General features: G+C 41.6%; 1 protein-coding gene across 2 annotated transcripts; it reads right to left on the reverse strand.

Moving 5' to 3' along the window:
- Nucleotides 1-3927: 3927 nt before the first annotated feature.
- Nucleotides 3928-101301, reverse strand: LOC117512618 (protein bicaudal D homolog 2-like). 2 transcript variants are annotated; one of them, XM_034172761.1, is made up of 11 exons: nucleotides 100776-101301; nucleotides 51486-51698; nucleotides 29210-29362; nucleotides 27159-27373; nucleotides 26821-27058; nucleotides 23149-23406; nucleotides 22826-23029; nucleotides 22161-22709; nucleotides 21533-21684; nucleotides 8550-8781; nucleotides 3928-5394 (listed from the first exon to the last, which is right to left on the reverse strand). In XM_034172761.1, the coding sequence occupies exons 1-11, from the start codon at nucleotides 101013-101015 to the stop codon at nucleotides 5392-5394; spliced, it is 2457 nt and encodes an 818-aa protein (XP_034028652.1). In that variant the 5' UTR covers nucleotides 101016-101301; the 3' UTR covers nucleotides 3928-5391. The 2 variants fall into 2 exon arrangements, with proteins under 2 accessions (XP_034028652.1, XP_034028650.1); XM_034172759.1 differs by having other exon boundaries at nucleotides 3928-8781.
- Nucleotides 101302-108697: the final 7396 nt, after the last annotated feature.

Raw genomic sequence — 108697 nt, forward strand, 5'->3', positions numbered from 1 at the left:
TTAACAAATATAACAGTAGTGTAGCGTACCCTAGTGGTGAAGTGTGATAGTGCATTAGCTGAGACATGGAACACCTGCAGCAGGGACTCGCCTCCACTCTGGGTGCAATCACAGCACCTGTGTATTAACAGAGCAGGAATGCGTGCCACTGACCCATGTATCGCCCACAATTGGTGGGAAAGGGGAAATAAGAGGATGGTGGCATCAACAAAGGGATAACTGTTACTACGGTGATATCATTCACAGTCACTGATGCGACCTCTTCCCTCTGGCTCCCACTGGTGTCATACACAAAAAGATTTTGATGTTTCTTTGTTATAATGCATTATTAAATGCCCAGATTAAAAATTTCCAAAGTTGCTTTGAAAAAAATTACTATATACGTGTATATATATAGTATTTTTTTTTTATTTACTCCGTTTTGGAATAACACTAACATAAAATGTGAAGGGCTGTGAATACTTTCCCGATGCACTGTATATTATCACTGATCGCAAAGAATGAATTTTCATGATTCGGTGCATGTTTTGCACTCTATGACTACTCTTTCTTGTTGAAATTATATTTGTTGATAACTGCAGCAATGCTTATCCCTCCATGGAATTTTCATTCTGCAGAGCAGAGGTGGGAGGATCAATCCAAATATTGATAATATCGATAATAACGCTGGTATTGATATTGAACAATCCTTGTGTAAAAAGATCGATTCTCAAGCTTTTTTCTCTCCCGCACGCACTGACTGCTGCACAGGCAAATTCATCAAAGTCTGCTGTCTGTAAGAGTAGCGCTGCGCTGTGTCAAACAACACGGAGCAGCGCACCCTTGTATTGTGGTTTGTCAGCCCTCTACTTCAGTAGATTTTGTTTTAAGTTGTGTTGAGTGATATTTTTAAACAAAAATGTTGATTGTGATAATAAAGTATTTTGTTGTCACGTACAATGTTTGGCAAATGTTTGGATCCTTTGGATCTATGAAGCTTAAATATGGAAACGTATCAGTATCAGTATTGATATCGGCGATACTGGGCCTGTATTTACTTGGTATCAGATCAATACCAAAATTCCCAGTATCACCCACCTCTACTGCAGAGAATATCATGCATTGCCTGCACTGTAAAGCCCACAGATACTTTTTTGAATTTTGGGTTAAATGAACAAAATTTAATTGAAATATCAAATGGGTCAGACACTTATCTGCACAATCAACAAATCCAGTGCTTGTTTTTGTACAAACCAGAGCTGGTCAACTGCTGGCAGTTTTGTTCCAATCAGCTCAGCGGGTGATCTCACTGATGGGCTCTTTCAAATTGTGAGAACACAATACAAAATAAATGTACATGTTGCCCTGAAATCAAGTGCGTCAATGAGCCAAAGAGCATTTTTCCTCCTGCTTCCGAGGCTGGACCGGATGGGTGATGGGTGCACTAGCAGTTAAAGGAAACTGGTTCAGATTGGAGTATGGGTAGATGTGGAGGAGGCAGAGAAAGGGAGGAAAAAGGGACAGCAATGGGAAATGAAGGAAGGCGAGCAGGGGGAAGAGGGAGGATTGAGGAGCATTTGAGAAGGGGAGGAAGAACTGCTGATGCATTGTGAAACGTGATTATGTGCTGGAGATGTGAACTCCCTCTGCCCAACGCTTACAAAAATAAAATACCTAAAATACCCTCAGCTGTATGAGCATATTGTGTTCCTAATAATTTACATTTGTTTAATTATTAATATACTATTGTCGTACAATTTGTACACATTCAACAAAGCCCCTCTATCAATCAATCAATCATAAACAATATTTACATTTTAAAGGTTTCTGCAGGAGGCCTCGCGTGTGTGTAAACACAAGCTTTTGACAAAAGCGGGAGTGGTGCAAATCAAAGAATATTTGTACATCACCCTCTGTGCATTTGCTGGTATTAATGAGCAAATTTAACTCCATAGAAAGTTAGCTTTGAGTTAGCGAAAGTTAGCATTCACGCTAATGCCACAGAATGTCTTATAAATTGCTCCAGAGGCGTTATCAGATTACAAAAACAGCATTGTCAGTTTTAGAAGTGTTTATTTCAGGGTAGCTTTTACATAATATATGACAAAGAGGATATATTTACACACAAACAAAACAGTTTTGGAGCTAGCTACCAGCCTGTGATGTCACCATGCTAACGTCCGCAAAATGTCTTGTAAGTTCAGAGGTGTTATTAGGTAAAAAAAAAAAAATGGCGTTTTCAGTTTTAAAAGTGTTTATTTCTCGCTAGCTTTTACTAGAGGTGGGCAGATCGATCCTAATATTGATAATATCGATACCACCGCTGGCATTGATACTGAATGATCCTCGTGTAAAAAGCTCGATACTCAAGCTTTTTTCTCTCCCGCACGCACTGACTGCTGCGCACGCAGATTCATCAAAGTCTACTCTCTTTCTGTAAGAGCAGCGCTGTGCTGTGTCACACAACACCGAGCAGCGCATCCTTGTTTTGAAGTTTGTCAGCCCTGTACCTCAGGAAATTTTGTTTTAAGTTGTGTTGAGTGATTTTTTTTTAACAAAAATGTTGATTGTGATAATAACGTATTTTGTTGTCATGTACAATGTTTGGCAAAATTCTATCCTAGTTCTTTTGGATCCTTTGGATCTATGAGGCTTAAATATGAAAAAGCATCAGTATCGATATCGGTGATACTGGGCCTGTATTTACTTGGTATCGGATCAATACCAAAATTCCCGGTATCGCCCACCTCTACCTTTTACATAATATATGAGAAACATGTATATAAACACTCAAATGAAGTGATTTTGGAGAAATCAGTCACTGACATTATGATGCTGCTCTACTCTGATTGGATGTCACCCACACAAAAACAAAATGGAAAAGATTGAAGCCAAATGTGACTTTTTAATCTGTTGAAATATCTCTTAAAATATGTCAAGGTTAGCCATCTTTGACCTTGTCCAAGGTCTGTGTCCCAAGAATGTTTGTTCCCTGTGAATTTGAAGACTCTGGCAGTAATAGGACTGGACGTAGGCTGAACAGACAGACAAACAGACGGACGGACGGAAAGCCTTCACAATACCTGATGGCTATATTTAAAAAAACTCCACAGAAACCTTTTTGAATTTAGATCACATTTATTGATTTTAGCCAGTATGACTACCTTTACACAGACATCTCTGTTAGAAAACAAACAAACATACCACTTTCATAGGATTAGTTCAACAACAAAACAGACTAAATCCTAGTTTTTTTTTTCTAATTTTTTAAAGACATTATTATTTAACCCCCTACCACCTGCCTCATTTTGGCTTGCCAGTATCTCACAAATAAAAAGTGAAATTTCCCATTGATGGGATATACAGGCTTAGAAGGGGTTAAAAAAAACCCTGATACAAATTTACATGTTTGTTTTCACTTCTGTGTAAAGGTTCCATCACTGAGAAACATGCATATGACATTTATATGGACTCAATATGCCTCTAATCATAATGCACATCATTGATAATAATGATAATAATAATAATAATGATAATAATAATACAGTACTGCATGACAATTCAAATAAATACCAACATACAGATGAAGTTGTTATTTCATATAAAGATATCAAACTCTCATTATGGATCAATACTGAAACACAATATGACAATATAAAATTTGCACAGCTACCTTATCACAATGCTATCGCTTCCAGCAAACAGAAAACTATTTTGTTTTATGTGAAACTGTAACTAAATTGCACTTTACTGTTTTAGCTTTGTCCGTATTATTAATTTTAATGCCTCAACAAACAAGCGTTGGCTATCATGGCACTATTCAAGCTTGTTGATGCAAACCGTGTTTTCTGTTTCCTGAAAACATAATGCTCAAAGATGTAAAAAATAAAATAAAATTCAAGAGTAAGAAAAACAAAACTCCAAAAAATGCGCTCTCTGCACATTTTTTCCAACAATACTATTGATATCACATTACCATCACCAAACGAAGCTAGAGATATGTTGATGTTTCCAATAGCACATTGATCAACCCCAACACGTTGGAGCATTTGTTCAAAAACAGGAGGCCAAAGCGATTTCTTTTGGTACCCCAACGTTTGATAATATATAAAAAAGTAACCTTTTCTTAATACCCCTGAATTTATTGAGAGGATCACTGACCTACAGAATTCAATACAATTTCTGATTACTGAGCTAATTTTAAAACATCTCACGCATGCAGAAAGGGGAAATTCCTTTTGCACTTATTGCTGCTCACAGTCATTTTGAACCCAAAGTCCTCACCTAAAAAAAAAAAGAAAGGAAAACACTACTCTAAGATTCTCCCTTGAAACAATGAAAGGCACTACCGGTCAGAAACAAAGAACTAAACAAAGCGAAAAACAAAACCCCAGCACTCACAAGGAGAGCCAAAGCCCAAACTACACCTTTCTTGTGACAACTTGTCTGCTTTCAAAGTCCTGATTCTTTTCGACCTAAACGGTGTACCAAGATTTGGCACAATAAACAAAGAGAGAATAAAACAATTCCAATTTGGAATTTAATTGTTGCATTTGCAGAGAATTCTGAAAAGTCAGTGATCCTGTTTCAGTGGAACGCCCTCGGTAAGAAGCTCGGAAAATTACACTGTTATCACTCAATATTTCCCAAAACACAACTTACCTGTCAGAGCCAGAGCGTTGTCAAGTTTCATTATGTTAATTGAACTATTCCTAGGAATAATAAATACATGAAAAAACCCCAGAATTTGATCACCCTGGATTGTTTTTTTTCCTGTATAAAACATGGCAGTAGAACAAACGCAAAAGAGAACAAACAGCATAATATAAACGACAACAAAACCTTTAAAAATGATTATTTGATGAAGAAAATCTTTGAGGATGAAGTTGGAAGAGTAGATCTGTGGTTTGTGGAACTTTTACCTGGTATTAGGAGGATAAATAATTATCAGAGTGCTTGATAACCTATACTGATAAACACAAACCATAGTACTACTACACTTTCCTACAGATTAATAATAGTCTGTTATCATAATCCTATATAATCAAAGTGCACAGATTAAGTAAACAAACTAAAAATAATAATAATAATAAAAAACAAAAAACAAAAAAGTGAAACCAGATAAAATAGCTTGTTGGTTTACACTGAGAAACAACCCCCTAGTCTCGTGGCTCCTAATTGGAGGTTGATTGGTTGCATTAGCCAATCACAAACTTGTGAGAAATTGGCTTCAAGCAGCAGCACGCTGACAACAAAGTGTTATTCCAAACAGCTGATCTGACATGAAATCAGGTTTTTTTTTGTGGGTCCAAGTCTAAATCGTCTACAGTGTTAAATCTGCTTGACGAACTCACTTGCCAGTGAGGATGGACCTCGTGTGGGAACCTCATCATCCTTGTAGAGCTACTGTAATTACTGCAGAACGGAGAAACAAACAGATGATCAGTGTTAGCATTTTCGTATTGACAGCTCAGGAGCGTCGAAGGTTCGCCGCTTCAGACCTCACGGCAGCGATGGTTAGTCAAAGCAAAGGAAGCTTCGTTAGCATCCGTCGACACAAAGGAACCAGTGTGTGCAATTAGGAAGCCAATGACTCACAAGTGCAGTGTCCTTCCACCCAGAAGAGCGACAGCGCGGCCCACAGCCCCGGCCGGAGGAGGCGGCTGTTTCTCAGATGACACGCAAGTTAATGACGAAAGGGTTTAGGTCATTGAGATGCAGGCTTACCACCAATCGAAAACTAGATGCATTTAATGTCATGGAACATAAAGGTGAAGTGGGAGGAGCCTGCAGGCAGAGGTAGGAGGAGCCTTTTCAGTGGCATGCCACTATGACATTGATTCCAAACCAGATGGAGCAAAACTGGATCTTTAATCACAATCACATTCTGGGGTGTTAAAGTCTATCTACTGTTCAGTGTCTCCACCAAAACCAAACATTGGTGGGGGGGTCGTGTTAAAGGCTCAACCAGTTTGAATCAATGTCTTCTGGTTGAACAAACAACCAGCCTTCATTTTTTTTTTCTAACTCCAGAAATGACAGGGGAATTCTCCGTCAAGAACCCCCCCGGACTCATTTCTCTGCGGTATCGTCACTCAGACAAACGTCTGCATTTTCTTCACCAAAACGCCACGTTTACTCCAACTCCTTTCTCAGGAGCTGCTTCACAACACGAGTAGTTCTCTCCACTACTCCCTCAACCTTTTCTCTCCATCAGTGAAAACCACTAGAAACAAAATATATCGCACTTAGAAGTGATGCAAATCGCAAACTTGATTTTTTTTTCTTCTTCACTTAATGTGCATGATAGATAGCCTTGTGTCCATGCTGTGTGCTGTGGCTTACAGATGCACATTTAAGCAGGGTTGACCTTTGAGGGTCACCTTTCCTTTTTTTTCACAGGAATAAATACTAAATCTGAGTATTCAAGAGGAAAGAATACTGTAGCAGGATCCTGCAAGATCGTAACCTGAACACGTTAATATTAAGAATATAGAGTTTAATATACGGTTGCTTGTAGTAGAAAAAAAGTATAATTTGATTAATCTTGCAGGAATTCCTCACATCAACCCTGCTTTCAGCATCGTAAAGCTAACGTATTTATGATCCACAAGTACTACATGAATTTATAAACAAAAGCCCCACTTATACACTTTTTTAAACTTGTTTGCGTAACGCTAGCTTGCAAGGGGCTAAAGCTATGGTGGATACTAAAACAGCACGGCGCTTTGTCTGCACACATCACACGGCAAATAAAAATAAAAAATATATATAAAAAAATAACATGCACAAGAGCAACCAGGACTTTACCTGCACCAAAAAAAAAAAAAAACAAACCCTCCCACAGTTACTCATTCTAGTTAAAGGGTGAGTGGTGATGCGGGGGGGTGTTTTTATGGCAACAAGAGACTAGATTAGAAACACGAGGAAAGGTTTTTTCAGCCGCATAACCACAGGGAAATTTTTTTTGTGAGTTCAAAAATAGAGCGGGAGCAGCGGAAGATGGGGGCGGGGTTTGAGAGGGTAGAAAAGGAAATCAACCGTGTTAGATGACGTTGACACACAAGGGTGGAGCTTTACATAGACAGATAAATGTATCAAGTGTTTTGGGTCGACAGGCACTTTGTCGAGTGATGACGGTTTCAGATTGCAGATTTATTCTCCAGATGCGGGTGCCTTTTCCCAAGAGAAATTGTGCTCTTTTTAGAATCTGCTTCATAAAAAAATGATCAAAACTATATCTCTGTTCACAGTAATAATTATATTTACTTTAAGAGAAATAGGAATCCTGAGGCACCTGTGCTGAAGTGCACTTAATTTGGGTGTAAAGATCGATTTGTCAGACTTTCTCGCATTTATATGGCTCTGGAAAAAAAAAAAAAAAAAAAAAGAAGAAGAAAACTTCCCCGCCGTAACGTAACGGGAGGGGGACACATGAAGAAGCCCTCCTGTATTTCACCAGACACCGAACAACTTTTACAAAGTGACGCTTCGCAGTACACAAGCCTGTTTTGTACCGCACGCCTGACAACAAAACAGTCATAAAAAAAAAAAAAAAAAAAGCTGACAAGCGTTTCAGACGCAAAGCCATGCTATACTTCGAGCCCTAACCTATTGGTGTGCTAGCATCACAGCTTTAAAATAATCCTGAATAAAAACCTGTGGTCACAAGTGCTCCTTTTTTCACCCAAACAGTTCTGTCAATCAAACAGACAGACAACAGACAGCCGCCTCTGAGTTTTTGAATGTTTTTGTGTAACATCACACTGTGCTCCCCGAGCCAGAAAGCAGAGGGAGCTTGCATATTTTCTGTCAACTTTTTCTTTTTGTAAACATTTAAGAATCACCTGATTAGACAGTGGGCTGCAGGATGTGGATACGTCCTGGAGGATGGGGGAGGAGGACCAGAACTGAGAAGCGCCTGGGAGGACGCTACTTTTTCATTTTCCCTTTGAAGGAGCACCGATGCCGACAGACGAGCCAAAAAGCAGAGGATGTCACGTTTAGTCCCAACTCAGAACTTTTGTTTGACATCCTCCTCACAAGTCGCCACGTCCAAATGTGTCACTGTTACCAGGCAACACACTTGGGCGATGGAGACCAACAAGCAAATAAGCTGCCACTTTTTATACCCAACGTATAGCACCATGACAGCGGAACAAACAGACACTCCGTAACATCCACAAAACTACCCTCTTCCCAATACAACCGGGGCCCACCGCCACATGCCGTATATGCTTACTACAGTCCCAAGCGTCTAGTACACACTGTACATACGTCTGCATTCGCTAAAGCGTTTACACGAGCAGTTGGTTAATCACACGACAGTCCCTAGAGGAGTGCAGAACGCCCAGGTGCTAAACATAAAGGCAGGGAAGGTTAAGCCAGCCAGCCCCCTTCCCTCTGTACACAGCAGTCCCCCTGCAGACGTCTCAGTCGCAGTAGATCTTGTACTTCTCGCTGCAGAACACCGCGGGTCCACCAAGAATGCCGTTGGGTAGCACGATGTTGTGCTCTGGCAGCACGGTGCTGTGCTCTGACCGGCCAGAGCAGGTGGGACTCTGACTTACATGGGGGTTACTCGTGGTGCCTCCGGCTGCCTTGCCGCGGGTCTTAGCCCGGCTGGCGTAGCTGCCGCGCCGAATCTGCTCGTGGTCGAACTCCAGGTCCTCCAGGCGCTGCGTCAGGGCGAGTTTCTGCTGGATAGCCATCCGCAGCAGGGAGTTGAGGGTCTTTTTTTCATCCTCTGCTGCAGCCAGCTGCCTCTGCATCTCGTCCAGCTGACTGACATATTCATCACAACTGAAAGAGAAACAGAAAGGAAGAAGACTCGAGCGTCACACACATATTTGGAATCCAAAGGGACAGTCAACAATAATATCAGCAACGTTTCTGCATCAGTTATGAGTTGGGCTATCAAACTATAGACCTGGGTTCAAATTCTTGAAAGGGTAGTTGTAAAACAGCTAACTGATCATCTGCAGAGGAATGGTCTATTTGAAGAGTTTCAGTCAGGTTTTAGAATTCATCATAGTACAGAAACAGCATTAGTGAAGGTTACAAATGATCTTCTTATGGCCTCGGACAGTGGACTCGTCTCTGTGCTTGTTCTGTTGGACCTCAGTGCTGCTTTTGATACTGTTGACCATAAAATTTTATTACAGAGATTAGAGCATGCCATAGGTATTAAAGGCACTGCGCTGCGGTGGTTTGAATCATATTTGTCTAATAGGTTACAATTTGTTCATGTAAATGGGGAATCTTCTTCACAGACTAAAGTTAATTATGGAGTTCCACAAGGTTCTGTGCTAGGACCAATTTTATTCACTTTATACATGCTTCCCTTAGGCAGTATTATTAGACGGTATTGCTTAAATTTTCATTGTTACGCAGATGATACCCAGCTTTATCTATCCATGAAGCCAGAGGACACACACCAATTAGCTAAACTGCAGGATTGTCTTACAGACATAAAGACATGGATGACCTCTAATTTCCTGCTTTTAAACTCAGATAAAACTGAAGTTATTGTACTTGGCCCCACAAATCTTAGAAACATGGTGTCTAACCAGATCCTTACTCTGGATGGCATTACCCTGACCTCTAGTAATACTCTGAGAAATCTTGGAGTCATTTTTGATCAGGATATGTCATTCAAAGCGCATATTAAACAAATATGTAGGACTGCTTTTTTGCATTTACGCAATATCTCTAAAATCAGAAAGGTCTTGTCTCAGAGTGATGCTGAAAAACTAATTCATGCATTTATTTCCTCTAGGCTGGACTATTGTAATTCATTATTATCAGGTTGTCCTAAAAGTTCCCTAAAAAGCCTTCAGTTAATTCAAAATGCTGCAGCTAGAGTACTGACGGGGACTAGAAGGAGAGAGCATATCTCACCCATATTGGCCTCTCTTCATTGGCTTCCTGTTAATTCTAGAATAGAATTTAAAATTCTTCTTCTTACTTATAAGGTTTTGAATAATCAGGTCCCATCTTATCTTAGGGACCTCGTAGTACCATATCACCCCAATAGAGCGCTTCGCTCTCAGACTGCAGGCTTACTTGTAGTTCCTAGGGTTTGTAAGAGTAGAATGGGAGGCAGAGCCTTCAGCTTTCAGGCTCCTCTCCTGTGGAACCAGCTCCCAATTCAGATCAGGGAGACAGACACCCTCTCTACTTTTAAGATTAGGCTTAAAACTTTCCTTTTTGCTAAAGCTTATAGTTAGGGCTGGATCAGGTGACCCTGAACCATCCCTTAGTTATGCTGCTATAGACGTAGACTGCTGGGGGGTTCCCATGATGCACTGTTTCTTTCTCTTTTTGCTCTGTATGCACCACTCTGCATTTAATCATTAGTGATCGATCTCTGCTCCCCTCCACAGCATGTCTTTTTCCTGGTTCTCTCCCTCAGCCCCAACCAGTCCCAGCAGAAGACTGCCCCTCCCTGAGCCTGGTTCTGCTGGAGGTTTCTTCCTGTTAAAAGGGAGATTTTCCTTCCCACTGTAGCCAAGTGCTTGCTCACAGGGGGTCGTTTTGACCGTTGGGTTTTACATAATTATTGTATGGCCTTGCCTTACAATATAAAGCGCCTTGGGGCAACTGTTTGTTGTGATTTGGCGCTATATAAAAAAATTGATTGATTGATTGATTGAATTTCAAGTTGGACTACCTGTCTATGGAAAAGACACTTCATCTGCATCGTCTCAGTCCACTCAGGTGAAAATGGCTACCAGCCTTAGCTGGGAAAGTAGTCTGCAATGGACTGGTGTCCCATCCAGGGGAAGTCATCGACTCATCTGCTCTAGGGGTTAGTAAGGTTAGACCTTACTTGTGTGAAATGCCTCAAGGCAGCTTTGTTGTGATCTGGTGCTATATAAACTAAATATTCTGAACTGAACTGAATCTGCTTCACACTACGGAATCTGCAGATAAGTAGTTGCACCAATGAACCTCAACGTCTAGAGCAGGGGTTCTCAATCTGCTCCTCAAGGACCCCTGAACCTGCACATTTCCTGTCTCTCCCTGTTCTCCCACAAGCTGATTTGCTAATTCAGGTGTCCCTTAGGAGTTGATTGGCTGTGCACCTAGAGTATATTGGACTTTCTTATTGTACCTAGTATTTCCCAAGATGGACCACAAGGGGGCAGTGGAAGCACTAACAGTGATTCAAAGAGGTTTTGAAATGTCTGCTATGAATGGACTCAGCATGGTGGTTCAGTGGTTATGCTGCACTGCATTTACCTTGGACGTTGTAAGTCATAACTGAGAATGAGATGACGTGAGGTAAATTTGTTCCATTTTTCAAAGAGCACAGCAAATTGGAAAATAAGCTGGATGCCTCCATGGTTTTATAGAGATCTACAAAAATATTCAGTCCACCCAAAGAGTCCATATGGAAGAAGACAGAGGGCGTAGAAGTCTATTTGTGTTTTAATTTACTGCTCAGTTTGTTGCACGGCTGTAGACATTCACTGCTGTTAGCAACATCTACCAAGTTAGCCAACATTAGCAGCACCAGTTGCTAAACAACACACTGCAATACATTTTGTGCACAAAAATATTGCCGCAACACACCATCAGACAGCAGTAGGGCAGTAATGTACACACAGTTTATTAAATTTGATCTACAAAAGCCAGAAGTGCTAAAGATATTAAAAACTACAAGTTTCACTACTGTTGCTGCTGGCGGCCATGTTGGATTGTGAACTATGTGGTAGAGGTGGGCAGATTGATCCTAATATCAATAATATCGATACCAACGCTGGTATTGATATTGAACGATCCTCGTGTAAAACGATGGATACTCAAGCTTTTTTCTCTCCAACATGCACTGACTGCTGCGCATGCAGATTCATCAAAGTCTACTCTGTCTGTAAGAGCATCGCTGCGTTGTGTCACACAATACGGAGCAGCACCCCCCCCCCCCACCCCCCGGTCTTTTGTTGTTGCACCGTCACGTGGCTCAGCGGCACCAGCCAATTTTGTTGTGGTGTGTTAGTTTTGTTGTATTGTGGTTTGTCAGCCCTCTACCTCAGGAGATTTTGTTTTAAGTTGTGTTGAGTGATATTTTTTTTAAACAAAAATGTTGACTGTGATAATAAAGTATTTTGTTGTCACGTACAATGTTTGGCGAAATTCTATCCTAGGTCTTTTGGATCCTTTGGATCTGTGAAGCTTAAATATGAAAAAGTATCGGTATTGGTATCGATATCGCCGATACTGGGCCTGTATTTACTTGGTATCGGATCAATACCAAAATTCCCGGTATCGCCCACCTCTACTATGTGGAACTTGTATGACTTGATGAGTTGGAAACAAGACTTCAGGATTCATTATTGGTTGGGGGATGGAACCACTAAATTCTGACCTCCGAAAACAAATAGAACATGCCATTAGTACTGTTGCCTCACAGCAAGAAGGTCCCAGGTTTAGCTGTGGACATTTTCATGTTTGTGTGGGCTCCCTTGGGTGACACGGCTTCCTCCCACTGGGTTAAGTGAATTGGTAACTGTAGGTGTGAGTGTGTTTATCTATCTATAGGTATGGGCCCTGTGACAGACTGGCAGACTGTCCAGATTGGACCCCACTTCTAGTCCAATGATGGTAGACTGTCCAGATTGGACCCCACTTCTAGTCCAATGACTGCTGGGATAGGTTCCAGCCCCCTGTGACCCTTAACTAGAATAAATGGGTTTACTAAATGGATGGATGGATGTTATAAATGCATTATATACATTAAACAACCACAAACATTACACAATAATCATGTTGTGTGTTCAAGAGAGAGCGGTAAATCTAATTAAACTCATTTCATAGTGTCTTACCACCAGCAGATGGAGCCATTGAGTTAAACAGCAGGCACCTCATCAGTCTGCCAAAACTCCTGCATTAACCTTTTACTGACCATTACTGTGTTCACTATTCCCCATCCATCATGTGTTCGCTACTGAAATTGAATAATTCAGCTTCACAAACCAACATTTTCTTAGTAACACAGTCTGACACAGTAAACACCAATACGATGCAGCAACTGCAGTCCCTCAGTACTTGACGCACTCTGTTTCCTTTATAATATATTGAAATATATAGACCACAGTATGTACTCTGCATTTCATTTATACATATAGTGAGATGCAAAAGTCTGAGAACCTTTGGGCTTTTTCATGTAAAAAAAGAAATAAAAGAAATATTCAGGCTTGTCTGTGTTACATTACCTAAAATGATATTTAGATTAGATTAGATTAGATAGAACTTTCTTGATCCCTTGCAAAGACTCTTTCAGAGAAATTGAGGTTCTAGCAGCACTGTATAGCAGCACGCAGGGTAAGAAGCACACAAAAGCAAACGTCAGTCCAAAAACACGCTGTAAAAGGGATGATTTACAAACACTGTACGAAATGGTCCCATACTGGATTCCACTATTTAAGCTTTGTCATTATCATTTAATTCAAGCAGTACTCTAAAGATTTGTCTTCAGTGGGAGTTTACAGGACACAGGCTGAGAAATTTTCCTAATATTCGCTAATAAAAAGCAAAACATGTAAAAGCTAAAGGGGTCACTGCTCGTGTCTTATGATTGAAGTGAGACTGCGACTTTCACTTCACATCGCCTTGTGAAAGTCTGACTGCCGTTCAGCATTACTGGGTGCTGCAGTGCGGCACAATTACCTCCCATCTCCTCGTGCCCTCGTCTTTGTGTGGATGTGCCCGGCATGTGTGGGCAGGCACTAAGTGAATCATCCAAAGGGATTTCTCCACTATTTCTACTCCAATTTCATTTATCCTCCTTTATTCCTCAACCTTGCACCACGTTTTCTTCGCCTCTCGATCTGATATCTCCTCCTCCCCTACCCGCCTGCCTGCATCCCCCACTTTCTTCCTGTCCATCTTGCTTATCTCGAGCGGCATTCCTCTGTAATAGCGGACACACCTCTGCAGGGAGGGGTTCGTTATGTCAGGTAGTACCACCTCAGCCTCAAACTGTGCCTCACCGCAACCCTTCAGACAAACTGTAACTCGCACCTGGCCTCGCCCTTCTCCATTTTCTTTCTGGTATTAATGTGTTTCTGTTTGTTTGGGAACAGCCCGGCATGTATCAACTGCCCTCAGATGCTTTTAGGTCGTTAAAAGCCACCAGAATAACGAGAGCTGTAGCATGTAATGCCATTCATCCATTGTATTTAACATCTGCAGGCTACCGGTGGGTATTTCCCAGCAAACTCTTCAAGTGTTAGTTCAGTGATTACTAGCGGCTCAATCTGGTGCACTAGAAAGGACGTCAGCAGCTGCATTTGCTAGCACATTACTGCCTTTCCTTAAAATCTGAATTTTCCCAAACATCGTGAAAAGGTTTTATCTCACAAGGGGCAGCGATCTTAACATTATGGTCCATGAAAGTCACAGGTCCAGAAAACACCATTTTTATGCCGGTGTGGCTAACCGTGGAGGGGAGCACGGGGAGCATCAGCCAAAGGATTAACTGCAATTCCCACAACAAAATATGGGCGTAGACATCACATTCCCATCTACTTATGGAAACCATCTTTCTTTAATTTGTTGTTGGTTTTCAAACAGCACACACACTTCACCTTTTACTAAATCAGGTGAGGTTGGAAAACAAGCTCTAGAGCCGTATGTTACTGCATCCGATGCAGTAACTGCACAGGACGTATATGGCAATGACTCAGGCAGACGTATTGCCTATTCATGACAAATCTATCCTGTTTATGTCTGAGTATCTACAGTATGTATGGTTGCATAACTGTAAGATTTATGTCAGTAAACGTTCTGACAAATTTGTTTTGTGCTGTTATATTTGGTAGTTTGACCAAAGCAGATGGTCACCCCACTCAGTCTGATCTGCTTGAGGTTTCTTTCTATAATCAGACAACACCGACCCTAAGCAATGCTCTCGCTCATGGAGTAGGTAAGGCTGATTTATGTTGTGATTTGGCACAAAATCAATCAACTTGAACAAAATCTGTAATGTTTCAGTTTTACAACATTTTACCACAATCTTAATTTGCTGTTTTGTGGTGTTCATTTTCAAAGAAAACCCCCAATTCACACATGGTCTGTTAGTAACAATTTAAAGTTTTAACAACTCTGCTGACTGTTACCAGTTTAGGTCAAAGCCACAGTCTGCATACTCTCCAGTTTTATTCATGCCTATAGGAAGCACAGTCAGCTTTAGAGCTAAGCTGCTAAAAACCACTGGTCACAGTCTCTGTTTTGTTCTTTATATAAGCGAAGTGCACATCTCAGGCTGCGCGGTGCATTATGGGTAGGCTAAATTTTTCGACTACCAACCCACAAGCTATGGCGGTGGAAAGCAGCGAGGAGTGCTGTGATTTGGATCATTTCAACTGCTGGAAAGCTGATGATTTAAAGCGTTTTTGTAAGATCCGTGGATTGTCTGTTACAACCAGGACTACGTACGGCAGTGGACAGAAATGGAAAGAAGAGCTGGCTGTGCTTGCGTGTGCTGCATTGTTACAGAAGTGCCAACAAAAGAGGAAGAGCGCGCTGCTGTTGAAAATGAGAAGTCCTTGTTGATAGTTGGAGACAAACAAATTTCTGATCCCTTGAAGGCAGCTGACGGATGGTTAGACGAAGTCCACAGACTGAAACTGTGGATATTGCAGAATATTTGCTAAGCAGGGATGAGAAATCGTTACTCCGCCGGCTTCATAATGACGACAATGACGGTGAGTCTCACATATAACCTCTTTGGTGTCATGTTTGTGCTGATAAGTTGACAGACATACAATATGTGCATGCATGCAGTTTGTTTATAGAACATGTCAATTTTACATATTACGCGCCACATCATTCATGGCACAACATTACAGTCATAAGCCGATGCACGAAAACGGCGGCACGGTTTCAGGATATTGACAAAATAAATGTGCGCAAGAAAATTACAATTTTAGTCCGTCTTTTACGTCCGTCTGGATCTTTCTTTTCTGTGGCGACATTGTGTAGAATGAACAGAGGTTTACGACCACATTTCTTCTTCTTTCCGTCTTTGTGTGGACTCGGCGGAGCTTTGCAATCGTGTGTTTTCAGCCAACTTTCAAGCCTAGAAATTCCGTTCGAGCATTTGAAAACAGCACAGTGCGCCCCTGTCATTACTGTATGTGTCGCTTAAGGCTTAAAGGCTTTGAAACAATCCCTGTAAAAGCCTTAACTTTTACAGTCCACTAATGCTACTGTATATGAAATTCAATGGGAGCGGTGTGAGTTTGGGAGCTGGAATTTTTGCCGCCGTTTGACCTTTCGCATGCGCAGATGCATTGCGCACTTCGCTTATTGCAACACAGGATAGTTTTTAATGCAGTTATTTTTGGGAAGTTGGGCCTGTGGTGGAAGAGGGTCGCGTAAATTATTTTTTAAACGTTGCAAATAGGCTGATTATTCATATTAAGTTTTTTTTTTAATAATAGCTGAAAATGCTTCTTTGGAAATGTCAAATGCAATTATAATTTCAAGCAGATTTGCATAAATGTGTGGAACAAGGTTATTTTAAAGTAATTTATTCAATTTGCAACACTGAGTGTGTTAGTAGAAGCTAGTTTTACAAAACCAGCTGAAACTGTGCAGTTAGCCATCATTACATTTTGAGGAGGTCGGGGCAGACAGAAAATGTTAGTAGGTGATATGGTGTTTTTGTGGGTGTGGTACAAATCTTTTGCATTTCTTTCAGGATTTATCACTGAATCCTAAAAATCTACCAGCTGGATATCAGACTGCACTGAATTATTTCATACTACTGACAAACTCTTTGTTTTGTGTATGTGCTAAAAAGAATATGAGAATCGAATGACTTGGTAACACAGATGTTTTTTTTTTTTTTTTTTACTGCGTGTGATCCTGCACCATGTGAACTCTGACCCTGACGGACCACCAAACAAACAAACTACCACTGACTCCTGTTGTGGATGTGGTTTGATTCCCAATGGGGCACACACCGAGACAATAGAGATCAGCTTTGCTTCATTAAACCCACTATGAGATGGGGGCGGATCCTGGAGCGGAGGGAACGCTCCTTCAGACAGTTCAGACGGGGGGTAAGCCTGGGAGAGGTCGCGTTTTTCCCGGGAAAAACACTGAGGAGTCTATTGTAGGGACTGGAGGCATACAATAGAAGCCTTTTTGGCCTCCTAATGGGATGTGGTGGCACAATGGTTGAGGGGGGCCAACAGGCGGCTGCTGGCCTTTTGAGGATGAACAGTTATATTCACATCATTGATAAACACACACTCTGCATTTCACAGGGCTGAATTACAGCAGCCACAGAACAGCTAATGGCATGGAACCGTAAGGAATCCTGCTGTCGTTTTAAAGGTACCCAATCAATAACACCCTCACAGTGCAGAAACACACACAAACCGCTTCAAATGTAGTCTCGTCTGGTCTCTGATTGGTCACGGTAGGACAGATATTACAGCAGTAACAACAGGAACTTAAAGAATAAGACAACAGAATAGCATCCTGACACAAGGTGTCTGAGTAGGAACTGGGACTATTGTGAAGAATTAGCTGGTGCTTTGCATTGAGACATGTACAAGGCATGTGGAGGCAGCTGTTTACTGTTAACACAACACCAGAGACGCCAGCTGGACAGGAAGCGAGACAACATTCAGCCCCATATCGCTCATCATGAAATTCTCACGGCACAAAACATAAAAACACAACTTTTCCACCACCTCAAGTCGCTTAGTCTATAACAGACAAAGGATGATGCAAACACCTGTATGTCCTCCCCAATCCACTTCAACGCTCGTTCCCTTTGTGCAATCATTTGTATCATAATAATTTTAGGAATCCACCTTCACACATGCTATAAGAATACTGTCAAACTCAGTTCCAGCAGTGGGCTTTAACTCAAAACCTCCCTTCTTCCTCCCTTTCTTTTACAGACAACTAGAGGAGCGGGTGTTTGGTGGTGGGGAGGGAAGGAAGGAAGGGGGACGGGGTTACAAAAGAGGGGGAAGAGTGTGGGAAACCTCAGTCAGGAAAGTCCCCCAGCCTCTGAAAGAGTTCCCAGACCCAACTTTGCAGCAAGAAATTTACATACCAATACTTTAGTCCCATAATCGGGGTGAATGGAATTAAGACATAAACTCTTAGACCACCAAATGCAGTGACGGGACAGTTTGACAGGACTCTCAAAAGATCGTCAAGAAACATGCATTGACCTTGATATAGTAGAACACTAAAGGTAACAAGGGTTGTGCAAAAAAGTGCACAAATTCTGCAGTTACATGTAACAACTACCTTTGTTTGAAGCCTTGGTGCAGATAGTTTAACGTAATGGACATCCGCCCGGCCGGCTCTGGAATGCACCAAATCCTCACAACAAGACAGACTCTGGTATTTTTAGATGGTGGAGTTTTCCTCCTGTTACTAATTGATTAGCACTGCAGCTATATGGAGTTACTTCAGCAAGAGCACTTCAGGCAAAGGTATTGAATTACTGTACGAGTAACATGAGGGGCGCTCAGCTGCCCACACATTCCCTGCAGCCTCTCTAACCTTCATCCTATAATACATCCCTCCTTGCCCCCCTCCTCCTCCTGCTCCTCCCTTGGTCCCTCTGCACATCTTTAGCGTCAGTGAGGACTGCACCAAGTCTTAAATGTAGACGGAATAGCTGATATATAAGAACAAGTATCAACATCTGATGAAACACAATATCTGCAACAAAATTAAGATTAAGATTGTGCATCCAGCACAGAAAAGTACAACCACAAGCACACACAGGAGCAGATACACAAGTAAACAAACACCATGCAGGCCAGGAGACTGCCATGTGGGCTAATGTTTAATCCAGACCAAGATGAAGTAGGATTATGCCAAAACCTTTGACTGGCTTCTCGTCAGAGACACAAAAGATTATTGGTACAGTGCTCCACACATGAACACCATACCACTCGCAGAACAAAACAAAAAACCTACTTAGACATATAGGACTACCCAGATTATCTACACTACATTCAATATTGAGAAAGGTACAGTCCTCACAGTATCAATAATACAGTTATCATATGATTAACAGCATTATGACCTTATTTGTATTCCCCCCTTTGGGTATAAAACATACTACAGCAGTAATTTTCAATACTGTTAATATGAACTCCTCAAAACAAGTCCACACTGTTCAGTTAGTGAGCTTCACAAAGCTAAATCACATGTATCATAGCTAAAACCGTATCACTAATTCAAGTCCAGTCTGGGCATGTCGCCGTTTCCACCAAACTACAGAACTGCTACGGATGGCAACCTTAGTGGCAGACAACTGGTCCATTTTCACCTCTCGAATGTAACAATCTATCTGCCACAGCGAGGTGAAACAGTGGCGTCTCCTTGGCCTTCTCCAGCCACTGGGTTCCTCGACACTGATAAGTACCACTTGGTCAAAAAGCTGTAGTTGAGGCTCTCTTAATACACAAGTGGTACTGCTCATCTGATTCGCTCCAAATAAAGGTTCATTAGACACAATGCCATTCAGTTCCATCCAAGGATCCTCCAAAGAGACCTGGTAGCAAAGATACCTAATCGTCACCAGACTCTTTCAATTATCGAAAAAAGAAAACATAAAGGGCCTTTGGTTTATAGAGGGAAGGCAACCTAACATGCAAAATTAAATTTCAAAGAGGAGGAAATACATCAAACATGTCTGTTGATCTACAGCAACACCACCCAACACCACTTGTCAAACTCAAGTGAATATTACTTGGAAATCAACTTCAGTAAGAACTAGGTAGGGAGTTACAGCACACTGGCTATATGAGATATACTTTATTGATCTCACAGTGGAGAAATTATGTTTACACTCCAGTTACCTCAGACAGCAATTAGTCCACAATTATTACTTGTTTACCGTAATAATGGCACACATCAGAATTAAAGACAGCACATACACATCTGACATTGTTTATGTGCACTAAGTTTGAAGAAGTCCGTTCTCCGAATTGAGGCAAGTGGGTGAAGGCCACGTAGCAACCCTGAGATGCGCTGCCGTCAGCTTGGGGGGAAGAACGGGTGCTGCAGCTAAAACTGCACCGCCCCCGCAGAAGGGGAAAGGAGTGACGTTAGCAGGCGCCAGAGAGGGGAGTGTTGATGGGAGATAGGAGACGGGTGGGGGAGGGAATGGAGCATGCTTCAGTCCTGTGAAAAGCAGCTTATTGTCTTTGTGAGTTGAGATAAGAAACAGCCAAATGATCCCCAGGCCGAAAAAAAATTCCTCTGGAGGAAAACAGTTGGGCAATTTGACCTTCAGGCTTGATATCCCTGCAATGTTATGATTTGAGCAGTAAATAACACTTTTTAACAGTTCCACTTGCACAACCAAATCCCAATTATGAATTAAGAATATTCCCAATTATGAATTAAGAATATTCACCGGCCTCTGAAATCTTCAACTTCAACTGCAAGGCACGCATCTGCTTCAAGATGTCATCCAATTTGTGTCTGAGTTCAAGAGTCATCGCAGTCTGAGAATGCACTGCCTTGCCAACCTCGTTAATCATGAAGGACAAGCGAGGGGCCGTGGTTCTTGATGCGGCAGTCTTGCCAATTTTCCGGTAGATCAGGGCAGCACATAAGCCAAAAAGTAGTGAAATAGTGAAATAAATATTGTAGGCTAGTTAATATGCACACCTGCCTCCCAGTAAGGTCTTCAGATCAAGGCCACCCATGTCCCATTCTCCTTGGACATTTGGAGCTGCGACAAGAAGGTCATCCAATGCATAACTTGAATCAAATAAACATGGGGCTCCATACTTGATCTGTTACAACTACCCTGAACAAAACTCAAAAATTTGTACCGTTAGAGAGATCTGTACCTAATTAAATAAATTGACATGTCTCATAATGTGAATACCTATTTTTTTGTGATGGCTTATTATTCATTTATGATAAATTGATGGAACGCTGCTGAATTGCCCAATCGCGCAATGTTAAAGAAAGTGGAGAAAAAAAAACCTTAATCAGATACACTTCAAAATGAATAGTTTCCTATTTGGATCATTAGCCAACAATTCCAAGTTTCACAAAAACTGGTTCAGCTGTTTTTGTGTAATCCTTCTAGCAGACAAACAACACTGAAAATATTACCATATTACCTCCATGGCGGAGATAATAGTCACAATGTGTGGCTATGTAAAGAGAGAAGAAGAGACGAGGAGAAAGGAAGGACATGGAGAAGAGAAGAGGATGTGCACATCAATAATAAAATATTATATGTCCACAGAAGAGTTTGATATTATATTACTAAGAAATGTGATACTTTGTCTGAAGTTAGCAGTAGTCAGAAAGTCAAGGACATTGCTGTGTTGTCTCTAAGATAATGTGAATCAGCTCCACATGTACATGCACAGTCTGGAAGTCATTTCAAACACTAGGGGCTGCCTACGTGTGCCAATTACTGCCAGATACATTTCATGGGATAACTTTTGGTATAGATAGAACGTCATGTCTTTGCTGGCAGACAAAAATTATGAAGAGTAGGAGAAGTGACATGACCACCAAACAGCTTGAGGCTTACCGTGTGGCAAACATGGCACGGAGCGAGGAAAAAGTGGCAGCGTCTTCTTTCAGGGCTTTGAGCTCGTTCCTCAGTTTCATCATGGTCTCGGTTACCATGGCTTTTTCATTCTCATACTTGCTCTTCAGGTTGGCCAGCGCCACTTCAGCTGTCTGTAGACAATGAGAACATAAGCGTGAGAGCAGCTGGAAGGTGTTGGCAACACACGTTCTGACGCAAGTCTGTTTCTGCTATATGTAATCACATGACCTCATTTTCTCAAAACATCTCAATCATTTATGCCTGCTATTGCTAGTTGCTGGTTTAAAAACCATACACGTGTGGTTTAGGGGAGCCAAGCATACTTTAAATGGCTACCACAACAACTGGATAAACAGTTGGCTGTATCTACAAAGTTTGATCTATGTGTTTCTTTCTACTTTGGAGAACATTTCTGTCTACACACATACTCTAGACTCCTGACACCCAAAAGCAGTTGTCTCCACCAGAATTTGTAATAGAGCTCAACGGAATGCATTTGCTGCAGCAGCTGAAAAGACTTCAAAACAGCTGGCAGCTCTGGCTTCTCTTTGTGTCTGACAGCAAGCAGGCATTCTGTAGGTATGGGAGACAAAACAGATCAACCGACCTGCTTGTTGGCCTTGAGGACCGTCCTCAGAGTAGCAATCTGTTCCCTCTTGGTGCTGAGAAGAGATTTCAGTTTAAGGATTTCTTCCATGCAGGCTTCCTTGTCCTTATCAGCCACAGTGCCAAGCTCCAGAGAGGCCATCCTCTGGCGTGACAACTCTGTGGTGCGATCCACAGCCAGCTGCAGGTGCTTGATCTGGTCTCTGATGATAGCCACCAGATTGTAGATGTTCATGGGCTCGCGGCGGTGGTCAGACACAGGAGAAGGCAGGGACGACAGTGGTGAAGGGGCTCTGTCGGTTAGGTCTGTCTTTCCGGGTTCAGGGAAGAGGCCCTTGGTGAGCAAGATAGGCGAGCGACGGCCACGGCCCTCTGGACTGCTCCTACCGCCTTTGCCCTCTTTGTAGAAATCAAGCATAACGCGGTTGGGTGTTTCGTTGTTGCACATGCAGACGTGGTTGTATAGGGTCGCCAGTTCTTCGCTGAAAGTGACCAGCTCATCCTGTGCCACGCTCAGACTCCCCTGCGACTCGCCTGCCACATCACTCAACTGAAGATGCACAACCAGAGAAATTAATTAGGTACACTTTGGTCATATTGTTGGACTCAATGGGGGAATTGCATAAAGTCTGCCAGGAAATAAAATACCAACAGCAAAACCCACACCTTGCGCAGCTCCTTCTCTAGCTTTGTCTTCTCTTCCTTTTCGGCTTGACTTATCTTCTCCAGAACGGCCAGTTTTTCACCAAGCGTTGTAACATCACTCTCCAGGCGGGTGCGCTCCTCCTCGTAACGGGACTGGCAAGTCTGGTATTCTGCTTTCAGAGTCTTCAGCTCCTCTCTTAGCTCTCCTGCCTCAGACACAGCAACCTAGCAAAAGGAGAACAACTTTTGAGTACATTTAAATCAAAACATAATAGATCTACATTATCAGTTCTGCTGCAGTTTTTTTTTTAATTCTGTGCACTCTGCTATCAGGAGATAGGTACCTTGTACTTGCACTCAAGGATCTCAGGCCCATTGATGTCCACTTCATAGTAATCTCCGTCTTCGTGGCTATCGCGTTCTTTCTCGTTGTCCAGTGCGGACTGGCGCTCTTTACTAGCCTGGAGTTTGCGGATAGCGTTGAGGTTCTCAGTGAGGCGGTTTACCTTCTCCTGATGCTCTGACAGAGCGCCGTGAGCCTGCTCTAACTGTTTCTGAGAGTCTTGTAGGGTTGATAACAGGTTTACTTTCTCACGCTCCATCTGAGAAGATAGGCAAAAAGAATGAGAATATCATATGAAAATACATTAAGCAATGACTGCTCGACTTGCTGTGCTTATGTAACATCACCTGCATGATTTCTTTCAAAGAAAATATCTTAATGAATCACTCGAATAATTAGATTATCTGCCATGCCATATCTGTGCCAGATATCAGGATTGTGCTACATGTGATCCGCTTTTGCTCACTAGTCCAGCATCAGAGTTGGGATGACCTTGAAAATTTGCTGGGCGCTGTTCAACAAAGTGCTGGCAGAGACCCTGGGCATATCACTTTTCACACATTTTAATCTCTGACCTATTTCAAGAGCTAATCTGTAAATAATAATGCTAACGCTGTCATGCTCACTTGAATACATTATTTATCAGAGCAGGTTGTATTATGAAGATTCAATTTAAAAATTTTTAAAAAGTTAATTATGTAGATTACATGTTAGTTTCTTACAAATTATTCTAACATGAAAATCTATAATGCATGATGCATCCTCATGATGTCAAGATAAAATAAGTCTGATACAACCCCTGGCAATAATTATGGAATCACCGCCCTCGGAGGATGTTCATTCAGTTGTTTAATTTTGTAGAAAAAATGCAGATCACAGACATGACACAGAACTAAAGTAATTTCAAATGGCAACTTTCTGGCTTTAAGAAACACTATAAGAAATCAGGAAAAAAAATTGTGTTAGTAACGGTTACTTTTTTAGACCAAGTAGAGGGAAAAAAATATGGACTCACTCAATTCTGGGGAATAAATTATGGAATCACCCTGTAAATTTTCATCCCCAAAACTAACACCTGCATCAAATCAGATCTGCTAGTTAGTCTGCATCTAAAAAGAAGTGATCACACCTTGGATAGCTGTTGCACCAAGTGGACTGACATGAATCATGGCTCCAACATGAGAGATGTCAATTGAAACAAAGGAGAGGATTATCAAACTCTTAAAAGAGGGTAAATCATCACGCAATGTTGCAAAAGATGTTGGTTGTTCACAGTCAGCTGTGTCTAAAAAAGTTTTGCCCAAGTCATGCTTTTGCACTCGCTCCACCGTACTGTTGTGACGAAAAGGGAGCTGAGCCAAAAGATGAAGCTCTCCATCTACTGGTCAATCTTCGTTCCTACTCTCATCTATGGCCATAAGAGTCGGGTCAGAACTACATCGGGGGTACAAGCGGCCGAAATAGGTTTACTCAGGAGGGTGGCTGGAGTCTCCCTTAGAGATAAGGGCCGTTCTCCAATCCAAACTGAAACTGCCCAGACTGACTTCCTTGAACACCTTACCGGTTATTTTACAAGATTGCAAATGGGATTCTTTTGCGCAATGCCCAGGTTTCTAAATCTAATCCTGCTTGAGACTTTACATCATGTGCAATGTTATGACCAAGATAATTGTATTTTATGTATCACCAACATTCTCATGTTGATGTTAACCTGTCCATTATGACATGTGCTGCTCCCTTTCTTGGCCAGGTCATCCTTGTAAAAGAGGTTTCGATCTCAATGGAATTTCTACCTGGTTAAATAAAGGTTATTATTATTATTATTATGATGAGGTGAGAAGCCTGGCCATCCATGAGGACCTTGGAGTAGAGCCACTGCTCCTTCGTGCTGAAAGGAGCCACCTGAGGTGGTTCGGGGTAAGGATGCGTCCTGGGTGCTTCCCTAGGGAGGTGTTCCAGCTGGGAGGAGACCCTGGGAAAGACCCACGACTAGGTGGAGACATTATATCTCCATGCTGGCCTGAGAACGCCTCTGTATCCTCCAGTCAGAGGCAGTTAATGTGGCCAGGGAAAGGGAACTTTGGAGTCCCCTGCTTGAGCTGTTGCCCTCGTGACCCGATCCCAGATAAGCAGCTGAACATGAGATGAGAGTTTTTGTTGACCTTGAGCTTTTTCCGAACCTTTCCAAACACTAGCCAGCTTCAGATATCTTCCCAAATAATATTCCAACCAAGTTGGGTGATAGAAACAGAAATAGAAATGATGAAGCTTATCAACCACACATACAGAGTCCAATGGTTGCATTAACCAGTTGTTCATGAAGCCATAACATGGAACACAAATAGGAACATCATAGTCAGTTGACAGTTCTGTTCCTTAGAAACACCTCCCAAAGGTCTATATAATCCCCCAGTAGCATGTTAAGGACCTCGATACTGTAATCCTTCATGTTATCAGTTTTGTTTTTGCATCTCTATAAATCATTTATACTACTTCAAGAGATCATTATTTCCTCCATGGACCAGTTGACTTTTAATAGTATCATAATACACACCTCAGAAAACATTAAAATTTAATAAAGGCTTCGCAATACAATTATCATAGTATGCGATGCATCATTCTCCCCGATTCATAACTAATGAAGGAATTAGATATATTTGTCAAAGAGCTTGTGGACTGCTTGTGCCACCAGGACTCTTTATCCTGCACTTACAGAATCCATTTTTGTTGTGGTGAGTGCTTTCCAGTGACTAATATCCGAGGAGCGGATGTCTGGGAGGAGTCAGAGAGTGAATAATCAATAAAATTACATCAGACAAATGGGAAAAAGAATCTCATCTGCCTTGTCCTCATTCCTAGAATCTACACAATAATCTTGCAGGAGGCTGAAATGGGTTGTTGTGTCACTCTGGGGGCAGTCTTAAGGTGACCACAAATTCACATTTAAATCTAGCAACAGTATTTATATTTGATGAACAGAGAGAGGAAGAAAATATTAACGTTTTAGTCCTGAAAACAATCATTATCATCAGGTTGTCAATTTACTCTTGTATCCATGGTGCCAACTCAGCCATGGCCTTCACCTCATGGGGTAATGAATGACCAGATGGCAGGTTTACCAGTTCTGCCACATGCTACCCTACAGACCAGGAGAGGCCGGAGGGTGTGTGTCTCTGTGGATTAACTTTGTTATAAGGGAATTTAGTCAAAACACTCTACATCACTCAGCTGTTCAGACACAATGATTCAAATAAGTAGTTCTGCCGTCCTCAGTAATTCTGTGGGAACCACTGCAAATCTAAATTTGTTAATTACAAAATTTAAAAAACATGCTTAAGCGGCAAAATAAAGAAAGAAATGAGTGTCTTTGTCTCTCACTGAAAACATTTGTGAAAACAAGCTTATTTACTGTTTTTGACTTGGGGCTCATCTTAAATGTAGTCTGTCAACAGACAAATTGTGCAGAAACAGATTATTGCATCATTTACAGGCAATTTGATATTGATTTTCCACTTCTCTGAAAATACACTGTGCAAATAATGTGACATTTCTGCTTGCCTGCAGAATGCATGAGTGCTATTCAGTGAACCTGGTTGATGGGTCAGGAACATCTTTAACCACTGACAGTGTTCAGGCTGGTAAAAACAAACAAACAAACAAACATACAACAAACCTGCATGAGCTGCTGTTTGAGCTTCTGGATCTCAGAGATGTTGAGTTCGCTCAGCAGGTCATCTACCAGGCTGGGTGCAGGACGGAATATCTCTTCCTTCTTGGGTGTGGAGATGCGGTTGTCGTCATTGATGGCATTGGCCAGTTTACTGAAACTATTCTCGTAACCGAGCAGCGCCTCATCATTATTAGGTTCAGTGGTGGCATCGTCGCTGAATTTAAGACCATCCAAAGAGATGCTAAAGGGATTAAAGAAAAAATCAGGGCGCGCTTTGTCAATTAGTGTTCTTGGGCTTGTATACTAATCCATGGGATGGTGTTGTTGGTTTCTCCACTTACCTGTGGTACAAAGAATCTCCAATGCTCATGTAGTGCGAAAGCTCCTTCCTCAGAGAAGCTTTCAGCTCACGTTCAGTCTTGATGGTTTCCAGAGACTCCCCAAGCTGACGTTCAGCGATTTCTTTTAGGCGGATGGCATCCTCCAGCTGGCTGTTAAGGAACTGAGTATCCTCCTCGAGTCGGCGGATTTCATGTTTCAGACCCTCAAATTCCACCTGGACAGGGGAGTGAACAAAATGTACACAGAAGACCGTTCAAACTTGTTCATGTGTGGCAAACCAGTGGGGTCAAAAACAAAAGTTAGTATTACTTAAGAGCATGTAAATCTACAACTTATCCATTTGATTTCCCTTTTAATTAGTTCTTAGTTAATTTGATATCAGAATCCCGTTTTAATTCTTTTTTTCTTTTATTTGAATGTAGAACCCAGTTTGATTTGTTTTATGCTCCCCATGATGACCACAGAAACATAATCCAGGACATCTGACTGTTAAGGAACTGAGTATCCTCCTCGAGTCGACAGATTTCATTTCACGAAGAAAATCAACAGCCTCGTTTCTCATCTGGATAAAGTCATGAGTTTGAATCTGGAATCTTGTATAAAGAATGACAACTGCAGTCAGATCCAGAACTAATTGGACAGTGACAATTTTTGCAATTTTACCTCTAATCTACCACAGTGGAGTTGAACCAAAACAAACATGTGCTTGTAGTGTGTTGACTGTCAGATTTAATTGAAGTGGTTCAACAAAAATTTGAATTCAGCATTGAGGACTTACACCCAGAGAGAAGGATTTTCTTAAAAACACATGGAATTTCAGCTGCAGTTTTCCAGAAGGCACATGGGAGACTCCAGGTTTGATCTGAGCTGTTTTCTTGAATGAAAGTTCTTCTCCGTTCCACTCCGCCATGAAACAACAGACCAAATTGGACATTCACAGTTTCTCCAAACACAGTCACAGAAGCCTGTAACTCCTTCAGAGTTGTCAGGGGTGTCTTGGTGGCTTCCCTCACTAGTTACATCTTGAATGCTGGCTCAGTTCTGAATACTCCAGTCAGATTTACCATCCAGTCCCACAATGTTTGTATTATTATTTTTTTATTAATTCAAGAAAATAAAGTCCCAGACATATTCAGTGATTTGGAGATGTTCATGTATCCATCCTCTGTCTAAAGACAACTGGGTGTAAAAGTGATTTATTTAACAATAAATAAATAAATAAATAAATATTTAGTTTGCCCAATTACTTGTGGGCTGTGAAAATGGATGCACCATGTACAAAAATGGCTGTAATTTCTAAATGGTTACTGCAATATTATTCTAAAACCACTAACGTTGAACTCCATAGTTCAAATCCTTGTCAAACCAAAACTTAATCCCCAAGTTGCTCCAGGTGTATAGTGAGCTGCCTTGCCTGACAGCACGCTGATCTGACATCATCTGAATGTATATGTCCATGAAAGTGGCATTGGTCTTGGTTGGGGAAGTAAACTGTGAAGGACTGGCATCCCGCCAACAGGAGTCATAGAGTCTCATCTGTTTCATGCATTATGCTTATGTTCAGCATGAATTCAAGCTGAAAGTTGACAGTACGAGCATGTCTTCGTTCATCTTCACCCTTATGGACCTGACTGTAGTTCCATAATGAGAAGGAAGCTCTGTTTCCAAGTGATGCCGTAGACAAAAGCAACTGCTCATCTTTTTATGGTAGCAGAGTATGTTTTCATTATCAAAATAAAATCTGAATATTGACACACTGGTGCTCAGTTTGGCAGTATCATCAGTACGAGAAGGAGACAAAGATAATAGGATGAAGGTGTGGGGCTTGTTGAGCTCATTTCTGAAATGCTAGAAGATAGGAAAAAATGTGTTATTCAAAGTGCTCAGAAGAAAAGCCAGAGGCTACCACTTTAATTAAGTCTAATTAATGAGACTGAGGAAATGTAGACTTTCTGAAGGCACAAAAGGTGAAATTAAGGACTTCTTTTCTTAAATTCCTGTATGTTTCCTCCTCTTGAGTACAAGCCCCTCACTCTTTGCCCATCCTCACCTGGCTCTGTTTGAGCATGGAAACCTGTTTCTGCAGCGAGATGTTCTCCTCCTCCAGTTCAGTGTAGTCTTGCAGCAGACGGGCCTCGCGGAACTTGTACTCCTTGATGTCATCACGTAGCTGATTCCTCTGCAGCTCCACCATCTGGCTGTTCTGGAGGACCAAAGACAGGGAGGAAGTGCAAGGCTGTCATTGGCTGTAACTTAAATCTGTTTTGACTGAGTGCTGGAGAGACACTGAATAATTGGATACTGTTGCTTTAGTGTAACTGTTTGTGTCAGTTTGGCTGTTTTCATGGAGTAAATCTCGGTGGATAAGTAGGCACTCCCATCTGGACAAACCTGTCGCATGCATTTGGTGCGTGTGCCGGGACCAGGTGTTGCTCCGGGCAACAAGCCACAAGTATGCCTGCCTGCCAGCTCTGATGGGTCCACTGAGAATGACAGACACTTATCGCCCACATGGAAACAGTCATTCTATTCAAAGGAGCTGGTGTGACTTCCTGGACAAAAAAGTACTATGAGGCTCAGAGAGCACTTACTGTACCTCCACCAACACTTCACACATATATCTCTGTCACTATTAGAGACAAATTTGAGCAGGATTAGGTTATTGAACCAATTTTTTCTGGAAACTTTGTGAAATGCTGGTGTGTCGGCCAAAGAAGAAACCATTAACTTTTGGACTGGATCTGATTAAGGTGATGGATCCAGCATATTTGTTTTGCCCTCTTTCTTTTCAACATCTTGTTGAATTTGGAAATGGATAATCCACAGATCTTTACACCCTGTTTACATCGAGTTCACGATCGAGTTACGACCGAAAAGTGGCCTCTCACTCTCAGTGACTCCCACTGGGGTTGCAGGATGGTCAAATGGGGTCTCCATGGTCGGAAAAAAGATCCCTCTTGGTCGCCATCACTCTCCATCGGCCTCCAAAAGGTGTGCGAGTCTACTGAACTCTTTAAAACACTCACACAAGTTGCGGGACCAGGTAACATAGACATGGGTCTCATAATCTGTCTTGATAAATTCTCCCATGTTTCAACTCACTCACAACTTGATCCTATCGGTCGTAATGGACTCTCAACTGACTCTGCATGGGGTTGCAACACTGCCCACGGATATTAACATAATTTTCACTCGCACAATTCAGTCACAATGCAAGCTTGCATACATGTCAACCTATACGGATTGTCCATAAATTATACAGATTTTTCCGAGTTTCAGAGTCATATGGACGTACAAATAAAGTCTTACGGATATTCAGGGTTTTCTGTTGTAAATTAATTTTTTTACTGTTGTTTTCTTAACTCCGCGGACCTTCGGCCAGCCATCCACCATCTTTGTACTCCTCATAGAAGCTGTGTGATGATGTGTGCAATGTGAGAGTTCAATCGGAACTGGTTCACCGTCACATGGTTTTCCAATATCCAATCGTAGGGCAGAGCAGTCTCAGATGGTGCCAAAGATTGTTAAGAGCAGTGATCTGTTACTCTGTGAGTTCTTGTTTCTGTAAAAATAGAACAGCTGTGTGACACTATATTCACGGGAAATATATTGAGTTTGTACAAAATACCTACAATGTACTTGTAGACATTGATTTTATTGACAGCAAGCCATTTTACTGTGGAGCAAGAGGATTTAACTGTGGAGGACTTCCACCATAAAAGAGCCCATGGAGATCCCTGGTGTTAGACTGATTTTGGTGCGGTTTAGGAGGTTATAAGGATTTTGTGTTGATTTTATCAACTGGTTATACAGGTGGACCCTCAAAGGGGTTGACATATATGGGTTTGGTGTAAACACAAATAACAGATCACAATGGAGATCAGCCAAGACTTGTGAGAGTTGACAAACTGTCATGATCTTGTTGATCTTATATTGGTCTCAGTCCGGTGTAGACGGGGCATTAAGAAAAAGAAAAAAAAAAAAAACAGGCAAATGTAGAGTGCTAATATCTACACTCAACAAAAATATAAACGCAACACTTTTGGTTTTGCTCCCATTTTGTATGAGATGAACTCAAAGATCTAAAACTTTTTCCACATACACAATATCACCATTTCCCTCAAATATTGTTCACAAACCAGTCTAAATCTGTGATAGTGAGCACTTCTCCTTTGCTGAGATAATCCATCCCACCTCACAGGTGTGCCATATCAAGATGCTGATTAGACACCATGATTAGTGCACAGGTGTGCCTTAGACTGTCCACAATAAAAGGCCACTCTGAAAGGTGCAGTTTTGTTTTATTGGGGGGGATACCAGTCAGTGTCTGGTGTGACCACCATTTGCCTCATGCAGTGCAACACATCTCCTTCGCATAGAGTTGATCAGGTTGTCAATTGTGGCCTGTGGAATGTTGGTCCACTCCTCTGCAATGGCTGTGCGAAGTTGCTGGATACTGGCAGGAACTGGTACACGCTGTCGTATACGCCAGTCCAGAGCATCCCAAACATGCTCAATGGGTGACATGTCCGGTGAGTATGCCGGCCATGCAAGAACTGGGACATTTTCAGCTTCCAAGAATTGTGTACAGATCCTTGCAACATGGGGCCGTGAATTATCCTGCTGCAACATGAGGTTGATGTTCTCGGATGTATGGCACAATAATGGGCCTCAGGATCTCATCACGGTATCTCTGTGCATTCAAAATGCCATCAATAAAATGCACCTGTGTTCTTCATCCATAACAGATGCCTGCCCATACCATAACCCCACCACCACCATGGGCCACTCGATCCACAACATTGACATCAGAAAACCGCTCACCCACACAACGCCACACACGCTGTCTGCCATCTGCCCTGAACAGTGTGAACCGGGATTCATCCATGAAGAGAACACCTCTCCAACGTGCCAAACGCCAGCAAATGTGAGCATTTGCCCACTCAAGTCGGTTACAATGACGAACTGGAGTCAGGTCAAGACCCTGATGTGGACGACGAGCATGCAGATGAGCTTCCCTGAGACGGTTTCTGACAGTTTGTGCAGAAATTCTTTGGTTATGCAAACCGATTGTTTCAGCAGCTGTCCGAGTGGCTGGTCTCAGACGATCTTGGAGGTGAACATGCTGGATGTGGAGGTCCTGGGCTGGTGTGGTTACACGTGGTCTGCGGTTGTGAGGCTGGTTGGATGTACTGCCAAATTCTCTGAAACGCCTTTGGAGATGGCTTATGGTAGAGAAATGAACATTCAATACACGAGCAACAGCTCTGGTTGACATTCCTGCTGTCAGCATGTCAATTGCACGCTCCCTCAAATCTTGCGACATCTGTGGCATTGTGCTGTGTGATAAAACTGCACCTTTCAGAGTGGCCTTTTATTATGGGCAGTCTAAGGCACACCTGTGCACTAATCATGGTGTCTAATCAGCATCTTGATATGGCACACCTGTGAGGTGGGATGGATTATCTCAGCAAAGGAGAAGTGCTCACTATCACAGATTTAGACTGGTTTGTGAACAATATTTGAGGGAAATGGTGATATTGTGTATGTGGAAAAAGTTTTAGATCTTTGAGTTCATCTCATACGAAATGGGAGCAAAACCAAAAGTGTTGCGTTTATATTTTTGTTGAGTGTACATTACACTGTTCATGAATCTCATAAGTGCTACTCCTCCTATACTGTGTGGTGGATTTTAATGAACCTTCACACAATGATATGAACGTGTGTGAAGGAAAATAATTCTAATTCAACATCTTCAAGGGGAATTACTTGGAGTTTTGTGTTTAAATGATGCATTACATGATACTAGTAGCACTTTGTGTGAAGGTGTGCATGAAGGAATATAATTCCGGTCTGACATTTTCAGGGAAAATCAATCAATCAATCAATTTTATTTATATAGTGCCAAATCACAACAAACAGTTGCCCCAAGGCGCTTTATATTGTAAGGCAAGGCCATACAATAATTACGTAAAACCCCCAACGGTCAAAACGACCCCCTGTGAGCAAGCACTTGGCGACAGTGGGAAGGAAAAACTCCCTTTTAACAGGAAGAAACCTCCAGCAGAACCAGGCTCAGGGAGGGGCAGTCTTCTGCTGGGACTGGTTGGGGCTGAGGGAGAGAACCAGGAAAAAGACATGCTGTGAAGGGGAGCAGAGATCAATCACTAATGATTAAATGCAGAGTGGTGCATACAGAGCAAAAAGAGAAAGAAACACTCAGTGCATCATGGGAACCCCCCAGCAGTCTAAGTCTATAGCAGCATGACTAAGGGATGGTTCAGGGTCACCTGATCCAGCCCTAACTATAAGCTTTAGCAAAAAGGAAAGTTTTAAGCCTAATCTTAAAAGTAGAGAGGGTGTCTGTCTCCCTGATCTGAATTGGGAGCTGGTTCCACAGGAGAGGAGCCTGAAAGCTGAAGGCTCTACCTCCCATTCTACTCTTACAAACCCTAGGAACTACAAGTAAGCCTGCAGTCTGAAAAAACAAAAGAACGCTCCAACACATCACTAGTATTTTGTTGCACCACCTCTGGTTTATAACAGCTTGCAGTCTCTGAGGCATGGACTTAATGAGTGACAAACAGTACTCTTCATCAATCTGGCTCCAACTTTCTCTAATTGCTGTTGCCAGATCAGCTTTGCAGGTTGGAGCCTTGTCATGGACCGTTTTCTTCAACTTCCACCAAAGATTTTCAATTGGATTAAGATCCGGACTATTTGCAGGCCATGACATTGACCCTATGTGTCTTTTTGCAAGGAATGTTTTCACAGTTTTTGCTCTATGGCAAGATGCATTATCATCTTGAAAAATGATTTCATCATCCCAAAACATCCTTTCAATTGATGGGATAACAAAAGTGTCCAAAATATCAACGTAAACTTGTGCATTTATTGATGATGTAATGACAGCCATCTCCCCAGTGCCTTTACCTGACATGCAGCCCCATATCATCAACGACTGTGGAAATTTACATGTTCTCTTCAGGCAGTCATCTTTATAAATCTCATTGGAACGGCACCAAACAAAAGTTCCAGCATCATCAACTTGCCCAATGCAGATTCGAGATTCATCACTGAATATGACTTTCATCCAGTCATCCACAGTCCACAATTGCTTTTCCTTAGCCCATTGTAACCTTGCCTGATTTGATGCAGGTGTTAGTTTTGGGGATGAAAATTTACATTGATTCCATAATTGATTCCTCAGAATTGAGTGAGTCCATATTTTTTCCCTCTGCTTGGTCTAAAAAAAGTAACCGTTACTGACTGCCACAATTTTTTTTCTTGAGTTCTTATAGTGTTTCTTAAAGCCAGAAAGTTGCCATTTGAAATGACTTTAGTTTTGTGTCATGTCTGTGATCTGCTTTTTTTCTACAAAATTAAACAACTGAATGAACAACCTCCGACGCCGGTGATTCCATAATTTTTGCTGGGGGTTGTACATTAAAGTTAATACAATGTTGATGCTTGACCACCGAACAGCTTAACTGTATTACATGTATTATATACATGTCACAGTTGATGAAACCGGGTGTCTGTGCTAAAACAATTATCACCTTGCTGCCCTTTTTGTCCATCCTTGAGACTTCAATAGCTGTCACACGTGGCTGAGTTTGGTGCCACTTCATGCTGTAAGGGGCCAAGTTACAACTAAGCGTACCTCGGCCTGTTTTGCCCAAGCAGCATTTGGTGCAGTTTTCCCAAACGGACATACCACTTGGCAATAATCACAAGGAGTCATTTTTTTGGGGGGGGGGGGGCTAGGTGGATTCCAGCTACCTTTGCCCAGCTTGTGCTCAGCTCCTGATAGCCTGCGCACCTTGATGCAAGTACGGGTGAACACTGTATCCACTCGATCCTCAACTCTTGGGATAATATACTGGGATAATTCTTTTAATGTTGGACCCTGAAAATTAGACACAGAGTTGTATCGAGCCTCCATTGGGCTGCCATGATCACAGCAAGAGGTGGCTAATGTGAACGGGATTTTGGCCGACCTCATAACAATTTTGAACATGTTCAAAACCAGCACGAGTTTAACTGACCTTCTCCGACCTGTGCTTATCAATGCAGAACAATATGTTGACTTCCCACCAGGAAACAAACTAGCTGAGCCAAGGAGCTGCTTGGAAAAACCCAGCGCCAAACTGAGAGCTGCTTAAACAAACATCCTAATTGCTCATGCAGCGGTGGTCAGTGGTAAACTTTGAATTCTTTCAGCATGTAGTATGCTTGTGTTACTGTCCCAGCCAGAGGTGGTGGAAGTTTCTGTTTTCCTCAACAGAAATGAGCTGAATAAACCTTTTACTGCCTGCCACAAACATACAGTATAAATGCTGTTGTTACAATACAGAATATTGACTAGTCAGTTGTTGGAAATAATCCTTGTTGTGGTTCAGGTTTATGTTGTGTTTAAATGTCTGTATCCCCCCCACCAAGTGGTCCAGTGGCTGGTGAAGTCATTAGCAAAGCCTGAACTTTTGTTCAGACTCTGCTAATGACATATGATCAGAAAAGACACTTTCCAACTTTAACCAATTCGGTAACACTTTATTTTACAGTACCCTTAATATATAGTACCTACTGCACTTAGCACAAAGTATTATTCTATGTAATAATCTGTAATTACTTGCACTCAGTTGTACATCCATAATGGAATAATGTGTACTAGTGTTTTGTAGGTACATAATGTAATAAGAGTATTGTTACAAATGTGTACTAAGAGATTGTTGGTACATATAGTAATAACGCATTCTTGTTACAAATGTGTATTTACACATTACAGTTACATGATGTAACAAGATGTACTAGTTGGACGTACTTATATTTGTTTATTCAGATGTATTAAAGCTCTTGTTACCAAGGTCGCCTTGCATTGTTTTGTACTACACACTAACTACATTGGTAAGGTTTTGCCCCTATATGTATGTATGTACATTGTATGTACATCACATAACATTGTGTACTTACATTAAAGAACATGCACCTGTTGTGGCCCTACGTCTTGGTTCATGTCCTTAATTTTCCGATTTGGTTGGGTTATCGCATTACCATCACTCAATTTACCCCTTGTACTACATGTACTGTAGTCATTTATTACTTTTATATACAATGGACCTAGTACTGTAAAATAAAGTGTATCCTCTCTGTAATTACATTGTAATAACCACAAGTTACAATGACTACAGCTCTTGAGTTGAGCAAATCAAAAGTGCTTTATTACCTAGTATAGTACATGTACTAAAGACTGTTGTATTTTGTTATTAGCTTTAAATAGAATGGATCAAGTACTGTAAAATAAAGTGTATCTCTTCTGTACTTACACTGTAACATCAAATTTACTATATGTACCACAGACTGTAGTACTTTGTTAATACCTTTAAATACAATGGATTGAGTACTGTAAAATAAAGTGTACTAACATTGTAACATCAAACCACAGTACTACAGTACATGCAGTACAGGGGGTAGGCCCACAACAGGTGCATGTTATTTAATGTAAGTACACAATGTTATGTGATGTACATACAATGTATATACATACATATAGGGGTGAAACCTTCCCAATGTAGTTAGTGTGTAGTACAAAACAATGCAAGGCGACCTTAGAAACAAGCACTTTAATACAATTGAATAAACAAATATAAGTATATGCAACTAGTACATCTTGTTACATCATGTAACTGTAATGTGTAAATACACATTTGTAACAACAATGCATTATTACTATATGTACCAACAATCTCTTAGTACACATTTGTAACAATACTCTTTTATTACATTATGTACCCACAAAACACTAGTACACATTATTCCATTATGGATGTACAACTGAGTACAAGTAATTACAGATTATTACATAGACTAATACATGGTACTAAGTGTGGTAGGTACTATGTATTAAGGGTACTGTAAAATAAAGTGTTACCAAAAACTCTAAAATGTAACATATACTGCATAGATAAATATTTTTTCCAAAATATCTCACTAATATGACTTGAGTTCTCACTGTAAACAGTTTTTACTCAGTTATTTGCTGACCAACATATATGTTGCCAAATCCCCAGTGATTTACAGTACATGCCTCATATTTGCTCTGTGGAATATTTAATCACGTGATGCAGAGCAGAGTTGAAGGCGTTGTTTGAAAGTGGATTAATATTTATTAGGGTTTCTGCGCATGTCTGAAAGTGTTGGCGGATCACTGATAATACTTTAGCATGAACACAGATCAGTGAGATCACTACTTGTCTATAAACTGATCTTGTCTTTTGGGACCCAACTGGATTAAAGCCAAAGTAAAAAAAAAAAAAGAAAAAAGAAGGAAAGAAAGAAAAAAAGGACAGACTCAGTCAAACCCCTCAAAAATCCGATCCCACTGTGTTTGATTATTTCAGGCAATAAAACAAGAGGTTGATATTTAATTCATAAAGGATTTGAACAATCATCATGGGAGTAATCTTGTTTTTAACTCGACAAAGCTGTGCCAGCTGGTTGGACGTCTTTTCCTGCTCAGGGTTATGAGTCTCAGCTGGAGGGTCAGTGCCATTTGGTCCTGATGAATAGAGGCTACAACTGAACCTGATTAAGGAACGCCTCCAATCTGATTACAATACATACCACAGTTTTGACCTTTCACCTTAACCCTCAGAGCCTGGAGGGAGGAGTTAATTCTGTGCTGCATGACAGAAGATGATTTGAGCAAATTCTTGAGACATCCAGATGAAGGACATGGGCCTCTTCTGAGAATGTGTGGTGTGACGATGTGGAGTGGAGGTGTTTGCTTAGACGCTGCTTGGTGGTTTAACTTGAAGACCATTTGATGCATGACCACGAGAGAGAAGGTTTTTGTATTAACATAAGCAGAAATGTGGTGAGTCATGACATCTGTCTGTTACCACTGGTGCCGCCCGGCCAGCTGCTTCAACACACCCACTCAGAGACGTTTGTCAGTCGATATGCAAAGTGGGTGGAAGTACAAATAGCAGAATGTACTGCGACATTAGAATATAGCACTGTTTAAATTTCCCCTCCAGGAAGAAGGATGTGTTTTATAACAATTTCATTCATTGATCATTCAGTTATTTTTTGTCTTTGTAGAATAAAGGCTGGATTTTACTTGCACTCTACTGCACAACAGCGTTGTTTCAACCAACCTATGTAGACGTCTGTGAGGCTATTCACGTTTGGGATTCTACGTCTCTACTGGCAGTTTGTGCTTCACAGTAGATGCTCCGAACTGTGCCCGGGCATGTTTGGCCCCCAAGGTCCAGTCTGGGCATGCGCGGTAAGCATGTATTGTGACTGTTAACCCACCTGGCGCCCAAATCTTGGATGCCACATCACGTCCCACTGGGAGGAGGCCCTGGGGAAGACCCAGGACACGCTGGAGGGACTACATCTCTCGGCTGGCTTGGGAACGCCTTGGGGTTCCCCCGGAGGAGCTGGGGGAGGTGTGTGTGGATCGGGAGGTCTTGGCGGCTTTGCTTGAGCTGCTGCCCCCACGACCCGACTCCACATAAAGCGGAAGAAAATGGATGGATGGATGATATAAGCATGCTTGGGCCCAGAAGGCATAATGTAACATGAACGCAGTCCGGCGGGGAGAGTACAAGGCAACTGGGTCTAGTGCGAGCACACCCTTAAGGGAGATTACGATGAGGAGTATCACTGGTGCATTGACGGAATGTCAGGTATGACATTTTGGACATGTGGCACGCCTCTTGGGGTATCCAGTATGCAGATGCCTCAGTGCTGATGCCTTCAGCAACGGAAAAAAGGCAAGTTTCAATTGGCTGAGGCATTTAGATGTCTATTTATGGAAAGTGGGGATGGACCACTTGTCTGTCTGGGTGGTTGTCATTCATAGCTTGGGGCGGTTCCATTTTGTTGACGATATCCAATGGTTACTATTAAAAACGCCAACGTGAAGTCATACATCAGCTTTCTATTAGTCAGATGATTTCTCACCTCTCAACTCAAAGGTCATAACAGTTTAATTCTATTCGTTTGTAGTCCATGGAGTCGACACAGCATGTACGGCCAAAAACAGAGAGTATATACACATACATATATATATATATATATGTGTGTGTATGCTTTGGCGCTCCGCTGACCTCCATTTCACTTCCAGCCCGTTCACTTTGCACTTCAATAAAATCCACATGCAGCATTTTTTCTTCCTGATCTCATATCAACAGCACAAAGAGCAGAGAGGAGCTCAACATCAGCTGCAGACCGAGTCAATATCTCACGTTAATGCTTGCTCCCTATAAAACCGCTGACCTCCATTTTGTCAATTTACCAACACAGCTGCTCTCACTACACCCCCCCCCCCCCCCCAAATTTCTGTCCTTGCGTCAGCATGCTTTCATGTATTAATCACAGCTTCAAAATTAATATTAGGTTCACCAAAGCCATACTGTATATATTATGGATAAACCCTCTGTGACGTCACCCATAGGTGTTTCTGAAGAGCTAGTCGGGGTGTGTGTGTGTGTGTGTGTGTCAAAATGTAGCCATCTTGGTCGTGCCACACTCCACCTAATGACCTAAAAATGAGTGAATAGGTGAAGTGTGTGCAAGACTGGCGTGACCTGGGTGGGACAAATGAAGGCCTAAGATCCCCCCTGTTTTTTTTTTAGGGACTAGGCGGTGGTTTTCATAATGAGAAGCTTGGTTGCAGGTATTAAAAACTATGACTGGCATGTTGCTTCATGAACCATACAGTAACAGTGACGATAAATTCACCAAGCTCTCAATACCAAGTTTGAACTTTGAGAGTGTTTACACACAAGATAAAAGTGCGAAAGTGTTCATGCCTGATTGAGAAAGTGTATAAACTGTGTAGTGAGGGGTTTTACAGCTTTGAAACGTCTATAATAATTGTAAAAAATAACGCTGACTATGTCGCGGTTTCGTGTATTACGGGCTATTTTTTAGAAAGTAACTCCAGCGATTAATGAGGGACCACTGTAACACTTTATTGATTATATACTACAAAACAATTGATATGACGACCGCGTTTGACGCTCTATTGGCACGCGTTGTGATTGGTGGAGTTCTTTTTCATTGCTGTCTTCCCGGCTTCCATGTCATAAAATGAGGGTGTGTCTGAAGCGGAGTCTGAATATTTATGGGCGTGTTTATTATAATTACGATCATTTCCACACGCCGCATTTATCAAGATCACGTCAGGCGTATGCCAGAAATGGGTAGGTGCGCACTGCTTGATACATGTCACGGCGACTTTGGTGTATTTCAAGTTTACGCCGTAAATTTACGCCACAAGTGCGCAACATTGATACATGAGGCCCACTGAGTGGAAATACTGTAGCACATACTTCTTAGATAGTCTGTACACACGATTAACCACACAGGAAGCCATATAATCACAAGTATGTTTAATAAAATGCTCAGAAAGTACAAACACAATAGACTCCACAGCAGCTAGTAGCCACTGCTAGCAGTAGCCTTGGCTAGCCGAGTCCTGGATATGGCTCACCAGCACACAGCGCTGTTATTTATTTGTGCTTTAAAGTTGGGGCTTTTAAACAAGGTGGTCTATGGGGAGTGACCATTTGAGATTTGCATAATATGACACTTCTGCATTGGCTTCATTTCTTAGCACCAGATGTTGCTGCTTGATTAAAACTATCTAATTAAAGAAGGGACTTTTGTTCAGCTCTGCTTAAAGATCTCTTGTGACTGTGTACTCTAGAAAGCACTATCCCACACATCAATGAAGAAGATAAAAAACATTAAATATCCAGTGGGCTCTGCTTAACCTCATGGTCACGTCAAACCATGTTAAATCCAACTCTACTCTCCGGATTACCTTCAGGAGACAGGTGAATTGAATCACAGATGCAGTTCAGATACCCCTCTTTCCAGGATAACTTTAGACAGGGCACAGAAATAATGAAGCTCTGGGCCGCCTGCTGCTGTCGACAATGTGAACAAAAGTGGATCTGCTTTTATCCTCCTTTTTGCTGCAAGCGACTGTCATTCTCTATAACTTATCCAGACTCCATTAGGAAGGGAAAACAGTCAAGGTCACACTTTTCAATGAGGCAATTGAAAACTAAAAAGGGGAAAGAACCTTGTGGGTCTGTGAATAATGGTACTCTGCAAAGTGTTTGCTGAAAAGCCCACAAGGGGGACAGGATGCATGCATGCACTTAACAGTGAATTTGGGATTTTTAGGTCATTTGGATGGGAATGTTGTGCACACTGACATGCTGGCCCACAGTGCAAAAGAGGTTTGACCACAATCTACATGAACCCTCTAAATAGTCTTCAACCTGTCATAGACGCTCCACTCTTTACTGGTCAATAAGTTGATTTGTACAATAAAGCCATGTTGACTTTTTGCAAACATTAAAGCAAAGAGTATTTGTAGGGTTTTAGACCAAATGGCAAATGGACTGCATTTATATAGCGTTTTTCCATCTGCATCAGATGCTCAAAGCGCTTTACAAATAATGCCTCACATTCACCCTGATGTGAGGGTGCTGACATAGAAAGCGCTCACTACACAATGGGAGCAACTAGGGGATTAAAGACCTTGCCCAAGGGCCCCTAGTGATTTTCCAGTCAGGCTGGGATTTGAACCAAGGATCCTCTGGTCTCAAGCCCAATGCTTAACCACTAGACCATCACCTCCCCCAAGTGAGTGAGTCACTAGGTTGTGACTCTCTGATTACACCAGATGCCGCAATGCCTAAACACTAATTGTTACCATAATTTTTAAAAAGAGTCATCAGGAGATTACATGTCTTCCCGGTGAATATCACCCAAGTACACCCTTACGCTAAATATGAATGAAAACTGGTTCTTGAGATATCGCGCTAACAAGCAAAAAGGGACAGACAGACAGTCAGATGGGCATGCCACTCAGTATATCCCCCCATATTTCATACTGGGGGATAAAAAGCATATACAGGAAATGAAAAATAATAATCTGTCCTGCAGAACTGAATCCATTTGCTTGTCATTCTGCCTTTAATATGATATATCTCACATGTTCCTCTGCCATTTCAGTAAGTCTTTCTCTCTAGTTTAAAATTTGAATCTTTGTTAGCCAAGGCTGCCGCCCCTAGACCCCAACCACCAAAAGACAGAAGGTGATCTGTTCCTGCAGTAATCTCTCAACATGTAACAAAACAGTCAACACTGACAAGCCGGAAGCCTCCAGGAGTCTTATTACATTAGCCCCACAAGAGAAAATAAGATCAGCAAACAAAGAGCACTCATTCTTCAAATCGCTATACCGCTCAATTCTGACCTTTCCATAAGAGAGATGAAGGCTCATCAACGCTATAATGACTGAAACTTGGCTCTCGGATCTCTGAAAACGTGCACTCTTATTAACAACTACAGTGACATTTCACACAGTTGGCTAAAATTCCTGCCCTTTTCCAATCTTTTAAACTCATCCCATCAGAGCATATATTGCCATGCTCTCCTCCAATGATCTGTCAGGTCTTTAATCCAACAAAATGAAAGGCCATAAAAATGGCATTTAAATTATGAGGACAGTCTAATGCTTAACAGCTCTATCTGATGTGTCAACGCGGTAGAAAAACCCCTCCGACAATCAAGTTTAACAGCTGAATGACATCCTCATTATGGTGATTAACAAAGCTCGTGAAATTATTTTGTGCCATTACTGGACACTGAGCGATGCAGATGACACTTCCAGAAGCAACCATGCAGTGAAAAACAAAGTCTGTTGGATGTACATGATTTAAATATGTACATTAGTTGCACGCGATCATAATGTGTCCTAATAACATTATGTTATTATGTTTCTAATTGAGAAACACAAGAAAATTATGCTATTTGGACACATTATGATCATGTCAAAATGTACGAGGTCTATTAGATAATAAACCGACCCTTTTATTTTTTTTTTTTAACTATATGGATTTGAATGACGTGCGATTACACCAATCAAGCTTGAACCCTCGTGCGCATGCGTGAGTTTTTTCACGCGTGTCGGTGACGTCATTTCCCTGTGGGCAGGCCTTGAGTGAGATGTGGTCCTGCCCTCTCGGCTGAATTCCTTTGTTTCACACGCTGCTCGAGACGGCGCGTGTTGCTTTATCAACATTTTTTCTGGACCTGTGAGGAATATCCGAGTGGACACTATTCGAGAAATTAAGCTGGTTTTTGGTGAAAAGTTTAACGGCTGATGAGAGATTATGGGGTGTTTCTGTTGCTGTAAGGACTTCCCACAGAGCAGGACGTCGTGCAGCGCTTCCAGGCGCCGTCGTCGGCCTGTTTCGACCTGAAATCATCCTAATTTAAGGCTTAATTCACCCAGGACGTCGTGAGAGAACAGAGAAGATTCAGAAGAGGCCGGCATGAGGACTTTATGCGGATATTCCACTGTTTAAGGACATTTTGTAATGAAAGACGTGCGCGCAAATTCGCCGAGTCATTTCTGTGACAACTCAGCAAATCTGTGTGCGCCGCGACAGGAAAAACACCTCCGTGTTGAAAACCATTTGTAAAATTCAGGCGGCTTTTGATGGCTTTCAACAAGTGAGTAACTGAGAAATTGTTTAACAGCTTGGGCATGTTCCAACTTGCCCGTTAAGGTTTCCAATGGAGGTGTTTTTCCTGTCGCGACCCCCGCGGTCGGGTCCGGCCCGACATGCGACTCTGCCCGCACGTTCTTTCATTACAAAATGTCCGTTAACAATGGAATGTCCGAATAAACTCCTCATGCCGACTTCTTCTGAAAGTTCTCTGTTCTCTGACGACTGCCTGGGTGAACAGAGCCTGAAATGTGGAAGTTTTCAACTTGAAACGGTGAGACGCTGCCGCCTCGAAGCGCAGATCGCTGTCAGGCGCCGTGGGCCGTCCTTACGGCGACACTACCAGACCAAAATCTCTCATCAGCCTTTAAATTTTTACCGAAAACCAGCTGAATTTATCGAATGGTGTCCACTCAGTTGTGCCTTACAGTTTTTAAAAAATTTTGATCAAACAAAGCAGCAGTCTCTGAGCCATTCCTAAACAATGAAAAAAACGATGAGAGGGTGGGCGACTCCTCACTCAAAGACTGCCCACAGGCGAATGACGTAACCGACAGGCGTGAAAAAACTCTCGCATGCCCATGAGGGTTCAAGCATGTCTGATGTAATCACACGTGACTCAAATCCATATGGTTTTTGAAAAAAATAATAAGGTCGGATACTTTTCTAATAGACCTCGTAAGTCATGTGGTCAAATGAAACCAACTTTTCACTAAGGTACTTATATCATGTTTCCATATACATTTCAACACGTTTTACTTTTCTTGTCCCCCCCCCTTTTTAATATTATTATATTTATGGAAATACTGGAGGAGTGGGGTACAATTAGTTATACCTAACAGCTAACGTTAGCTTATCTAGCCAGCTGTAGCACCGTTTATCGTAGCTTATAAAATAATTGGTTCTTTTCTGTTTGATAACCCACATTAATTCATACTTTTGTCCACATTTATTTTTATACGTATTTGTTATTATCGTTATTGTAGGTTTAACTACGCTATTATACTTTATACACTAATTACCGATTTGGCTTATTAACGGTTAGTTTAGCTCTTCTAAGTATAACTAGCTTATTTTGGAGGGTGGGCGACTCCTCACTCAAAGACTGCCCACAGGCGAATGATGTAACCGACAGGCGTGAAAAAACTCTCGCATGCCCACGAGGGTTCAAGCATGTCTGATGTAATCACACGTGATTCAAATCCATATGGTTTTTGAAAAAAATAATAAGGTCGGATACTTTTCTAATAGACCTCGTAAGTCATGTGGTCAAATGAAACCAACTTTTCACTAAGGTACTTATATCATGTTTCCATATACATTTCAACACGTTTTACTTTTCTTGTCCCCCCCCTTTTTAATATTATTATATTTATGGAAATACTGGAGGAGTGGGGTACAATTAGTTCTACCTAACAGCTAACGTTAGCTTATCTAGCCAGCTGTAGCACCGTTTATCGTAGCTTATAAAATAATTGGTTCTTTTCTGTTTGATAACCCACATTAATTCATACTTTTGTCCACATTTATTTTTATACGTATTTGTTATTACCGTTATTGTAGGTTTAACTACGCTATTATACTTTATACACTAATTACCGATTTGGCTTATTAACGGTTAGTTTAGCTCTTCTAAGTATAACTAGCTTATTTTCATTATTTACAATTTTATTTTACATGATGTAGATTTTTAATGATTCATCAGTTTGTGTTCTTTTTATTGATATAAACATATAGTACCTTAGTTCTTTGGTTTCCATTTCATAGCATAGAGATTATGCTTTTTATTTTCCTATAGTATGCTAGCAGAGTTACTTTAGATAGATAACAATACACATTACATCATAGCTTCTGTTTCTATAACAAAATACCATGACCAAATCTTCTCCTGTATTAATATTTAGGTTTTAATACCTACTCCTGTATATTCTATAGTACCATATTTATTGTATATGTTGTTTATTACCCTTAATATTTATTTATTTATGATGTCTTATCTTTCTTATGTCTTATTATTTTTTTTTTCTTGAGCCGCTTGGGTGGGTAGGGAGAGTTCCCATGGGATAAAAAAGCTTTTCAACCTACCATCCCTGGTTCTCAAGACCAGGCACCTAAGTGGCTCTACTCTACTCTTTTCTACTCTTCTATTTTACTCTTTCTTTTTAGATATACCTTAGTATACTAGCATAGTTCCACCTTAGAATTGGAAAATAATATATAAGATATACCTTACTGAATTTTCATGCATCCTTTTGCGGCACTCATGTGGAAAGCGTTACATTTTCAATGAGCATGAATAGAGCAGTAAATGCAAATCCACTGGCTCTGACTTGAGAATCTTCCAAAACTGAAATCACCACTGTGCACGAATAAGAGACAGACATCGCTGTGGGCACATTCCTCTCAAGACTTCAGATTGGACTTAACTGAGTCATACCTATTAGTGTGCGCCTCCTTACAATGTAATTGAGTGCGCGTAGGTTTAATCCTGTAGCCTGCACCATAACAGTGAAATACGAGTAACTGGTGCCTCCGGGTAACATGCAGCCTTAGACTATGAGAATCTTTGGATTGAGAGACTGTCTGGGAGATTCAACTGTGGTGTTAAAAAATAGCAAATTAATTGTGAATATATTATATTGTATACAGACAAAAGCCAGTTTAGACTGGGAAAAAAAGCTTTCAGGTACGTGTACCGGTTAAATGACGACAGGATTTTTTTTAAATTTGGAGTAGGGCTCAGAGATATATACACTGAACAAAAATATAAACGCAACACTTTTGTTTTTGCTCCCATTTTTCATGAGCTGAACTCAAAGATCTAAAAAATTTTCTATACACACAAAAGACCTATTTTTATCAAATATTGTTCACAAATCTGCCTAAATCTGTGTTAGTGAGCACTTCTCCTTTGCCGAGATAATCCATCCCACCTCACAGGTGTGGCCTATCAAGATGCTGATTAGACAGCATTATTATTGCACAGGTGTGCCTTAGGCTGGCCACAATAAAAGGCCACTCCGAGATGTGCAATTTTGCTTTGGGGGGGGGAGCAGAAAACCAGTCAGTATCTGGTGTGACCAGATACTGCACTCTGCCTCTCTCTCCTCCCATTTCCAACACTTTCATCACTGCTGGTAGCTCAAACAACACTTTGCGGTCAGAAATTGTGCACTTTGATATACAGGATAAAAACTGCAGATGTTTTTAATCTGATGTGTAATAGAATGGAATGTGCGTAGAATGTGAAGATATTCTAGATACCAATATTCATCTCACAACGTTATGAAGTGTTACTGTCACTGTTCTTGATACATTTCTAACTTAGGGCCCGGTCCCACTGGCGTTTAGGAGGATTTGCGTATGGCTTGCACACAAAATTGGCTCATATTCGCTTAACATTCGCAATATGCGTGAAACATGCTTGTATGAGTCGGCCGACACCCGCACACGTCCGCAATTATCCGCAGAGGCACGTTTTTACGTTACCAGGATTTTTGAGCTGCATAAAATTTTGGCTGCAGATGACATCCGCCAAACATACTCCATACATACACAATACATACACACTACATACCCAATCTATGCACTGTATATATGAACTAAAATAAGTTGCAGGGACTGCATACAAATTGGCCACGAATAAAGCATTTTTATTACGTCTGCTTTGCATCTGATTTGTGGAGGATGGAAATCAGATGCGCTGTGTTCACAGCTGGACACCGTTCTTTGTTCTACTGGCTGCCACGCGCTCTAAACTGGATGCTGCGTATATAAAATAATTATTTGTGGCAGATTAATCATTTTATTCTGCAAATTGGCTGTTGAAAATGGCTCTAATCACCTCCTGAATAACAGAGGAATCTGCAGCTGGGCCGTCGGCTAACAAGCTGCAGAAAGCATTTTGAGCTGTCTAAAAAGGTAATTATTTGACTTGTTTACATTGTCAAGGCTTGATAAAACAGTTGCATGTTTCTTCCTTCTTGTCTGCAGCTGTTACAGTATTTATTCCCGTTTATAACAGATTTAACTTCTTGTTATAATCGTTCAGACGAGCTGCGCTCTGATGCTATCCGCTGGCGTCACCACTCGCCCTGTTCACTGCTTGTTTACTCCAAACAACTTGTCCAAGTCCAGCAAATGCTCCAGAGTCTGTATTGTTGGTGTGAATAGTGATGCCGACAGCCCGAGTGCGCTTCTTTTATGACCGCAATGCAGATGCCGTGCATGCGCAACACGTGCGTGATGCATTCATAATACACCCGTAATACTGCCGTGATAATCGCAATGCGTCGGATCAGTTTCCTCACTAGATGCGTTATACAACCGTGATTGTTCATCATATATTCACTATATATTATTAATATATCCATAATCATACTGGGACATTTGTCATTTTTGGCCATTTTTGTTGCAGATGACAACGAATGCCCATAATTTGTATACTTAATTCATGCGCAATTAATCCTCTCCCCAGTGGGACAGGACCCTTATAGAGGACTTCTACAAATACATTTGATATCCAATATATAAATAAATAAATATAGTTGGAAACAAAAGGCTTCAGGCTGCAACCTAATGGTCGGTTTCACTCTGTGGCAAAACTGGCATATCAGCTCACCTCCTAATTGAGTTTAGCTATACTATCTCAGGAAAGTAGCACCGACATCACTTAAACTCAATTCACTCCTGTTATACGTTTTTGCCTCTCTAGCGGATTTTACACCTCATTCTCATCAATCCCAACTAACCCCTCCCCCTTTCCCTGCTGATGATGTTGCATTAATTTGAAACCCAGGAGACAAAGGATTCTTTCAGCATGATCAGTGCAGTCACAATGCCAGTCTCAGTGTCCAGGCTCCCTCTATTTGCCTGCCACACTGCCTTCTCCTAGCATCCACAGAAGTACCATTAGAAGGGTGTCATTATGTTCTATACACATGGTGATTTACACCTCAGCCCTTTTCATCTGGCCAATTAGGGGTGGTTCGGGCCTACAGTACTGCATCAGTCTCTGGCAGTTAATGGCACCTACAAAAAGACCACAGGCTGGCCAACAGTTACACCAGTGCTGCTCAGATACGCAGCAAATACCTTGACCCCAAAGTATTGCTTTCTGGTGACAGATTTAGTGACACAAGAGGCATCATGTCGCAGAGCTCAAGATGGCTGACAACAGGCGCTGAAGTTTACTGAGAAGGAACCCGCATTGTGCATTTCAAAACCTGAATTTGGTCTACAAATGAAACATGTCTGGTGAAACATTCCACTTTCAATCTTACACCAACTTATGTGTAAGCCTGAGTGGCACACTGACCTAATTATAGTGACAGTTGGCGCTTTCTGGAACTAAAGTCATGACTGACATTCCATTTTCAAGATATTTCACTAATCTCAGTAAGGACTGCTATGCTGCCGAAATCTGTTTAAAGCAGCAACTCAAAGCAAACAGCGCTTGTCTGCCAAAGACTATTAGACTCACACAGAAAGACACCCACCCAAATACACTGGAGATTCCACCTGCAAAACAGGCAACTCAGCTCAATCTACAAAACCCAAACAGGGAAAGATGGAGCTCCTTCAAAACAGACCAAATATTACACAAAGGAAACTGAAATACAGATGCAGTGGTCACAGTACAAACACTAGCAGCACAAATCCTCCAAATATGAAACCTGAGATTCATGCCAAAAAGTTCAAGCTTTGTCTCATCAGACCAGATAATTTTGTTTCTCATAGTCTGAGAGTCCTTCAGGTGCCTTTTGGCAAACTGCAGGCAGGCTGCCACGTGCTTTTTATTAAGGAGTGGCTTCCGTCTGCCTGCTCTATCATTAAGATCTGATTGATGGATTACTGCAAATATGGCTGTCCTTCTGGAAGGTTCTCCTCTCTCCAGAGGAATACTGGAGTTATGACCGAGTGACCACCGGTTCCTGGATCACTAAGGCCCTTCTTCCCCAGTGGCTCAGTTTAGATGGTGGCCAGCTCTAGGAAGTGTCGATGGATCAGAATTTCTTTCATTTATGGATGATGGAGGCCACTGGGTTCATTGGGACCTTCAACGCAGCAGAAATGTTTCTGCGCCCTTCCCCAGATTTGTGCCTCGAGACAATCCTGTCCCAGGGGTCAACAGACAATTCCTTTGACTTCATGTTTGGTTTGTGCTCTGACATGCACTGTCAACCGTGACCTTATATGTAGACAGGTGTGTGCCTTTTCCAAATCAACTGAATTTACCGCAGGTGGACTTCAATTAAGCTGTCAAAACATCGCAAGGATGATCAGTGGAAGCAGGATGCACCTGAGCTCAATTTTGTACTACTACTTATGTACATATGATTTCTTAGTTTTTAAAATAAATTAGCAAAAATCTAAAAAGCTTTTCACATTGTCATTATGGGGTAGTGTGTGTAGAACTTTGAGGAGAATTTTTATTTCAGCCACTTTGGAATAAGGCTGTAATAACCAAAATGTGGAAAAAGTGAAGCGCTGTGAATACTTTCTGGATGCACTATATAATGGTAGAACTATGAACACTTAAAGGTTGAGCTCCCGGTGTATCATGCAACAACACAGGACTCTAAGTGTTTAAAAAAAAATCAATTACAACTTGGTCCTTCTTTTCTTCAAGCTTCTCTACCACTTCTAATGAGCTGCTCCTTCTTGTTATTATTCTAGTCTCTATGCAGCTGTCAAGGGAGTACGGACCTTTGCATCAAAGGCCATCATCTAAAGGTGAGATCCTCTGGCTCCTCTCCTGTCAGTCTGCATTCATCGCTTTTCACTCCTTTTATGTTTCCCATTTTTCTTTGTGTCAAACCCCCTTTATCAAACCTCTGTAGAGCCCATCGGGATTTGAACCTGCACTACTTTCTCGTTAACTCGATCTCCTCAGCACCAGCTCGACGAGACAAATGCCTGCCAGGCAGTGGGCACAAAGACACGCCCGTTCACTTGACTGTACTATTGTCTCTTCTAATGAGATCAATTAGCTGTGAGTAAAAGCAAACAGCAGCAGTGAGGAGGTCAGACACTGTCTAAAGTGCAGCACTGTGGACAACGGTTTGCTTTACGGCCGTTAAGTCAAAAGCAGGAGAATGTGTTTGCTGGAATGTGCGCTGTGATTTTGGATTGGTTTCATCTTGCTAAATGATTTTGGATGACCCCAGTTCTCTATCCTCATTTAATGTTCGGTGGCTTTTTCATAGTAAAGTGCATTCATACTGGAAACAGGTTATGGCTGCTGGCAATATTCTGCAGTTAATTATTCATCCTTTGACAAAAGAAACAAATGGTTCACATGGTCTCAATGTTTTGTCACTATATATAACTCCATCCTGGATTTAAGGTGCGATAGACGACACAAGCAGCTGGAAGTTAAGCCGTTTCTTCATTCTTTCACAACACCATTACTGACTTTGAATGTCAAAACACTGCAATCACATTAAAGCTGCAGTGTGTAGGATTTAGTGCCATCTAGTGATGAGGTTGCAAACTGCACTATGCCACTGCTGGTCATGATATCATTTCATTTCGTGTGTCCTTTAAGCTCCAGACAGTATCAGTAGCATCAACAGACATATAAATTTTACTAAACAGCTTCCAGAAAACGAGAGCCAACACAGAGTTTATTTTCAGAAAACATGAATTTCGCCACGTTTTTTGTGATAACTCCTCAACAGTTATAGCTGCCCACCATTTACTCTCTTTGCAGAATTTCTGAAGCATTAGCAGGTACACACTAAAATCTAATTCTCAGTATAAGTTTCCCTCTCTTACCTCGTTCATCTCTTGGAAGATGGTGTTCAAGCGTTCATAGTCAGACTGCATGTTGATAAGGTTGTTGCGTGTCTGGCGGAGCTCGTTCTGCAGCTCCAGGACCCTCTGCTCATAGTAGGCCTCCTTACAGGCCGACTCCTGGATCAGAGACTCTTCACGGCTCTCCCCATCCGCTGCCACCTTCCTGTGGTTGGAGTAGGCTTGTCCAAAGGCCTGGAAATACACGGACAGAGGAAGAGTTGCACTTTAGACGTTTTTGTTTTGAGTGACACTCGAGAGTTTCACACGTCGCTCATAGTTTGTAGTGAAGGAACCATTTCCAAGCAGATATGTGGAAATAAAAGGGAGGAATTGTTATTGGCCACTAGCATTTAATTGGCATATCATGAAGTCTACGATGGAATCGCTGGGAGAATATTTTATACTACTTAAAATGTTTACTCATAAATGAAATTAAAAAAAAACAATTACTATTTCTTTACTAGTTTACTGTAACTGCACATCAGCTGATTCTCCCATGCGGCTCTTGCCTGGCAATCTTCAGAGCCCTCAAGAACTCCATTCGACAAACAAGAAGAAAAGGAATTTTATTCATTTATTTTTGAGTCGGAGCTCACTCTAATACCCCACCTTGTTCTAAGCTTGCTCTCGGCTTCAGATCACCTGGTGCAGCCCTGGCGCAACTCACGCCAGCCAAACTTTTCTTGATATCATGGATTACATTTTTCTGTGCTTGGGGTCAAAACTGGACATGGAGTTGCCGGTATTTCTAGTCAAAGGTGACCCTGGACCACTTGGCTGGAACACAGACTCTCAGCCCAGCACACTGTCAACTCACAATTCATTCATCCTTTTCTGCCACTTATCTGGATCGGTGACAACAGACTAAGCAGCTCAACCCATACTTCCCCATCCTCAGGCAAGTCCTGTAACTCTTCCCAGGGGAACTTGAGGCATTCCCATGCCAGGTGGGAAATATGATACCGCCAGCATGTACTTCCCCGGGGCCTCCTCCCAGTTGGACATGCCTGGAGACAACCACAGGGCTTCCTCAACAGATGCCTGAACCACCTCAGCCAGCAACTTTCAATGCGAAGAAATAGCAGCTCTACTCTAAATCCCTACTGGATAGTCGAGCTTCTCCCCCTGTCCAGCAGTGAAAGTCCAGATACCTGACAAGAGGAATCTCATTTCTGCCACTTGTATCTGCAATCTTATTCTGTTATTCATGACCATAGGTGAGGATAGGAGCATAAATCAACTGGTAAATTGAGGGTCTCGCCTTCTGGCTCAGCTCCTTCTTCACCACAACAGTCCTGTACAGAGTCCGTAAAACATCAGGCGTCACGCCAGTCTCACTCTCCAACTTACCTCCACTCATGAACAAGAACCTCAAATACTTCAACTCCTCCACCTGGGGCAATAATGCTCTGTGCAATCCTTCAATTTTGCACATTTTGTCTGACATTCCTTGAAGTACATATTCATCAGATCTCGGGGGAGCCCCCCCCCCATTGCCAACAAATAAATATATTTATTTCATTATAGTAGGGACAATGGAATCGGGGTGGGGTCTTGACACCGAAAATAGTGGCTCCATTTTGTCATGTCGCTCAGCCATCAGTGATAGATGATGAAATCGTCAAAACGCTGAATCCTACTGGTCACAAATGATGATCAGAATACGTCTGTGTAAATTACGCTTTGTGTTTCAGGACATTTTTGAGGACGTACTAATAAAACATCCCCAAATGTGGGCTTCACCTCTGACAGATAATCACTGATGCTCCATCTGGGCTGCATCATCTCCCTCCCCTACCCACAGGGCGCTGGCCTCCCCTGCATGTGCTCTGCAGCAGCTCCACAGATGGGAAAACCAGAAAAGTGGAGCAAATGTATGAGTGCCTGGGTAATCATGAGACGCTTGTACTGTAAGGCTCTTAATACCAAAGCGATCATAGCGGAGTAAAAGAAAGGTCAGCAAATAGTATTTTATTTTTTACGGACTGGGAAAAGAGGATAAAGTTTATGAAGATTAAATAAGTATAGGGGCCACGTAGGCGTCTACCTTCTGTACGGGACATTCACTGTTGACAATCTGTGAACATGCATGCACTTCAACTGTGCAGCCCTATTAACAGTGCTGCTTTACTTTTGACCTTAATGTGTTAATGGCCTGGAACAACACAGCAAAAATCCATAAAAACAGGCAGAGAGTGAGAAACCGTCACTGTGGAAGAATCCAGGCTCCAGTCATCCTTCACCAAACAGTAATTTTGTTGATTGCGGACTTCGGTTCCAATCCTCTATACACCAGCGGTCTGCTGGAAATTCTCATCTCATCTCACAGCTTGAGTGCAGATGTTAGTCTGAAATCACCTGAAGCACTCTGACTGTTTGCATTTGTGCTTCTCTCTTGACCTTGCACGTGATTGGATGCTGCAGGATTTGCCCATTTCGACTGCATATTGTATTAACCCCAGTACTTCCTTTAGAGAGAGGAAAGCCTACAAACTTGTTTTAGTTGAACTGACCTACTTGCAGCAGTCTAACTGATATGAGATTGTGCCAAACTAGCTTAATGGGTTACAGATGATCTGTGATACATGCCTCTCGTGCATGTTGGCTGTGTATCTTTCAAGGAAAGAATCCAGAGGCAACAGGGCTGACCAGACAAAAACTGCATTATTTACAAGCAGGAACAGCCTGTTTGAAATGGTGTCAACTGTACTATTATGCAGAATCTTCATCTATGTTATTTTGAAAGCTTATTAAGTGTAATGTAGGTCAGTGGGATAAAGAGTTGGGCTGCCAATATGTAGAGATGAATCTGAACCGCAGACAGGCTACCTTTCGGTATACTTGGACAAGACACTTTATCTGCTTTGTTTCAGTCCACCCAGCTATAAATGGATACTGGACTCAGCTACGCATGTAATCTGCAAAGGGGTGGCATCCTGTCCAGGGGTCACAGACTCTCATCCACATCACTCTATGGAATTTGGGGATATGCACCAGCACCAGTGGGTGCATATCATATACCTATAAATGATAAATGTATGGTTTTCTGAAGGGTGTAAAAAGCCATATTCATTGGTGAACAACTTGATAACGATTTTATCATATACAGTGGTCCCTCGTTTATCGCGGGAGTTACGTTCTAAAAATAACCCGTGATAGGCGAAATCCGCGAAGTAGTCTGCGTTATTTTTTACAATTATTATAGATGTTTTAAGGCTGTAAAACCCCTCACTACACACTTTATACACTTTTCTCAAACAGGCATTAACATTTTCTCCTTTTCTCTCCTGTGTAAACACTCAAAGTTCAAACCTTAGTAGAAAAAAAATTGAATGTTTTACTATAAATAATTATGATGGCTTTTAGAACTAACAAATTTAATTTTAACGATCAACCTACGAGGTTGGACACGTAAGAAATTATTAATAGTGACTCCCCAGTATTTCACAGTTCCTCTGACCGCGCCTCTTTGTCATGGCGCCACTCCGCTGTCCGGATTGGCTGATTACGCGGGTGGTATGAAAAATATTACCCGTCCGCGAAAAGGGTGTATTGCTATTTATTCTTTAGTGTTTTATCCAATCATATTGGCGTATCATTTATAGGTATATGATAATGTACAATACCATATTCTTACACCCCTATATATGGGCTATATGATTGTGACAATAGAGCATAAAGAGCATGTTTGAAATGGTGCCAACTTTTGAAATTTCAAAGGGTCACTGTCCACATTATTGCTCACACGGCATCGTGATCGAGTTTAAAAAAAGGCACTGGAGGAGGGCATGCACAACATATTATTTTTGGACTACAATGACATTGTTTCATGACTGCTGGTGATGTGATCGTAAATTTTGGATCACTTCTCAAGCCCTATTGGTTGAGGAGATATAATGAAAAATATTATTTAAAGCATTTTGACATTACATCAAGATATTTTTCTGATGTTATAATTTCATTGATTTCATTTGATTACAAAATGATTTACTGACTGGAATAGGCTTTACATTACTTCTCCAGCCCAAATGATTGCTGAGACACCCTGGGAAATGTGTTGCAGGGTAAAAAGACAGAAATCACAACAGTTTCCTGAAAATATGTTGCTCTGTGATAACTACAAACATTTTCACTCAGTTCAACAAAACTCTGAGTGAGAGAACTTGCATTAAGTGGAGTAAAATCCGCTTAAAACAAGAGAAACATCCAGCATTCACTGAGAGAAACAATTTCATAATCTAGTGTTACATTAGCTACTTACAATAGCCAGTGTGACTTTCAAAACAAAACTAATATTAAATAAACAAGGTAAGAACTTTATTTTAACTTGAAAGAATAAGCTACACTCAAACATCCCCCAACAACTTGATCGATCCCCGACATCAATCAGCAACAGACTGGATTTAATTAAAAATAGCATTAAATCGGAAAAACTAAAGAAAAGAAAATGGGGAATCCCATCATTATAGTCATGATGGACAGTGGATAATGAAGAGAAACCAATCAATGCAGTGACTTTAAACACAGAGCCCCCCAGCCAAAACCTGCTGACCAAGCCCCTTTAATTTAAGCTCCCCAAGCGTGGCCTTAGGCTACTTTTATTGGAGGGTAAACTGGGGACACATACAACAACAAAGCCTATAATCTGACTGTGATCCCTCAACCCAATTTATAATTTGTCTTTAGCGTTCCATATGTTGCATTTTCTATGATAAACGTGACGGTGGATTACTAAACAGTTGTAAAGCTAATCAGAAGTCTTTGGACATTGGTACTCAATCTGTGCTGTGTTTCCTCATAGATTTTGACTACAATTAACACACTATAAAGAGTTAATAATTTACCCCCCCCCCCCCCCCCCAAAAAAAAAAACAACTAAAAAAACAACCTGAATGCCTTATTCCAGTTGATTGCTTTAGGGATGAGGTCATGAAGACTCATGCTGGGATCTGAGTCGTCACGCTGCTGTTGCAGAGAACAAAGTACACAGTCAGAGTGATCAAATCATCACATGATGGAAGAGATGATAAAGTGAAACTCGACCTCTGATCTTTAATACTTCTCTTTTCTTAATGCCTCAGACAAAAATATTTAATTACTTCCTCATATATTTCTCATATCATACAGTCATAAGATTAACCACCAGTGTATTAATTTGGACTCGTGTGTGGAAGCTTAAATGCCGGTATGTTGCTACGATTTGTGTTTTCAGTAGGAAGCATCTTTACGTTGGTATACTGGTTTCTCAGGTAACATGGTTTAATTTTACTCCCCAGGTATTTAGCACCATCAACTGAATGTTTATCCTTCATCAAAAGACATGTTGCTACAACAGAGCATTCTTCAACTGTGGAGTCTTTGATATAACAAAGATTACTTGTGTTTTTGCACACAAAGCATGTTGGGGCATGATATGATTACTGCCGTGGCCTCTAAGAGACGGCCTGCAGGGGCAAAGGCTGCTACATAGAAGATAATGAGGACTGGATGGTAACGCGGCCATGTAAGAAATGTGATTATACATTTACAAAGGAGCACAGTAAAGTTAAAAATTTCTATAGCGCCAGTCAGATTTTCTGTTTATCTGTAACCAACCTATTTTACCTATTCTATTCACAGTTGTCCTGGATTAAGACTAAGATCCAAGATTTCAATGAAGAATAAGAAGTGTAACAGTTACTTAGGAGTATCACTTGAATTGTGAGGAAACGTCAGCTATGACATTTTTCGCCACGTAGTGCATTTCTCTGTGTATGATCCAGGATGTAGGTACCCCAGTGGTGAGGACACCAACAACTGAAGAAGTCCAAGGGGATGCACACATTCACCTGACTGCGGCAGATAGATCCTTACTTTCTAGAAGAGGGGTTGGATGAACGGTCTGTCTGGGTGGTTGTGATACAGGGCCCAAGGTCAGCGGTTTCACTGAGCAACTAAGTAGAAGATGGCATGAAAAAAGTAAGAGTTGCACACCTTTTCTTGTGGCAATGGTGAATGCCAAAGGCTTGTGGTGGAGAGCGCGGGAGGGGGTTTCTTTGTATCTGTAGATGAGTTTCAAAAGCATTCTTGAATGAAATAAATGGCTTTAAACACATTTCTGAACAATATGAATGTGATGCATTTTACAGACACCTTTACAGTTTTGTGACCGCGGTTCAAGGAACATAACCTGGAGAAAGAGGGACTCATCGACAGGCAGGCATACTACAGACTGTACCCTGGGGATGCCACTCCATGCATCTATGAACTGCCCAAATTCCACAAACAGGACGCGCCACTCAGGCCTATTGTATCGTATGTAGCACAGATTCCATCACGTACAATTTGGCCAAGCACCTCAAGTGGATTTTGGCTCTTCTAGTGGGTAACTCAGACCACCACGTGGAGAACACACAAGACTTTTGTGTTAATTGAAATGACCAAACTCACACCAGACCACATCTGCCAACTCTTGGAGATCTGTCTTAACACCACGTATTTCCTGTTTAGGGGGAATTACTACAGGCAGATCCATGATTGTGCAATGGGGTCTTCGGTATCCCCCATTGTGGCCAATTTGTACATGGAGTGGAGAAGAGAGCCTTGACGTCATTCACGGGCATCTCTCCCAGTCACTGGTTCAGATATGTCGATGACACATGGGTTAAAATCAAGCAACAGGAAGTTGAGGACTTTACAAAACACATCAACTCGGTGGACTCCAATATCAAGTTCACACGTGAGGATGCTAGAAACAACCATTTAGCCTTCTTGGACTGTGATGTTACGATTGGAGAGAACAGGCAGCTCCGGACAGGGGTTTACAGAAAACCCACTCACACTGACCAATATCTGCTCTTTGGCTCAAACCACCCCCTTGAACACAAACTCGGGGTCATCAGGACTCTTCAACACAGAGCCCTACAGGTGCCCACGACTACACAGGGAAGGGCTAATGAACAACAATTTGTCTGGAAGCCCTCACAATATGTGGGTACCCACGATGGTCCCTGAATAAAGTGCAGAAGTCCCAGAGAACAAAGAGACCAGACAGACAGGAGACGGAGTCAAGAAGAAGAGGAGTGTCTCTCCCTTATTTAACAGGAGTAGGGGAAAAACTACAGAGGATCTTCAGACAGCACAAAATCCCAGTTTACTTTAAACCTGTTAACACCTTGGGACAGAAATTAGTTCACCCTAAGGACAGGATCCCTAGTTACAAACAGAGCAATGTAGTGTACTCTATCAGATGTCAGGTAAACTGTAACGAACACTACATAGGTGAGACTAGGCAGCCATTACACAAAAGGCTATACCAGCACCGCAGAGAGGGTGCCAGTGGACCTCAGTTTGCAGTTCATCTCCACCTTAAAAACCCTAACCACATGTTTGAGGACAAGGACGTTAAAATCTTAGCCAGAGAGAAGAAATGGTTTGAGAGAGGGGTGAAGGAGGAATTGTATGTGAGACACGCTTTGTCCCCTGTTTACAATGGGGTACTCAGGTCAAAGCAGTTTCAGTCTTTTTTTCATGGTAATGACTCATTCATGTCATCAGGAGACGCATCAGGAGAGCCATCAGGAGAGCCGTCAGTCCCATCGTTAGGAGGGACAGCTACCCTGTCATTAGGAGGGTGCTAACTAGAGCATAATAGGTGCTAATTAAAGCAAATGTTTAGTCACTAGCCAATAGCAGTCTGCCTCTCGGTAGGAGGGGTCTGGTTAGGTTTAAAACTCCAGCTTTTGTGGCATCTGTTTGTTCTTCTCTACAAGAGTCAAGACAGAAGTCAGACTACCAGAGCAAGAATTTTAGCTGAGGAAGCTTCTGCGATTTGAAGTGAAATGTCCTCGCGTCAAGCAACTCAGTCCAGTCGAAGAGTCAAGCTTCTCTACTACGGAAACCACCTGGACAACTGAAAGCCTTCACAGAAACATATGTAACTGGAATTTAAATAATTGCCTGCACAGGAATAGAGGATAAACAATCATTTCTACACATAGCAAATGATTAATACAATGCAGCACTGAAGTGAAAAACTGGTCAGAGTTCATCCAGGTTTTCCAGCTCACAATCCTCCTTTCAAGTCCCTCTCTAATCTAGACTCTGAACCAAAGGCTTTGGGTCTCTGACAGGTAATAAACAGACCCATACTTTTTGAGTCTCAGATGCCCTTTTGGCAATGAAGTATACTAAATACAAAGTCCTATTTTTAGTCCTGTTCTGCTCAGAGAGAAGAGGGTTTCTGTAGCTTGAAGTGAGAACAGTGAGTAGGTGGAGTATGTTACCAGAGAGTTCCTGGAGTGAAAAATAACCAACATGCACATTCAACACACACCCCAAGTCTTCTGAAAGGACTATATATAGTGCCAATATGACAGCCCAAAAGCGATTCAATCATTACGTTTTGAAAACTCATGCCTTAGGAACCTTTGATTGGAAGTGTCTGGTCCAACTGTAATTACCTCTTTGTTAAAGTAGGCTCATGTGCTCTTATTCCCTGCTTCTCTTTCTGCCACAAAAAATGACAGAAAGGCAGAAGTGATGAAACAGAAAAAGCAGTGTAGCATGTAAAGTTACTGTTAGAATGGCCAAACAGTGGGTCGTCTGCTTGAGATTTCTTCCTCAAGAAATGACAGAGGGAATTTTTCCTCACCACTGTCACCAATGTGCTTTCTCAAGGGGTTGGTAAGGTTAGATCTTACCCATGTTAAGCGTCTTGAGGCAACTTTGTTGTGATCTGGTGCAATATAAATAAACTCAATTGAATTGCAAGACTTTGGCATCGTCCCGCAGACAGGCAGTTTGTGCACCTGTCTCCTACAAGCCTCCCCTTATTTAATGGTTGGGACCGCCACACTCAGAAGGGGTGAAGCAAGATCTCTTAGACCATGGTAAATGGACGGTAATACATGCAGTGAGCTTCAAGGTAACAGTCAATTATTTTTGTACTACATGTGACTTTATGACTTCTTTGTGGCTTTATCTTTATCTTTATACCAAGCTATCAAAAACATTTTTGTGATCAATATGAGCATCAAACTGGTAGCAGATAGTAAGAACCTTTGGCTGCTCCCTTGTTTGCACTCGGGGTCACCACAGCACATCCAAGATGGATATGCATGTTAGACTGGGACAAGTTTTATGCCGGACACCCTTCCTAACGCAACTCTACATCACATGGAGAAATGTGGCAGGGGTAGGGTTTGAACCAAGGCCTTCTGCATTGAAACCAAGCACACTAACCACTTGGCCACCACTCCTGCCAAACTGGTAGTGGATATATTATGGTAAATGTGTTTTTCAGGCTATGCTTTGCTCTGCCTTGATTGTTAACAAATCTGTTCCACAATTTCATCAGCTGGAGACACTAACCCAAGTCATACTCCCGCCAAGATTTGTGAAAATCCTCAAATACTTCATACTTCAAATCTAGCTGTTTTTTAGTTATTTTTCTCTCACACAGACACACAAATAAAAGCAATCACAATAGTCTGCTCCTGCGATGGTGCACAGGGTAATAAAGTTCAACATAGGCATGGAAGAACATAGAAGAAAAGACAATTACACAGATGAATAATAACCATACAGCACTCGCCCAGCTCTCAAAGCAACTGCATTGCAAATTTCCTAAAGTGGACCATCTACCTACGATTTAAATCTCAAAAATGGGAATTCATTCCAAATTTCAATTCAAATTCCAATTTTATTCCAGGTCTGTGACGGTATCGGTCTGAGGTACAGCGTGACGGAAGACAGAAATAAGCTGTAACGTCCTTTCATGTAATAGAAAAAAAGGATTATCCCCAAAACTGACCAAGAAAGGTCACCTAATGCCCCATATCTACAAGTCTCTGCAACTCATTGCCCACTTCATCATCCTTACTAGCTATTGCTTGAAATTGCTGTATCACCGAAAATGAACAACGCATAGAAAATTTGTTGAGAGGAAAAACAAGATTAGAAACCACAAAAAAGAAAAAAAGAAAAGAAAAAAGGTCTCATCTATGCTGCACTGTCATGGTAATAGCAATTATGCTTGCGAAGGAAAAGCCAACAAAAAGACCGCCTGCAGAAAGACGACATGAGGAATCCTTTGGCTAGAGTGGGCTGATGCTGAGTGCAGATTTTCCTTCTCTTCAGCAGCATTCTTGTACAATGACAAAGAAAACTTATGGAGAACAATGAACAATGTGAGGATGAGATCATGTTTGAGTTCGTCAGATGGTCTGGGTGCTGTGGTTCGTCCTGGATGCCAGTGAACTATTTCAGCACACACACACTGAAGCCTTGTCACCAAGATTTGCTGCTGTGGGGGACTGCAGAGGTAAATGAGTGGAGGAGGAAGGAGAAAAATATCCACTCAAAGGGGAACTCTCTGGACTTAACTTCCAGAATTTTTGAAATGTTTTCAACTCTTCACTTTGAACAAAAAAATGATGGTAACTGGTACTTTACTGGTTAAGAATACTATCACCATCATGGGCTAAACAGCTGTACAATGTTACCTATGGGGCAAACTAAAAACCTCAGAGGAAGTTCCTGTTGTAACTAAACAGGCAAAAATGTCATTAGAAGTGTCTGGGAGCATGGAGACAATCCATATTGAGATAAACACATGCATATTTACCTCAATAAATGTAAAAACCAAAAAACTTTTTTAAAACTATTGATCATGCAGGCAGCTACTTACTGTATCTTCCTTCCTGTTTGGTGCCACCGGTCTCCATTACGTCCATGGAAGTCTACTGTCTATAAGGGGCTGGTTCTTCTGCTTACAACATGAATGAATCCTATGTCTAAGGTACAGTAAGTCACCAAAGGATCACATTATCGGGCTGTTTAGCCTGTGATAGTGTTAGTGTTCAAACTCAATGCTGGACTAATTATCAGTGTACTTGTCCCAAAGTTAAACCCAAGAACATCTAAAAATAGAGCCTAGGTTGGAAAAAATAAATAAATCCAGAGTTCCCCTTAAATAAATTCTATGGCCTGGTGAAGTACAGGTAATGTGTGACTGGAGACTATAATAAACATAAACTCTCTCTACTTCTCTCTCTTACGGTCTCACCTCCAGTGGGCCATGGCACAAGTAGCAACTTCCAGTTGAAGGGTAGCTTCAAGGTTTATGCAGATTCTATATTTGGCTGCTATTGACTCCATTATGCAGGGGTGGTGGCCAAGTGGTTAATGCGCTTGGTTTCAGTGCAGAAGGTTCCGGGTTCAAATCCCACCCCTGCCACTTTTCTCCATGTAATGTGGAGTTGCGTCAGGAAGGGCATCCGGCGTAAAACCTGTGCCAATTCAACATACAGATCCACCTTGGATTTGCTGTGGCGAAGCCGAGTGCAAACAAGGGAGCAGCCGAAGGGACTTACTATTGACTCCATTATGCAGAGTTCTCAGGAGAACAAGGTTTTAACTTGGGGCTTAGTGATATTCTGTGGCCTAACAACAATCTCACCCAATATAGTACCCAACAGGCTCAGTGCATTTATACTTCAGACATCAACTTTCTCTGGAAAAACAAACCTCATATCAGAAATGCCCATCATGAGGTGCAAGTTTGATCCAGTTGACTATTAGTCCTGGTGTCAAATTGCAAATGGACCACTTCCCCACCACCACCATCATCATGTGGAATATGGATCTGGACAACAAATTTGATGTTGATGAGACAGTAATGCGTATCAGGCATAATATTCTAGGAAGAAATGTATTATTTCCGTAATTCCATAACATGAAAATATCCTACTACACAGAAAGCACTTACACCTATGAAATTAAAATATCTGACATATTATTATCTATATTATAATAGCCAATTGGCCTCTGTGTGCCTGAATGCATGAGTGCATGCGTGCGGCTTCAATCACAGAGAAACTGGGGATAGCTGACATCTGCCATTTAGTATGCTTATGCTTATGTATTTTGGGTCAAGGATGAACATTGTGAAAAAGGAAAGTTGATAGGACTAATATATTTGGAGAAATTGGTCATATTAGCTAACAACAGTGAACAATGGACATTGTGCTGCAATACACCATGGGAGTCTGGAGTTTTAAATGTTATTGTGGTTCATGTTAGTTTAACAGTGCTGTTAATGTTATTGGTGTATTGTCTTTTTGTATTTCAATTGGTTTAGTCAGTTTAGTTAAGTGTCATGTTGCCGTTACCATGAGTGTGAAGTGTAGTGCATTTGAGGTCTTCCGCTACAGTCTGTTTGTGGGTGTGTAAAAATAAAAGCACCTGCTTGTAGCAGAATGCAGAAAAGACAAAAAGCTCTGCGTGCGTAGGTATAACTTCGATCACAGACAAACTGGAGAGAGCTGAGATTTGCCGTTTGGTATGGTTATGTATTTTGGGTCAAGGATGAACGCTGCCAAAACGAAACGTTTATAGGACTAAGACTTTTGGAGAAACTATGGATATTACAACAACACTGAACAATGAACGTTGACTCGCATGTTATTCCAGCAGGGGTGGTTTGCCTCTTACTTTCATGACAGTGTTTAAACCACATCAGCTACGCTACAATTTTGATCCTTCAATGAAGGTTTCTTTTGTTTGTTTTATCACAAGAAATTCACTAAAATTATAATATGAGGAATTCAAAATGACTGGGGAAGGATCACCATATGTCATCTTTAGATGTATGTGAGATGTGACCAAGCAGGCAGACAATGGAGATGAGAAAAATAACTGAGCAAGACAGAAGTGTTGTATGGCAGAAGGCCACATTTATCCAAAATGAGCCGCTGGACTATTATTCACACATTCAACAGCTGCCCACGCCACATTTCCAATTTTCCCAGTGTGCCCTGCAGTCAACCGCACTGCACCACCTGGTGCTGTGGCCATGTTGGGACTTGCGCTCCCTTCTGAGACTCAAGAAGAGGCAAGTTCAAAAGCCTCGGAAGGGTTCCAACACAACTGGGTAAAACACACAAGCAATGCAGAGTGTGCCAAAGGCAGCGAATACGCTACAGAGAAAGGTTAGAGAACACACCCGTGCACAAGATTGTGAGGCATGCGCGTGATATATCCGGTGAGCTGTAGAGGAGGAGAAAATAAATCACCAGAAGCCCTTGGAGCTGCTGTGAGGTGCACACATACATGCTCGCACACCCGGCTCTATATATGATAGACGGTAGATGTACTAATCAGACTCTTTACACGCCTGACTGAAAGTCACCCTAAAAAATACATATATATGTAGCAGTGTAGTTTAATTGGGCTACAGGAGCCCACTGATGCTTTTTTTTTTTTAAACAGAGTTTCTCCCAACCAACATCAGGCTGTAAGAACAAGTTAGCACTTTAATCAGCTCTATCTTGGGAATAGAGCATTTGGTGCATTCGTCTTCACACAGGCATTAATTTGAAGTCAGCATTATAGATTCTATGTGAAGTCAGGTTTTGGACATTTCAGACTTCATGTTTAAACATGAACTCCTGATCTACGTTCATCCAACACCCACAAAGACAGCAGAGAAACATCAGTTAAAAGAAGAGACACCTGAACAGAGACGATAAGCCACCAACCCCCTACTACCGCCGTCATCCTGCCAGCTCAGTGCGGCGGAGGTTTAACCGACAGAGCTGGCAGGGAGCTAAAGAAGTGCACAACGGAACTACAGCTAGGCCCATAAGTAGTTGGACAGCATCAAAAATGGAAGCAACTGAGATGAAATGAAACAATCAAAATGTACTTTTTGTACAGATGTTTATCTTTTATTCAAGGGGTTCAACAACAATATTCCATTCACCATTTAAGAATTACAGAATGCATCCATTTTCAAGGCCCATAGGAAATTAGACAAAGTAAATATAAGGATTATTGTAAATACTGGGGGGAGTGTGTCTCTCCACTATAAAACTGCATACAATTCAGGAACAAGATTTATTTTATTATGGAACATTTCCATTTGATGAGTTAATTTGGTGCAGTATAATGCAAACAATTATTTGTTTAATGTAGAAATACTTTTTTTTTTCCAAATCTATATTTCATTAAAAAAAAAAAGAAAAAAATGAATCAGGGCTCTTCTTCAGGATTTTGCTACTGTGCTGCAGCACAGGGATGCTACCTCTGCTCACCTTTTGTTCACCACTGGGGGCAGCACCACATACAGTAGCAGAAAGCGCAGCAGACGATAAGCCCGGGAGAAGAAGCCAGTTGTTTTAAGAATACCAAAAATTTACCATTTTGAACTAGTATGATAGTATTAACAAATTGTGAACTGAACATAAAGTTCAAATGAGTACAGTCATCCGTTATACTGCCTACCATTGTTAAACATGCTGATTGTGTTTTTACCTCACGAAGGTAAGCATTCCTGTGACCAGTCTATCGAAAGATTCCCACTGGCCTTTGAACCTTATTGAAAATTTGAAGATGCAGAAGCAGCAGGAAAATAATTTAACTCACCTGATTCATATGGTTAAAACTGAGCCATCGACTGGTTCATAGTACATTCAGATTAATTTAGGGGTTTGTGTATCAATGTAGTTATATCTACCACTTTAAAATCAATTTTCAATTCATACTGATTAATTGTTACACCACTTGTTAATACTAATCATCACTTTTGCAGCCAGTTTTCGTAAAGTGGAAGTTACACATTTCTCAACCTTGGCTCTATTTTTTATTTTTTCTTTAGATGTTTTGTGGGTCATCTTTTCACTCTAGATTAAAAAAGAAATTAGTATGTGCAATATTGATTGAGGACCAAAACACTGTAATGGGCTAACCATTTATGTTATTGGACAGGGCAAGCTACAAACACTCCATCAGCAGTTTTATGTCGTCACTAAACAAGCAAAAATGTAATTTGAAGTGTCTGGTATCATGAAGATGATCCATGTGGAGGTAAACACATGTATGTTTATCTCACTTAAAGTAAAGAAACTTTTTAAAATGACCAATTATATAGTTAGCTGCTTACCTTAGCCCCTCTGGGTTGTCTGGGTGTCTTGGTGGCTTTCCTCACTCTTCTTCTTCTTGCACAGTCACTCAGTTTTTGAGAACTGTCTACTCCAGCGGTGGCCAAGTTCGGTCCTCAAGAGCCACATTCCTGACACTCTTAGTTGTCTCCCTGTTCCAACACACCTGAATCCAATGAAAGGCTCATTAAAAGTCTGCTAACGAGTCTTTCATTGGATTCAGGTGTGTTGGAGCAGGGAGACAACTAAGAGTGTCAGGAATGTGGCTCTCAAGGATTGAACTTGGCCACCCCTGGTCTACTCCATGCAGATTTACCATCGAGTGCCATACTGTTTGTATTTCTTTGTCACTGATGTAAATAAAGTCCAAAATATATTCAGTGGCAGCTTTACCATCAGAGAGCCTCGTCCACAACGACCACAAAAGACTCCAAGCTGTCATTCATGTTAAAGGGGCAATACACAGTATGTAAACTTTTGATCAGATTCATTTGGGTAGTTCTCTTGTCATTTTGATTTAAAAAGAGGAAACACAGTTGTTTGATAATAAATGCTTCACCCAACCACTAACCATGAGTGAAAAAAAGTTTTTGTGTTGTCATTCATATTCTCTTAAAAATGGCCACAAAAAAAGCACAAATTCTGCCAGGGTATGTAAACTTTTGAGCACAACTGTATGTGTCATATTTTACCACTTTAGCGCCCGCCCTCAAACAAGACTGTGGTGCCCAAATACATCACAACAAAGCAACTATATCTTCTACCAAAGCCTCCACTGAACACAGGAATAAACCACTGTCACAAGTGAGAGAGTGAACAGAATAGGTCTGATATATGGCGCCACCACAGCCGTGTCAGGCTCTTTATCATCTCTCGCATCACAGCAGCTCCATCTCTGGGTGTTGCAGGAACTTAATTCATTTGCAATGCAAAGAAAACCTCATTTGAGCCTGGCTGTAGCCAGCCTGCTGGTACAGTGTTCTGCCAAATGCTCAGTATCTGGACGAGATCTCAAGGGTCCACGTGCCTGCACCCCAGGGGAACTAGTGTCGTTATGGTTACTATGCCAATTACAGTGACAGAGCGAGAGGCGGTCAACACAGCCAGAACAGGAAGGGGGGTGCCACCATTACAGATGGCTGTTTCAGTCCTCAGCCTAGCACAGCTTGCTCTCCTCCCTCATTTTCTGGCAATGGTCCACACCCACATCCCATACCTCTCCAAATGGAGATTTGCTTGGACAAAGAGCGAGCTGTGCGTCCTGGTTGAACCTATGCCACAGTAAGCAAGCAATCAACTGAACAGTCTCCCTATCAGCCTACTTCCCAAAAGATATGGTTCCCCGCAGAACCTTTATCTGACTTCTATAAATGAAAAGCCTCTTGTTACTCGTACAAATGACAGAGGAGGGCAACAGCTGTGGCTCCAGCTGGGCCAAGACACACACACACACACACACACACACACACACACACACACACACACACACACACACACACACACACACACACACACACACACACACACACACACACACAAACACACACGTGATTACATTTTCCACCACAGTCCAAGATCTGGTTTGCAGGAAGAAGGTGGAGGGTGATGCAAAGTCACAAGCTATTTGTGTGTTGAGTCACAGTTGGTGGAAAAGGTTTCTGAATCAAATGCTTAGCCAGCTGCCATTTAGCCTCAACAATGAGTCAATTAGGTTCATACCGTTTGAGAAACAAACAGATCTTCCTCCTTTTCATCTTGGACTCTATGGATTAGTGCTGATCAGGTGCACTAACACAATGGAGAAGGGGCTACAGAAGCCTTCTCTCTGAGGTCTTCGGTCTAAGGTTCCTCACATCTGCCAGTTTGAAAGCAAATACTCATTATTCTGAGGGTCATATAAGGTTATTTTTAATTAGTAATAAACTGTGCTAAAAATATTGGTCAATCTCCTCGTACCTTCTTTCACTCACGTCTATCTCTCATTCACCCTCTCACACCCATGACTTGATCTCTTGGGGAGTAGTTCTGCCCTTGTTCCCAGCCAGCCAGAGACTAATGACCCCCCGCACTGTTTGCAGTAATTAAATCCTACATATGAGTTTGCATACGCATTCACTACTGGAGAGGTTAAACCACGGGTTAGCGTGGTAGTAACCACCCATATGAGAACTGATCTCAAAGAAGGAGGTGGGCTCAGTACCACGGCCTGCAGAAACAATCATGCGTGTGCAAATACCACACATTATCAGATCAAACAAATTATCGTCTTTGGTTGGCGTCAAACATCAAGTGATCAAACAATGCTCTGCCAAACCAACAATATAACTTATTGAACAAAATAACTGGGGGGTGGGGTCTTTTAAGTTCATCAAGATATGTATGTGCAAAGAAATAGTCACTAAGAATTCAACACTTACAAACCCATCCCTTAAACACTTTCCAGCAGTTGAAGAAATCTCTGTTCTGTTGCAGTCCAAAGAACAAACAAGCTTGTTCCCGCAGGAAATCCATGACTGGCCCGGTGCCCCTCCCATCCAAACTCTGATCCCATCTCTGTCTACCTTCTCCAAGACTCCTAAGGGACTGCTTCACATCCAGTTACAACTCCCCTCTCCTTTCCCTTCAAAAGTCTGCTATATTCTCGTCAACTGTAGTCTAGCAATGTATTCCCAGCTTGTTGCCAAATCTTCTTCTTTCCCCTCCTATTTGCTTATCCTGAATCTCATCATTTCTCCTCTCTGCATTGTTCGACCACACCTGCTCTGCCTTGCCCGAGGCTTTAAAAGTGTGGGCTCAATGTGACACACGATGAAAACGGGGAACCAGACCCACTTGCCTATATACGCAGTACAAGCCTGGGGAGGTTGGGGAGTAGGACAATTTAACGCAGATCATTGTCATCCCTGATTTAATAACTCCCAGATAGGCAACACTCAGGGTCTATATAGGACTGTGCTTACCTTCAGATCCTGTAGCATCAAACGGATGAGAGTCTACAACTCCCCCTAGATGGGACGCCAGTCCAATGCAGGTTACTTCCAAAGCCAAGGCCAATATCCATTTACAGCTGGGTGGACTGAGACAATGTGTCTTGTCCAAGGACACATACAGGTACCATGAGTGGGATTCGAAACCAAGTCTGCATGTTGATCCACTCATCTATCTTAATCATAGGTAGACTACCTGTATATGCCACATGGAATGCACATCTGAATCCAAATTGTCATAAAAATTCCACAATAATGTGATTTAGCATATACAATTAATCTAAACAAAATACTGAATGGCATACAAGATATCTTGGAAGCAAAACCCAGAAATTTGACTATCCTCCTCAGTTCAAATTCAGACATGTGGTCCACAGTATTCCAAAGGAAGTAAGACTTGTCTTGACAAGGTTTACTTTAAGTGGACAACAAAACTGGTTTGTTGCTGAACCACAACACAAACTGCTCCCCGCCCCCCAAACTGTTATCAACCTCAACCAAGAAGGAAGATAAAAGGTGTGAAATAGCATTAATCGTGATTTTTGTTCTTCTGTCTGTGTGGTGCCGATCACACTCTTGGGATTTGTGTGATTGTGTGACTGTCTGGGGGGGGTGTCACGATGCTCGCCATCTGTCCAACTGCACCTACCAGCGAAACCTTATTCCCAATCTTTATATATGCTAATAAGAGTACAGCATTTAATGCCTTTTCCTTGTATCAGCTCTATAAAACACAGGCTGCGCTCCAGTTTGTCTGTGGTTATAAAAGTGTCCATCAGTCTCTGAGAGACAAAACACAAAAATAAGGTTGCTGTACCTCATGGGGGACAATCAAATGGTAAAATACTCAATTTGCTTGTTGAATATCATGTGATCATTTCCTCTAATTCCTTAAAGTTGTCAGAGCTAGCAAACAGTTACATTTCACGTGGTTCCCATCTGAGATGAATAGCCAGGACGCAGAGTCAACAGGATGCAGAATGGGGGCAAAGGGGAGCAGGTCTGACTTCATTTCAATAGAAGGAAGAAGAGTTGATGGAGCACGGGGCCCTGCTCAGACTCAGTGCGAGTCCTCATGACTATAGGATAACCATGGACATAATATATCACAGTGGTTCCCAAACCTTTTCTGCAGCCCCCCCTTTTGTAGATAAGAATATTTTTGAACCCCCTCCAGTCTGATACACATTTGTGAGTACACACCTTCTGCTTTCAAACTCCACTGGAATATTTTTAAAAGATTGAAACTTATGCAAATCTTCAACTTCTTATTGAACGAAATACGTACACAGTGTCAACAGTAAGATGCAATTGTTGGGGTTTGGTTTGGGCTCACTTCTTTAATTTGTCTCTGTGTGTTTTATGTGAGTCCCGTGACCTGTCATGTCTGTCTCCAGTGTCCGTTGTGGGTGTGTGCTGGTATGTGTGTTGGTTGGCCCTGAATGTACGTGTGTGCACCTGTCATTCTGCTGTCTGAGTCTGTGTCATCTATCAGCGGTGTGTCTGTGTGCTGAAATGTGTCTCGGTTGGCCCTTTATGCATGTGTGCACACTTGTTGTCCTGATGTCTGAGTCTGTGTTGTTTGTCATCTGGGTGTGGATGTGTGAGCGTGCGTCTGTCCCCCGTGACCTGTGTGGGTGCGCACTCTGCGCCTGGTGTGTGGGCACGTGTGTGTGTGTGTGCCTGCGTGTGGGTTCCTCCGCTGTCGGGTCTCTGCCGTGTCTGAGGGTCACGGCCCTCGTGACCATGTTTATGTTTGCCCCATTTTGCTCTGTGTCTATTGATTTTTGCCACGTAATTACTGTATTTCTGTTGCGGGATCTGATTTTGCTATTGTGATGTTTTCTGTTACATTAGACGTTCTGGTTTGTCTCATTCGGTTTTTATTTTACACGGGTTTATGTCCACGTTAGTTTTTGTAAGATTTGCACTGGATTATATGCGGGTTTTATTACATCCTCTGTTGTATTTTGTTATTATTATTTTATTTTCCCTTAGATATGGTTTTAGTCACCTTGTGTTCATTCAGTTCTCACGGGTATGTGTTCTTCCTTCCTCTGATTGGTTGCACCTGTTACTCATTAGTTTGTTTTTGTATATATTCACTTCCTCACTTGCTGGCTGATTATGTTCTGTCCAAAGTTCCTGTCACGCATTCTGTTCGTCTTCACCTGATTATTCTAATTTGTAAGTGTTACTCCCCACTGTGGTTTGTGACAGCTGTTTTTTGTTATCTCATTGTTTGTTTTTTCACCAAGTCTTTTGTGGTATGTTCGGAATGTTGTCATGTGAGATTGCCTTGTCACCTTTGTCATTTACTGTCTCCGTGGAATACTGGACACCTTGGATTTGCCCTCACCTCTGTGTTCTGGCTGCTTGCATTTGGGGTGCTATCTGGACTCAGTTTAGCATTAAACACAACACAAACTAGTTGATGCTCTGCAAACATTGTTCAAGCATGACTATCAATCAGTCTTGACAGATACTGCTCATGGTTTCCTGCTCAAATGGTGTTCAAAAACCACTAAAATGTACACAAAACTATATAACTGTAAAAACATGAGTTAGTTAATATATAAATACATATAATAATTTAACTAAATATAAAATATTAAAACTGTCCTGGTTGCTTAGTGTATTGCAAAAGCAAATCCTACAGCAACAAACTGTTTACAACAAATCAAATTCATTTGCCTTGCCATACCTCCCCTGCAATACCTCAGAGGTCCGCCCCCGACTTTGGCTTCCAAAAAAGACCTTAGGCATGTCTCAGATGAGGGTGCAGTTCTCTGTTCTGTTTCTCCGAGTATGTTGGAGAGCAGATAAGAAGGCTTGTATTCAATCTGATACACTGAACAAAATCTCTGTTAAAGGAATGATGGAAGCGAGGTTCCAAACAAAAACCTGTGCTCCAGTCACATACATACGCCCGAGTACTGAGCTGATTCTTTGGTTTACATAAGCTATCAGCATCTTGGCACAAAGAAATGACCTTTTTCCTCAAAGAGATAAGCTGACCTTACAGTCAGGTCCACAAGTATTTAGACAATGACAACTTTTTCTTTTTGGTCATTTTTTTATTTAATATCCCTAATTTCTCCAAAAGATACTCCAGACAGAACCATACTGTTCGTGTCTTAATAATTGATGTAAATGAAGTCAGGACATACAGTATTCTGTCACTTGGAAATGTTCATTCCACAACTTATCTAATGGGCCTGTCACACCTTGACGATTTAGCCAGCATATGCTGATTATGAAACTTTGACGAATATGCTGGCTATGTTGAATAAGTTATGCAGCTGTCACACCATGACAATTTAGCCAGCAATATGCCGACAGCCTCGTTTCGAGTGGTCTGGGTCGGTGAGCACAGTATGGTATGGGTCAGAAGGGTTAAGATGGCTTGTGGTTCCACCGACATCAGTACCCTTTTGTTTGGTAGGTGGAGCATGTAGATGTTGACATGCATTTCATCGATAGCGCATACGCTTTTGCATGGTATTGCCCCTCCACAAGGAAGCCAAACACAATCATTTAACATTTTAAAATGTAATTTAATTTTTCTCATGGTGGATAATGGATTTATTTTCATTGTGTGCAGAATGCTGAAGAATCGACTGATGCCTGTGGTAAATGCTGACGTGAATGAATGAGGCACTGTGACTCCTTCAACTTTTAAAATAAGTTTAATTTTCTTGTGTGGGACAAAGAGCCATATCTCTGGTTCAGGCTGAGAAACACACTGGGAGCAGACAAACACAGGGGGACTTAAACACTACGTTTCTTCAGCCATGACAAAGAACTCGGATGTCTTTTTCCAAACTAAGGACACTTTATGTGGATAGATTTTCATCAGGCTGTGATGATGAATCCAATTGAAATGACATAACAGCTAAGATAAAGACTTTATATTTACTCAGTGTGTGAATGGTTGACTGCAGCTTTCGGTTGTTGAGCCAATCGATGGACAGCAGGGGGTTAGCATCTCCCTTTTGTAAACGGTCCTTATTTTTGGGACCCCAGCCGAAGGTTGCTGAAAAAATGGTACTGCACGGGTCGATTATTTTGGTACCTGTTGCGGAAACACACAATATGCCATTATAGGTGTATACGCCATTACAAGTTCTGTGGTCATCTGGAACACACCAAATACGTCTACATATGTTAATATGCATTTTGGGTACACTAGACATTACCTTGATGCATTTTCAACTCATGAATAACTTACAAGTAATGTGTGTCAACAATCACATAACTTACCTAACATGACATGCGTTAAAATTTTGTGCATACACAAAATTTTTCCATGAACTCGCTGTACTACAATGTATACCAGGATACTTACTTACTATTTTTAATATGTTGGCATACACAGGCTAAATCATCAAGGTGTGACAGGGCCTTATATTAACAACACTACTATTATGTTTTTTATAGTCTATGAAAAAGGAGGCACTGTGTATAGAAATGCAGTTATTCCTGTGTTGTGATATTTTTGTTAAACACCTTAAATTAGCTAAAGATCCCCACTATCAGCACATCTTCATTGTTTAATTTCCACTCCACTGTGGTAGCACACAGAGGAGGGGTTATGAATTTTTGAAAATTTGTTTAATGTTATAGGATAGGGATTTTTCCAATTTTCCAAGATTTTTCCTGACTTTGACCTTTGACCTTGAAAACTGAACCAATTGTTGCCTATTAGGATATGGATTGTCTGTTAAAAAAAAAAAAAAATCACAACAATATATGAAAAATTGTGGGCTCCAAGCTGTTCACAAACAGACAAACAAACAGGGGCGAAAACAAAACCTCCTCTGACTTTGTTGGCGGAGGTTATGAATCGCACTTCATGCCTGGAACTGACTGTTCACTGTTTTAGGATAACAGAGCTCCCATTTCAGACATTATATAACTTGGCGTCTGAATTACTAACAGTGCACAAAGTAAGATAAAATTACTGTCATACTCATGAAACAAACAGGATTTTTTTCCTGTCTCCACCCACAAAACAGCCCCCCCGCCCTCCCTCGCCCTCACCAACAGCCCCATCACCACTGTGGTCTGTCACCGCTTCCTCGGTACCATCATCACCCAGGACCTCAAGTGGGAGTCAACCATCAGCTCCCTCATCAAGAAGGCCCAGCAGAGGATGTACTTTCTGCGGCAGCTGAAGAAGGCCAAGCTGCCTGTCCAGCTGATGGTGCAGTTCTACATGGCCATCATCGAGTCCATCCTCTGCTCCTCCATCACGGTGTGGTACACCGGGGCCACAGCCAGGGACAGACACAGACTGCAGCGCATTGTGGCCTCTGCTGAGAAGGTGATCGGCTGTAGCCTTCCATATCTCCACGACCTGCACGTCTCCAGGACTCTGGGCCGAGCAGGTCGGATCACAGCTGACCCTTCTCACCCTGCACACGGTCTATTCAAACCACTCCCCTCGGGCAGGAGGCTACGGTCCATCCGGACCAGAACCTCCCGCCATAAGAACAGTTTCTTCCCCTCTGCCGTTAGACTCATGAACACCTCATAACTCAGTCACCTTAAGCTTAACTCTGTCACTTTATCATTTTATCACGGGTCACTTTAGACAATGTACTTTGGTTTTTAATTGCACTCCTCCCACTGCACTGTTTTTTCTGTTTCTCTGTTTTTCTGTTGCACACAGCCTTTCATATTTCTTTTTTTTTTATCTTATATTTTATCTTATTTTGACACGTTATATTTTATCCTAGCATTTTATCTCTTCTTAATGTAGCACCATTGTACCGAAGCAAATTCCTAGTCTGTGAATCCTGTTCACTAGCAATGGCAATAAACTTCTTCTGATTCTGAAATAATAAATAAATAAAGGAATTCTTAGAAAGTAAAACATAACTAAATTTAGTTATAACTAAAGCTGACCGTGCATCAGCCTTTTTGTTAATGGGGCTTGGTGTGAGGAGAGCTTTATCTCTGGCTCTGTTGTTCACCTCAGGTTCTGAAATTTACAGTCAAGCTATATTAATTTTCATTAAAAAACATGAATATAAACTTTGGCAGGATTTTTCCACTCAAGAGGTGAAACTAATTTAATGTAAAGTTGATGAGTCTTGGTTCAACCGTAAGTTTGGTCTTATCCAAAACTCTTCACAATGTGCACAATTTACAAATGTCAAAAACACAAAAGAAAAGCATTAAAGAAAAACATGAGCATGGTGTAACAGTACACTCTTGCCTCACAGCTGTAAAGTCCTGGGTTCAATTCCACTACCTACGTAGTCCTTTCCATGTTCTCTCCTTGTCTGCATGGATTTCCTCGGGACACACCAGTTTGTTCCAAGCAGTCCAAAGGTATAGGTAGCATTATCAGTTAGCAAGAAAGTCCTGGGTTCAAAGCCCATGGCATGTACATCCGGAGCTGTACCAGGACGGTGTAAACTATCTGCACATGGCCACTGGGGGTTGGATCAGGGATGGCATCTGGCATAAAAACTTGTGCCAAATCCAACATGGAGATCACAGAATCAGACAGGTGCAGGGATTAAAGCAAAAACAAACAAACAAACAAAATTATGACTGAATTTTTTTTTTTACACCCAAAATCATAAGACGTTCACTATTTACCTTTTTATAGAAACCCTTTTGCAATCGCATCCTAGGATTTTAAGGCCCTGTCACACCTTGACGATTTCGCCAGCATATGCCAACCGTATTAAAAATATGTTGGCATAACTTCAATAAGTTAAGGGTAAGTTTTTTATAAGAAGTTAAGAGCATGCTGAAGCACGTTGAAACACGCTGAAGCTCACTGATGTACGTCCTAATAAGCCGAGCTCCTTAAAAAATTTTGGGCATGCTGAAAATTTTCAACACATGACAGCGTGTGACTCACATGCTGCACTTAAGTGATAGGTAAGTTATGTGATTGTTGGCACATAGTTCGGCTGCTCCCTTGTTTGCACTCGGGGTCGCCACAGCAAATCCAAGGTGGATCTGCATGTTGAATTAGCACAGGTTTTACGCCAGATGCCCTTCCTGACGGAACTCCACATTACAGGGAGAAATGTGGGGTGGGATTTGAACCCGGAGCCTTCTGAACTGAAACCAAGCGCATTAACCACTTGGCCACCACCCTGTTTCTAGTAATTTACTCATAAGTCTAAATCCATCCATTAATGCTGTCCACTGATTGGTTGAAAGCTGCGGTCCACATGCAGACAGACTGTTTCATTCACACACGGAGTAAATCTGACCTGTGCATTTCAGTCCAATTCATCATCACAGATGGACATGAATCCACATAAAGCTCCTGATTTTTGAAAATGACCTTGGAAAATCCTTTAATTCGTGGCTGGAAACATAGCATTTTAAAGCAAGTCCCTCTGTGGTTTTTCCTGCTGCAGGTGCGTCTCTCATGCATGTGCTGCTTTCTGAACACATAGAAGCGCTGTGATGATTTTAACTTTTAAAGCACTGTCACTGTGGTGTGATCATCAGACGACCTGACCGATCGATCAGGGTGACCGCGCGTGATTAATGCGCTGTTTAAACATATAAAGTGCCGTCGCTGTCGGTGATCACCACACCGACAGATCACACAGCACTTCCTTCAGATCACAGCTGATCGTGGTTGACTGGCGCTTAAAAAGTTTAAATCATCACAGTGTTTCATTATTCAGGTCTGTGATGAACTGATCAGCGGTTGATCAGACATGATCAGGTCCGCTGATCAGGAAGCAGCCGCTCTGTGCTTTAAACATTTAAAGAGACAGCACATCATTCATTCACGGCAGCATTTCCCCGCAGCCAGTCCACTCCTCATCATTCTGTACACAATGAAAATGGTCCAACAAGATAAAAAATTTAAATAAAAAATAAAAATTTTGTTAAATTACTCTGTTTCTGACATGCACCACACGGTGCAGCACCGACCAGAATCACTGGGTTGAAACGGGGCTGTCAGCAGACGCTAGATAATCATCAAGGTGTGACAGCTGCATTAATTTATTAGACGACAGCGTGTGCCAGAGTCTTTGATACAGCAGGCACAGACTGGCTAAATCGTCAAGGTGTGACAGGGCCTTAAAGTAAAGCATAAAAAAGTAAGGTGGAGACAACTAGGAACACCCATATTGGCCTCTCTTCATTGGCTTCCTGTTAATTCTAGAATAGAATTTAAAATTCTTCTTCTTACTTATAAGGTTTTGAATAATCAGGTCCCATCTTATCTTAGGGACCTCGTAGTACCATATCACCCCAATAGAGCGCTTCGCTCTCAGACTGCAGGCTTACTTGTAGTTCCTAGGGTTTGTAAGAGTAGAATGGGAGGCAGAGCCTTCAGCTTTCAGGCTCCTCTCCTGTGGAACCAGCTCCCAATTCAGATCAGGGAGACAGACACCCTCTCTACTTTTAAGATTAGGCTTAAAACTTTCCTTTTTGCTAAAGCTTATAGTTAGGGCTGGATCAGGTGACCCTGAACCATCCCTTAGTTATGCTGCTATAGACGTAGACTGCTGGGGGTTCCCATAATGCACTGTTTCTTTCTCTTTTTGCTCTGTATGCACCACTCTGCATTTAATCACTAGTGATCGATCTCTGCTCCCCTCCACAGCATATCTTTTTCCTGGTTCTCTCCCTCAGCCCCAACCAGTCCCAGCAGAAGACTGCCCCTCCCTGAGCCTGGTTCTGCTGGAGGTTTCTTCCTGTTAAAAGGGAGTTTTTCCTTCCCACTGTAGCCAAGTGCTTGCTCACAGGGGGTCATTTTGACCGTTGGGGTTTTACATAATTATTGTATGGCCTTGCCTTACAATATAAAGCGCCTTGGGGCAACTGTGTGTTGTGATTTGGCGCTATATAAAAAAAAATTGATTGATTGATTGAAAACAGCAAACTGTTCTCCTGCTGAATTTAAATCATATTTCACTCACTAACCATTACTGTTCTTTTCTAATGCAGCATCATATTATAGAAAGACTTTAACCTACACATTATTTAAATACTTCAGGATAAACACATTTTAAGGGGACAGCTTTTCTACAGCTTTTACTTCATTCAAAAAAGTAAGTCCCTTCGGCTACTCCCTTGTTTGCACTCGGGGTCGCCACAGCAAATCCAAGGTGGATCTGCAAGTTGAATTGGCACAAGTTTTACGCCGGATCAACACTAATGTAAATCTCAGGCCTGTAGCCAGGATCTGGAGGGTTTTACTGCTTAATGTGTGTTGTATCTGTATTTACTTTTGCACATTTTCACCTTTTCTTTGACTTTAACCAAAATTGACATCACAACTTAGATGTTTGTTTGATAAGATTACTAAGCAAAAGAGTCATAATTATTTTCACATTTTTCTAAAATAAGCAGGGACGTCCCTGACAAGACGTTGCTTGGATGGCAGCATGTGTTGCTCCAAAACGTGGATGCACCTTTCAGCATTGATAGTGTCATCACAGATGTGTAAGTTGCCCATGCCATGGACACTAACACACCCACATACCAAAACAGATGCTGGCTTTTGAACTTTGCGCTGGGAACAATCTGGATGGTCTTTTTCCTCTTTTGTCCGGAGGACAACGTCCATGATTTCTAAAAACAATTTGAAATGTGGACTCATCAGACCACAGCACACTTTTCCACTTTGTGTCTGTCCACTTCAAATGAGCTTGGGCCCAGAGAAGACGGCAGCGTTTCTGGATATTGTTGATGTTTGGCTTTCGCTTTGCATGGCAGAGTTTTAACTTGCACCTGTAGATGTAGCGACCAACTGTGTTAACTGACAATGGTTTCCTCACCCCATCTTTGCTTGTGAACGGCTGAGCCTTTTGGGGATGCTCCTTTTATACCCAGTCATGATACTCACTTGTTTCCAATTAACCTGTTCACTTGTGGAATGTTCCAAACAGGTGTTCTTTGAGCATTCATCAACTTTCCCAGTCTTTTGTTGCCCCTGCCCCAGCTTTTTTGAAATGTGTTGCAGGCATCCATTTCAAAATAAGCAAATATTTCCACAAAAACAAAAAAAGTCTATCAGTTTGAACATTAAATATCTTGTCTTTGTGGTGTATTCAACTGAATATAGGTTGAAGAGGATTTGCAAATCATTGTATTGTTTTTATTTACATTTCACACAACGTCCCAACTTCATTGGAATTGGGGTTGTAACATTAAAATCAGGTCAGTTAGGCTGAGGGATGCAAAAATATGAAAATAAAAAATAATTACAGCTCTTTTGCTTAGTAATCTTATCAAACAAACATGTAAGTTGTGATGTCAATTTTGGTTAAAGTCAAAGAAAGAAAGAAAGAAATAAAATGTGCAAAAGTAAATACAACACACATTAAGCCGTAAAGCCCTCCAGATCTTGGCCACAGGCCTGAGATTTTAATTAGTGTTGAATGAAGTAAAAGCTGTAGAAAAGGTGTCCCCTTAAAAAAGTAGAGAAGCTTGAAGTATTTAAATAATGTGTAGGTTAAAGTCTTTCTATAATATGATGCTGCATTAGAAAAGAACAATAATGGTTAGTGAGTGAAATATAATCTTGTTCAGCAAGAGAACACTTTGCTGTTTTCTTAGTTGTCTCCACCTTGTTTTACCTTAAGGCCCTGTCACACCTTGATGATTTAGCCAGTCTATGCCTGCCGTATTAAAAACTCTGGCACAAGCTGTCATCTAATAAATTAATGCAGGTGTCACACCTTGATGATTATCCACTGTCTGCCGACATTACTAAGCAAAAGAGACATTCTTTTCATATTTTTGGCATCCCTCATCCTAACTGACCTGATTTTAAAGCTACAACCCCAATTCCAATGAAGTTGGGATGTTGTGTGAAATGTAAATAAAAACAGAATACAATGATTTGCAAATCCTCTTCAACCTATATTCAATTGAATACACCATAAAGACAAGATATTTAATGTTCAAACTGATAGACTTTTTTGTTTTTGTGGAAATATTTGCTTATGTTGAAATGGATGCCCGCAACACATTTCAAAAAAGCTGGGACAGGGGCAACAAAAGAATGGGAAAGCTGATGAATGCTCAAAGAACACCTGTTTGAAACATTCCACAGGTGAACAGGTTAATTGGAAACAGGTGAGTATCATGATTGGGTATAAAAGGCGCATCCCCAAAAGGCTCAGTCGTTCACAAGCAAAGATGGGGCGAGGAAACCATTGTCAGTTAACACAGTTCGTCGCTACATCTACAAGTGCAAGTTAAAACTCTACCATGCAAAGCGAAAGTCATGCATCAACAATATCCAGAAACGTGGCCGCCTTCTCTGGGCCCAAGCTCATTTGAAATTGACAGACGCAACGTGGAAAAGTGTGCTGTGGTCTGATAAGTCCACATTTCAAATTGTTTTTGGAAATCATAGACGTGTCCTCCGGACAAAAGAGGATAAAAAAAACATCCAGATTGTTACTAGCACAAAGTTCAAAAGCCAGCATCTGTGATGGTATGGGGGTGTGTTAGTGCCTATGGCATGGGCAACTTACACATCTGTGATGCTGAATGGTACATCCAGGTTTTGGAGCAACACATGCTGGCATTCAAGCAATGTCTTTTTCAGGAACGTCCCTGCTTATTTCAGCAAGACAATGACAAGCCACATTCTGCACGTGTTACAACAGCGTGGCTTCGTAGTAAAAGAGTGCGGGTACTAGACTGGCCTGCCTGCAGTCCAGACCTGCCATCCATTGAAAATGTGTGGCGCATTATGAAGCGCAAAATAGGACAACAAAGACCCCAGACTGTTGAACAACTGAACTCGTACATCAAGCAAGAATGGTAAAGAATTCCACCAACAAAGCTTCAACAATTAGTGTCCTCAGTGCCCAAACGCTTACTGTATTGTTAGAAGGAAAGGTGATGTAACACAGTGGTAAACAGAACACTGTCCCAGCTTTTTTGAAACGCATTGCAGGCATCCATTTCAAAATGAGTAAATATATGCACAAAAACAATAAAGTTTATCAGTGTGAACATTAAATATCTTGTCTTTGTGATGTATTCAACTGAATATAGGTTGATGAGGATTTGCAAACCATTGCATTCTGTTTTTATTTGCACATGTCCCAACTTCATTGGAACTGGGGTTGTCGAACCCCAAACAGACCCATCAGTGCTCGAACGTAGGCATTACATTAAAAACTTAAATTAAGTAAACTTATTTTTATATGGCTCATCAAGTAAACTTAGTCCAGAAATATTGTAAAATGTAGGCCCAGAGTAATACTGATTTAAACATTTTAGTTGTTAAAATTTTATAAGTAGTAGTACTATGAATGTCTTCAAAATTGCACCTTTTAATCAAGGGGTGCTGTGGAGGGCACCCTCTTTCCATCTGAATTCACCCCTGGTTTGCCATCTCTGAGCAGGAACAATCAAGAATTTGTGTATTTATGTGGAAAGTGTGACTTTATTGAGAGGTAGTAAGGTTTTGTGAATGTATTTCATGTCGTGCTATCCTCAGGAAGAGATTTTAGGCATATTTTGAAGAAAAGAGAAATAAAAGTCTTTGTTGTCACCGGTCTGTGTTTTGAGAATAATCACAGCAAGGGCACTCACAAAGACACAGCAAAGTTTGAAAAAAAAGGAAAGTGTAAAAATATGTACGCAAAACATATTTAAATGTAAATGTTTCTACACTATTTAATAGCATTCTAGAACAGTTCTATTGGCAACTATTTTGCAAGGTATTTACGATAAAGTCCATGGGTAATTCCTTACAATGTGAGTGAATGATGTGTTGTTGGAGATATGCAGATACTGCAATGACCTTATCCCCTGCTTATATCCTGGACCTGTGCCCAATCTGCCCTAGTATTAAGTAATTGGATTACACTGGTGGAATCATGACCATGCTGCACTGCCATACTGCTTTTCTCCCTGCACTTCTGACTTGTAAAAGAAATTGTTAACCATTGGAGCTATTTTGAAAATAATGTACTAGTAATAATTATGTATAGCCTTGGAGTTTCCATTCAAATTACGGTAACTTTCTTTCAAGCTTCAAACCAACTAGCGCCTTGACACAGATTTCAATTAACATGATATGTTATAGTGAAAGCAAAAGAAAACAGTATTAAGTTAATTTTGAGTCAACGCCTGTATTTATATATATATGTGTGTGTGTGTGTGTGTGTATATATGTATGCAAAGCCATTCCATTAGACTGCGGGGGCCCCAAACAAAAAGGACCCAGGCAGACATTTATACCATGTACTCTGACCATATCATACCATCTGCCCCTGAGTTGCTAATTACATTCTGGACTCACACGCCATTCCAGCAGGGGGTGGTAAATCAACCGTATATTGAAAACGTGAGTACATGCTTTTTTTAGTAAGTTCAATGTAAATACATAATATAATTGTAAAAACGTTAAAAATACATGAATGACACAAGAAACTGAAAACACTTATTTCTTGTGGTCCATGTAAAAATCAAATGACAAAATAGATGTAATAATAAAATAAAACAATAACAATACTGAAAATAATAATAATAGTGTGTATATGATAACAAGAACCTAAACAATTTATAAATACATTAAGACAGCAAATTAACATTATGTGATTAACACAAAATAAAAGGGTTGAGTTCTTCTAAAAATTGTTGAGGTCTAAGGTTCTAAAAACATTCTGGACTCACACACCATTCCAACTCATTATATAAACTTTGCATAACACTATGTAACACAATTTTTGTTCCTGGCTTCTAGGTGTTATATTTCAACTGCTTATGTCTAAAGTCTATGGAAAAATGACTACATTCAGCACAAACTTTGATTAAATTTTTTTTAACGTTCTAGAAAGTTCTAAAAGTTTCTTGAAATTTCTAGATAATTCTGGACAGTTCTAGCAGTTAAAGAATATTCTACAAGACTACTCAGTAGTAGTGAAGGTGAATCAAGAATATTCTTGAAAACAGACAAATTTCAAAATATCATTGTCCTGATCACAGAAGCAAAGTTTCTGTGGAATAACAGCTATTTTCTATTTATTTAAGGCATAACAGGTTAGGAAAACACACTTTGTACCCAGGAACAAAACAAAAATAAAAATTTGTTACATAGTGTATTACCACCCTTGAAAAATGTCAGCTACCTATTTTAAAACACAACCCAATCTAGACCTTGTGGAACCCCACGGGCAACACGCTGGTACAAATATTAACCTTATAAGCTATAATGATATATCAAGGACTGTGCAGTCTTGACAGATGAACGCACTTTACCAAGTGCCACTCGAATTTGTTATTCTTTGTAAACATAAAACCCTTTCATCTTGTATACACAAAGCTGAAGGATTTTGCAATTTTCAAAAGCTAATGCTGTGTTTACACATAATGACAGCACGTCACAAATGCCACAAAGTATACATTCTTGGCCGCTGATCACAAATGTGTTGATTCGGGGCAGAGGTGTCAAGTGTCCTGTTGCTGGAGAATTATCAGGAACCATTACGCATGGTCAAGAATAATGTTGCGCGCTATCGCGCGTAACAGCGTTAAGTTCCGTCACATTGTGAATGAGGCGAACTGTCTCCACACATACCCATATTCATCCTACTGCCAGTTGCTGAACAATTCACATCGCTCTAGTTTGCTCCTCAATCTACACTAGAAGAACTTTGTGACTGCATCCTTAGTTGGGCTCTGTGCCATGGAGTGGAGGAGACAGAGGAGGAGACAGAGCGTGTCAGATGTGTGTCTCCACGCGGCTCTCGTTTCGCTCGTTTTCCCAAACATCAGGCACATGCAGCAGGTGGAACCCCTGCAGGAGCACACTGAGGAGCACTGGAACGAGAATTAGCCGACTTGGCGTCACTGTCCTTCTTCAGCATACTGCAGCAATGAAATTGAATGTGGTGCAGCAGGGTTTAATTGTGCACACATCAGAGAACGCTGTCACACTCTATTAAGGATCAACACTCATCAAGACGGATCAACACGCTCAGGTGCGACCTCCACAACATGAGACGAAATGAGGGTGGTATGTGACATTCGTGGAAGATTTTTTGACAGCCAAAAACATGCTCCACGAAAATCACAAATATCACGCACCAACACACACTATTAAGAAACCTATTCAGATGCGTTAAGTCACATTAAGAATGTCAGGGATGTGCCAAGAATGACGCAAATATGACACTCGTAACACATCTTGCCTATGTGTAAACGCACCTTAAGAGAGGCCCTTTCCTGCAACTTCATGTCAACGCGTTAACCAAAATAAACATTCAGAGAACAAACCATATCATAGAAATGTCTAGAAATTAACACTAGCACACCCTGTGGTTGTTGTTTCTCACTTTCAGTAAATGACATTGTACAAAAAAGTTAATTTGCTTCAAATTTATACAATAGAGCACAGTCACTGTCATCCTCTACACGCAGTGGCTGTGCTCACAAAAGTCACTGCATCGTGTGGTTCAAGTTCAAAAAAACTTTTCAACTGTAGATGGCTGCTATGCACCACATATGCAACAACGGAGAATGTGCATGCAAAACATGCTCGGCTGTAACAGTATGAGCACCTTACATCTCAAAAATCAGTATTTAACACAAGAAGGGATGTGGGGAGCTGCAAGCTAATTCCACTCTTCTGGGTTTATGGTATTTTATTATTTGAAATATGACAAACAAACCCATGTACAAAAATGGCAACTCTGTGGCGAATTCACAGCTTGTTAAATTTGGATGTCATTGTGTCAACAATACATCTTTCCATCCTGTAAAACATTTTACTGCCTGCCACTGTGACTAGTGTAGCTGTCACAACCTGTGAGGCAACTTAAGTTGACTGGATGAGACGATAATGAAAACATCCAGCAGGTATATCAATGGGAATAGGAGTTGGACTAGGAAAAGGGAAGACCTGGGTCACACAACCTGTATGTGTCCTTAGATAGCTGCATAGCCCCCGTCTATTTGGCTGTAAAGGGGTACCAGCCTTGGTTGATGAAGTAGCCTGCAATCACCTGGTGTTTCCTTCCAGGGGGAGTCGTAGACTCTCATCTGCTTCATGTTACAGTATCCAGGGAAAAGCATTGGCACCAATGGGCCTCAGGGCCTGCACAGGACTCACTTCTTCTTGTTTATATTACTAATCAGATCAGCAAGCCTGTTTGTTCTTCAAGCCAGTGCACCTCTGTGATCCCAAAGAAAGGAAAAGTCTGGACAATCGCACAGACCTGATCCAACAAGACTTAACATAGACCACCATCTTCAACTCAACTCAAATAGCAATTTAAAACAACTACATCTGCCACAAAGTACTGTACAAAACACATAAAATACTACTGTCTCATAAAATTCATGAGACAATAAAACAAGTTAAAAAGCAGAAAATGAGAAGAGTAACCAACAAATAAATACAATTCAGAATTAAAATAGCGTTTCATGCTGGGTTAAAAGCCAGGGAGTAAAATGAGTTTTAAAAATGGACAATGTTTGTGCTTTTCAAATAGGTAACAGAAAGCGGTTTCCACCGAGAGGTCCAGATTGGTATGGCACGGTATTTTGTGCATTTCCACATCCAGATTTAGTAATGGGTACCAAAATAACCGACCCGTACCATACCATTTTTCTGTCACCCTTTTGCTGGGGTCTCAAAATTATGAACCGGCTGCAAAAGGGAGGCGTTAACTCGTTAACAGTTCACATTGCTTCAAATGTTACAACCATTCACACACTGAGTGAATATAAAGTCTTAATAAAAAACCTGTTACATCTTTTCAGTCAGATTCATCATCACAGCCTGGTAAAAACTTATCCACATAAAGCGTCCTTATTTTGGAAAACGACATCTGAAAATACTTTAGTTCCTTGTCGTGGCTGAAGAAATTCAGTGTTTTTAAAGAAGTCCCTCTGTATTTTGTCTGCTCCCGGTCCGTTTGTCGGCCTGAACCAAAGGATGCCGGTGTAACAGTTTATCTCCCCCCTGGATATCTTGCCCCCAGGGAGAAGATATCCTAGGATTGGGCCTTATCAAGGTTTGGGTTAATCAGTGCTGCCCTGTAGGAATGTTGCCTGTCAGGGTTTGGGGGGGAAGATATACTGTTACACCGGCGCTTTGTCCCACAACAAAAAATTACTTATTTTAAAAGTTGAACGCAGCACCTCATAGATTCATGCCAGTGTTTACCACAGGCAACAGCCAACTCTTCAGTATTCTGCACATTATTAAAATAAATCCCATCATCCACCAAGACAAAAATTTTATTAAATTTTTGTTTAAAGTTAAATTACTCTATTCTACTGGATAACCGGTATAATTTTACTTCAAAATATATTTGGTGGTTGCTTTAACAATGATTTTCCCATCATGAACATCAACCTCCTTCTTAAAGCTAAGGCTGACAGGGCCGGGCACCAGGCTTATTGGAACTCAAGAAATTTCTAGCTTTGACTGTTGCTGAAGTAAGATATTGAAAGAAGACAAGTAGAACAAGGTAGAACATTTGGCAGTACATCAACATGTGAATGCAGTATTGTCCCACCTTTCCCAGGGTATGGAGGCTACTGAGTGTGGCTCATTCTGGCATGCTCCCAAACCTCTGTAAGCCCTGTGCATAGCGGCTGGGATTCATCCTCTTAGGTCCAGAGAGTAGGGGATTTGGGACTTTATTTAGTGCCATTTAGAAAAGATTACCCCTTAACTGCAGACTTGCCATTGGGCAAAAGCCTTTATGTCTCAAAGTGCAATCAGCATACCCCCCCCCCACCAAAAAAAGGCAGAACAATTCAGAGTATAATAGGTCATATGTAATAACACAGGCAAAAAAAACTACAACTGAGCAAAGATCACCAGCCAAGTGCATAAAGAACAATGATTGAGTACGGTGTAGTATGTGCTACTGGGTATACTTGTGAGTTTTAGCTAAGCTGCAAGAATGACAGAAGTCAGAGAAAAAAAGACCGACTTAGAGCAAAGCAGCTGTCTGTGCAGAAATTCACTGATATTACGTAGGATGACTTTATTTCAAACTCTCCATGGCTTCCCTTAGAACAGATAATCTCTTATATTGTACTGCATCCAAGCCATTGAACGCTGTGGGGAAGGGGTACATCCCAACCAAACATCTTTGTTTGACACTGTGATATATCCTTTAGTAATGATCTCATGTTTCAGTGGGACAAGCGCTGGACCAATCTTTTCAAAAGTAACTACAATGGCTCTCACCATCTCTCCTTTGTGACAAGCAGTGTTCTTTTTGCATTTAAGTTCTCCTTCAGTTGTGACACCCCCAAGACCTGCTGACCCCAGAGGCCCCCAAAAAACACAACAAAATGACCACAATCAACCAAAGTTTCACGCAGCATAGCCATATTTTTGGATTTTGGCTGCCTGGTAGAAAGTTACAATGCATTACACAGCTGCTATTACTCTGGTCGGAGAGTCGCAGGGTACGAAGGAACAGAGCGCTTGTGAAACTCAATGACTTTATTGTGATCTTTGACACTTGCCATGGTCCACACACACAAGGAGCACAGAGTCACTGTACCTTTGTTGAAGAGCCACTGCCTTTGTGTCTGACAACAAAATGTTTTGTATAAGAAGAAAACAACAAATGCAATCATTGAGGAATATACAATGTCTCCATCTTGGGAGATGATGACATCTTTGGACCACAGTGTTTTGTTGCCCTGCATTTACACAGAGCTAAGAAAAGACAAAGGAACACAAGCTTTGATCCAGCTGAGATGCCAATGCCTCTTTTTGTTCTGTGGTTGTAATGATCGCTAAGATAAACAATTATAAAGCACAAAGTCTACTGGTTCAGAAAACAGAAAAACAATTCAACAATATTTCCATGACTCTTCATCTGAAAATGACTTTAACAAGACTTCTGTAAGAAAAATATTGGGGAGGTGACTCACTCAGGCCCTGTGGCCAATCCTTAAATGAATCCCCAAATTGCTCTCAGTGTGCAGTGGAGCACATTTCATTGCAGCACACCGATGTCAGCGTGTGTGTGTGTGTGTGTGTGTGTGTGTGTGTGTGTGTGTGTGTGAGAGTGAGAGAGAGAGAGAATGAGTGAATCTTGCAAGAGTTTCATCCCTAAGTGGCCACAAACATTATCTAATAAATGTTCAGAATGTAATAACTGTTCAAGATATTGTAAAGTGATACTGTGTGTGTTAAAATTATAACAGTTATAAAATCATAATGTTGAGAACTCTATGCTGGATCATACCCAAACAAACGAGCCACATAGACAAAATATTAGACAAGGCTGGTAAGAAAAAAAAGACTTTTTTCTAAAAAGTCATGATTTTTGTTTTTTAAATTTAAATAGACTTTTTTTCATTTTTATTTATTTCACTCTTCTAAATGAGACTATACAAATAATATCATTAGTTATAATTTTTATTGACATGTTAGAACATAAAAGTGCACATACAATATGTACAAGTACAGTCACTTGCACAGTTCCGGATCACTGCTGTAGTATTTGCGCTGCCATTTTTCATAATCAGCGCAAATAAGCTCATACTTGTTACCAATGGAAAGACTGATGTTTTGTCTACAAATGACCACAAGCTCGACCGGATCCAGCCATCCTTGTGATCAGCAGAGGAATCAAAACATCCCGGTCTCCGAGGTGTGCGCGCGTTTTTTGACTCACTCATTCGTGCAAGTGTGAAAGTGACGATCTCTAAGAAGTACCAAAGCTGAGTTAGCCATTCAGTGTCATTGGTTCTAGAGTAGGAAAATACTTACTTGGGTAGAAAATGTCAGTGTGTTATGTCTTGCTGTTTAACTGCTGCACGCATTTATCTGTGACGTGAAAATTTGCCGGTTGTGGATCACTGAAGCAGAAGCCTCGTGTCAGTACTTGTGAGCCATGTGTACTTTGGGGGTCATCTCAACATCAAGAATGGGCATGAATGTGGGGCTTTTACTTTTTAATTTGGGACAAATCTCACCTCCACACATTTAAAACCCTCCTTTGCTCTCCATCTCTAACAATATGAGGCGCGAAATGACAGCAAGTTGGGGCATCTTGTGCTATCCTGACCCACTTCATTGAGTTAAAAGTTTAGGGGGAGACGTCAAAATCCAAGAATTCGCCCTATTGACGTTTAAAATCCCGCAAAACCTCAGAGAGGTCGCCGCGCTGCGAGATCTTACCAACATTGAGAACTGCATTGAGACGCACTGATCACGCTGCACTTTAACCGCTGCACACGGACAACACCATTAACATCGCAACATAAAACTATTTTTATATTGTGCCTAAAACTCTCATGAATACGAGGTGTATTAGATAAGAAACCGACACTTTTATTTTTTTTAAACTATATGGATTTGAATGACGTGTGATTACACCAATCATGCTTGAACCCTCGTGCGCATGCATGAGTTTTTTCACGCGTCGGTGACGTCATTTCCCTGTGGGCAGGCCTTGAGTGAAATGTGGTCCCGCCCTCTCGGCTGAATTCCTTTGTTTCACACGCTGCTCGAGACGGCGCGCGTTGCTTTATCAAAATTTTTTCTGGACCTGTGAGGAATATCCGAGTGGACACTATTCGAGAAATTAAGCTGGTTTTCTGTGAAAAGTTTAACGGCTGATGAGAGATTATGGGGTGTTTCTGTCGCTGTAAGGACTTCCCATGGAGCGGGACATCGCACAGCACTTCCAGGCGCCGTCGTCGGCCTGTTTCGAGCTGAAAACATCCTAATTTAAGGCTTAATTCACCCAGGACGTCATGAGAGAACAGAGAAGATTCAGAAGAGGCCGGCATGAGGACTTTATATGGACATTCCACTGTTTAAGGACATTTTGTAATGAAAGACGTGCGCAAATTCGCCGAGTCGTTTCCGTGACGACTCGGCAAATCTGTGTGCGCCGCGACAGGAAAAACACCTCCGTGTTGAAAACCATTTGTAAAATTCAGGCGGCTTTTGATGGCTTTCAACAAGGGAGTAACTGAGAAATAGTTTAACAGCTTGGGCATGTTCCAACTTGCCCGTTAAGGTTTCCAACGGAGGTGTTTTTCCTGTTGCGACCCCTCGCGGTCGGGTCTGGCCTGACATGCCCGCACGTTCTTTCATTACAAAATGTCCGTTAACAATGGAATGTCCGAATAAACTCCTCATGCCGACTTCTGCTGAAAGTTCTCTGTTCTCTGACGACTTCCTGGGTGAACAGAGCCTGAAATGTGGAAGTTTTCAACTTGAAATGGCGAGACGCTGCCGCCTCGAAGCGCAGATCGCCGTCAGGCGCCGTGGGCCGTCCTTAAAGCGACACTACCAGACCAAAATCTCTCATCAGCTGTTAAAATTTTTACCGAAAACCAGCTGAATTTATCGAATGGTGTCCACTCAGTTGTGCCTTACAGTTTTTGAAAAAATTTTGATCAAACAAAGCAGCAGTCTCTGAGCCATTCCTAAACAATGAAAAAATTGACGAGAGGGTGGGCCACTCCTCACTCAAAGACTGCCCACAGGCGAATGACGTAACTGACAGGCGTAAAAAAACTCTCGCATGCCCACGAGGGTTCAAGCATGTCTGATGTAATCACACGTGATTCAAATCCAAATGGTTTTTGAAAAAAATAATAAGGTCGGATACTTTTCTAACAGTCCTCGTATATTCTCTGGGTTTATAGACGTTGTTATTGCGTATGTTTTATGTAAACATGTGAGAATCACAGGCTGTTCCTACGTTATTTTCAATGGGAGCTGCTGTGAGCTGCTGTGAGCTACGCAGATTAAACGTATCAGACACAGATAATTTGTTATAATTGTTTTAGCAAGTTTTCAGGGTATCATGCAGCAGTCTCTTATTAACATGATGAAAAGCATAAAAAATTACATTTTTGTAGTATAATATTCATTTACAATTGTCATCATGTGGATTCTCTATGTGGTTTGACTGCAGCGACTCTCTGACGCGCAAGGGATTATGGGATACATCAATAGGGCGAATGTTTATTACCACAGATTTTATTTTTATCTTCATTTATTAAGAAATGCCACCCAATTTGAGTAAACACTTCATTTTTTGCTTGTAAAAATGTATAACAGTACCTTTTGAAACTAAGTAAATTCTCATTTAATAAGTATAATTTATATCATTTTGTGTTCAAAACACATTCTCGGGCACAGTGTGTATCATTCTGCATTAGAAGGGCTCCAGCCAGATGCCAGGAATGTCCCCAAAGTGACACAGAGTGTCGTGATCCAGAACCGGCAAAGTGATCCATTTCCGGAAAATATTTGCACCACACATAATGTGGCTTCACACTTTAAACTGAAGGGCTACACCATCCAGACTTCTTCAGCTAGATAACATCCAGATACCCAATACAACAATACGCAATAAAGGACATTCAGTTGCATTATGGCTCCGTATAGCAGGACTTTAAAAAAGGTGATCCAGAACTGGGCAAATGACCGTACTGTTTAGGGCTGCTGCTATCGATTCTTTTAATAATCGAGTATTCTATCGATTATTCTGGCGATTGAGTAATCGGATAAAAATTACTTTTGCTTTTTTAAACATCAACAGTCCAGGGCTCTCCCAAAGCAATGTCGTTTTAGATTGTCAAATTTAGTGTATCCCTTTCTGTTTTCCTGGGAAATTATTTATTTTTTCACGTCTTTACAAGTTTTGGATCTTTCCCAGTGCCAGTAGCTCAGCACTCCACTGACACTGGACCGTAAGCGCAGGCAGTCGGTGTAATCCTCAGTCAGTCAGGCTGCACCTGAACTTGACCACAGCCTGTGAAAAACTGTCTTCCACAAAAGCCACACTGATAAATCCACTCTGCACCCTGTCAATGAAAACTTCACCTAAATTGCACGTAGAGGGGAGCACAGCCAGTGTTTTTTTAGAAATAGACAAACACACTGCTTCGCTTTAAATGCACAGTAAGTCTTTTTCAGATAATCAGCGTTGACCACCTTTCTCTTAAAAGGCTTTATTTTACTCTGTGTGTCGTGTTGGAAAGCTGTAACTTTTGGTGCTACATTGATTAGCTCTTACACGGCTTATGCGCATGCTCTAGTCTTCTTCTGTTTTTTTCTGGGGATGTTACAGCGCCACACACAGGCCTGGCATATGTACTACAACATTAAACAGAGCTTCAAGGCACAAAATTTGCCTCGAACATTTTTTTGTAATTGAATTTTTCGAGTTATTCGACTAATCGTATTGACTAGTTCTTTTTCTTTGCCGCCTCCCGGGTTTCATGTCGTAAAATGAGGGTGTGTCTGAAGTGGAGTCTGAATATTTATGGGCGTGTTTATTATAATTACGATCGTTTCCACCCGCCGCATTTATCAAGATCACGTCAGGCGTACGCCAGAAATGGGCAGGTGCGCACCGCTTGATACATGTCACGGCGACTTTGGTGTATTTCAAGTTTATGCCGTAAATGTACGCCACAAGTGCGCAACATTGATACATGAGGCCCAATGCAACCAATACTCCTCATCTAAGTCTCCCCAAGTAACCATTTCTTTGACACAAAATCATCCCAGTGGTAACTAGGATTGTCCAAAGACATTAAGTTGTAACCTAAGATCACTGGTTAGTACCAAAATCTCACCACAATACATTAAGCCAAGAAACACCAGGACCCTGAAGACTTAAAATAACCTTCTCACAAAACACACAAACAGACAAATGGCAATAAAACTAACAAAAAACATAATATGTTTGACAAAAGTAGGGTAATAAAAAACATAGTGACAATCCATGTCTAGTGTATTGTTATGTTGAACCATGTAAAATACTACTGTAACAGTCAAGCACCTCCAGAAAGCAGCCCCCCGCTGAGGGGAGTGCACGTCTGCTCAAATTATTAAAGCACAGAGCTGTGACGTTACTAAGCAACAGCACGTGCAGAATTCTGCTACATTCCCGCCTCAAGAGACGTACGTGTGTGTGAATATCAGTCTGGTTTAAGGCCAGGCCCACGAGCATTTGAACAGATATTTTTACATTATTTTGCCTCTATATATGGTGGAGTGGAACACAGAAGGAATTCCATTCAAGAAAAATAGATAAAATTTAGGCTCAGGTCTCCCATGTGCCTTCTGGCAAACTGTAGGTGAAATTTCACATCGTCTTTTTCAGGAAATCCTTGTCTGTGCCACACCACCATGAAATTGTACAACTGGTGATGAAACAGACACAAGTTGCCCTGTGTGCAGTTTATCCACTTACAGCTTTGGGAGACTGTAACCTCTGATCGTCTCCTTCTAGCACGGTCAGATTTAAAATACGGTTTATATTTCTTAATGATTGATAGAAATGAAGTCCAAGACATATTCTGTGATGTGTAAATGTCGATATATCTATCTCCTGACTTTAAATTTTGACCCCAGTGCATTTCTTCATTGACCTCGTCTTGGCTACAGACACCACCCTGGGATGGCCACCGTGCATTTTTAAGTTGGTCATGGTATACTCAGGCTGGATTCTAAGTACCTTCAAGTGGTAGGGAAAATTTTCTTGGCCCATAGACTATCTGTGTTCTTCGCTGCATGTGTTTCTCCATTGTATACTGAAGGAGCATCCCAATGATTCCTTAAAAAAAAAAATGCTGAACATGAGGTTGTGTTGTTCCTATAATGTACACATGAGAATTACATCATCCGTACAGCAGAGTTCCATGTTGATGATGCAAAAGAAAATAAAAATGTGGCCACTTTAAATCGAACAAACACCAACGGTGAGCTGTGCTTACAGTGAGAAGAACCTGGCCTGGGACCTTTGCATGAAGTTTGCATGTTCCCTTTCTGTATATGTTGCTTCCCTTGATAGATCCATCCATAAAGTCACCCAATAGAAATGTGCCTTGTCCAACATGGGAAAACTAGAGCCCTTGGCAAAACTTTATTGCACCTGCATATATGGTAAATGTCAGCCAGATGGAGACCTTGCTCCATTTCATGAACCTTGAGTAAAGGCTGCTGTGGGACACCACCAATGATGACCAATCTGTTGCTTATATTAATACAGTAAAACTCGCCTAAACCTTCATCGTATAAACCGGATACTCTCACTCACCGGACAAAAGGAAAAATCCCAATGTTTCTGTATGGTTTTCCATGTAATAAACACCACATATACCACATTTTGTATAACAGATTTTGACTCACATCGGACAAAACATCCGGTCCCATCTCAATGCATTTCCTTTAAAAACCTCTCACATGTACTGGACAAAGCAGTTTGGGTGTGCCCAGTCACAACAGAGGCACAAAATGAAGCTCAGCACTGACACAAGCTGATTCGAGGAAAGTGGGTACCGTATTTCCTTGACTAAAAACCTTGGCGTTTATTTTTTTCAAACCATGCTCAACCCCGGTGCCTAAACAAGGCAGGCCTTTATTCAAGGCAGGCAATTGTTAACAAACTGCTGCTTGCTGCCTGCACTGCAATATGGTGTTACGTTTCACACATATCCCTGGGTGTGGCGAACCAAAGACAACCGCTTTATATAAGAGCCCTCTGCGTGGCTTTGAACCCTCTCTGTAGCCCGGTCGAAATGACGGAGACCTCAGGAGCTGTGATTTGTTACTTTTCCGGTTTCACTCATTCCTGTCCCATCTTATTTTTAAAGTTTTTGCAGTGCGGACGCCAATTCCATTTCGATCATGAATCAAATACGTTTTGCAGAAAAGGCCACAAATATGACCAACTGTACAACACAGAGTCAGAAAACTACAGAGACACTCAAATGACCTGCAATTCATGGAGAGAAACTGCATGTACAGTAACACTGGTTTGGAGATTGATGATTGTATAAAAAAGTGGAGCTCAATGAGGGACAAACTGATCCAGAAAAAGCCACTGTTGCTTCGAAATTATATTAAGACACCCACCAACACGACAAAGAACTTTAAAAGGGTCATGCACACATCTATGTCATTGCACAGCCACAGAGCTGGAGAAGCATAAATCAGGGTTTCGGATTTTAAGGTACCACGTTTATTTTTTTTCAGATGAAATTTTGACCCAGCCATTAAATGAGGCAGACCCCTATTCAAAATCAGGCATTTAATCAAGCAAATAGGTAAGCCTGATCATGCGGTGCCTCCTGACTGTAACTAATCTGTTACATACATATAATGGAGTTTGTTTTATACTTGAAGTGGATTTTGTTGCTTTTATCCATATAGCAGATTTCAATTTCGTGGGGGCAACAGCTCCAGCAGGGGACCCCAGACTTCCCTTTCCCGTGCCACATTGACCACCTCTGACTGGGGGATCCCGAGGTGTTCCCAGCCCAGTGTGGAGATATAATCTCTCCACCGAGTCCTGGGTCTTCCCCGGGGTCTCCTCCCAAATGGACGTGCCTGAGGAGGCATCTTTACCAGATGGCAAACCAAATCAGCTGGCTCCTTTCAACACAAAGGGGCAGTGACTCTACTCCGAGCTCCCAGATTTTGATTTTAACAGATAAAATTCGCTGGTCCACCTGAATCCATTATATGTGAGTTTTACTGTAGATGATACGGGTGGCAGGAAACCAGGTCTTGCACACACTTGGCATAGTTCCATGGTGAATTCTCATGCCCGCGCTGGAAGTTGGAGGCACGTGTGAAAAATAAAACCTCTGCTTTATTTAATTACCCATAATTCTCTTGCAATTGCTCTTCGCTGGGTAGCCCAAAGGTGCAGAGGTGCAATATGTCATTAGTGGTTAGCACTGTTGCCTCACAGCACAGAGGTCATGGGATTGATTCCAACCTGTGGCCTTTCTGTGTGGAGTTTGCATGTTCTCCCAGTGTTTGTGTGGGTTTTCTCCAGGTGCTTCGACTTTCTCCCACATTCAAAGACATGCAGGTTAGGTGGACTGAAAACTGTAAATTGTCCGTAGGTGTAAATGTGTTTGTTTCGCTGTATGTGGCCTTGTGACAGACTGCATCCACTCCTCACCCCCCCCCCTCCCCATGACAAAATGGATGGATATTGCATGTAGATTAACTTTCAGATGTTTAAATTTGGTAAATGCTTTATCTAAAGTGTCTAGCAACCACATTCAAACACCAGTGACTGCAACTTCCATACAAGGTGCTGACCCGATCACCAGGAGCAATTTGTGCTTCAGTGTCTTGCTCAAGGACATGTTGATATACAACACAGAACAAATGGGAACTGTGGTGTGCTGGGTTTAAGTGTTCAGAGGAGAGGGTTAAGGAACGGAGTTTATTGTTTAAACAGTTACAATCTCACTACTGATTTATAACCAAGAGAAATTCAACCCAAATGCAAAAGAAAACCTCTCGGCCACAGCTTTGGGCAAACAATGAAACTGACCACACAGATGGATATTTGTGTTTCATTATTAGATTGAGAAATCTGGGAAAACCGAGGAGGCCAAACACATCTTGCAATCAGTTGACATAAGTTTGTGAAAACGTTTGTGTCCATTCCTTTTAACTCATATTTAATTTCATTTGTTAGTTTTTGGCCAAAGAAGTGCATGAGAAAAATAACGACTTGCTGAGACAGACCTCCTTTCTGCAATAACAACCCCTGAAGAGAAGAAGGGCACAAGAAGGTGGGGAGAAAAGAATGACGCAGGAAGGAGAAAACCTCTGCATGGCTCTTCACAGGAAAAACAGAAAAACCCAAGGGAGTGATGAGCACAATTCTGGCATAACAAGAGCCCTCTTGGCAATTTGTTCTCTGATCTCATGGGAGGACAGAAATAATTACAAACTCTGAGCTGGATTTAGCAAAAGGAGGATGTGAGCAAGAAACCAGTGTCACAGCGGAGAATCGCCCCGCCCCCTTTTTTCATGACGATTTCTGTTTATAGAAACAGTTGGAAGTTGTGACCTTTACCGTTAGTCTCATGTCCTTCTGTATCTAATCACAAACCAGTGACAAACTGCTGTGTGCTGTGTGAGAGAAGAGGAATGAGCCCAACCACTGTTTGGAAAAAACACACACGTCCTTTATCTCCTGCTGTAGCCAGCAATAACCGCCACTCTCGACATTCTTTCCATTCCCAAAGGGTCGGTTAGTCATCTCTCAGGGTTGTTCATGCCTCTTTATTTTGCGTGGGGTTGATTTGAAATTCAAACCTATTCCCGCACTTTTTAGACAAACCAGTAATTCAGGCTGGACGGAGGAAGCCAAAGAAAACTGAATCACCTCAGACAACATAAATAACACCCAGCAGAATAAAAAAAGTGCATTTGAAAGTCTTCCATTTTAAATAAAACACAAAAGTCATTGAAGATCTAAGATGAAACAAACAGCATAAATTGATACTTGAAACATGGGGGAGGGAAAAAAAAGATGTGTTTGCTCACATAGTCTTGGACATATCTGTAGTTTAGACTGAGCTGCCCATCGTAAAGAGAGGAGGAAGATGCAGGCTGTTCTCTGCAGGCTGAGGGGAAAGCTTTAAATCAGGAGGCCATTAAGAGCTGCATAAATAAATAAAAGGTTGCACTGCAGTGAATGCACCCTGAGTGGCAGTGGGGTTTGCAGCAGCATACAATGAAAAAAAGCAAACATAACTTAATTTTGGTTGCACATGCTCAGTTGTCCAAATAACAACTTCCGTCAGTATTTCAATTTGAAACATACAAAGATTGTGTTGTTTGGAGACCTTCTGATCATGTGCAACCAATGTATATTTAAGTTATGTCAATCCAACAGATTTTCAGTGTTGCAATCAATGCATCCTGAGTGACAACAGGGTTTGCAGCTCACTGCAGTCAATGCATCCTGAGTGACCACAGTGTTTGCAGCGCACTGCAATCAATGCATCCTGAGTGACCACAGGGTTTGCAGCTCACTGCAATCAATGCATCCTGAGTAACCATAGGGTTTGCAGCTCACTGCAATCAATGCATCCTGAGTAACCATAGGGTTTGCAGCTCACTGCAATCAATGCATCCTGAGTGACAACAGGGTTTGCAGCTCACTGCAATCAATGCATCCTGAGTGACCACAGGGTTTGCAGCACACTGCAATGATGCATCCTTAGTGACCATAGGGTTTGCAGCTCACTGCAACCAATGCATCCTGAGCGACCATAAGGTTTGCAGCACACTGCAACTGATGCATCCTGAGCAACCATAGGGTTTGCAGCTCACTGCAACTGATGCATCCTGAGCAACCATAGGGTTTGCAGCTCACTGCAACTGATGCATCCTGAGTAACCATAGGGTTTGCAGCTCACTGCAACCGATGCATCCTGAGTGACCGTAATGTTTGCAGCACAGTGCAACTGATGCATCCTGAGCAACCATAGGGTTTGCAGCTCACTGCAACTGATGCATCCTGAGCAACCATAGGGTTTGCAGCTCACTGCAACTGATGCATCCTGAGTAACCATAGGGTTTGCAGCTCACTGCAACAGATGCATCCTGAGTAACCATAGGGTTTGCAGCTCACTGCAACAGATGCATCCTGAGTAACCATAGAGTTTGCAGCTCACTGCAACAGATGCATCCTGAGTAACCATAGGGTTTGCAGCTCACTGCAACCAATGCATCCTGAGCGACCATAAGGTTTGCAGCACACTGCAACTGATGCATCCTGAGCAACCATTGGGTTTGCGGCTCACTGCAACTGATGCATCCTGAGTGACCGTAAGGTTTGCAGCACACTGCAACCGATGCATCCTGAGTAACCATAGGTTTGCAGCTCACTGCAACCGATGCATCCTGAGTGACCGTAAGGTTTGCAGCTCACTGCAACCGATGCATCCTGCGTGACCGTAAGGTTTGCAGCACACTGCAACCGATGCATCCTGAGTAACCATAGGGTTTGCAGCTCACTGCAACCGATGCATCCTGAGTGACTGTAAGGTTTGCAGCACACTGCAACTGATGCATACTGAGTAACCATAGGGTTTGCAGCACACTGCAACTGATGCATCCTGCGTGACCGTAAGGTTTGCAGCACACTGCAACCGATGCATCCTGAGTAACCATAGGGTTTGCATCTCACTGCAACCGATGCATCCTGAGTGACTGTAAGGTTTGCAGCACACTGCAACTGATGCATACTGAGTAACCATAGGGTTTGCAGCTCACTGCAACTAATGCATCCTGAGCGACCATAAGGTTTGCAACACACTGCAACTGATGCATCCTGAGTAACCATAGGGTTTGCAGCACACAGGAACTGATGCTTCCTGAGTAACCATAAGGTTTACAGCTCACTGCAACTGATGCATCCTGAGTGACCGTAAGGTTTGCACCACACTGCAACTGATGCATCCTGAGTAACCATAGGGCTTGCAGCTCACTGCAACTGATGCATCCTGAGTGACCATAAGGTTTGCAGCTCACTGCAAATGATGCATCCTGAGTAACCGTAGGTTTGCAGCTCACTGCAACTGATGCATCCTGAGTAACCACAGGGTTTGCAGCTCACTGCAACCGATGCATCCTGAGTGACCGTAAGGTTTGCAGCTCACTGCAACCGATGCATCCTGCGTGACCGTAAGGTTTGCAGCTCACTGCAACTGATGCATCCTGATTAACCATAGGGTTTGCAGCACACAGGAACTGATGCATCCTGAGTAACCATAGGGTTTGCAGCTCACTGCAACCGATGCATCCTGAGTGACCGTAAGGTTTGCAGCACACTGCAACCGATGCATCCTGAGTAACCATAGGGCTTGCAGCTCACTGCAACCGATGCATCCTGAGTGACCATAAGGGTTTGCAGCACACAGGAACTGATGCATCCTGAGTAACCATAGAGTTTGCAGCTTACTGCAACTGATGCATCCTGAGTAACCATAGAGTTTGCAGCTTACTGCAACTGATGCATCCTGAGTGACCATAAGGTTTGCAGCTCACTGCAACTGATGCATCCTGATTAACCATAGGGTTTGCAGCACACAGGAACTGATGCATCCTGAGTAACCATAGGGTTTGCAGCTCACTGCAACCGATGCATCCTGAGTGACCGTAAGGTTTGCAGCACACTGCAACCGATGCATCCTGAGTAACCATAGGGCTTGCAGCTCACTGCAACCGATGCATCCTGAGTGACCATAAGGGTTTGCAGCACACAGGAACTGATGCATCCTGAGTAGCCATAGAGTTTGCAGCTTACTGCAACTGATGCATCCTGAGTAACCATAGAGTTTGCAGCTTACTGCAACTGATGCATCCTGAGTGACCATAAGGTTTGCAGCTCACTGCAACTGATGCATCCTGATTAACCATAGGGTTTGCAGCACACAGGAACTGATGCATCCTGAGTAACCATAGGGTTTGCAGCTCACTGCAACCAATGTATCCTGAGTATATGGTTTGCAGCGCACTGCATCTTACACGTTTGACCTTGTCAGTGAGGGGCACATGATGCCTAACCACATCACGAACATTAACTAATGCGTCACATTCTTTTTTTTTTTTTTTTTACCTCTTTGAGTTGGTCGAGCTCCTGCCGGATGGTCTCATATTCGAGCTCCAGGTCTTCGTACTGCTGTTTAAGCTGCTGCTTCTCCTCCAGCACCGCCAGCCCGTACTCCGCCGCCTGGATCTTCTCGTTGGTGGTCTCACTCAGCTCCCGGGACAGACGTTCGATCTCCGCCCGCATCCACTCCGGCCCGGCTTCCAGCAGCAGCGCTGCGTGGGGGTAAACCTGCTCCTCCACGGACATGGTGGATACTGGTTCAGGGGTGACAGTGGAGGTGACGATCGACCGACCTGCGCCAGCTGATCTGTGACGAGGGCAAAGCGGAGAAACCTTGGAAGCAGTTCCTCACATTCGCCTGGATTTCATAAGCATGGTTGTTGCCTTTGCGTTGCTGGTCGATTTTCTTTCGTCATGTGTGTAGCTGTGTTAAATTATCTCCAGCGACGGAGCGTGCCGTTATGTCTTAATGCTCCATTCCCGTGTGCTCCTCTGCTGTCTGCTCCTCTTCTCCGTCGGCTGCTTGTAGGAGGAGGAGAAAGAGGCGGCGACCGCAGCGGAGCAGCAAGAGGGACAAACTCCACGGCAAGATCAACTCAGGATTTCAAATTAAAACTCTTGAGATAAATTGTGGTTCCAGTTGTCGACGATTATAGCTGTAATTTTATTGAATTATATGCTTTTTAGGTAAATAAGTTGCTAGAATATATATATATACGATGTTAACTGCGTTTATATTCCAAAAATATCCCAAAGTAGTTTTATTTTGAAAGCTGGATAGTTCACGCTGCGGTATTTTTGGGTAGCAGAGCGGTAGGTTTGCTGAAATGAGGCACACCTACGCAACCTAGCTGTGACAGGGAAGCAGTGTTCCTTGGGAAATGTAGTGTTTAAATGAAATGATGCAGCCACAAGTGAACTGCACGGAAGAGGAAATGGACTCGTTTCCCATCAGGCATTGCTGAGTTGTCTATGTGGAGCCGCATGGAGAACGGAAATGTCTTCCCGACTGTTTTTTTCTCCCTTGTGGACAGAGCGTGCACCGGCAGGGAATTGTTGCCGCCTGTCGCCATCTATTGGCAGACTTTGTAGGCGCCTGGGAGTCATTTATTATTAAAAAAAATAATGGTGTGACTGTCTGAATTTTGATAATAATAAAAACAATAATTAATAAAAACAATAATTAATAAAAACAATAATACAGAATTTGTTTTTCTTCATTCATCAATGAGTCAAGAGTAAAATCTATTCAAAATGTCCAAACACTCCTATGCCAACACAAGTCAAATCTGCAATTATTATTATTATTATTATTATTATTATGAAGCTTAATGACAGACCGAACAAGAATAGCTAAAGAAGAACAGCAAAAATAAATAAAATACAAGAATAAAAGACAAAAAAGCAACAAAAGAATAGAACCACAGATAAATTTTGAAGCATAAATAGCAAGCTTTTTAAAAACCCATTATATTAAAAATACCCAGAGTCAGTGACAGGTAAGGATAAAACAGACATCAGACACCCCGAGAAAGGCATCCCACCAATTGATTCTAATTGCTGTTTGAAGAGAGATCTACAGACAAACAGACTGACATGTCAGCTACATCTCTTTCTGAGGGAAGCCCAATAGAAAATTATTAAGCTGCTGTTTTCAGATCAATGAAGTAGCTGCTATTCAAAGAAAATCCAAACCACTGTTTTATATTTTAAGAATTTTGGGTTCAGAGCTTTCAGCACAGAGAGAATTAGGTAAGAATCAAACCACTGACCCGTCGGTTAACAGACAATGCTTTCGTCCAGCTGAACTCCAGTTGCCCCACTGCCTCATGGCTGTTGGAAGCGATCAGAGAACATACAGTACATCCCAAAAGTATTCAAAGCCCTTCACTTTTTCCACATTTTGCTGTGTTAAAGCCTTATTCCAAAATAGAGTAAATTCATTTGTTTCCTCAAAATTCTACTCACAATACCCCATAATGACAACATGAAAAATTTATATATATATATATATATATATATATATATATATATATATATATATATATATATATATATTTGTAAATTTATTAAAATAAAAAACTAAGAAATCACATAAGTATTCACACCCTTTGTTCAAGACTTTGTTGATGCACCTTTGGCAGCAATTACAGCCTCAAGTCTTCTTGAATATTATGCCACAAGTGTGGCACACCTATCATTGTTCAGTTTGGCCCATTTCTATTTGCAGCACCTCTCAATCTCCATCAGGTTGGATGGGGAGTGTCAGTGCACAGACAATTTCAGATCTCTCCACAGATGTTCAATTGGATTCAGGTCTGGGCTCTGGCTGGACCACTCAAGGACATTCACAGAGTTGTCCTGAAGTCACTCCTTTGACATCTTGTGTGCTTAGCGTCTCTGTCCTGCTGAAAGATGAACCGTTGCCCTAGTCCAGGATGCCTCTGTACATTGCTGCATTCATCTGTCTCTCAATCCTGACTAGTCTCCCAGTTCCCGCCGCTGATAAACATCCCCACAGCATGATGCTGCCACCACCATGCTTCACTGTATGGATGGTGCCTGGATTACCCCAAACATGATGCTTGGCATTCACGCAAAAGAGTTCAATCTTTGTCTCATCGGACCAGAGAATTTTGTTTCTCATGGTCTGAGAATCCTTCAGGTGCCTTTTGGCAAACTCCAGGTGGGCTGCCATGTGCCTTTTACAAAGGAGTGGCTTCCATCTGGTCACTCTACCATACAGGCCAGATTGATGGATTGCTGCAGAGATGGTTGTCCATCTGGAAGGTTCTCCTCTCTCCACAGAGGAATGCTGGAGCTCTAACAGAGAGACCATCGGGATCATCAATCTATCTATCTTTGTTAGTTGGCTATGTACCACAGGCTTTCAAGGTGGCAGTAATTAAACCATTACTTAAAAAGCCATCACTTGACCCAGCTATCTTAGCTAATTATAGGCCAATCTCCAACCTTCCTTTTCTCTCAAAAATTCTTGAAAGGGTAGTTGTAAAATCAATCAATCAATTTTTTTTATATAGCGCCAAATCACAACAAACAGTTGCCCCAAGGCGCTTTATATTGCAAGGCAAGGCCATACAATAATTATGTAAAACCCCAACGGTCAAAACGACCCCCTGTGAGCAAGCACTTGGCTACAGTGGGAAGGAAAAACTCCCTTTTAACAGGAAGAAACCTCCAGCAGAACCAGGCTCAGGGAGGGGCAGTCTTCTGCTGGGACTGGTTGGGGCTGAGGGAGAGAACCAGGAAAAAGACATGCTGTGGAGGGGAGCAGAGATCGATCACTAATGATTAAATGCAGAGTGGTGCATACAGAGCAAAAAGAGAAAGAAACAATGCATCATGGGAACCCCCCAGCAGTCTACGTCTATAGCAACATAACTAAGGGATGGTTCAGGGTCACCTGATCCAGCCCTAACTATAAGCTTTAGCAAAAAGGAAAGTTTTAAGCCTAATCTTAAAAGTAGAGAGGGTGTCTGTCTCCCTGATCTGAATTGGGAGCTGGTTCCACAGGAGAGGAGCCTGAAAGCTGAAGGCTCTGCCTCCCATTCTACTCTTACAAACCCTAGGAACTACAAGTAAGCCTGCAGTCTGAGAGCAAAGCGCTCTATTGAGGTGATATGGTACTACGAGGTCCCTAAGATAAGATAAGATGGGACCTGATTATTCAAAACCTTATAAGTAAGAAGAAGAATTTTAAATTCTATTCTAGAATTAACAGGAAGCCAATGAAGAGAGGCCAATATGGGTGAGATATGCTCTCTCCTTCTAGTCCCCGTCAGTACTCTAGCTGCAGCATTTTGAATTAACTGAAGGCTTTTTAGGGAACTTTTAGGACAACCTGATAATAATGAATTACAATAGTCCAGCCTAGAGGAAATAAATGCATTAATTAGTTTTTCAGCATCACTCTGAGACAAGACCTTTCTGATTTTAGAGATATTGCGTAAATGCAAAAAAGCAGTCCTACATATTTGTTTAATATGCGCTTTGAATGACATATCCTGATCAAAAATGACTCCAAGATTTCTCACAGTATTACTAGAGGTCAGGGTAATGCCATCCAGAGTAAGGATCTGGTTAGACACCATGTTTCTAAGATTTGTGGGGCCAAGTACAATAACTTCAGTTTTATCTGAGTTTAAAAGCAGGAAATTAGAGGTCATCCATGTCTTTATGTCTGTAAGACAATCCTGCAGTTTAGCTAATTGGTGTGTGTCCTCTGGCTTCATGGATAGATAAAGCTGGGTATCATCTGCGTAACAATGAAAATTTAAGCAATACCGTCTAATAATACTGCCTAAGGGAAGCATGTATAAAGTGAATAAAATTGGTCCTAGCACAGAACCTTGTGGAACTCCATAATTAACTTTAGTCTGTGAAGAAGATTCCCCATTTACATGAACAAATTGTAATCTATTAGACAAATATGATTCAAACCACTGCAGCGCAGTGCCTTTAATACCTATGGCATGCTCTAATCTCTGTAATAAAATTTTATGGTCAACAGTATCAAAAGCAGCACTGAGGTCTAACAGAACAAGCACAGAGATGAGTCCACTGTCCGAGGCCATAAGAAGATCATTTGTAACCTTCACTAATGCTGTTTCTGTACTATGATGAATTCTAAAACCTGACTGAAACTCTTCAAATAGACCATTCCTCTGCAGATGATCAGTTAGCTGTTTTACAACTACCCTTTCAAGAATTTTTGAGAGAAAAGGAAGGTTGGAGATTGGCCTATAATTAGCTAAGATAGCTGGGTCAAGTGATGGCTTTTTAAGTAATGGTTTAATTACTGCCACCTTAAAAGCCTGTGGTACATAGCCAACTAACAAAGATAGATTGATCATATTTAAGATCGAAGCATCAAATAATGGTAGGGCTTCCTTGAGCAGCCTGGTAGGAATGGGGTCTAATAAACATGTTGATGGTTTGGATGAAGTAACTAATGAAAATAACTCAGACAGAACAATCGGAGAGAAAGAGTCTAACCAAATACCGGCATCACTGAAAGCAGCCAAAGATAACGATACGTCTTTGGGATGGTTATGAGTAATTGTTTCTCTAATAGTTAAAATTTTGTTAGCAAAGAAAGTCATGAAGTCATTACTAGTTAAAGTTAATGGAATACTCAGCTCAATAGAGCTCTGACTCTTTGTCAGCCTGGCTACAGTGCTGAAAAGAAACCTGGGGTTGTTCTTATTTTCTTCAATTAGTGATGAGTAGAAAGATGTCCTAGCTTTACGGAGGGCTTTTTTATAGAGCAACAGACTCTTTTTCCAGGCTAAGTGAAGATCTTCTAAATTAGTGAGACACCATTTCCTCTCCAACTTACGGGTTATCTGCTTTAAGCTACGAGTTTGTGAGTTATACCACGGAGTCAGGCACTTCTGATTTAAAGCTCTCTTTTTCAGAGGAGCTACAGCATCCAAAGTTGTCTTCAATGAGGATGTAAAACTATTGACGAGATACTCTATCTCACTTACAGAGTTTAGGTAGCTACTCTGCACTGTGTTGGTATATGGCATTAGAGAACATAAAGAAGGAATCATATCCTTAAACCTAGTTACAGCGCTTTCTGAAAGACTTCTAGTGTAATGAAACTTATTCCCCACTGCTGGGTAGTCCATCAGAGTAAATGCAAATGTTATTAAGAAATGATCAGACAGAAGGGAGTGTTCAGGGAATACTGTTAAGTCTTCTATTTCCATACCATAAGTCAGAACAAGATCTAAGATATGATTAAAGTGGTGGGTGGACTCATTTACTTTTTGAGCAAAGCCAATAGAGTCTAATAATAGATTAAATGCAGTGTTGAGGCTGTCATTCTCAGCATCTGTGTGGATGTTAAAATCGCCCACTATAATTATCTTATCTGAGCTAAGCACTAAGTCAGACAAAAGGTCTGAAAATTCACAGAGAAACTCACAGTAACGACCAGGTGGACGATAGATAATAACAAATAAAACTGTTTTTTGGGACTTCCAATTTGGATGGACAAGACTAAGAGTCAAGCTTTCAAATGAATTAAAGCTCTGTCTGGGTTTTTGATTAATTAATAAGCTGGAATGGAAGATTGCTGCTAATCCTCCGCCCCGGCCCGTGCTATGAGCATTCTGACAGTTAGTGTGACTCGGGGGTGTTGACTCATTTAAACTAACATATTCATCCTGCTGTAACCAGGTTTCTGTAAGGCAGAATAAATCAATATGTTGATCAATTATTATATCATTTACCAACAGGGACTTAGAAGAGAGAGACCTAATGTTTAATAGACCACATCTAACTGTTTTAGTCTGTGGTGCAGTTGAAGGTGCTATATTATTTTTTCTTTTTTAATTTTTATGCTTAAATAGATTTTTGCTGGTTATTGGTGGTCTGGGAGCAGGCACCGTCTCTACGGGGATGGGGTAATGAGGGGATGGCAGGGGGAGAGAAGCTGCAGAGAGGTGTGTAAGACTACAACTCTGCTTCCTGGTCCCAACCCTGGATAGTCACGGTTTGGAGGATTTAAGAAGATTGGCCAGATTTCTAGAAATGAGAGCTGCTCCATCCAAAGTGGGATGGATGCCGTCTCTCCTAACAAGACCAGGTTTTCCCCAGAAGCTTTGCCAATTATCTATGAAGCCCACCTCATTTTTTGGACACCACTCAGACAGCCAGCAATTCAAGGAGAACATGCGGCTAAACATGCGGCTAAACATGTAACTCCCGGTCTGTAAAACAGTAAGTAAAACAGCTAACTGTTCATCTGCAGAGGAATGGACTATTTGAATAGTTTCAGTCAGGTTTTAGAATTCATCATAGTACAGAAACAGCATTAGTGAAGGTTACAAATGATCTTCTTATGGCCTCGGACAGTGGACTCATCTCTGTGCTTGTTCTGTTAGACCTCAGTGCTGCTTTTGATACTGTTGACCATAAAATTTTATTACAGAGATTAGAGCATGCCATAGGTATTAAAGGCACTGCACCTGTTAATTCTAGAATAGAATTTAAAATTCTTCTTCTTACTTATAAGGTTTTGAATAATCAGGTTCCATCTTATCTTAGGGACCTCGTAGTACCATATCACCCCAATAGAGCGCTTTGCTCTCAGACTGCAGGCTTACTTGTAGTTCCTAGGGTTTGTAAGAGTAGAATGGGAGGCAGAGCCTTCAGCTTTCAGGCTCCTCTCCTGTGGAACCAGCTCCCAATTCAGATCAGGGAGACAGACACCCTCTCTACTTTTAAGATTATGCTTAAAACTTTCCTTTTTGCTAAAGCTTATAGTTAGGGCTGGATCAGGTGACCCTGAACCATCCCTTAGTTATGCTGCTATAGATGTAGACTGCTGGGGGGTTCCCATGATGCATTGTTTCTTTCTCTTTTTGCTCTGTATGCACCACTCTGCATTTAATCATTAGTGATCGATCTCTGCTTCCCTCCACAGCATGTCTTTTTCCTGGTTCTCTCCCTCAGCCCCAACCAGTCCCAGCAGAAGACTGCCCCTCCCTGAGCCTGGTTCTGCTGGAGGTTTTTTCCTGTTAAAAGGGAGTTTTTCCTTCCCACTGTAGCCAAGTGCTTGCTCACAGGGGGTCGTTTTGACCGTTGGGGTTTTACATAATTATTGTATGGCCTTGCCTTACAATATAAAGCGCCTTGGGGCAACTGTTTGTTGTGATTTGGCGCTATATAAAAAAATTGATTGATTGATTGATTATCATATTACTTTAAATGTACAATAGATCAGTGCATAAATTAATTTATTTATCGTATGATGCTCCACAGATGCTGTGTATGAATTAGTTCATCATAAACACAGTTAAAAAAATTCAGCACAAATACTCCTGAACTCACTGCCAAAACAATGAGATCATCAGAACTTTAAGGAAAATAGAGTCAAGAATGCTCTGTATAAATAA

Source organism: Thalassophryne amazonica, chromosome 6 (assembly GCF_902500255.1).
Source record: "Thalassophryne amazonica chromosome 6, fThaAma1.1, whole genome shotgun sequence".
In the NCBI taxonomy this organism is placed as follows: Eukaryota; Metazoa; Chordata; class Actinopteri; order Batrachoidiformes; family Batrachoididae; genus Thalassophryne; species Thalassophryne amazonica.

Bases quoted from the DNA above. Each gene is read 5' to 3' on its own strand.
- LOC117512618 (XM_034172759.1), bottom strand. From the start codon at position 101,015: ATGTCCGTGGAGGAGCAGGTTTACCCCCACGCAGCGCTGCTGCTGGAA. The intron at 51,699-100,775 runs GTAAAAAAAAAA...GTGTATTTCCAG, and splicing joins AGCTCGACCAACTCAAAGAG to GCCTTTGGACAAGCCTACTC. The intron at 23,030-23,148 runs GTACCTATCTCC...TCCTTTTGCTAG, and splicing joins TCCTTGAGTGCAAGTACAAG to GTTGCTGTGTCTGAGGCAGG.